Genomic DNA, 121,088 nt, shown 5'->3' on the forward strand with positions numbered 1-121,088 from the left:
ATTCAAATTAAATATTAATATCCAAACCAAAACAACTGCACCCTAGAGCACTTTTTTTGGGAAAAATTTTAGCTTAGGTCTTTAGCTACATAGGCTAATAATAATAATAATAATAATAATAATAATAATTTGTATTTAAAAGTGCCTTCCATGACACCCAAGGTCACTTCACAAATCACACACGCACATAAACAAAAATATTAAAATAACAGTCCATCATCAGCCACACAAAGAAGGTTATTGGTCACCGTAACCAAGTTTCTGTAATGTGTTGAGAACGGAATCCAGATGGAAAGGTTTCAAAGAGATTGTTTTTTTGTTTTGTTTTTAGCTTATCCTGAATTTGAGATGCCACTATCCCCTCAAGGTTGAGATACAAAAGGTAGGTTGGAAATAGGTTGATCATTTTTTGAAGTCATCAGGATACAGTTCAAGCTTGTTCAGTGTTGGTCTGACAATTGAGGAAATTTTCCATTAAGTAATTTAACCTCTCTGCAGTAGATCTTGTTGTCCTATTCACCTGGGCTCATGTACTCACCGGTGTGCTTAGGAAAGTGTCCCTATAACACAGGCCGACATGATTAATCATTAAACTCCTGTCGCCTGGGAAAGTGTCAAAAAATCCAAACCCATGCACATCCAACTAACATTAATAAAAAAAAAACTCACATTGAGACCAACTGATGTCATACATTAATGGTAACAGTAGCTGGAATTTCCACCAATATGATTATTTGACTTTCTGACAAGGGCTCTGATTGGCTCATCAACATGTCAGTCACCTGTCAAAAGGACGAACCCTGATTTCTGATTGGACATGTGACGTATAGGAAGACGGAGGACCCAGAGATTCAGATGGAGTGTTATTAGGTGGTATGAGTGGTCTGTTCACAGTGAGAAGTTCCCAGCTCCGGTGTTTCCTTCTCCTTTACTGATATTTGCATAATATGATCTTATTTGCATAGTATGAAGTCAGTTTCCTCACCCCATGTCACCTTCTATCCCTGCCCAACTTGCATCGTGCGTGTTTAGACTAACTGGTTACCCTTATCGCCAAATGTTACACAGTATATTGCAAATTGATGAAACAGGGAATTCCTATAATGTGTTACTTAAAGGAATAGAATGAGAGTGTGAGGATGAACATCAGCTATTATCATTTTGAAGTTCTCATTTTCTAAAATAATCATGGTACAGACCAAGGGACTCAATTAATTTAGTATTTAGACATTGCTACTTTGGAGAATGTGGCTTTCTTCTCCAGAAATGATTGGACTGAAAGAGTGAGTGAACAAATATGGCACTGCACTGTAACCCATTGGCTGAGAGTAAAATGACCTAATAACCTATTTTAGTAAGATGTCATAAGCAGTTAACACACTCAGGAATTCTCCGTCATCCTGAAAAAAAAAAAGAGTATATTCATAGCTGTATTTGACAGGCTAAATCACAGCTAAAAACTTGTGATCTGTAAATTTAACTGTGAATATGTTTAATATTCTAACTTCAGCTAATACGATCATCCAGATGAGCTTTTGAAAAGTCAGTAAGTAAAAATTGTAAGTAAAAATAACATTCTTGTCTAAATGATGTGCCCATATAACAAAAGATGAACAGATGTGCCCATATAACAAAAGATATAATTCCAGTGTTGACAAGAAAAGCACCACGTATGAATTAAGACCAACACCAGAAAAGCTACAACAATCCAAGGTCAAAAAAAAAAAAAAAGCAAGCCAAAAGTGAGTAGAATGTTGATAGAACTCTTCTGGATCAGGTTTTGGCCTGACCCCCCACAACACACACAGAAGAGAGCCAAAGTGTCCAGACATAAAATACAAGTAGTTGGATTTAATTCTACAAAGACTCCAGCACAGTCCCGTCAGACACAGATGAATACTGACAAACAAACTGAATGCAATTTATAAAACCACTCTTCCTTCCTGTAAAATTCTTTCTTTCTATAAAAAAAGAACTTCCTTTCAAAGAAACTAAGGCACGATGAATCTCAAACTGAGGCCCACTGCTGAAGCTGTGCTGTACTAAAGCCTATAAAACATGCTTGCCCATTTGAAGCGCCAAGTACTATGTGCAAATTCAGGTTTCCTACAATTTTCCTACAGCACAAAAGCCCCAGTAAAAACAGGGTCTTCAGGTGTCTGTTGTGCATGTCCCTGTTGAAAGGCCTTTCTGTTTGGATGGAGACGGTGACTGATCACATAAAGATCAACTTAATGCAACTTGTATGGGTAGTGCGAGCATAGTCTTAGTCAGCCATTTAACAGATATGGAAAAAGACAAAAACAAAACAGTGTCAACACACTTTCACAATTAAAAGGTAGATAAAAATAAAAGTATGTTATTTCTGGCAAAGTATGTACAATTCGTATATACAAAGTATATATCCACAAAAGTCCCAGTGTGGAGATAAGGTTTTTAAAAAAGGGGGAAAAAGATACTAGTGCCTCTCCCTCCTCGAGTAATCTGAAGGGGTCCGATGAGAGGAGCTGCTTCTTTCGACCGTGGAACTAGACACCAAATCGTTCGGACTGGGTCGCGGTCGGTCATGTTCATAAGAGTCATGCCTGTCCCTGCTAACCCTGAGATTCGGATGTCTCGAAGGGGCAGTGTTCAAGGAGCTGCCCTGCAGCCGAGGGTCTCTCGGCCGATCTGTGGGATCCTTTCCCCTGGCTGTGGAGGAAGATGCCGGCCTGGAGGGAATCGTTCCTGAAGATGTATTACCTGACCTTGGGTCACGGGGCCGATCTGTGGGATCCTGTGCCCTGGCTGTGGAGGAAGATGCCGACCTGGAGGAAATCGTTCCTAAAGATGTATTACTGGACCTTGGGTCACGGGGGCGCTCTGTGGATTGTGGCCGATCTGTGGGATCCTGTGCCCTGGCTGTGGAGGAGGACGCCGGCCTGGAGGAAATCGTTCCTGAAGATGTATTACTGGACCTTGGGTCACGGGGCCGATCTGTGGGATCCTGTGCCCTGGCTGTGGAGGAGGATGCCGGCCTGGAGGAAATCGTTCCTGAAGATGTATTACTGGACCTTGGGTCACGGGGGCGCTCTGTGGATTGTGGAGCCCTGAAGTTTGAGTTGACCCTGGAGGTGTTTGAGTAAGGGGGCGTGCTGTTTGATCGTGACAACTGGGACCTGTTGGAGGGATTTGAAGGCCAATCTTGTGTCCTATGAGGGGGAAGAGGTAGGGGGAGGGTCTCTCGTTTAAATATTTTTCGGGCATCGGTTTTGAAATGCTGCTCCTTCGTTGTTATGATGGTCCCACGGCTCTCAGCATCCTCTATTAAAGCCTTCCAGTCGCTGTGTTCCTACAAGGGAAAATGTATAGCATTATCAGGGCAATACCGAAATGTGTTAAAAAAAATAAAAAAAATTCAATGAATGCTATGGATGTGCATGCCCATGTTACCCTCAGGGTGCGCAGGTGTCCCAAAACGAAAAGGCTGTATTTGGCTCTGGTGATTGTGACATTCATTCTGTGGCGGTTCCCTAGAAAACTAACACACAGCATCCACAGTGAATTTAGTAGCATACACATGAAGTGCTGTCCAAAAAAAATAAAAAAAAAAAAATAAAAGTTAACAGAGTAATTATTATCCAAAAAGTAGGAGAGTAACTAAAATATACTGCTTAAAAAAATTAAGGGAACACTTCAATCATCCACTGGATCAGTACTCTGACACGGTTTGGCTCTGAGCACAAGTAAAACTGCGAGTGTTTTGTTTTGCAAGAACTGTCAGACATTCTGTGAATGTAGTTTGAGAATAGAATAAAGGGTGGAAAGTTTCAAAAAATGTGTTTTAACAATTGTGGAAAACTGTAAGTGTTCCCTTAATTTTTTTGGGCAGTATATGCATTGTATTGGTAATTATAGAATTACCACTATTATTTGCTAAAAGAAATGTTACAGTTAGTCATTGATCACAGACTACTTAAAAAAAACTATCATGGGACTGGAAAATAAATATCCAAAAAGGGCCTATGTACTATTGAGCAGCAGAAGGATTTGTGATGTAGACATGTAGAGTGAGCATGAGCACGAGCGCTGCGCAGATCTGGATCTTACAATACGAACATGCTTCATGTTCAGTCAGATCTTACAATACGAACATGCTTCATGTTCAGTCAGATCTGGATCTTGTTTCTAAATCGATATTCTCTTCAAATTCCATCACCAAACTTTATCCAGCTGCTGATGGGTAGCAAACATAAACCAGACCTGATGTCAAAAGCTCATTAGTGAGGTCATTCAAAAGGCTTAGGCCTGCTGCACAATGTTTAAACTAATGATATTGGAAATGCCAGAGTAGGCCTGATAACTGCACTATACCCTCTAACCCAACTTGTCTGTTACCATCAAAGAATTAATTGGTCTACTTCCAAACTAGATAAAATTCCAAAGGGAAAAATGAACAAAACGGGTCATAATTTGTTTTGAACATTTGTCATTTGAAATTTGCAGGGGGGAAAAAATAAAAATAAAATAAAAAATTGATTAAAATCGTAAATCGAGTTTGTGAAAAAAAATCAGAATTGTTTTTAAGGTCATATCACCCATAGCCCTAAATCAAACACCGTAACACCATGGTAAGCAAACTAGTTGCTAGCAGTTTTGGCACTGTGACCAGGTGCCGAGTCCTGCTGGAAAAGCATCAGCATCTCCATAAAGCTCGTCAGCAGATGGAAACATGAAGAACTTTAGACATTTCCTAGTAGAAGGCTGCATTGACTCTGGACTTGATAAATCACACCAGCAGGGGACATGGCACCCCAAATCACTGACTGTGGAACCATGAAACTGAACCTTGACTGGACCCTGATATCCAATTGAAATGCAAAATTTGTTTTCATGTAAAAAGGACTTTTACCTGAACTTAGCAACTGTTTGCGGTCAGATAAATGTTTGTCTGTCTGTCAGCCCTTTACTTTCCATAACTCAGGTTTTTCCTGTTGTTTTGCTGATTATTACTAACTGCAGTCTGTGTCAGCAGTTCACAAGTGCATTTAATAAGCAAAATAGAATATTAGGTTATCTGATGATAGAGAAATGTTTACCCAAGAACACTTTGTACAGAAAATATATGTAAGGCTAACTGATCTCACATCCCTGGTTGGTTTGCCTGAAAGTGTTGTGAATCAGAATCATTTCTGTAAATGTACATACTGTGTACTTCTTATGGTCATTTGTGATTTTTGTACCCATGTGTACCCTGTGTGTGTGCCTTTGGTCTGTATGCAGTGTATCCATTGTTTATCCTTGAAGGATTAGAATTCAGTAGGCACTGTCTAGGGAACTTTTGGCTTATCCTCAGGTGTGACTCTATTGTATAGACTAGGGAGCAAGGATGGGGGAGCAGACCTCCTATTGTCACCATTTGGCCATGAGCAAGTTGGGGTGTTAAAACAATATGTGGCCAGGCCTTTGAAGCTTAATTAAAGAATAATAAAGCGGACCAGGCCTGATGACACAACAACAAGAGACCACATCCCCACACACTACACCTTTATATTGCACACTAGTAGGTCACTCCTTCTCTGTGTGTAACTTAAATATGGTAGATTTGTTTCTGTAGTCAGAGAATACTGGTGAAACCCATGATGGGGTGACTCAAACATGTACCTCTCCCTTGAGGGGCACTGGCCCCTCATTGAAAAGAATAAAAGCCTGGATCCTGATATTCCATCGTCCTGACTGAATCTTAAGAGAAATATGGTAGTAAATATACCATCATGCCAAAACATCAGTCAACTGCTGAGGAGGTGAACACCAATTCTGATTGGACGGTTACTTATAGGAAACGAGCTCATAACACTTGGTTAGATAAGCAGTTTTGCGGTATCTATTGGTCGACGGCTACTTAAGCCTGAGGAATTAAGTTTCAGTCCTGCTAAGGTTGTAAAAGCAGTTACATTTGACCTTGGCAGAGGTCTGCGCCGCCTGGTATGCAGTCTAGTTCCTCATGTTTTGAGGACAGTTTGCATATTTGAACATATACAGAACACAACAGAAAAGCACAACTAGTAGATGACCTTGGAAGTTCAATCCCAGACAGGTCACAAAGCATTGAGGAAAAGGAAAAATGTATACAAACACAAGTACTAATGCTTTTGCAGGCATACTTGCGCACGCTCACAAACTTACCCGATGGAACCCATTTCGTTGCTGGCTCGCACACAGGACACAATGATGCAGTCCATCTCCCTACCCTGAAAGCCATCGACTGTGTCCACCACCACCCTAACACAACAGAAATACAAAAATCATCAATTCAGTGTATGTTTTTGTTAAATGTGTCTATTTTTTTTTATATTATTCAACCATGAATTACTGTTGTGAGATTGAGTGTGCGAGTGTGTTCAACACTGACTTTGTCAAGTTTTTTTTCCGGAGGGCTTCGCGAATCCGAAACTTCTGTCCACTGTACGGCGTGATGACCCCAATGACTTTTTGAAGTGACTGGGAACAATTGCGGTTCTGGTACCTCTCAACGACCAACTGCACTAACTCTACAGTCAGTTTCACCTCCTTAGGGTTGAAATATGAGCTGCCATGCACACACAGAGAAATTGTCAACATAAGTAATGGAGCAGCACATGCTTATTTTTTAAATGCATTTCTTTAAGGTGATGACATACTCCCTCTCCCTCATCTCCTGTCCATCAGCAACATCCAACACCCTGTAGGACTCACAAGCCCAGTCTTTAGAGCAGCGATTCTGAGCGATCGTTCTGAAAATGAATCAAAATACATTATATTTACCAGAAATGGAAATATGATATGCAATGTGAAAAAGGTTAAGATTTCAATATACAAATTTCAACCAGTTGTTTGAGCTTAACTTTGAATTTCCTGAAGCATTTTACTATGGCTTATTCATTTGTAATTTCATTCTGGTGTTTCTTAAACCTTTATATGGATCATACATCATCTGTCATTCCCATAAGTTGCAGCATTGTTTCAAAAAGTATTTAGTTGAATGTTCACTTTAGGAAGATGTGCTTGGACAGTACAGTAACTGTGTGCCTCACCTATCGGTCTTGAGTAAGTTGTTGTAGATGTATCTGGAAGGGAAGGAGCAGATGTCTGGGTGCATCCTGTATTGCTGACTCAGGAAATGGATGCGTGGGGGGCTCAGACGGTGTATACATTTGTACAGTCGAGCCATCAGTGACTGATCAAACCCTAGCTCCTTCACTTTCTGACAGACACACACACACAAAAACAGAACATAAACTTCAAAAGAAAAAAAGAAGACGCACAATACTGACTAGAAGGCATGCATTATCAAATGCAATGAAGCAAGTGTATGCGTGCCATACTTTCTCTTAGCGAGTTAAATGAGGCAACTACTCAAACACAACTCTAATTATGGAAACACAAAAAGCAGAAACTGTGGTATCTTGGGTCATTCCATGTGAAAACAGCCAATAAAAGATTTTGCTGAAAAGCGGTGAAAATATGCCTTATGTTATCAAACGAGGGAATCTGAAGTTTCAGGTCAATATCTCAAACGGTTTGCCCGTGGCGTCCATTTGAATTTCGGGTGCCACGGCCCTAATTGACACATTGGAATTTCACATTTCATCCTTTGCCATTTTTGGAAGCCCATAACGTCTGTTCTAAGTGGTAGAAGGCTGGAAACTGGTGTGGTAGTTCATTGTAGCCGGTCCTACACAATTCTGGAGGCAGAATCAACATTCCTTACTGTTTGGGTGAGAGGTGGGTCACCAAAGTCAAAAAATGTTGATGGCATGTGTGATTTTTCACTTTTTGGGTGGCCGTAGCACCACAATTAATGATCATATTTATTCTAAACAGGATTATTTGTTATATGTGGGAACCTTGCTCTTGCCAAAATTAATTTGAAGGGTATGGTACCACTGGTGGGGGTTTCATGGGGGTCCAAAAACCCTCTCCGGCAGAGGTGACTCTTGGAACCCCATATTTGGACCCCCAAATGACCATGTGGGCACTTGATGATCCTAATGGGATTTATACCAGATAAAGATACATATTTGTTCTTTCTTTTAATGAAATAAAATTTTTGACTTTTAAGCTCGATAATATGAATTTTATTCTTCATAATGCACCATTTTGGACATTGTTTCCAGAAGTCTGGAATGTAGATCAGGGAAAATTTAGTGATGATAAAGCATGAAAATAGTGGAAATAACTTAGTATTATCCTCAGTGATGGCAAACAATTAAATACTGAGACTGTCATGGATTAACCCCTTATCCCCCATGAAAGAGACCCTCCATCAACTCCAGCCCTCTACCACTATTAGAACAGACGTTATGGGCTTCCAAAAATGGCAATATATGAAATGTGTCAATTAGGCCCGTGGCACCCGAAATTCAAATGGACACCACGGGCAAACCGTTTGAGATATTGACCTGAAACTTCAGATTCCTTTGTTTGGTAACATAAGGCATATATTCACCGCTTTTCAGCAAAATCTGAGAGGTGTCATGTACATGGGTGGCTGAGTTGGCGTGGAATTACCCTTTTATATATATATATATATATATATATATATATATATATATATATATATCTTTGTATGTTTTTTTGTGGAATATCATTATTTTGTGAAACTGAAGTAGGTAGTATCGTTAGTGTATGAGAAAGGAAGACTGGTTTAGTGAAAGAGCAGAGCTGGCAGGAAAGGTCATAGATAAGGTTTAGCGCCATGAAATGTAAGCAAAAAAAAAGGGGGGGGTATGTGTGTAATAAACTGCTGGAGTATCTTTGCACAAAAATGCTTTCTGCCATCAGACACCTCTAAACTGCATCTCCCTCTAGACTTGGCCTTGAACAAACAACAGCCTTTCAGTCCTATCAGGAGGGATAGGGCATACTGTATCAATGCCTCCTTCTGACAAAACACCACCTGGCATAATCACTCTGGGTCATCAAAATAGAACTCCCCAGCACCCCAGCTGGTTGTTTGAGGCATCTGTATTCTCAGTGGCAGTCAGAATGGTATGAAACAGATGACTAAATTTAGCAATATGGCCCAAGAGAACGTTTCCAGTGATTTTAGAACACCTTTTCAACAGCTATCCGGTTTGAGGCAGGAACGATTCTTGGCCATCACTCTGGCTTTGTGCTCACTATTTCATGGATTGAGGTCTGGACTGGGCCACTCTAAAATGTTGACTGCGACCAGCGTGCTTTATTTAAGCTGCTTTATCCTTTCTATTTGCTTCCCACCTCCATCCATACTCTTCCTTTCATGTTGTGTTTGACTTTATGCAGGTTAATGTTCTTGTCCTTGATGCTTGCTTGGTGCTCTCACTGCTGTTACGAGCTGGTAAACAAGGCTGTGCTGTGAAAGTAGTTGCTTGCTAAGGCAAAGTAGGTGGCTGGCAGATAGATCGTACATGAGCTCCGACATATTTTAGATTTAATAGTGCAAAGTTAATGTGGTAAATTTCTGATGAAAAAGGCCTATGAGTCACTCTGCAGTAGAAAACTTGATGCCATGTCCCCTAAAAACTCATGTGATGAGCCCATGCACCGACAAGCGAAACAATGCATGAGATCGCCTGGATGTAGGGAACAAGACGATTACAACAGCTCCCTTGTGCACAAAACACAAAAACATCATATTATGATGACTAATAAAAAATGGAACTAGGTGACTAGGTTGACCACGGCCCTGATTGACTTGTCAACATGTCAATCACCTGTCAAGGGGGAGAACCCTGATTTCTGATTTGACATGACGTATGGAAACTAGGAGGCCCTGTGACGTTATGCATCATATAAAGAACATGGCATCATGATTTAGACTTCAGATTGTGCGCACCCTGTAACACCGCATTATGTAATAACTCTATAAAATGTAATAAATATCACGTCATTGTCATAACTGCCGCATTTTGTAATAATCTGCTGCATTATGTAATAAACTGCCTGAATGCAATATGAAATATTTTGCCGCATTATGTAATAAGTTATTACATACAAGTTATTACATATTGTGGTTGTTATTACAAGATACGGGTCTTGCGATTTTTTTAATCAAAATGTAACAATATGGTTCATTATGTAATAACGAACCGAAAGTGACGTTGTCATTGATAAAAACAGCATAACATGTATTTTACTCACAGTTAATATTTAAGATGACAATATATCATACTAATGCTCAGCTTACATTGCACACGTAAGTGCTTCTGATAGTTAACCAAATTAAAGCATTGACAGCTGAATCTCGGTCTTCGCTCAATCAGCACCAAATTAACAGGTGAATGCGCTAGGTGACTGGAGGGCAGATCTTACAGAGGTACAGAGCGGAAATACACAAAATCATGTACAAGGTGGGAGCCAAGTCATGTAGAATTCTGCACACTGCAAAGATTTGAACAAACTCTAAAGGCGCCAAAAATTAAGAAAATTGTTTTTCCAGAATCTTACAATGATGGTCCTGAATGGCTTTTTGTCAAATACTTTTAAAGCCTGCATGTACAAAGATTGTACAGATGTATGGTTCATGACCTAAGAGGCCTTAGGCCTATGCCTTTATATAGTAAGAGGTTGGGGGCTTTTCATTCGGAACAGGCAATGATGAGTTTGGCAATGCTGGATAGCAGAAGTGAGAAAAGCTACAGCTCTTGTTCAGAGAAGAAAGTTCATGCTTTCACTCAGTTGCCGTCTCATTGCTCAGCATTTGCTTAAAGTAGACTTCTTGTCTATTTTGGCCCCACGTAGCTGGTGGCATAACGACCACTTCTCTCGTCACTGTGAAACTCCCACTCCATTGAAAATTAATGGCAGCCTATCCCTTTGTCTGGGTCTTGTAGCTAGTGTGGCTGTGGGGTTAGGCTTTTCATGTATGCACATGGACGGGCAGGGAGGTCCAAGACCAGTCCCATACTGCATGCGCAGGAACACGCATGCGTGCATGCACATTCACATTTTCATTTTATCAGATAAGAAAAGAAAGGAGCGAAATGAGCAGGAGAGCTGAACCATAGTATATGGTGGCAAATAAGTGTCTCTTCTCCACACACCAAGTTAAAGCACTTCTCTGGTAAGTTGTGGGCAATACCTGTGATATGACTGTTGGTGGAAGCTGGTTAGGATCTCCCACCAGGACAAGCGAGGGGCAACGAAACAGCAGAGGAATCAGAGTCTCAGTCTCCTTGGCCTGACCTGCCTGTGACACACACAAAAAAACAGATATATTACTAGCGACCACAGTGCAGAGGGGTATTCCATCAACCTCGCTAATGAAGGCGGCGCTTAACAGAAATAGCCTGGCTTGAACTTGCATAGACTTTCACTTGGGGCTCAAGCCGTCCCATTAACTCAAGTTAGCGGCATCTTGGCCTCGTTTATTCAAGCGAGGTTTAGGTCAGCTTCATCTCTGCTCGTGCACGAGATAGAAAAGTAGACCAAAACAGTAGATTGACGAAAACAGGATATGTCGTAAAATTAAGACAATACTAGACGATTTCTGTTCGATTTGGAAGAGCCATCTACAGGATTTTCATCGAAAGTCATAAAATTTAACAGAGAGAAAAAAAATAGATAGTTGACATAAAACATTTAAAACAACAATGCTAATGGTTTGAAATCAATTGAGAGTTTGATTGTATTCACTCTTGAACAAAACCAGTGAATGAATAAATAGTATAGGCTAAACTCAAAAACAACTTTGGCATATGGCTATTCAAAACTGTCTATACTAAAACCTATGTTCTTACTGTAGATTAAAAGGGTTCACTCCAAAGTATTGTCGAAAAAAGCCAGGTTTGGCCTTTAGCGAGGTTGATGGAATACCCCTCAGGACAAAGCACTAACAGATTGCCCAGAGCTGATCCTGGCCTCACCTCATCAATGATGACACAGTTGAACGGTACACGTCCTCGACGGCGGAAGGCCAACTCCAGCACAATGCTTCCGCTGGTGCTCAGGGTGCAGCAGATGATGTTGGCCTCCTGCAGTATGAGCCGCTGCGTGTTTTGCCTCCCACTTTTGCACTGTGGACAAGAGACGGACCAGACATGCCTTTTGTTATAGACAGACCAGACATACCTCAAAGCCAGCAGTGGTGGCAACATTTGTTGAGCTAGACATATTGGGCATTGAAGGGATTGTTCAGTGATTTGAGGTCAGAATGACCTGTTGCATGTTTTGCTGAATGAGAGGCTGTGGAAACTGTTGCTGAACCTGTTGAGTGCAGTTAAGGTAGAGGAGATGACAGAAATGTTGAATACAATGACTAGAATTGGATACAAAGACTAGATACCTCATGTATGTGGTAATGATTGTATTACTAAGATCAAGAACAAGATTTTATACATTAGAAGTGATTAATAAACAGTTTCCATCAACTAGAAGTGTTTACTAACCAGCTTTTATGAAAGAGGTGAGTAACATTACAGTTGTATTTTATCATCTTTATGCTTTGATGTCAGTTTACTTACAACATATTTTAGTTCTCTTTTACTATAAAGGTTTACTAATGAAACCCAAATGATCCTGTGCATCAATGGTGCTCCATCTGAAATTTGCTCTCTCTAGGTCACGACTCAAATAAAGATCATGCGACCTTTATTGTCATGAGTGTAGAGAATTCTGCCTGAAGCGGACAAGTATTATGGTCCTGGCTCTCCAAGAAATAGTTGTTGACATATTAGTGATCATGTGGAGTAGCATACCATGGCAAGAGATGCTGAAGGCAGTATAAGATGTATTGTGTTTACATGTGGAGTATCTATGGCTCCTTCTTGGAGCGAAGTAACTGAACGAGCATAAGAATCACGTGTTGTATCTAAGAAAGTGTCCATGCATTGTTGTATGTGTGCATATAGGAAGAATTTCATACAGGAACATTAACGACAATCCGTTTCACTGTCAATTCAACCATTTTGAAGAACTTGGGAGGAAAATGGGTTAAGGTTTGTTTGTTTAGGCAATGGTTGAATGTGAAACATCTCTAATAGGTATTTCTAAATTGTGAAGTTGTAAAGTAGCTTGTACAGCTTAAACATAATTCCTTGTAGGCCATGTCCATCTTGTAGGCAATCATTCCCTTATTGTTTTTTGTACACAAAAGAGCATGCCAACTTTAGTTTTCCACCAATTAACGCATTTGCCTACAAATGCAATGACCGTATTGCATGGTTTTGCAATAATGCATTAGTTAGTAAGTTGTAATTTAAGTGTAGCAGAAATTATTTTGTTGACAGAAATAATTTCAGACTCTCTGATGCCAAATGCACAGTCGTGTCCATGTCCAGGTTAGATAATTTTCTTCTTGGACGCATTATGCATCTCTATGCCTTGTATTCTAAGGGCAAGGCTTCTAAATCAAGAATATAGGAACTGACATTCAAATTGCAGCAATATCCGTTTCATTAATCACACATGAGCTTCGTAGGAAGATGATTTGGTTACACTTTACTTGACGGTGTCGACATAAGAGTGACATGACACGGTCATGAAAATGTCATAAACATTTATGCATTCGGTTTTTGTCATAACAAGTTAGGGTTAGGATTAGGGTTTAGAATTATGGTTAGGGTTAGGGCTGGGGTTGGGGTTAGGATTAGGGTTAGAGGTTAGGGTTAGTATGTCACTCTTATGTCGATACCGTCAAGTAAAGTGTTACCGATGATTTCTATGCTTGAGTCTGCACGGCTTTCCATGTTAGAATGATACATTTGGTCCGTAATAAGGTCCATGGCAGTCATGAGTCTAGCTGTTTTAAGATGGTTAGTTTGTACAAGTACAACTTGGTGGACCTGTGCATTTGTCATCGTCAGGTCATTAATGTGACCCGATCTACCAAGTCACTGCCCATAGTCTTGAGTTCATAGTTCGGCCACAAAAACTATTGAAAATGATGTTAAGCTGTAAACAGCCTATTAGCTGGTTGGTTTCTGTTTGTCCATACACTTTAAATGGAAGACAACTTGTCCTTTCTTTGTCATTACATTTGTATCTTAACTAAAAGAATTCTGATGTTCAAAAAGCATTCTCGTTCTGTGTATGTGTTTCACCTGTTTCATTTGGTGACTGAGTTTCTCCCTCTCCTCATTCAGTTTTGAATTCTTGTCCCGCAATTGAGCAAGCTACAAAATAAATGGGCACCAAGTTAAGCACTGCGAATTGAAAACATAGCGATGACCATGTAGAAAAACAGTCATTCAGTGGCTCAAGGGTTAGAAAATCACAGGGACCCTGACTATACAGAGGAAAAACTCAACCATATAATACTTGAGATTTCTTATGGCAAAGTGTAAACAGTACAAAGATCAATTAGGAATGAATTTGGAACATGTGAGGATCGAAATATTTAAGGTCACAGCTGAATCACCCAGTGCAGCAAAAATCAGACATGTGATTAAGTGTACAGTATGTCCTAGTGGAAGCTCGTGTACCATAGTTTGGGAATCCCTGTCCTACATAAACCCCCACTCTCCCTGCACAGAAACACAGTACAGTAATGCACAATCATTGAATGACATTGTTGCCTGAGCTCAACAAGTTCAGGTCAGTTGCCTCTCGAAAGGATAGAGAGACCGATAGGCACACACTTACCTTTGCTGGGTCTTGGGCCATGGCACACATATGGTTCAGGTTATCCATGTTCTGCTCCAAGTCTGCAATCTTCTGCTCAATACTCTTCGCATGTACCTGTGCTTTTACTATGCAAGCCACATGAGAATCATGTTAAAACTGAGCCAGGGCACCTGTTGCAATGCGTGTAGCTCTGTGCAAGGAGACTCACCTGTTCGACTCCTGGTTTGACTGTCCAAACCGAACGCCACAACATCCTCACAAATGGTCCTTTCACTGCCCAGTCTCACTAGGTTAACATCTCCACAGTTTCCTACAAAGACAGAAGCAATGTTCTCATCACCTGTACAGACATTCAGTTCCTCTAGATAAAAACAGTGTATGCATATGAAAGTGCACCTTTGTGTTTTCCATCTTTGTTCTGTCCTTTGAAGAACACAATGATTTTCTTCATCACATTGTCAACAGCGGCATTGGAGGGAGCACAGACCAGTGCGTGCAAACGCTGTTGCCCAGAGGGGTCTGCTGCACCACGCTACAAACACAGCATCATAAGCAAGGCTATTGGACCATGGTTACTGAGAAAAATCATTTGTACTGTATACATATAGGCACGCACACACACACACACACACACACAGACACAGACACAGACACAGACACAGACACACACACACACCTGTGATAGTTGATAGAGCAGGTGTACAATGGTGTCACTCTTGCCAGTTCCAGGGGGCCCATGGATCATACATATTTGGGGGGTTGGCTGTCTGCTCATCACCATGGAAACACCACAATCTATGGCCTTTGCCTGGTCTACATTACATCCCTCAAACTAAGGAAAGAGGGAAAAAAATAAACACTGTAAAACAATATTATAGATCTATGTGTGCAAGGACAAGCTGTATGATCTGTATACCCAAAAAATGAAATAGGATGTTTTCTTACCTTAGGGTCAAGCTGGGAGGCAGGCAGGAAATGTGCAAAGTGCTTATCTGGTGCCAGGATTGTGGAAATTAAGGACTTGTCATGAATGTGGCACAGAGCATTGAGCTCCCGCATGGCACTCAGCATACTGCCAATCACCTCACACTGTACCTGCTGCTTGTCAACGGACAACACGTTGCCAAGTGTCTGTACCTTCAGTTTCAGGTCTCGCCTCGAACCTGTCCTCCAGCAGCCCAAAACAGAATAGAATAGAGGCATGGGTTTAGCATTAGGCATGGGTTTAGCATTAGCCTGCATTTAGTGCTCAGTTTATGCACACACACACACACACACACACACACACACACCTGCAATAATAACATTACTGCGGGAGACGACACCAAAGTGTGGCTGACAATCATCTGGTTTGTGTTCATCGCTGAAGGGCGAGTGAGTATATGAAGGAGAGTTTTGTGGAAGCCACAGGATCACAACGTCGTCCTCTTTTGGGTAGAACTGTTGAGACTCCTGCTGTGGTGTCAGATTTGCTGTTAAAGACACATACAGTTAGTACCACTCAAACTTTTAGGCTCAGTCATCATCACACAGGCAGACAGCTGACTATTCTTATTGGTATGGAGATGCAAGACAAATGCAGGAGAAAGACTAGAGAAGCAGATGGTGTAGAAAGTAGGCATTCAAGACAGGGAGGGGGTTTTTTACCAGTAAAATTAGCATTGGTGACTGTGAAGAGGCCAGTATCCAAAGAGCCGTAATCAACAGACTGAACCATCAGCTTCAGTTTGACCCGGTCCTCCCTCAGCCAATCACTGACCAGCTGTGAAGCAAACCAGACGCTGAATACGCAAGTTGTGTAACAATGCTAGAGAAGGCCTAGAGATGAAAATGAGCCAGAAAGGGTTTGGCACGAGTCACCAAAAACAGATGCCTTTATTTACGTTCATGTAAACAGTTTGGTTGGAATCTCTAATGGGAATGATTTCAATCGATTTAAAATAAATAAATAAATAAATAAAAAATTGTTGATGTGAACGCAGCTAGAGGGACCATTATTGATGGCTTGAACACAATGTTTTCAAAGATGTGAAACTAAAAAAAATGCTAGATGACTATGCCCAGATTTTTTTCGATGCAATTTAATTGCGTTAATTGAGGGCTTTTAAATGATTAAGTGTGATTAGCTCATACAACTGTTAAGAATCCAGATATGGAGAGAAAAAATATTTGCCAGGGGAGGGTTGAGAACCTCTACATACAGATCTATCTATACCAGAGCAGACAGCAACACATAGTATGTATTAATATATGAACAATGACAAACCTCTTCAAATGTGTTGGTAACCAGCAGAGGGAGAAATGTCTCGTAATAGTCCATAAATGACCGAAAGGTCTGTGGCACAGGCTTTAGAGGTAGATCACAGAGAGCCTCTGGGGGGCCAAACTGCTTATACTCCTTGAAAAAGCTGTACTTCCACTTCAGAATGTTTGCCTTAAGGATGGATGCCCTTAAGGTGTGCGAGAATGAAGGTTGTCTGCTTGATGAGGTGGATGCTTCAGCACGGGGGTATGTCTTGTACGTGGGGGTCTGCTGCGGAGCAGGTTTGTAGCTTGGCTCAACAGGTCGCAAGGGGGGAGGTGGAGCTTTGAGTATGGGGGGTGGGGCTTTGAGTATGGGAGGTGGTCTGACTATAGATGGAGCGGATGGGCGTGGTTTAGGTGGTGGTACAGGAGGCGGAGGCATAAGTGCTTGGTGGGAAATCTTTGGTTTGGGAGGTGGGAGTTTCATATCTTGGACCAGAGTATCACTGCGGGAACTAGGGGTGTATATCTTTGTGGTAGAAGGCCTAGCCTTCTTCTGGGTCATCGAAGGTATGTCAGGCTTCAAAGGGTCATCACTGGTGCATGGTAGAGGTCCTGTCGAAGGTTGGGGTAATGAGGGAAGCATAGAGGGAGATATATTCTCTTTAGGTTGATCCACAGGTAATGAAGGCACTGAAGGCGCCTCCTCCTCCTCATCATCATCATCATCAATGTCCATATCAACAGGATCCCTCTGTGTGAGGAAGACGTCATCATAGTAATCATTATTATCATCATTCTCTTCATCAAACTGCTCCATTTGGGAGCAGAGCTCCATGTCTGTGGGATCGCATAGAGTAAGATTCCAGTCATGGTCAACAAAAACATCTTTCCGTTCCTCAACATCGCAATTGTCAATCTCAGCAACGCTAGCAGTGGGGGTACCATCACCACTTCCATTAGATCTTTGATCCAAGTCACAGCTCTGCAAGTTTGAATCATTACCGTTTCTCTCTTGCTTCTTTCCCTCACTCATACATGATCTGGCTGTCTGGGCTTGCCTAGTTGGAGACAAGGGAGTGGTCTGCTTCTGAGAAGGCACTTTCTGTAGCTGATTACGACTCAGTCTGTGGAACTGCATCTCCTGGGAGGCCAGCAGCTTTTGATTCTTCCCCATGGTCTTGTGGGTTGAGGTAGGTTTGGGGATACGATGTTGTTTTACTTTCTTTTCCACCTGCACTGTCTGGCCATGACGGCGCAGTTCTTCCACAGAGTCCCGGGACCGCTGAGATAGGTCAAATGCCATCCTTTTACGCTTCTTCAATCCCAGGCGCTCCACAGTTGACGTGGGTTCTGGAAGCTTTCGAACTTTCTTAGGAGGAACGATGACCGGGGTAGAGGTGTTACCATGGGATGTGCTTGGTGTGTCAACTGTAGCTTCAACATTTGTTGCCTGGGCTGCTTGACGAGCGGCTGAAGTCCGTTTCTTCCTCAAAGGTTGTGCCTCAATGATAGGTGGTGGTGGTTTCGGTTTCTTTGAAGAAACTTTTTTGGGGGGAGATTTCGGTTTGACAAACTCAGTTTCAAAGCCAGCACTGATAGGGCCTTTTGATGAACCTGCCAAATCAAAATGTGTGTCGCTCCAAGCAGTCGCAACATTCTCCTGAGTCTCAAACTCGAACACTTGCGATTCGCTGAGAGCTCCATCAAAGTCACGGACAGGGCTCTCTACCAAATGCTCCTGTTCCTTTTTAATCTGAAACAGGGGTCCCATGTCATCACCACTCTCTACACAACTTACAGAGGCCATGTCTTCATCGGAAATTACTATAATGCTCGCATTTGATTCCTCCTCACTCTCGTCATTTTCCCCTTGTATTAGACGCTGCTGCATAACAAGCAGTGGCTCATCATCATCATCATCTTCCTCCTCATCTGGTAAGTGTGATGCACAGTTAGAGGTCGAAGGACGAGGACTACCTGGTGGTCTTTTCCCTTCGGAGATCAGACTAGGTGGATTGACATGATCGTCTCCAGCTGGTTTGTTCTGCATGATGGCCTGCATCTTGGGCAGGTTATCGTGGAGACGAGAACGAATAGCCTGCAGTTTCCCAAGGTCAGGCTTCAGATGATGAATTTCCACACCTAGCTCCTCTTTGACAGATGTGACATTAGAAGTACAGTCCATGTCCCTAACAGGGGAACTACACGACATAGGCTCCTCTTTGATGAAATTCAGATGGGCTTGTCCAACAAAAGGGGACTCCATTGCTGCAGTTTCTGCTGGGGGAGTGGGTAAAGCAGACACAGAGGCTGCTGTGGAGGCAGACATTTGGACTTTCTTTGCAAACGTTTCTGCTAGATGCTTAAGGCAATGTTGGAGTTCATTCTGTTCAGATAATGACAAACTCAACCCTCTGGGAGTGGCATCACGTAGATGTTTGTTCAACAGGTTCAGGAAATGGAACGCACGAGGGTGTACATCAGAGCCCAGACGGCCTCCCTCCTTTAGAACCAGACGAATAACTTTCAAGCATGCCAGGTGGAGGGTGCTGCTCAGACTAGTCAACGCACCCCCAGCGGATCGACCAGAGCCCCACATGGAGGAGGATGAGGATACAGACAGCTCAAATACCCCTGTAGCCAAGTTGTCAATCATGGCCCCCTTGACAATAATCTTTATCCACATGTACGAGCAGTGTTGCAAAATATCCATTCGTCCCTCAGTTAGAAGCATTTCCACAACATGGACCAGGAGGTAGGCAAAAAACACTGTGACTTTGTCCCATATGGCGGACTTGGTAACCATTTTTCTGACTTGGTCACGCAAGTACTGTACCACTGGCTGTATGTAATGGATGCTAAGTTCAGCCATGTTCATGACGGAGCGCACAAAGGGAATAAACCAAAGGAATGTGCTGTTGTACAAGTGCATCTCCTTCCCCAGTTCTGTATGGAGTAAACTGACAAGGGATGCCATCTCTTTATACACCTGCTGGTCAGGCCCCTCTGCTCGATGACTCCTGTTGGACTGCAGAACAGAAAATTACGACTTTAGTCAGGAACTGATTTTAGTTCTTCTTTGAAGTTTTGGATACTATACATACCATCAAGTCTAGGTCAAAGTCTAGTTTTTTTTCCACCTTTACCTTGGTTGAAAAGCAGCTCTAATTTATTCATGTGATAATTATCTTCATTTCCTGTGTTGTACTTACCTTACTTGATTTTTGTTGAAGGAACGTTGCATACACCATCTGACTACAAGTGACTAGGTGCTCATCTTCAATCTCTTCCTTCACATTCATACGGGTGCTGCAAAAAAATAATATTAAATATATAAATATAAATTCATACATGCAACTACTAGGGCTGCAGGATTTGGGGAAAACATCTAATTGTGATTTTTCAGACAGATATTGCGATCAATGAATTGATTCAGTTCAATATTCCAAATGCCTCTTTAATTTGTGCCACGGTCCCGGATTGGTGAGCACGTCCACCACCAATAAGAATATCTGTGCACCTCATGAGCTACACACACCCACCAATCCGAGTGACATAGTCAATGAGGATGAAACTGATATAAAAGTCAGAAATGTGACAATATTATTTATAGCTTTTGCGATTGGGAATTGCGATTATGATTGCGATAATTGTGCAGCCCTATCAACTACACCAATTTGTGGCTAATTTTAACTTAAACTATCAGAAAACCATGACCCATTTTCTCTTACTTTGATCTGATTGTTTCAATCTCTGATATATAGCTGCAGCTGTCAGTAATTGTGTTGAAGGCTTTGATAGGGTCGATGTAACCCCAGCTGAGAGGGCCTAGGCGGTCCAGAATCACCATGAAACACTGAAGAGCTGGCCAGAATGGGTCAGAAGTGGAGTCAAATTCTACAAAAGAAATGCGGAATGAACACACATTTGGTTAATTTAAATACAGATAACAAATAATAACGTTCATGACATCCAAGCAATTAGGTACCATAAGCAAATACAATGAGTGAACATTTCTGAGAAGCAATAATATATGTCTGAACTGTGAACGCATGATTCTGTACTTGTCCACTGGTTCATGGGAGAGAAGTCTGTGTCTGCGTCTTTACATGCTTTTTGGTACATTTAATGTACCAAAAAGCATGTAAAGACGCAGAAGGGTGCGTGTGTGTTTCCAGAAATGCACACACTAAAATAAATGAGTACCTCTCCCATCTTCCTCCATAGCATTGAGGATGCACTGCAGGATGTTGGTCTGTTTGTTAGGTCCTAAAAACAGCGAGTTCATTGCCTGGGCATCCAAAACCGTTAACAACATGCAAATACCTGATAAGCAAAATAGAGACAGAGACACAAATACAGGCCTTAGTTCTTTGTAACAAGAAGGGGAAAAAAAGATAAACAGTAGAGATGGGATAAGGCATCTACCCACCTAGCCAGTAGTTTTTCACATTGCTAGAGTCATAGAGGTGCGTTGGCATGCAGGCGAGCTTGCCATTACAGGCCGAGGGTGGGTCAGAGTCCTCCAGAGAAAAAGAGATGCCCAGCTCAAGCACACAGAACATGCAGGCCAGAACCTCCTCCACGTCATAGAAATCATCACGGTCTACACACCCCAACATCCGTGCCGTTGCGATTGCCCAGCTTCTGACCTATAAATGTGATTTAAAAATAAATAAATAAATATTAGGGAGGGGGCAGGGTGGATAATGAAAGCACACTTGATGCAAAGCTTCCATTGGTATGCTTCTACCGAGTTATGATCTGGAAAGAATTCGTTTTTGATCTGACACATGGCCTTTAGAAGATATTGTGAAGTACGTTTGAACAGTGGGCCTTTCCGAAACTGGTCCCCATCCACAGCCCCTCGCTTATGAAGTGCACTTGGATGGGAATACCCCTTACAGCTAAATAAGGTTTCCTTGATGAGCGCGTAGAGCATAATGCCGCACTCCACAAACTTCCCTCCCTAGTGGAAACAGGTCATGAAGGAACCATAGATTTGTTTACAGGGGGTCCTCACACAGAGCTAAAATTAGTATGAAATGTCCATGACGTGCCGCATACATGACAGACCCTCAACAAATCACCATTGGTGTTCACGCGACATTGAAGGGTTCATAACATGCTACTACTTACCAGTAATTGGTTCCGAATACCCCTTAATATGGCAGACCCTGCACGTGAACACGCAAACAGAGTGCAAGTGGCTAGGGAGAGAGTAGGAACTACTTTCAAAAAGGGCCATTATTTCATGCCAGGCGTGCAGCCACATAAGGGCATGGGTGGGCCAGTGCCACCCAGATTGACAGCTAGCCCAGCCAATCAGAAGTGCAAAGCATTAACAAGCTAATGAGACGATGGATGGCGTCCTGGGGGGGGGGGATCTGCTCTCAGATGTAGACACATCCATCAGTGTACTCCTTCACAGTCTGGTGCAACCTGGCAGTGTTGGAGCAGAGCATAAATCCACCAGAACAACTCTGAGACTAAGTCAGGAGAGTGTGGGGGATAGTCAATGGTATAAATTCCTTCATCCTCCAGGAACTTCCTGCACACTCTGGCCACATGTGGCCGACCATTGTTGTGCACCAGGAGGATCCCAGGGCCCACTGCACCAGTGCAGGGTCAGACAATGTGTCTGAAAATTTCATCCCAACACCTAAGAGCAGTGAGGGTGCCGTCTGCGTTTCTCCAAGGATATGCCTCCATAGATCACTGACCCACCACCAAACTGGTCATGCTGAATGATGTTGCATTGATGGCAGCATAATGTTCTCCATGACATCCCCAGAACCTTTCACATCACATGTGCTCAGAGTGAACCTGCTCTCATCTGTGAAAAGTACAGGGGGCCAGTGGCTGAACGGCCAATTTTGTATTATATGGCAAATGCCAATTGATCTCTATGGTGCTGTGCAGTGAGCACAGGTCTCTCTAGGCCATCAGAACCTCAGGCCACACTCATGAAGTCAGTTTCTGACAGTGTGGTCAGACACATTCACACCAGCAGCCTGCTGGAGGTCATTCTGTAACGGCTCCCGCACACAAGCGTTGCATTACTGGAGACGCATCCCGTTCACTTTACATGGGCTTAAGTCATCCGTTGCCGAACTGAATTGTGGGTCCGTTGCGTCGTGTTGCTCCCGTAGATCACGTTGAAAAAGTTCAGCTGTTGCTGCACCGACAGACGGCACCAGCCAATCAAATTGCGAACAAGCGAACAACAGACGGCACCAGCCAATCAAATTACGGTTATACCATAAGTAATTTTCATAGCTACCGTCGGGAACACCCACTGGCATGCGTTGACGGAACGCAACTGTGTGCGGAAGCCGTAAGCCTTTAGCAGGGCTCCCACAGTTCCTCCTTGCACAAAGGAGCAGATACTGGTCCTGCTGCTGGCTTAAGGACCTTCTACCACCCTGGCCAGCGCTACTAGACCAAATGACTGTCTCCTCAAATTTCTAGGCTCTTGAGACTGCACTGGGAGAAACAGCAATCCTTCTGGCGATGTATTGGTGTACCATTCTGGAGAAGTTGGACTACAGTACCTGTGCAACCTCTATAGACTCCAGATACTGGTAGCATAAGCCAGTATCTGCTTATGCTTCATTCACAACTTAGCAAGTGAAAAGGAGTTCTAGTTACAGTCCAAAATGAGGCTTACTTTAAGGCATAACATGCACATTGATAAATGCAATATTCCATGAACACCTTGTGTCTTTTCAGAGTGTGCTGAAACAATCAAATTATCGTTCCGTGTTGTTTCATTTCATGTTCACGTCCATGTTAAACCGTTTCAAAATAATGACGTATCAAAATAAATGTCCCCCAAAACAAGCAAATAAGGCAAAAAAGTAAAACAAAAATGCATTAATAGTAACATAATTGAAAATCTGAATTTGGGGAATCGTGACCCCCAGGATAAAGATGGAAAAATTCAGTTGCCACCACCTGTAAAACCATTCCTGTTTTGGGGGTTGTCTTATTGTTGTCCCTCTAGTGCACCTGTAGTTAATTTCATTGACACCAAAACAGTTGCAACTGATTCACAACCACCTGTTATATAATTGGCCAGATCAATATCCCATAAGTGTGATTGGCTTGATGCTATACTCCTATTGAACAGTGTTCCCTTAATTTGTTTGAGCAGTGTATAAGGGATACAGGCACAGACACCCTCGTCATCAGATAAGAGGGGTTGTGTAAGGCCTCCAGTACATAGACAGACATACATTACTGCAGTGTACTTGGATTCCACTGTTTTCAATACAACCCCCCAGCACTGAATTCCTTTTATGTCAGCACCGCTCAAGAAAATTCATCGTTTATTGAATGCTTGTAAGTTGAAAAAATAATGTTCATGGACAAGTGACAGAAAGTGTCAGCACCTTTACGAAATGCACTTAAGGGATTGTGCGCATTAGTATGTAGTTATGTGTAAAGTACATATGCATTTACCTTCTCATTGGGGTGCACCAACAACAGGTAGATGCCCTTATATTTCTCCTTTATGTCAATGGACTCAATTCTACACAGTGCATCAAGACACATGTCACCTGAAAATGGCAAAATACAGAGCATAAACACAAGGGAATAGCAAACACAAAGGATAAAAGGCAACAGTAACTGGAACAGTATGTAAGGCACAACCAGATACTTTGTGTAAACCATATGATCTTAGACCGTTCAAAGCTCTTCCTACTGAATCACATTCAGGTATGCGTTTTGGAGCAACTCACTCAATTTGGAATGCGCCAACAGGTACGGATACTGCAGAATCTCTACGAGAGGTGTTCGCAGAGCTGCTTCAAACTCCCCCATAGTCATCTTTGATACTGGCCTCTCCTGATTATCCTCCACAATAAAGAGATCATCCTCAAGTTCATCTTCGGACATCTGAGAGAAACGGCTTAACAGGCGTGACGTTTCCAGCACCCAGAGATGCTATTGGTTGATGACAAAAAGTAATGTCAGGATAAATGATTTCATGATCGGTCATAAAAAAACTTGACACATAATAAAGAAGTGCATAGTACAGTTTGATAAGAAATGTGAGAGTTATGCCTACCCAAAATGAAATTAATATTCTTCAAAAAATAAAATGCAACTTTAATTTCTCTTTTTTAAACAATTTTTCATCGTTCTGGCTCACAAAATGCAACTTTAGAAAATGTGTACTACACAAATCTAATGCAATCAAAGGTTCATGGTAATATCCATTTGTTAAATGTTAATCCTACTGTGGTGAAGCATGACCTCAGGTAAGCAATGAACAACACAGCTGATCCAACTGTCTGCAGTCACTTTTGAATAAAGTTCCTTTACTTGCGGAGTGATATGAAAGATGTGAATAAGAAGCACAAAACCCATTTTCCTTGAGAGCGGTCTGTTATCGAGAAATATCAGACGACCGAACATTGGGAAGGCCCATTGAAATGAATGGAGCATTCTGCAGCATTATGAAGAGCCATGATGTAAGGAAACGGCCGCCGAGGTGTCCTGTTATACGGAATTAATGGACAAGGGCAAGGGGCAAAGAACTCCCAAACGCGCAGCCTCCGCCGGAGTCCATCAATTCCGTATAACTGGACACACCTCGAAGGCCGTTATCCCGCTTATCACCCGGTTGCCACTGTAAAGCAAAGGAAACACGCAGTTCCGTTTAAAAAGAAGCTCACTAGTTCAGTTCGGACAGGCCTGCCCCCACTGCTTAAAAAAATCCTAGAGGAAACACTGCTCCGGGTGATAAGCAGTAATAACACACTATTTTACATTTCATGTATGATCCTACTTTTGTTAAATAACCTAGTAATAACTTAATGATCCTACTTTTGTTAAATAACCTGGTAATAACCTAATGATCCTACAGCTTGCTTACCTTGTGCAGATGTGGCACCTGAGAGCGAGCAAGGTGGTACTCTGACACACAGTCAGCACAATTATTCAAGTCTTCTGTGGCCGTCTGGAATTGGTCCTGGCTGAGGGAGGAGGCGGCATACTGCTCCAGAAATTCCACCACATTCTCTCGCTCAATAGTGCACCACAGGCATATTTCCATGACTAGAAACACAAAAACACCTGACATTACATTGGCTATACTGACTACAATTAAATGATTGCCAGCATTGAAGTTAGACTTTTCAGCACAGCACAGCTTCAATTTAGCAGCACAGCATACTGAAAACAGGAAACCCAGCCATTAAAGTTTATTTTAACCTGGTTTGAGGTAGGTGAGCTCAGGTGTCTTAAAACAATTTCTGAGGTGGATAAATTTGAAAACTCCAGATTCATCTTCTAGTGTGTACTCGGGAAACGGAGAACATCAGATATGAGGACTTTTGCCATGATACTGTAAAGTAGGCCTAGGTAAAGACAAGAGAAGCAATAGGAGCAAAAAAATACTGTTGGTGGCACATGCCACTTGCCTATTTTCCGGTGACACTCAATCAAATACTGTCCCGTGCCACTTGCCAACCCTAAACCACGGAACCGTTGGCAAGTGATGCGAGACAGTAGGCGAGTGGCATGGGATAGTAGGCACGCCACCAGTACAGTACAGTTTTTGCTCCTACTGCCAGACAACATTGGAACCAGTTTTTGAAAGTGATCCGTTTTTGGTCACCTAAAATGCAGTGTTCGTGTGGAAACAAGGCCAAAATGATAACAAAGGTTGTATCAGCGATTGCAGGGCCAAAAAAAAGACCCAAACATAAATGATCACATTCATCTAATCTTTCCTAACAATCCACTAGCTGCCCACCCATAAGCAGGCCGTCAAAAAAACGAGTCTCTGTAGGCAGCCTAGGCTCTGAGATCTGCACACAATAACAATTGCTACCAACAAGTTTTTTTAGGCACTGGGATGATGGAATATTTGAAGCAGGAGGGCACTTCACACAGCTCCAGGGACCAGTTAAAGACCTGCGTGAAGATTGGCACCAGCGTGTCAAGCACAGCAAGAGGAGGACACACCATCAGGTCCTGGAGCCTTTTTTATCCTCCGCTTCTGAAAGTGCCACCACACATCCTTCTTGCAGATGGTTAGGTGTTAAGGCGGGGGGAGGGGGTTGGGTGTTGAGGGAAAACCTTGTGCGTGAGGGGTGTGATAATGGGTGCTTTTCAAATCTGCTGTCATCAGCCAGTCTGGGATTTTCTGCAGGGTGGGGGTAGGGGATGGGGTCTCTTATCTGTGATCTGAGAAATGAGGTGACCGGCCATAGTTTGGGGACCACTCGAGCTTGGTAAAACGGATTGTTTTTGGTCGTTTCATGTTTTTGGGCATGTTATCCTGGGAACACCCAGACTTTCACTATTGTACAATTGTGGGTGGGTCTGGAAAAGGTTCACTTTCACTCACGACTTCCAGCAGGGAGTAAATTAGCAGTGAAATTAAATTGGTACATTATACTCTTAACAACCCGTTTCAAAGGCATAGCAAGCTTGTAGCCTAAACGAAGGTTTCACATGCCGTTGTTTACTCAGTTCCAAAGAAATACACGTCCATGTGGGATTAGCGATTGTATTTGAGGTACAATGGAAATGGGCCTCAATGACCTCTTGGCCAGACGGACCTGCAGAACAAATCTCAAATCCTTAAAGTTCGTACAGGTATTCCAGGCAATTCTCATGTGACCTTTTTGTCTCAGACGAGGTCCAGACAAGTGGGGCTTCTGTTTTTTTCCCGGTCTTCTTTTTTTTTTACTCTTACACCATTATGCCAGTCGTGCGTTCACGTGAAAGCGAAAGCAGCATTGCATGTAATGTTATGCGAAAATGTAAAAAGATTGTGGGCATTTTCAACGATGTGCAGGGCGCAAAATGAAAATAACAGCAATATCTGTATGCCGGTTTAGACTGCAGTCGCATTTGGACATATCCGATTTGTTTCCACATATGAATGAGTCCTGAATCCACTCTGAACATATGAGAATCCATGCAGCACATTTGAGGTTTGCCATATGAGCCAAAATCGGAATTTGGTCACATTTAATGTGTAGCAGACGTAACCCGTGTGTCTACGTTCGAATTTCGCATTTTCGTGTCATATCCGGTGTGCGCAGACCTTTAGTTACCTCTATTTATTGTTGACTTTCAGTTAGCTAACTTACAAGTTAATCAGCTTGCTAAATCTATGGCTTAACTGAACAGTCTTTTGCATGTCTTGCTAAGGTTGGTTTGGGTTAACACTTGAAAGCGTGGCTAACAGCTAACTTTTCGACCTGTGTTGTGGGTTGCAGCTAACGTGAATCTTGCCATCAGAGTTCACTTGGATGTCGCGAACCTTAAATTCAAGTTTTAAAATGAGTTGCATTAACATAATCATATACTAAGCCATCTCTTGCTTTAAAGGAGCACATGCATCTGATATTAACGCCAATGTTGACAATTATCCATAGATGCTGCCTAAGTTTACGTTAGCAATAAGTTACCGATAGAATGCTACACCGCGAAAACAACTTTCCAACCCCAAGATAAAGCAAATGAATAAATAAATACCGACAAATGACAGTAGACCAGAAACTACTATGTCTCTCAGTATAATATTACTACAAATTTGTCAACAAATACTTACTTGCCTTCGCTGAAATACGCTAGTTGTCGCTATAAGATTTGTATCCATGAGTTTGGCTAACGTTACATCTGTGCAGTAATGGGTCGCTTCCTTGTGACATCACGCAGGTCCAACATGACGGTTGGTTGTAAACTTTATAGGACAGGGTCAGCAGCCATTGGTTGTTATTAATTGAGAGTAAATTGTAGATCCAATTAATTATAGTATGATATAGAGACATTTAACAACAATTGACAGACGGTGGTGTCCTGGAATGGTAAATTCCATAGACTGTATGGTAAATTCACACGACTAAGAATTACAGGATTCCATGGTCTAAAAACAAATGCACAAGATTATACTAACACTTTGCCTGTAGGGCCTACTTTTGATCTCTAATTTGTTCCCAACTGTAAAGTAGGCTAGGTCAAAGAGAGTGTTGGGTATCCTACTAAATTACTGACACATATGCCTACAAGAAAGTCTTTCTGTGATATCTAAGGATACATTTATTTCCTACTCTTTCATGGCTTACAATATTTGCCAACTGATTAGGCCTAGAGTCTATGTGGTTTGGCTTGTCATTTTGAAAAAAAAAAAAAAACATTACTAGGCTAATCATTGCAACAACAAAAAAGTATGCCCTATAAATAATATGTGGTCCCCTGTGATTAAAATGTTCACACAAAACCCTGATCAAAAGGTGTGTGTGTGATGTTCTATTTGTGATGTCATGGTCTGACATCATGACTGGCAAGCAGAATGAACATCACAAGATCCTTAGATGTTGTGTGATGGAAATTAGATGGAGGAAGAGAATTCTCAAAGCATTACCACAGAGAGCATTTTAGGGTTTAGCTTATGCGTCATCTCTACATTTGTAAGTGGTGACATTAACTGAATTGCTGTTTGACACCTTAAAGCAGCGAGATTTGTCCTAAATGCTTATAAGAATGTTCATGATTATCAACACTTATAGCCAAAGAACAGGTTCTCATGGATCCATGACTCCAAACTATGATTGAACTCTCCAAACAAACACATTTCTCCATTCTGTTCATGTTTTGCTTTTATTTAGCTTGATATGAATGACACAGAGAAATGAATAGTCTTAAGAACTACACACTGCCAAACTCCCTTTACACAGCCTGTTTCCCAGACTCCATCTCTGGGTTACATAGGCTTCACAGCAAAAACACATGCTGCGGTTCACCTGAGGTTTGGGTATATTTTCATTAGTTTTTCTTACTTTTCCTCATTGTTATTTTCAACTGATGTTTACGTCTTGTTACCAGTAACACTGGTGCACTTAACTTATTGGTTGACCTCAAGCAATATACTTTAAATAAAAAGCTAAAACATCAAAAAAAAAATGATTCCCATCTGTATTTTCTAAAAAAAAAAGAAGAAATAAAATGCCGTTAAACATAATCCAACTGTGTATTCCTGATGCATTTGTGTGTTACCAGCAATATGGAATGTCAGAATATTAAACTGTTAGAAGCCCTAGGGGAAAGTAAGATAGACAAAAAATAAAATCAAAAGGGAAAAAGTGAATCTCCTCACACAAGAAGACAGGCAGTGTATGGGAGAGTATCCACGTCCTAGGTCTTGCCAGTGAAAACAATAGACCTAGATTCTTAAGGACTGCTTTGAGGATAGACTATTCCATCCCCAACAGCAGATCTGTCAGTGTACTTATGGTGATGAGTCAACCTATCATACGTTCAGGACAGCTAAGCAAAGCCTGCTTGTCCATGACACAGGAGGATATTAAAAGACAGAGGCATATCTCTGTAAACCTTTGTTGTTGTCGTTGTTAATTCATTCAACTTTTTTCACTATCATACTTGTAATTTCTGTTCATGTTACATTATTATGTTACTAAACCTTCTATACAATAAGAAAGAAAACCAAACTATCTTTTCAAAATCTTCAACCCCACAAGAAGCCTTACCCACAAAAGAAATACCCCCCACCCTGTACACAGTTCTCTTAAAAAAAAAAAAGTCATGCTGTTATAACACCTGTCCATTCCAAACACACACCCTCCCAAACAAACAAAATACATAGCCCTCAACCCTTACATACTTACTAGTGTGGTTCTGACACAACTGCACTAATGGTTAAAATATATATTAAATCAATTTCTCATTAAATAGTTTTTGCGTCTTGCACTGTTGGCATGCATCAGGAGGGGTAGGGAAGGACAGGGATGGGGCAAGACACTGCCTGCTGGCATGACGACAGCACTCAGAACAGACAACAGGTCCCGGCAATGTCTTTGGTCCACCTGAGACCACCTGGCCCCCTTCTGTGTCTCAAAGAGAACCGTCCTGAATAATATACTCCAGTGTGGTTTTGTTTGTGTACTTGTTGTGTTTGCTTAGTGTGTGTGTGTGTGTGTGTGTGTGTGTGTGTGTGTGTTCTCCTTAATTCATCAAACGGAATGCAGCAAATCACTGAACTTTAGTCCCAAGTTTTCGTTGTCTGTTTCTGTAAAGAGAATGATAAAACATAATTGCAAAACCACACATACATGAGCATTGAATAACTCCTGAAATAGGCTGCATTATATCTGACGACTACATGAAATGTAATAACAGTGCATACGGAAAGTATTCACAGCGCTTCACTTTTTCCACATTTTGTTATGTTACAGCCCTTGTCCAAAATGGATTCTATTAATTTTCCGCTCAAAATTCTACACACAATACCCCATAATAAAATGTTTCTTTGTCAATTTATTAGAAATATAGAACGAAAATAAAATATGTACATAAGTAATCACAGCCTTTGCTCAATACTTTGTTGTGGCATCTTTGGCAGCATTTACAGCTTCAAGTCTTTTGGAATATGAAGCCACAAGCTTGGCACACCCTTCTTTGGCCAGTTTCGCCCATTCCTCTTTACAGAGCCTCTCGAGCTCCATCAGGTTGGATGAGGAGCATCGTTGCACAGCTATTTTCAGATCCCTCCAGAGATGTTCAATGGGATTCAAGTCTGGGCTCTGGCTGAGCCACTCAAGGACATTCACAGAGTTGTCCTGAAGCCACTCCTTCAATATCTTGGCTGTGTGCTTAGGGTCGTTGTCCTGTTGAAAGATGAACTGTCGCCCCAGTCTGAGGTCAAGAGTGCTCTGGAGCAGGTTTTCTTCCAGGATGCCTCTGTACATTGCTGCATTCATCTTTCCCTCAATCCTGACTAGTCTCCGAGTTCCTGCAGCTGAAAAAACATCCCCACAGCATGATGCTGCCACCCCCATGCTTCACTGTAGGGATGGTAATGGCCAGGTGATGAGCGGTGCCTGGTGTCCTCCAAACATAACGCTTGGCATTCACACCAAAGAGTCTTGTCTCATCAGGTGATGAGCGGTGCCTGGTGTCCTCCAAACATAACGCTTGGCATTCACACCAGAGTGTCTTGTCTCATCAGACCAGAACATTTGGTTTCTCATGGTCTGAGAGTCTTTCAGGTGCCTTTTGGCAAACTCCAGATGGGCTGCCATGTGCCTTTTACCAAGGAGTGGCTTCTGCCTGGCCACTCTACCATACAGGCCTGATTGGTGGAATGTAGATGTGTTGAAATTAATCAAATGAAATAATCAATGCATCGCGATGCAGACATGGACAACGCTGCATCAATGTAGTGGCCAACCGTAATCGATTATAACGCAATGAACCGCGGCATAAACATTCAAATGAAAAGCAACACTCTCAGTAGCCTCATTATCTCCGGGTCTCATTTACCTGACATCATTAGTCACGATTTGCATGTACGTGCCAGAGCAACATGGCTGAAGGTGGTTGCTATACAGTATCTTACTGCATTCCATCAAGTCAAATATCCTATATGGCATTAATAGAAAAATGTATTTGATGAATAAAACTGAGTCGAATCGCTGACATGATAATCGTAATCGAATCGGGAGATCAGTGACAATTCACACCTCTAGTGGAGTGCTGCAGCGATGGTGGTCCTTCTGGAAGGTTCTCCTCTCTCCACAGAGGAACCCTGGAGCTCTGTCAGAGGGACCATCGGGTTATTGGTCACCTCCCTAACTAGCTTAAATAGCTTTGTAAAACCCCTTGGTGGTTCCAAACTTATTCCATTTACAGATGATTGAGGCCACTGTGCTCATTGGAACCGTTAAAGCAGTTAAAGGTCTACAGACAATTCAGGTGTGTGCCTTTCCAAATCATGTCTAATCAACTGAATTTACCACAGGTGGACTCCAATTAAGCTGTAGAAACATCCCAAGGATGATCAATGGAAACAGAATGCACCTGAGCTCAATTTTGACCTTGATCACAAAAGCTGTGAATTCTTATGTACAAGTGATTTATTTGTTTTTTATTTTTAATAAATTTGCACAAATCTCAAACAAACGTTTTTTAAGTTGTCATTATGGGGTTTTGTGTAGAATTATGAGGGGGAAAAAAAAGAAGATTCTATTCTATTTTAATCCATATTGGAATAAGGCTGTAACATAACAAAACGTGGAAAAAGTGAAGCGCTGTGAATACTTTATGTATGCACTGTATGTGTATGTAAATAATAATAAAAAAAAAATACATTAATTTGCGCGTCTATTCTCACCTGGCTTCAGAGCGGGTGACTGTGTACTCGAACCACAGAATATTCGGAATAAGACTGGTGTCCCTCACCAGGAAAAATTCTGAGATGGGCCTATGAGAAGATCATAAGTGTAAGATTAGCGCCAAACACAAACACACATTTAAGTTTAATTTCACTGTTAGTTACGCCCCCGGCTGGAAGTCGTAAGTCAATTAACCTTTTCCTGACCCACTCTCAATTACAATTGAGAAGGTCTGCGTGCTAATCAGGCTAGGGGAAGAAGTTCCTACAAGCACAGAGTAGACTTGTAGAAGGCTGAAACTATCTGTAAATCTGCATATGTAAAATGCATACAAACACATCAAAGACCATGTAAATCAAAATGAAACCAAGACTTGTTTGACCTTGTACAGGTTTGAAAAATATTCCTGAAAACATATGAAAAAAGTGGTACTAAATTGTGGAGTTAGACCATTCAACAGAACAGAAAACAATTAGTACGATTCACTGTTTTATTGTACAATGCTTTTTTCTTTAAGGGGTATTGAATATTGATGATGCAATGAGTTCCCTTAATTAGCCTATTTCACAAGATGTCGCAATCACGTTCACCAACTTTCGCTGAAATTTCAACAATATCGCTACTTTCCGACTGTCGACCAGATTTAAGTTTTTCTAAATTTCTTTGTGAAGGTAGCAGAGGATTAGGAACAGGAAGACGCTTAACCCAGTCAAGGTATCAATAGGCGTGTTCGTCTTCATGCAGATCTGTGCAGATCTGACCTGATGTGATGCATGCTGGGTTGAACACAATGGAGAGCTCCATTGTGTTCAACCCAGCATGCATCACATCAAGTCAGATCTGCACAGATTTGCATGAAGACGAACAAGCCTAATATGTAGCCTGACGAGCCAGATCCACATCAAGATGTAGGGTCTGGGAACTCACCATTGGTAGTGCTCAATCCAAGGGGTGGGATAAACGGTTGTCTTTCAAATTCCCTCTGCATGCAATAGGATAGCGCTACAATCCATGAGTCCCATGCGTATTCCTACCAGCGGAGCTAGTTGATCAAACTTTTGCCAACTTAAAAAAAAGCTTAACCCGAGTCACGATTTAAAGACCGCTGTTGGCCAGCATCAGCATCCATCTTCTTTGTTTTCAACAACCCAGGTATCCAGGTTCTAAACATACAGCTTGACCAACAGCAAAGATCCAGGCTTATTGGTATGGCAGTCAGTACTCAACTGTAGTGACAGCCTTCAGTCACATCCAGCATGCATCATGTTCAGCCAGATCTGCCCAGTGCTGCATGAAAGTTGAATGAGTCTATTAACCTCAGTTCAACAAAGCCGTTAATCTGGAAACTATAAAACGGGCTAACTCCTCCTATTAACTGGGAATTTACACCAGAGTTTTAAAAGTATTTTTCAGTCGACCAGAATTCCATTAGAATCAGTGTATCATTTTACAACGGCCTTTATATTGATAGGACAGTAGAGAGCGACAGGAAGCGAGTGGGAGAGAGATAGGGTGGGATCGAGACATGACCGCAGGTTGCCGGGCCGCATGGGCACCGAGACCCAAGTGTGGTACGGTGCTGCCGCTTAGCTCCCCATGGGCACCGAGACCCAAGTGTGGTACGGTGCTGCCGCTTAGCTCCCCATGAGCACCGAGACCCAAGTGTGGTACAGTGCTGCCGCTTGCGCCACAGCTCCCCCAAAGAAAGCGGATTTTAAGCTGCACTTCTACTTTTATAGCGTATGCGAAGCGCACATTTGCTTGTCTTGCTTGCCGTGTAAATTCCCAGTAAAGCATATGGACACAGACATGAGTGTGCGGTCACATGTCATGCACACCACTCTAATGCTAGGTTCACATTACCAGGCCAAATCCGATTTATTCACTTGATGTGACGCATACCTGATGTTGTCCAAACAGTGTGAACAGGGCAAGTGACATGAAATCTGACTTTTTCCATTCTGATTTGGCCCACTTCCATATGTCATCTAAATGTGATGTTTTAGAGGTCTGATGTTCTGCCATTTTTCTGATGTGCGCTACAACATCACTCGTTGGAAATGGAAGAGAGCTACGAAGGTAGTCAATCAGTCAACTTAGCTACGTCCTGTCCGTGTCTTAGTTTGTTGTTGTTTTACAACATGTGGGTCAGGACTGTCACCAGTCTATCCATCACCCTGAAAATCTACAAAATGGTGATGGATTTTAATGGGGTGGTGGGGGGCTATCTTCTATTAAGTGTGGCACTAGGAATTACACTCACAACTACATAAGTAAGTGTCCATGGAAGTGGTGGAGGTTATTTTTGGCAAAATCAGGTAAGTAGTATCACTTTGTTTTGTGGCCAAATCTGCATCTACAGCTGATGTATATTTTAAGTGGAATGTGATGGTTACCAAGCAGCAATCCTGGGGAAGAGGGGAGTCAGCAGCTCCTGGGTGATGAAAAACCAGACCACGGCCATCACACTCCCTGCGACGCCCCCGTAAACCACTTGCCTTCCGGAATGGTACAACAAGTAGACCCTAAACACATTGCACACACACACACACAATACATAATTTCAACACAACCCCAAGTGACAAAAAACCATAGACATATACAGCTGACACACTCTTTCTTACCTGCTGTAACACACAGCCAAGGCTATGCTCAGTAAGATGATAGACAAGACGTGTCTCCATAGCAACTCCACACATCTAGCATTGTTGGTTTGATGCATTCTAAAAATGAATTAAAAAGTAAAAGTTTCAGTTTTTCCAAATAATTCATTAAATCCAAAGAAAGTTAGGCCACATCAAAAAAGAAAGTGATCCATCATTTAAAAAAAATTTTTTTTTTTTAACTTTTATCTATTGATACTGTTTTGGCTGCTACATTATTTCTGATTCAACTTAACAACCCCCCCCCCCCCCCCAATGCTGCTTTAAGACCACAGTCTACAGATATTGTAATTACTATATTCTGAGCAGGATAAAGCTTAATGTCACTGTGCTAACGGCTCCCACACACAGCTGCGTTCCGTCAATGCATGCCAGTGGGTGTTCAAGTCATTTGCATAGCTACTGTCGGGAAGTAAAACCGTAATGTGATTGGTTGGTGCCGTCCGTAGATTGGCTTGATTGGCCGGTGCCGTCTGTCGGTGCAGCAACAGCTGAACTCCTCAACGCGAGCGGCGGGAGAAACGCGACGCAACGGACCCACAATTCAGTTCGGCAACGGATCACGTGAGTCCATGTAAAGTGAATGGGATGCGTCTCCAGCAACGCGATGCACGCAGCTGTGTGTGTGGGAGCCGTAACTCTTGATTCATGAGTTCATAAAACAATGGCGCTATGTTTAGTGTTCTCCAGTGACATCCCCAGTCACCAGTTGTTAATCTAACAAAGTACATTTAGGATGTGGTGGATTAGCAATGGCTACATAAGCACAATACTGTCACATCAACATTCTCTAAGGTATTTGTCAAATGGTTTGCTGAATGCCACAAAGAATTCAGGATGTGTGGAAGTCTGTCTGTCTGTCTGTCCATCCGTATGTGGGCCCACCCTGTCCAGTCAGAACAGTAACAAACAAGTAAGCTTTTGCCAAAAGAACTTGTACTCACCTTAAATAAAGAAAAAGAAAAAAGTAAACAACAAAAAACCAGATGAACTGCGCATGACTGGATGGCATGCCATACTCTGTGTTTAGGGTTGCATGGGCACCTGAGGAGGAGAATAGAGACAGAAAAAAAAACACCTTTTCAATGTATTCATTGACACATTTTCACCAAGATATGTACATTACTAGTCAATAGTTTGGGGTCCCTTAGAAATTTCCATTGTTCTCCATTATAGACAGAACACCAGCTGAGATCAGTTGCATTGTTTTTTTAATCAGGGCAGCAGTTTTCAGATTACATTATGTGCTTACATGTGCTGATTTAAAAAACATTGCAACTGATCTCAGCTGGTATTCTGTCTATAATGGAGTGGAATGGAAATTTTTAAGTGACCCCAAACTTTTGACCGGTAGTGTAACTTGAATACATATGAACTGATTCCATCTGTAGGCGAGCGGGCAAAGCATCTCACCCCCACAAGGGCGTGGCTCCTGCAGAATGTGTTTCAGTAGCCAGTTAAGCCCCTCATTTAGTATCAATCCCCCAAAGAAGGAGATCTATAGAGACATTGGACATGTATTATTGAAAGCACAAACATTCAGTCAAGGGCTGAAATTAGACTTTATAGGTCACAATATATGTGTAGTTTACAAACCAACAGAGCCAAAATAACTTACTGTATGTAGTTCTCGCTTGAAGACTATGAGTGTCACAAAGCCCACCAGGATAGCAATGGGGAGCAGGCTAATGTACGCCAACACCTGTCCTGTCAGATCACCTGTAAAACAAGAGAGCTGGCAGGTGGGCCTAATGTTCCACTAGTTGTTTTAGGACAGTATGTTGTTAGAAACATTAGGCAGTTATCTCCAGCGGCATACCCTGTCACCAGATGTTAATCTAACAAAGTATATTTAGGATGTGGTGGATTAGCCATGGCTAAAAGTTAGCAAATGTCATTAGCAGCAAACCCACTGTTGATCCAGGAAGACAAGGCTAAACTCAAGCTTACAGGTATGAAACTGGCAGGTTTTGTTGACACCTTTACAAAAATGAGCAAGGGACAAATAATCGATCCCTCCTCGTGCTACCTCGCAAGCCTTGTCGTGCGTGTTAACCTGTTGTCGTGCGTGTTAACCTGACTACATGTCTTTTATGCATTAACTTTCATACAATGGTGCTGATTCTGAAACCAATGTCTGAACACTACAGTTGCAGAGAGGAGTTCCACTGACTGCAACGCGGTATCTACAACCTGCTTGCTCTGCCAGTTGTTAGCCAGCCCAGTAGCCACCAAAAACTTCCCAGACTAGGCACTGACTTTAATCAAGATGCGCGGCCAAGACTAGGATTAATGTAATGGATTTACCAATGAGGCAACTTTAACCTGTGAATGTTTTTGTGATATTATACGTTATTGTGATCAACATTTCTCATAGTTTGTAATAAGCATTGTATGTCTAAACATGCATGTCCTACTGGTATCGTGCCATTTTAGAAGACATATTCAGAAGAGATAAGAATAAGAACACCGAGATGGAGATAGAAGCTTTAACATGTCGAAAATTTTGCATTTTTGGTTCGTTAGCTGGTTAGCAGCTATCACTTCACAGTGGTTTCCCGTACTATTGTAACACATTGCGCATGTGCTAAGCACAGAAATTGGCAGCTGACGTTACATTCGCTATGTTAAAGCGTACGAATGATGAATCGATACGTCTACGCGTAACACAGCGAGGGCAAAGATCAGTATGTTTTGAAAAGCAGTAAGTTGTACGAAACTTAAATGCTATTTCACTGGACGGACATTAGCTTGTGTACACACACACACTTGTAAAACATTTAACATGAATGTATCTGATCTGCTCAACACCAGTGAGACAAACTCAATCCAGGAGTTGTGCATTTAAACCATGCATCTTTGGGGTTTCTTTTTGGAGCCAATAGTCAAATTATTTCTTTAAATAAATAAGCAACCACTCAGGGAGAGAATTAAGACTTATTTGCACTTTAGAATCAAATGATTGAAAATGCCATCACCTAGATGTAACATCCACAATACCTTCAGCGCTCTGCGTAGTGTTAAATGGGAGATGTAGAAACAATGAGAGCACCATGACTGTTGACAAACAACGAATTAAGCTGATTAATGGTAAACATGGTCGATCACGACTTAGTATACACTGACATGTTCGACCTGTATTTGTGCTGCAATCCTCTTAAAGTAGACGTGGGGATGATATCCCGAACAAGCCCATTCCCTGTGGACCGATGCATGCACTGTTCCCTATTTCTCACTATTTGGCAACTAGCAGTGGTCGGGTCCATTCAACCGAAAAGCGAAGCGCGTCGTGGTTACAGAAAACAATGCATTGCACAACGATGTAACTGGATCCAAATACCAGTGAAATACATGAAATTGACTTACCAGCAGGATACTCAACATGAGTTAACGATATTGGCCGCCATCGAGGCGGTGCCGAGCACTGTTCTTCGGCCGCCATCTTACCCGGACACCGGGTAGCGGGATTGACGAATGAGAATGTCACGCTGAAGAACCTGCAGCCAATCACAACACACAGGCGCGGTTATGCTTTTCAATCATTCAGCATGCAGAATCGGTATGAAAAAAGTAACGCATGCAGAAGATCAGACATCCAATAAGATACGTGTTGGGGAGAGGCACTGTCCAGTTTACTGTCCCATGCATGAGTAATGTACTGCTAAACATTATTATTTAAACGAATAAAGATCGTTCAGTCTAAAAATGTCCACATTATTTTTTTTATTAATTTAACAATAGGCTACAATTGAACAATGACCCTTATCTGAAAAAACATAGCTGAAATCCTTGACCTCCCCTCCACCTGCCCTGACCAAAATCTTCCCACCATACAGATGGGGGGTGTGGACAATATGGAGGCCTTTGAATAGACCCTGCCTTGTTAACTCAAATAACATGCTGAAACAAATTCTTATACAAACCATTCAAGCTTTGAGGATGACAAAAAATATGGTTTCCTTATAAGTGTGGATAATCCTGGAAAACCGAGCAGAACAGGAGTACTAACAAAATGAACTAAACTTCTGTCTTAAAAAGTCAAAACCTCATGGTCTTTGTCCAATTCCCTAGGCAAAAACCAAACCTCTTCTCTGCAAAGCCAGTCAACCACTTGTATGTGTGCACAAGTAACTGTTGCAATTTTGCAATTAAAAACTAGACTGGTTTTGCCTTTAGCCATCATCTCAGTTTTCACAAGGCTTATTATAAATACACATGTATACTGAATATGGGCCCACAAAATGGCCCAAGGCAATGGCCACCATTAGCTACAATGTACAAGTTGGGGAAATTCACAAATAGGTGGTGTCCGTGGCAGTATGTTAAAACATTCCATCGTTCACAGCTCTCTGGAAGACTGTTCAACCAGTTTTCTCCAAGTGTGATGTGGGTGACCAATTGGGGCTTTCATGCATTTGCAACTGCCATTTCAAGATATTGCTTATATAAATAAATATCAAGATATTGCTTGTATAAATACATTTGCAGTAAATCCTTTTTTCTGAAAGAGGGTTTCTCTAATCCCTATACAAAAAGGTTAGCAGACTCATGGACAGCTTGGGAGAAGGCATGAGTATATTTCATTATGAAAACAACAAAATACCATTTCATGAAAGTACAATGTCAACATTTTGCTCTGGCATTGTTGAAAAAAGGTATACAACAAAGGCATTTACATGATCCTTGCATACATACACAGATTCAAGAGGAAACACTGCAGATTTTATCTTCATATCATCAACAGCGAGCAACCTATGTGTATTCATGCATTTTCAGTTTTTGGGACAGCCTCTAAAAAAAGCCATTACAGAAAAAGGTACATTGGCTTCATTACAGCATCACAAGAACCAATGGAGGAACCCTACTAGGCGTTTCCTGTGAAGTGATGCTTCCCTCTACTTGATGGAAAATTACTGCTGCGCCTTTTCCCTGCTGTGATTATACCAGTGATAGGGCGATCTCTGGAGCATCAATGCAAAACTCCAAAAAAGAGGTCAGTTTACTGTATGGTCAAGTTTATATTGTTTTAAGGATTAGAGTTCTAGTTTTGAACACAGACCTCCTAACATTCTCCTCACCTGATAACCTCATATGGTAGAATTACTTTATATACAGTATTACACTGAGTGCAATCATTAACTTAGTAAACCGCAGAAGTCAACTTAGCCTTTAAGATCTCAGATAGGCCAAAATTACAGGCTGACCTACGCCAGAAATGGTTCAACACAAAATAAAAAAAGTAAAATCACATAAAATCACAATGGATAACACCAACACTGTGTGCGATGTTCCTACTTCATAAAGTGCAAGAGGAGCAGAGGCAGAGTTAACAGGGGTCAGCAACAAACACATTACAGATCAGAAGGCATTTTGGGGAAAATAACCGATAACATATTAAGACGTCCTGTCAAAAATTACGATTATATTTACAGTTACCAGGTCTATGATGACAGCAGCCATTTTCATAGGCAGAGTGACAACCTCAATGCCATTTTGTCCCTGCCCCTTCAAGGAGATCAGAGGCGAGGGGGGTGTAAATGAGGGTGTGTACACTGATTATGTCACAGCATGTATGCTCCCACAGTTGCCACAACCACAATGGTCAAGTGTGAACGCTTAGCTCACAAGTGGGTGTAGGAGGAAGTTACGATGTGTGTGGGTGGGTGGGTGTGTAAAATGAGTGGTGACTGGTTTGAAGGTGTGTTAGTAGGTGAACGAGATAAAAGAGAGAAAGACAAACAGACCAAAAAAACAAACAAACAGAGAAACAGCAGTGAAAACATAAAGAGTGAAGAAATGTATAGGAAGAGTAATAAGCCAGATAAAGTTCCAAAACCAGACACTGAGTTGTCACAGCGATGTGATTGCCCTAGTCAGCCTATTTAGATTTGGAGAAGAAAACCAACACTCCTCCATCACAGAATGCCTCAGTGAGAGCAGGTAACATAAGAGCATGATGTGATGATTCATCACTCCTCACATGCCACAACTAACAGCTACTCTCCTCAATTCATTCTGGGAAATGTCCCTTTCAATTTAAAAATAGGATAGTGCCATTCCATTATCATGGAATAAATAACCAAAGCTCAATCATTAGTAATTCATACCCTTCACTTCAATTTGGCCAAAACTTGGGTGTGGTACCCCAACCACCTGACACCCATCCACCTTGCAACCACATATTATTGCATTCAGTGATGTTATATGCAATAACACAAACAAACAAATATACATACATTTACATACACACAAATACAAGATTGATAATATTAAAACCGATATTCAAGACACATTTCTCCCCCCCAACATTTCAAAACCCAAAGAGGAACACAAACCATTTTGTTCACACATGTTTACACCCACAAGTGTACACATGCGTGTGACCGTGTGTGTGTGTGTGTGTGTGTGTGTGTGTGTAAAGGCAAGGGATCAGGATCAGATATCAGAGCATCAGTTAGCCTTGGTTCTCAGGTACAACTCCTGCTTCAAGAACAAGGGATGACTCAGCTTTAAGGGGTCTTTCTTGACTGTGAATGTCTGGACAGGCTTGTCCAGTTTTTTAGGGCTTGTTTAACAGGTTCGGTTTGCTAGGGTCGGTTTAAGGTAAAGAGCTGGTTAAGAAGGTCCGGTTCACAAAACTTTCCTTTGTGGGATGGTCCTGGCTACAGAGGTAACCTGAAGTCCAATACAGTAGGTCTACTTCACAGATCCAGCTAGCAGAGCTGGTTCAGGGGGTCCGGTATGCAGTGCTGGTTTAGAGGTATTGTTTGATGCGCTGCAGTGGCCCAGGACCACAGTCCTACTCTCATTCATGTGCGGCGTCGGAGTTGACCTGTTCTTTGTCTTGCTCCAATGTTGGGCTGTGTGTATTGTTGCTTGGTAATGCACCATTGGATGCAATCAGGCTATCTATTCCCAGGTAACCAAGTAGGATGTCGCTACGGCGGTGCGAGAGCCTGAGGAGGTCTTCGGCCAAAGATGGACAGGAGACGAACCGCACTTTATCATGATCAAACATGTCTTTGAGGTACTGCAGCACTTGTTGCTGTGGACATACACAAACATTGCAGTGGTCAGTTTCATTTACCGTGATTCATGATTAGTCAATGGAAACTTAGCATTTCCTCAAGGTCATTCATTCACCCACTTTTGGCCCACATTAGAATGATAATTCTTATGTGGACTAATTTATTAAGTACACATTTATCAAATAACCGATATAATCCCACTTCCATACATAAGAGTACAAACTCAGACAGTCACAGTGCAAATACACACACACGCACGCACGCACGCACGCACGCACGCACGCAACTGGATGAGAGGTATGAGGAGCCCACCTTGAAGATTATGCACACCTCACTCAGGTGCTGCCTGGGCCCCAAGAACCCAAAGGCAAGAACTGGACTGACGTGTTCCGAGATTGAATAGAAGTGGGAAATAAACCCATCAGGGACCTGCACAAACACAGGAAATGGAAATGTCACACTGACACTGTATGGAGAAGGTGTGTGTGCCTTGGTTGTGGTTTGCAACCTCATTTACTTACCATCAGTAAACGCCTCTTAGCCTTCAGTACAGACCAACAAGCTGTGGCAAGAGCCTGCAACAGGGAGAAAAACTTTAACTATGGGCTTTGGCTATTTTCCGGGCAATTTTACTACCTTTACTTTTAAGCTCTTATCTCTTCATTATAAGGGCCATCTATACATGCTTATATCTTGTTTTTTCAGGACAGTCTAGGCTACCCATATCTGGGGGTGTATGACAATACAGAGTACAGAGGCATGATTCATTTGTGAGCTATGGCACCGAGATTAATAGGTGTGAAGATCAATTCAATTTCATGTCAATTCAAAGTTGATTTTCTCACAAACTGTTCATCACAGCAACTAGCGGCTAGTACCGTTGGAAAGCTGACATTGTGCGGCTTCATGTGATATGCATGTGTTATCTGTGTGATGAGTACTCTGTGAGTAATTTAACAGAGACTAATGGGTTTGTGAATTTGGACGCAGTGAGCACAACGTCACCATAGAGTTAATCACCCATCCAATTACTTTAGTAGTCCACCAATAGTGTAGCCCACCAAAAACACTTACAGTTTCTTTGAAGCTATCAGATAGCCAACGGTTCCTCAAGACAGCAACAACGGATGAAGGGGGGCTTTCAAGGTCCTCAAAGGCATCCATTAGAATGAAGTCCAGTACAATGTCAAAGAAGTTCATACACACCACCTGCATTCAGAGATAAGTACATCAACAAAATGGATGAAGGTATTGTTATGACCTCCAATACAACATTTCCATCTCTGTCACTATTGGTAAAAAAAAGACTGCAGCTATGCATACAACTGAAAAACATAGCACTTGGGATGGGATCTATCATATATTAGAAAAGCATTCGAACACACCAAAAACCCACATTCCCACTTTCTTTTCAAAGACACACATGTATTAGTCTCTCCGTTAGACATAACTGAGTGAGGCTGTCTGAAACAAAAATGTACTGACCCCTCGTCCTTCTAACTCCATCTTGGTAGTGGGCCAGGTCTCCTCCCTCTGGGTATACAGCAGCATCTCCTCATAACTCTCCAGGAAGGCCTTTGGACTCTAGAGGCATACAAGAGGAGAGAGGGGTAAGGCATATCACCAGACTCAGTGGTTGGACCCTTGCTTTTCCAACTGTACATTTTTATATACATTTTACTTTTTATGATATGACAAAGAAGTGAGTGAAATTGTAGTTAATCCCAAAAACTTGGAGAAATTACTTGAATAGCACATTCTTATTATTATGCTCCATTGTGGCACAACTCATGAATACCAGAGGTGGGAGTAAGTCACACATGTGCAAGTCACAAGCAAGTCTCAAGTCTTAACCTTCAAGTCTCAAGCAAGTCCAAGTCATTTTTTGTGACAGTCAAGCAAGTCAAGTCAAGTCATAGCTTGGGTCAAGCAAGTCAAGTGAAGTCATCGCCAAATCATTGAAATTCATGATGATTTACCCATGTTTTCATTTTAAAATAAGCTACAATAGGCTAGTTATGAACTGCTGGAGTTTTATTTGTAACAAACAAATAGACATTGCATTCATTCAAGCCACATAGCCTACATCTGAACGGTTTAAATGTATATGAATAAAAATAAATGTATTTCAAGTAGACCTATTATAAAATAGCCTATTATTGTTTCAATATGAATCAAAGCCTAGTTACATCAAATCATGAAAATATATTCAAACAGTTCAAGTTACACCTGTCCTGACCTGTCACATCTCCAGGGAACCAATCATGTTGAAAAAGTGAACTAATCAATCAATCAAACGCTGCCGCCGACGTCACTGCCAAAGTTTGACAAGCGCGACAGCGCAATAGGTTTTAGGAGGGTTTAGGACCGTCAATGCTATATCATATTATACATAAGCCTAACATGTGAAATAAGCTACTTTTCTATTGAGTCGTGGATCTGCTCGAGGTTTCTTCCTATATATATCTCCAATTCTAGGGAGTTTTTCCTCGCCCCTGTTATCCATGGGCCTCTCTCTTGCTTTTCTTTTCTTCCTTTCTTTCCTTCTTTCTCTGATTGCCTACATTCTGTAAAGCGCCATGATACATGTGTTATGTTTTGGCGCTCTATAAGCACAATAAATTGAAATTGAAATTGAATTCTATGCTGATTGCTGGCAGTTATCTAGGCCCACTTACTGTTGTTAGCCTACTACTAGACTGTAACGTACAGTGTTGGGGAAGTTACTTTTAAAAAGTAGTGTTTGCTCGTTACTCGTTACTTCTCAAAAAAGTAACCTGTTACTTTACTTAGTTACCCTCTATGGAAAGTAACTTTTTACGTTACTCGTTACTTTTACGTTACTTTTACGTTGCTCGACTTCGGGCGGAACCCAATATCTGTTCCTAAATGTGTAGGCCTACATAAAGTTCTATGGACATAACAGGTATTTCTTTTGTGCTCTTTATTATAAAAAATGCCACAAACCGAGCACTTGACAAGAAAACATTGGGCTTATAGGCTTCAACACCACTACTAAAGCCCTATGAAACAATATCAAATAACATAGCCTCGCTACATCTTGGGCATATAGGCGAACACAAAATATATGAGGGCTTATTTTATAGCCTTATACTCTTTCATTAAACAGGCGCTCCTCCGAAATTTGGTGCAAAGCTAGTGCAAATCGTATCAATAGGCTGGCAGTTGAGTTAACGACAGTAGACAAAATCAGGGGACAGTGTAGGCTACAACTAACACTCACATTCCTCCCCTTAGTTTCAACGAGTTCAAAGTAATGTCAATAGGCTACCTCCATCCCTCAGAAGTTAGCGTTGGCTGCATCTCGCTTGCTATGATTGCTCTTCATTGCCACCAGCCTCTGTCACGTACCGTGTGGAGCTATAATTGCAGTTCATGCTACCAGCCTCTGTCACGTAGGCTGCCGTGTGGAGCTCGTGCCTATTGCGCAAGCGCGCAGCTGAGAAAGCAGCGTCGCTGTCAAATCTGTCCCTGGGAAAAGTAACGTTGCGCCGATATGAAAAAGGAACTACATTACGTTACCAAATTTTCAGTAGTAACACGTTACACTACTTTTTACTCGAAAAAGTAGTTACGTTACTGTAACTCGTTACTTTGTAACACGTTACACACAACACTTAGCCTGGCGAGCCAGACCCACATTAAAATGTAGGGTCTGGGCACTCACCGTTCGCAGTGCTCAGTCCGAGGGGCGGGATAATCAGTTGTCTTTCAAATTCCCTCTGCACGCAATAGGATATTTGTTTTCAAGTAGCAGGGAATTCAAGCCAACTCTGCCATCAATCATTATGTTAAGCCCACCAAACGACTCTATACATGATTTCAATGCCCTGATTAAGTTTCGATTTCTGGAGCTCACAAGCCAACGGAGAGTTGCTAGATTAGCCCTGGCAGCAAATGTAGGGGCGCGTCTAGATTTCTAGGCTACACAACACTGGTAACGTATGGAACAGGGACGTGTTTAAGAGGGAGGGAGAAAGAGAGGCGCTTACATTGGTTACATTGGCAACATTTTCGCTATAACAAGATTAAACTTAGACAAAAAAATGTTTCACTTTGCCATTTCACACATTTTAACCTAATATGGCGTTAACTAAAAAGCATAATAGATTCAAAGCCAACTCTTAACATGCCTCAAATTTGACGTTAGCTTTCTAACACGACTAACTTCAGATGAAAATCAACGTGGTGGTGGTTATGTCGCTATTTTGCACACTTGCAGACTGCTGTTCATTTCTCCTTTGACTTGTCAGATACATCATCTGTGAAGCCAAACATTATTAGGTTTTGGTATAAAACGTAGAGCCTTCCATATTTGCAAGTTAGCCTACCACAGTCTGTCTCATTTGATCTAGCACTTGCTGTTGGTCTGTCGCGTCGCGTCACTTGGTACAATGACAGGTTCGCTCGCGTGACGCATGCAACAGCACCTAAGCAGATTTTCTAAAATCGTAAAGTTAACTCCTTAATACCTAAAAATAAAAAGTCAAGTCATTTCAAGTCATTTGTCTCAAGTCCAAGTCAAGTCTCAAGTCATAAATAGCAAGTCAAAGTCAAGTCGAGTCTTTTATACATGTTGATCAAGCAAGTCTCAAGTCTTAAAAAATGTGACTCGAGTCTGACTCGAGTCAAGTCATGTGACTCGAGTCCCCCATGTCTGATGAATACAAATAGCAATCTACTACTCCTCTTGCTAATTTCACAGAGCTTGTTGCCATTGAGTCAGTGGGCTGCAGGTTGAGTATTAATTTTAATGATCCACTTTAGTGTTGCACGGTATATCAATACTAAAAAGGTATCACGATGCCTTCACGCAAAAAACAATACGATTTCCGATGTTTTTAGAATCGATACTTTATTAAAAAAATATCGGTCTGTGTGAACTGCTGCTCTCACTGCTCCTTGCACGCATCTAGGCAAGTGGGCGTGTCAAGCAGGCAGCTCTGAGTGAGTGAGTGCGCAGCAACGTCAACATAGTTCTTTGCCGACAGTCCTCGGCCTTGTGGATAAAACAAAAGGTGATGTGAAATCTGGAACTATTTCGAATACATCGCGAATAGTGAAGGCAAGCCATCAGGTACACAGAGGCCCGTTTGTAAAATATGTTTAAAAGTCATTTAAAAGCATTATGCTACGCATGGAACTTGGCTAAACACCTCGCAGACATATCCCAACATTTTTAAAGAGTCGAATGACAGGTTAACGAATATGCTATAGAAAACACAACTACATGGTTAGTGGCAAGTTCTTCTCTTCTGTTTTGTGAAAGTGAAACGAGTATGGTTAATGAATTTTGACGAGACATAACGAGCTGTAATCATTTTGACGAGACATAACGAGCTATAGCCTAATCATAGGGTGCTAACGTGATGAAAGTGCAATGTTCACGCCAGAATAACATTACCAACCCTACCAAACAATCTATTTCATGTTCGGTCAGTACTACTGGTAATATTTGTCATGGCATGTAGACTGCAATTTGTTCAATAATTATTGCCCAGATGTAGGATAGGCTACCCGAAATGCGCTATTAAAGCCCACAGCATATTACCATCAAAGCGTGTTGAGTCCTAATAATAATAGCGGCTTATTGTTACGTGGTAGCAAATCATGTTATCAAAGAAATAGACGTAATGTAATGCACACAGATATATTGCAACAGGTAATGGTGTAAGCCTATCTGACGAAGACCTGAGTGGTTGGAACGTCGTACTTGTACACTGGGCGCAAAGAAGACTATCCTCACATTTTTCCCTTTGCAACTGTCAAAGAAATCCCATGAACACGGGAAGGCCTAGGGAAGCCTATACTGTACATCAGATGGCCTAAAGATTAGGCCCCTCTGCATAGCATTCAGTGATTTGCATGCAGTAATTTCAACACTGACCTTGATCTAGCCTAGTTTGGCTATTTAAAACTACTTTATTGCCAAAACACAACACAACAAATGAACTATAACAAGGACTTAATCACACAAAGTAGGCCTACTATTTTACTGACTGACTGACTATAAAAAATAATAATTATGTAGGAAGTTTAGAACCCAGAATTGACCTGCACACTACAAAAGTGCACCGAATTCAACACAAATGACTCAATACACTTGGAGGAGGTATGAGTCCTTTCTTTTCCAGATATCTTAGGATTTCGCCGTAGTATCGTTTCAGTATCGAGCATCGTGATATTTATGGCAGGTATCGTATCGAAGTCATAATTTTGGTATCGTGACAACACTAATCCACTTAGATGATTATGTCACTGATTGCAAATAAATAATGATAGGCAGAGAAACAAGGACAGAGTGAGTTCATCCATGTTCACCTTATTGGCTTTGGCCATGAGTCCAGAGATCATCTGTTTCCCTGTCTCTACGAAAAACGTCCGATGGGCCTCATCAACAAGGAGAATCTACACACAACACAAACCAAGAGTAAGATGGCTTTATATGTTTATGTGTACATATACCAACACCCACCAAAAAGAGAAACTTTGTCTGATTACCTCAAATGCCTGTCTGATGCAGTGTAGTTTGGCCAGAAAGTCATGGTCACTATAGCACTCCAATAATTCTGTCCTAGGGAATAAAACAGATGGGGGTTGGTCAAGAGTATATGTAAAGGCCCATTCACACCAAGAACGATAACTATAAACAAATATCGTTCTCGTTAATATGAATGACGACGTTCCCACATAAACTATAACGATAACGACATGAAGAACGATATCGTTGGGGATCACTTTCAGAGCGATTTTGAGAACGATAAAAAGCTAATAGCCAGTCAGAACCCATCAAATTTTAGCCGTCACATTCATTAACAAGGAGAGACTTTGTTTATCGTTGTTCAGTGTGAACGCTTTTATCCTTATGGTTATAGTTATCGTATATATCGTTATCGTTCTTGGTGTGAATGGGCCTTAAGGCTTTCATACTGAATGCCTGGAGTGAACATACTTTGGGTCTACATTACAGGAATGGCTGTCTCTGTAGGGGGATGATTAACTGCCTGATAAGGGCTCACCTGAGGGATCTGCAGACCACCTTGTCCTCACGCACCAGCTGCAACGCCTCCTCATACAGTGCAGATGGTCGCAGGGGCTGATATACACATTCCTCTAGAGAATCAAACCACTACAAACAAACACACACACACACACACACACACACAGTTAACTACTGCACATAAATCAACTGAGTAGCATGAAAGTGTGGGAGGGAGAGAGACAAATGGAACAGGTTTAAGAGCTAACCTCTGCGGCAGAGAAAAAAGACTCATCCGATGCAATTGTTGTGGCATCGTCGTCATGTAATCGACTGGAGATCTCGATGTTTGGCAATATCAGCGTTCCTTCGCTCTCTGAAGAGCACAGGCATAAGTCAACACCGACAACACACACATACAAAGAAAATAAATATCATAAAACATAAACATGTCTGTGATTTACTTTATTTGCTACTGTATTTTGTCTGTGTGTGTGTGGTCACATACCCAGATCAGCAAGCAGGCTGTCAGGAGGGATGGTTGAGCCAAAGTCTTCCTGCAGGTTGTAGGCTCTGTGTAGCAGGGACTCAAGCTTCTGGGCAAACTGTGTGTTTTGCATCTCAACCTGGCATAGATGAATTACACACACGGCTAAGCACCAAGCAGCACGTGTTCATACCAACCACATATAACACATGGACCTTTAACAAATCAACACTAGTCATACAACTAACACCTTCCAGGCACTGTGTTATCTAGTTATTGTACTACTTTAAAGTACTGATTACCGTAACTATGAATAAATAAAAGTAGCCTAATGCTATAAACTTCAGTCAGTGTGCTGTCTACAACTGAACAGAGGGCACTGTCACAATTAAAATCATGTTAGATAAACATGCAGTCTGGCCCTCTAAAGAAAGATATATGAATAGTATTTGTGGTTTCTATGTGTCCACAGTCTATTTCCTTTAGGTTACATTTCTAAATCAATGCATAATATGCAAGATGTGCATTTCATATACTTGTTGTGAAGGGGTAAGGTGAATGTGAAGGTTTTCTGTATTTTTATCATTACTGGAAGTGCATTTGCTGCCCCCTGCAGGGCTAAGCTGTTACTGCTAGTAGAGTCATTCCGTGAGCGAGAGCGATGCCGGATGTTCAGGGCCAGCTCCCATTTCTGCAGAGCCTCTTCAAATAACTCCATACCTAGGAAGAGAAAAAGAAAGAAAGCTCAAGTAGTTTCAATTGTCGTCACGGTGACATCTCAATTCAGATGGACATGTATGTAAATAAATAACTGCTATTGAATACATACCCATGAGGTAAAGGTTCTCTGCATTGACATCCTCTACTATTCCCGATTCTTCGGCTAGAGCTGCCACCTCCAAAGGCATTGACTGACTGGGCGAAAGGTTGGGAGAAATAGGTACACGCATCTAAAAAAAAACAAAAAAACATTATACTAATAAGACAAGTTTGTACATGCTGAAAAGCTGAAATAGAACGATGGCCCACAAAACCAACCACATTAGACAAGCTAAAGCATGAGTGCGGATGTGTCAGTGGCCATGTGTGTGTGTGTGTGTGTGTGTGTGACCTGCAGAAGAGATACTGTGGCACTGAATGAGTGTAAGTGTGTAAAAGAGTGACCTACTGAAGCAATGCTGTGTGAGGAACTGGAATGCTTGCTCTGCGCCAGGGAGGAGATGCTGCTCACGGTGTCCTGGCTGCGAGTGCTGGGGCTCATAATCTGTCGCCCCGGCGTGGGCCCTAACACAAGCACCCAAAATATTATACACAACCCTCCATAACACACAATGACACTGGCATAGAGAACAAACCTGTAAAAACATGCGGTTACCACCTACAATACTGACTACAATGAATTAAATTAAACATGATGTTAGGAAGCTCTTATTTTTTACAAATCTCAACTACAGGAATGAGATAAGTTGATTGTGTTAAAATGACATTTACATTAATTACCAGCAGCAATCATTTCTCCCTCTAAAGACCACACGCTCACATGTGATGTTAACATCAATCAGAGTTTAGCAGTTATTATGATATTAACGCACCAAACAATTCAAAGGCCCAAAGAAACACATTGAAGATTTGATCTGCAGTGAATTTCAGTGGACTGCAGAGCTCCCTCATTCCTGAGGAGATCCCAGGATTGATGATTCCATGATGCACTAGTTTGTGACATTAAACAAACAGCTCAACAAACTTACCTCTCTTCAGGGAGGTGGGCCGCCCCGAGCGGATCAGCTCTGGTATGGGTACAGTCTTCTGGGCATCTTTGGACCCCAACTGTTTCCGCTTCCTGCCACGCCGTTTCAAGTGGTGGGCAGTCAGCGCCAGGGCTACACTGCCCAACGCGGTGGCGAACAGAACCTTCTTCAGGCTGGGAGAGAGGCGCAGCTGAGAGAAGATGGACTGCAAGAGGGGGCGGTGGTGAGACAGGAGAAGTGAGAGCAGTGGAGCCATGAACGGGAACAAGGAGACAGGAAATAGAGGAGATTAGAGCAAGGTTAGGATTAGGTTAGATGTGTTGAGGCCAGAGTGAGAGAGTGTGAAAGAAGCAAATGAAATGGATGAACAATTAACACCATGATAGCTACTTTTTAGCACATCGAAGACAAGGAGGTTTTATGGGTGTGTAAGAGAGACATGGAGCGTTAAAAACAGAAATTCCATATTTGTGAGGCTGTCTGATACTGAATGACTGAGGTGGCCAGAAGAAACCTTTCTCTGTCTGTCTATGAGTATGTGCATGTGCTCATGTGTGCATTGTGCGTAAGCTCACCTGGCCAAAGGTTGAGTAGAGAAACACAGGGATCTCGGCCACCGTCATAGCCAGGGCCTGCATGATGGACATGCCCTCAGCTTGTCTCAGAGACATCTCAGCTCACGCCTTCCTGCCACGCCAGCACTCCTTAAGGCCTGACCCCTAAAGGGTTGTGATTCAGCTTGGTCGTCTGTCACTACGTTGCCTGTGGCTCTTCACTGGGCCCTTGCCTTCATTTTACCAGTCCTGCAGTTCCTACGGAGCAACAAGATGACTAACTATGAGTGGAACAATCAAGAAGAAGATTCAAAACAGGTGGACATAATACTAAAGTGAAGGGGACCACACAAGCTATGCAAGTGTGTGTATGTGTGTGTGTGTTTCAGTGAGACACAAAGCCCTGTTTATCGATTGTGGAACATGAGTACCTCAGAGCACCTCTGAGACAATATTATCTAATCACTGGGCGTGTGCAAATATTTCCTTGTAATGACCTTTCAATTAGGCATCACATTGACATTTTCCTCCCCCCTGAAGTCTCTCTGAACTGAAATGAAATGAAATGTCTGAAGCAACAACACCAAATGTCCGTCCAGTCCAATAACTAAATTAAATGTCAGAGTAATGTCAGAGCTAACTACTTAACAGGTTAACAAACTCTTATCACTCACTGAAATGTGACTAAACATTGCTCCCTACATACTGTATGTGATAACAATCTTCCTCTAACACCTCATTGGTCCACCTATGCACGTTTCAGCATGCCCTTGGTCAAGGCATACAGCCCATGGCAAAACATGCTTTTTAGACACTAAGATTAAACAGAATCCACTCCGAGTATGCTTAACGTAGTGTTGAATGAACGGGACAGCCACATGACACCGGTACTGCTGCTGCATGGTGCTCACTACAGTAAAGATCAACGCAATGACATTGGCACACCGGCCACGTAAAGTTGGTTAGCAAGCTAGCTAGCGTCAACACAGACGAGTGATTGATAAATACTTGACCCAGCTTCATGAAATGTACACAAACACCGAAGAGAACAATCTTGGTGTGACCTAACATCTATTACCATTAACTATCAAAGTTAGCGTCAAGTGTAACCCTACTAGCCATTAACCTAACGTTAGTTAAAGGAATATTGCCTAGCCTAGCTTGCAAGCTCGCGGTTGATAATCGACAACTCCGCTTTCATACCAGTTACTATAAATCGGACAACCATTTCGATATTCACAATGTTAGACTTAGAAATACCACACATAAACTTCCAAATGCTCTGTTTTGAACGCAGGTCTTGTATATGCTAGTTCGCTAACTAACTAGCAAACTGAGCTAGCTAAGTTTTCTACTAGCCAAATCACGTTGCCTTGCTACTCTAACGTTAACTCATAATGTTATGCTCTCTGCCCGTGTAAGATCACAATGGTACTTCTGTTTACCTTTCACCTAACATAATTTACAAATTAAGTACACATTACTTACTTTGCCTTCCTCTTCATCTAGAACAGTAGAAGGACATCTTCTAAGAGCGTCTCAAACTAACCTATGATTCCAGCTGAGGAGGTGAATCCACGCGATGCTGTCTACTCGTTGACAGATTCCAGTGTCTACCAATGACTGCTCGATGTTTGAACGCGACAACGTTTGCAGTAGGATGGATGACTTTTGCTTTCCCTCTCTGAATGTGCTGCGCGACTGCAAGATGCCAAAATGCTTCTATTGACCTCTCTGACCTACCTATCCTACATGTGGACTTATAATTGCATGTACACCTGATCTTCTTTATTAGGGCTGTGTATATGGCTTGATATATCGGTAAAACTATATTGTGATTATTGCAATTATTTTCAACAAAACTGCTAAATATTTGGAGGTCTGCAATATAAGCTGGTGGTCACTTTAAATTCATGGGTCATTATCACATGATGATGCTGAATAAGTAGGCTATGCCTAAAAGGTCAAACTTCTGATAAAAACTAGTAGAATAGTCTATTATATAATTGAAATAATAGCATAACTTATCTGGAATAGTGCTAATAGAAGACTTTAGCCAAATCAAATAAGATACAGCCCTACACATGTCGCAATAGAAATAGAGGCCTACATTTCATTGGCTAAAGGCGTGCAGAGGCAGAATTATTATGTGCACATTGAAACAAGACTGAACAAGTTTAGTCTCTACTCCAATACCGACTCCTAAATTAGTGAGAGCCACTCCTGCAATTTTCCAGTAGTTTTATTAAACCGGTGCACTAGTGTCTCAGATTCACCAATGTTATTTCTCTGCATTTTAATACACCGCAGTGTGGCTTCATCATGATGACGCAGACATCTCTCGAGCCCAACCACGCAGATGCAGAGAGACGTGAAGCAGCTTCCCTGATGTAGCCTGCAGAAGCTCCAAGTATCCTCTGCAGAAGAGGGATTTGTCAGTATGTCGGGGTAAGTCAGATAATTATTAACGTAATCGGATAAACTCCGTTATCCGATATCTTAGCAGCCTTGATCTCGACGTTGAGTACAGATGCGGCGGCCATGTCAAGCCCACGAAATTATGATAGCCCAGCCATCCAGCTTCTCGCGCATTATTCATGTTTTGCCACCCATGTTGCTTGCTGTTCCTTAAGTATTTAACGGTGATGAACGACGATTGCAGTAATGGACATATTTATCTCCGATAATGAAATCATATTTTGTAAACAATTTGTCGTATAGCGGCATGGTTATTCGGTCTAGTCTCCGCTTTCATATTAGGGCCTGTCATATGATGGATTCTAAAGCACGGTCTTTCGGTGTCCTATTGACCATCATGCCGAAATAAGAAGAATACCATCATCACACGAGGTGCATGTTTTGAAGCTGATGCGATCTGTAAACGCTATCAGTTTTGTTTTTACGCCGTCATAACCACATACTAATTCTCGTCTCTCTCTCTCGCTGAAACAGGGAAGAAGATATGAAAATGTGATTGCACCCTCTCTAATGGAACTATGGGATTTATTTTGGTTGAAAAGGTGGGGATTTTAAAACTGTTACTTGCTAATGTATGAGAGTATGCCTGTTATATTTCAGCTGGGTTGTGGTTATTAGGCCAGCCTGTTTGACTTAATTCTAATCACCTCTTGACTCTTGATTTGTAAAACATTTATAACGAAAGTTTAAAATGTCTGAGCTGTTTTTTGCAGATATTTTGAACTGAGGAATTCAATTAGATAAGTAGACATAATGTGGCAGTATTGCTCAGTCTGCATCTTATGGCATTACTGGATACCTGCCATCAGAACTGTGGCAGCTAATTAACACACACATATGCCAAACTTCAAACAGCACTGAGAGTAGGAGACAACCTAGTTGAAAACAAAATTTAGAAAGATAGTGTAGTTAACAGCAACACCAAACTATGGCTCTCGTATGAGTGGTGCTAGGTTATTGTTGAATTGTATAGAGAGAACATTTTCAACACACATGCTGGTTTGAACTGGTTTGTAACTCAACACAGCTTTAGGGTAATGCACCACTGAACACATCCCTGTGCTTGTTTGACTGTTTCCATGGTAACAGCCAGGGCATCAGAGTCAGCGGATGGTGGTCTTCGGTGCCATCTTCCTCCTCACAACACTGCTCATCCTCTACAGCTCCAACAGCGGAAACCAGCTGTACAGTGCTGTCGGAGGAGGGAACTATCATTACGTGTCCAAAAACACAAATCTGAAAAGATGGGCCACAAGAGATGCATATGTCCCGGTCTTTGGAAACAAGGTGAATTTCAGGCGTGTGGAGATCAGAGACATAGGGAGTGCTCAAAATGAGTACTTGAAATTATGGACATGAAAGAATGTTTATACTTACAGTGCTTGCTAGTTAGTAGTTACATATCTATAAACCTCCCTATGGTTTTGTATTACAAGATTCAAGAATTATTGCTATTGCAATATGCTAATCTGATCTTTACCTGGCTTAGTTCTTAACTTTGACATAAATGTTCATCTGTCATCCCCACTATGGGATATGTGCTGTACATCACCTATCCATGTGTGCAAATACAATTATGTTACTTCCTTTGTATGCCTGTGTGTGCTGTGTGTATTTGTGTGTGTGTGTGTGTGTATGTGTTTGTGTGAATGTATCTGCAGACGCTCTTGCTGCGCTGTGGCCAGTGTGCCCTGGTGACGAGTTCCAGCCACGTGCTGGGCAGCGGTGTGGGTCCTGAGATTGACAGTTCTGAGTGTGTGATCCGCATGAATGATGCTCCCACCTCTGGCTTTGAGAAGGATGTGGGGAACCGAACTACCCTGCGTGTGGTGGCACATTCCAGCGTGTTCCGTGTGGTGCGCAGGCCCACTGAGTTCCTCAACTTGTCCGCTGACATGTCTATCATCTTCTGGGGCCCACCGACCAAGATTGGGAAGGAGGCGAAGGGCACTCTGTTCCGGCTCATCCAGAGGGTTAGTGCCACCTACAGGAATGTCTCGTTCTACACCATCACCCCCAGCAAGATGAAGAAGTTTGACTCGCTGTTCCAGAGGGAAACTGGCCGAGACAGGTAGTGGAGTGCAACCTCTCACTTTCAAATCAGAAATATTTCACATTATTTCTTAATATTATTTAAAATATTATATTAGCTCTTTATGTTTAGCTCAATTCTTGTAAACATGATCATATGCAGAATATTATTTTTATACGGCTCATCACAATGCTGTGGAAAGGGACTGTCGGGACTTTTTTTCCAATAACGACCAACGGATAATACAATATTCCTTACCTGTAATTGTGTTGGATGGATGTCCTCAACTGAAAGGAAAAACACTGCATCTGCTGCACTGTCTGATATTTGTGAGAGAGGTGGAAGGCTTTCTTGTAATTGTCTTTTCTTTCCTGCTTGTCTGTCTGTACTGCGCTGCCACAGAGAGAAGTCTCGCTCCTGGCTCAGCACCGGCTGGTTCACCATGGTGATCGCCATTGAGCTGTGTGACAATATTAAAGTCTATGGAATGGTGCCACCCAGTTACTGTGGGTAAGGAGACATCCCCAACCTGAAGACAATCTGTGCTGTTCTGTTCAATTTATCTGTGCTGTTCTGTTCAATTTACATTTTCAGTTTACGTTTAGATATACAATTGCTTTGTGTTTGCTTACAACATCATCTAAGGGAAGAAGATTGTGTTTCAGTGTTAGGTACTGATCTATTTTGTGTGAAGCAGCAGTAACAAGTGCCCAGACCCTACATTTGAATGTGGGTCTGGCTCGCCAGGCTAGTAACAAGTGTCAGTGAAATACAATAATAATTCATTGATGGGTCAGAGTATGCCAGAAATGATGCCAGCCAGGTTTCCTTGAAGTGGCATTAATGAGCATTGCTTACATGCCAAAAGCTGATTCAAAATCATCATGAACTAGTGCCATCTTTCTTGCGCAATGCACTCTACTGTATGTCTGTTGTTGAATCATGAAAAGATAAACCCTCATTTCCTACATCCACTTCCATTTGCTGGAGGGATTGCCATTTTACTGAGAAGTTGTGGTAGTCTGAGAGTGTGTTTTTGTGTGTGTGTGTGTGTGTGTGTGTGACAGAGAGAGAGAGAGAGAGACAGAGAGAGAGAGAGCAGAATTGCCAAAGGGTGTAGCAACGGGAAGCAGCTTGTTTATGTGGAAGTGGACTATGATGCAGGTTGTGTGGAAAACAGAAAAGATAACAAGGTTGAGTTTTGCACGGCCCAAACTCGGCCCTCCACTGAGGCTGCTTCATGTGAATATTAATATATCTGCCCTGTTCGATTTTAATTGACGGCAACACTTTGATGTTTGCATTCCAGACGGAAACAGCCAAAGCGCATGCCGTATCACTACTACAAGCCCCGTGGGGCTGACGAATGTGCCATGTACCTGCAGAATGAGAAGGGTCGTCGTGGAAACCACCACCGCTTCATCACCGAAAAACAGGTGTTTTCACGCTGGGCCAAGCTCTACAATATCACTTTCTCCAACCCCACCTGGTAAAAACATAAAACTGGAACCAACTGGATGGCAGGATGTGTTTGGAGCAGAATTTGAATGAATGTCTCTGAGGGTTATATAGAGTGACACAGAAGAGATACATACTACCAAACAGAGCTTTCACTGCAGTAACAGGCCTCCCTCCTGTGAGTAGAGGTGTATGAGGTGCTTTCAGATTCAGGCCGGGAGGATCTGTGGCAGCTCATAGAGACTTTTCCTAAAAATCTGACACTTTCAGGGTGAGTAAGCTTCACACTTTTCAAATCCACTTTGAATGACCATTAATCCATCTAAACAACAACTAAAACCCTAGGGAAAAAAAAAACATCAACATTGCGGTCACCTAGTTTTATAGATTGAAATTAGGTACTGTGAAAGAATGTGCTGCCCCCCTCTTAATGAGGACTGTAAACGTGTTTTGTAAATTAATGAAATGCTAATTGAATGATTTAAATATGTATTTTTACATGTTTGTAATATTTCTCTTCACTCTGCCAAATCATGACTGCTGTAGAAGCAAAAAAAAAAGGAAATCTTGACCATTACGTCGCTGTGAATTTTCTGACCCTTGTAAGTGTTTTTTAGCTGACCAGCTATTTCAAGTACACAGTTCTGTGTCAAACCCAGGTTTGTCCCGAAGCCACTTACTTGAAATAGGCCTCAAGATGTCTGCTGGGCTTGTATGCATCGTTGTTCGATGTTACCTAGGCGATACTGTAATGGAATGTTGCTGCAGCACTGATGCTGGCATCCTGAATGACTGTAGCCTCAGAGTAACGCACATTTAAACCTTCGTGATTCAGTATTAAGGTCACCTGGTTGGTACTCCGTGTGTTTCTACTATGCTTGTTCCTTGATATCAGACTTTAGAGACACCTCTGGCATGCATCAGCAGAGCATTTGTTTGCAATGCCTTCAGAAACACTTTTGTTAAGAACCATGATGGTGGCAGAGTTCATGGTGGGATAACTACTGTGGGACATTTTAGAGGGAAGAGAGACAAGGGTGGCAAATGATCGTATGGTTATACAGAGAATTGCTGTGTAATTCTACTATTGGCTGGAATGTATACCTTTAGCATTGCTGTAAACAAAATTCTCTTTCTGCACATTAAATGATGATGTCACCCCCTTACAGTATACTACAACTGGCCCCTATGCTGGACTTCAACTAAGATTCACTGCCACCAAAACGGAAATAATTGATGAGAGAAAAATGGAAAAGTATGAAAGTAGCCCCCAAAGCTCTAGCTGGTATGTCTTGTTTGGAACCTCTGCCACACCCTTGGAAAAAGACATTTTAGCCACGGCACCATTCATTTTCCATCACCACATTAATCTCTCAAGAGTATGCTAGCATCCCTGAGTAACAAGAAACAAACAACACAAGCCAGACAACCAAAAAAAAAGATGAACAGATGTCAGTGTTATGTCATTCTATCTGTTTCTGAGTCAGTTCAGGCTACAGGTCTGCAACTTATTTTGCCTGCTAGAAAAGTGGAAAAGTATTATGATTATAGACATGCTCTGGAGGGAACACACTGGCAGAACTGTGAACTGACTTGACTTGTCCAATGGAATGGATTGGAGCCTTCGTGCCGTCTACTTAAGCCTGCTAAGAAGAATGTAAACTTGGTTTTCATCACTGACTTTTGCTGTATTGTTTTCCCATAGATGAAACTATTGGAATGTTCTGTGGTACATCTGATCAAATAACACTTGTTTAAAAACCAAACCCCTTGTTCATGCATTTTCTTTGCTTTGTGGATGTGAAACTACATCAAGGAATTCATGGTTCCCCTTTTAAACACATACTTGTCTTTCAAGTGTATTTCTGCACAAAACTGCTCACATGAAGTGGAAAAAATAGCCGTCCCTTCTATTCTCTAGCTGAATCGCGGTTGCAGCACCGCTTGAGTCGTACCTGAGACGTGGATATGGCAGAGGCACTGTGGCTGCTGTAACCTTGTAACCTGTTAACGTGGGTGCCGAAATGAAAATCAACACGCAACAGAGCCGTTCTGCAGAGGCAACGCAGGCAATGTGTGCAAGTCATATGAGAGTATGGACGTTATCTTACATTATGCAATTTTCCTTTCCAATCACACAAAGTATCACTCTGTTTAATGATGTTACCGGTGTGTAAAAAATACCATCAAAAAGCATTAAGTAAATACCTTGAAATGTTACATGGCAATAGTGTTTACCACAGATTAGTGTTGTCACGATACCAAAATTATGACTTCGATACGATACCTGCCATAAATATCACGATGCTCGATACTGAAACGATACTACGGCGAAATCCTAAGATATCTGGAAAAGAAAGGACTCATACCTCCTCCAAGTGTATTGAGTCATTTGTGTTGAATTCGGTGCACTTTTGTAGTGTGCAGATCAATTCTGGGTTCTAAACTTCCTACATAATTATTATTTTTATAGTCAGTAAAATAGTAGGCCTACTTTGTGTGATTAAGTCCTTTATTTTTTGTTATAGTTCATTTACATTGTGTTGTGTTTTGCCAATAAAGTAGCTTTAAATAACCAAACTAGGCTAGATCAAGGTCAGTGTTTAAATTACTGCATGCAAATCACTTCTAATCTTTAGGCCATCTGATGTACAGTATAGGCTTCCTTAGGCCTTCCCGTGTTCATGGGATTTCTTTGGCAGTTGCAAAGGGAAAATGTGAGGATAGTCTTCTTTGCGCCCAGTGTACCTTCCTTCATCAATGAATTTGACGAGACATAACGAGCTGTAATCATTTTGACGAGACATAACGAGCTGTAATCATAGGGTGCTAACGTGATGAAAGCGCGTACGACGTTCCAACCACTCAGGTCTTCGTCAGATAGGCCTACACCATTACCTGTTGCAATATGTCTGTGTGCATTCCTACATTAACTTACGTCTATTTCTTTGATAACATGATTTGCTACCACGTAACAATAACCCGCTATTATTATTAGGACTCAACACGCTTTGGTGGTATTATATGCTGTGGGCTTTAATTAGCGCATTTCGGGTAGCCTATCCTACATCTGGGCAATACTTATTGAACAAATTGCAGTCTACATGCCATGATAAATATTAACAGTAGTACTGACCGAACATGAAATAGATTGTTTACAAGTTATCGTAATGTTATTCTGGCGTGAACATTGCGCTTTCATCACGTTAGCACCCTATGATTACAGCTCGTTATGTCTCGTCAAAATGATTACAGCTCGTTATGTCTCGTCAAATTCATTGATGAAGGAAGGTTCGCGTTTATCCCAGAGAACCAATCTCGTTCCACTTAGGCTAGACTAAAACAGAAGAGAAGAACTTGGCACTAACCATGTAGTCGTGTTTTCTATAGCATATTCGTTAACCTGTCGTTCTTTAAACAAAAATGTCATGCGTAGCCTACTGCTTTTAAATGACTTTGAAACATATTTCACAAACGGGCCTCTGTGTACCTGATGGCTTGCCTTCACTATTCGTGATGTATCCGAAATAGTTGCAGATTTCACTTCACCTTTTGTTTTATCCACAAGGCCGAGGACGGTCGGCAAAGAACTACTGTATGTTGACGTTGGCTGCGCACTCACTCACTCAGAGCTGCCTGCTTGACACGCCCACTTGCCTAGATGCGTGCAAGGAGCAGTGAGAGCAGCAGTGGAGGTAGGGCAGATAACACACACAGATTGTTAATTTTAATAAAGTATCGATTCTAAAAACGTCGGAAATCGTATCGTTTTTTGCGTGAAGGCATCGTGATACCTTTTTAGTATCGATACACCGTGCAACACTACCACAGATAAGAACAAGGACCTGACACTATTATTCATAATAATTATTTCATAATTCATTGTTTATAAGCCTTTCATTCGGATACCAGTATAAGTATAGTATAAGTAAGTATATATACTCTTTTGATCCCGCGAGGGAAATTTGGTCTCTGCATTTATCCCAATCCGTGAATTAGTGAAACACACTCAGCACACAGTGAACACAGTGAGGTGAAGCACACACTAATCCCGGGGCAGTGATCTGCCTGCAACAACAGTGGCACTCGGGGAGCAGTGAGGGGTTAGATGCCTTGCACAAGAGCACTTCAGCCGCTGGTCGGGGCTCGAACCGGCAACCCTCCGGTTACAGGTCCAGAGTGCTAACCAGTGGGCCACGGCTGCCCCCTGTAGATAGACCTATTTAAACACAATTGAAATTATTTGAATGTCCCACCTTGATCAGAACTTTTCAATATTATTGTTAAAAATGAATATCGGCTAATTTATCATTAATCGTAATAGAAATCGGTATTGTTCTTTAAAAACTATCAGTCGGGCTTTAATACCTTGCAAACACATTTTCATCTAATTTCATCTAATCTAAGTTAAAAATGCAACCAAGTTGAAAAATATTGGATTCTCTAAGGAAACCCTTACCAAACAGACAAAAGACTGCTACACATTTGGAAGAGAGGCAATAAGCCTGAGATGTCAAACCAACTATGCAAGGCACACATAGGGTATCAATATATCAGTAAGAGTTTGTTATATTTTTCTTTCTTTCACAGAGGAATAAAGAGGAATTAGATTTTTGCTCCCGTATACCAAATTTCAGACAATAATCCACGATACAGTGGAAGCTTCTAAAAAGAATGCCTGGGCACATTGATTTCTCAGTTAGAAACTTATTCAATCCACTCCCCTTGCCAGATTATGATTTTCATAATGAGTCATGATCAGAATATAATAAATTTAGCCACAGGCCTTAACAGTACACTGTGTGTACCAACATGATCTGACTGTGTCCCTTGAATTTAATAGTAAGTAGGGGGTCATGAATTTTCATTGATCATGAAAAATGTGTGATTTCTGCCCTACACAGAAATATGTGTCACATGAATGTTACCTAAACAACTCAGCATGTAGCACTGTGGCCAAGAAACCTTAACTTCCAAGAGAACATGTAAAGCTATTAAAAAAAACTAAGTAAAAAGGCAAACTTGTTACATCCAACCCATTTTAATCAAAGACGATCAAAAGTTGAATTGGGTGTGTAGTTTTAGTGTAAATCTGTAGAAGCTGATCCCCATCCATAAAGATGGAATAGGAGTCCTCATTGACAGAAGCATAGAAAAGATCACAGTTATTTGTACATTTAGTGCAGTGAGCACACCTTTCAAGAGATTCTCTATTGAAGGACACTGTGATGGCTGAGGTGCACCTGATTCCTTCCTTGGCAATTCACTCAATCATCTTAAGGACCCATCACTCTTTTTTTAAATCATGTTTCCACATACATACATACATACATACATACACACATACATTCAGTCTGGACCAACACCCTGCTTTCTGATTCTGACACAAGTGTTGCAGTTAAAACGTTTAAAAATGTTCCTGTGTGTCCAGTGATATCACTAAGCGCCCAACATCCAACATACTGTAGGAACAGTATGACCGGGAGAAGGGACAATATGCCCCCCCACATGCCCTTTAGACAAAAAGTCACTTCTTAAAACAAATTCCTCCCTGCAAGTCTGCAGCCGTTAAATGTAGTAATCCAGTCGGCTGGAGATCACTTTGCAGCCCTGTGTGGCAAAGACGCGCTCTTCTTTGGGGAAGTAGTTCAGATCTTTGGCCATCTGCTCCACCACGTCCCGGTCCGGCTCCATGTCTCTTGCGGCCATCTCAGCAAGGCCACACTGAACCACGTGCTTGAGCTCCAGGGGCAGGAAAGGCACAAAGACATCCACCAGGTTCTTGTCAATCAAACTGGCATGCCAGAAACCACCTAGGAGAACACAAGGCAATATATTAGATGGACAAGTCAAGAGATCCTCCAACTTACAAATCTAGCTTAAAAAGTGGCAAATTGGTACATAGTGTTGCAAGAGAACAGACAGACGCAATCTAACTGAACAAACACATATTTTGAATGCATCACTTTAGAGTGGACACTTTCAATTCACTCTGCACTACTTATTCAATGAAATAAGTGTAACAACATACTCTGTTTGTTGTTAAAGACAGCGAGAGTGACTGCCATCTCCAAATCCTTCAGCTTGATTTCTTCTCTGTCTCGACCCGCATTCCAGAAGTTCAGGGCCACCTCGGCAATCTTCTCCCCCCCTGCATTACTGTATGCACACATAGACAAACGGTGCAAACATTCAGCACTTGAGCAAGGATCCATGTTGATGTACCAGTTGGTCAAAAAACAAACAAAAAAAATCAAGCCAACCAAATAAAAAAGAAAAGAAAAATATGATTGACTGTACTTTTGCCCAAAAGATAGTAAAAGATTATGGAGGAAATGCTTGAAGTCCCATCTTAAATCTATACATGCATACTGCCTTGACTGGTAGAGGATTGTTCTGCATGTCCTTGTCACCTAATTTCCTGAATGCCATTGTGCACCAATTGGCTAGTTGTTAGAGAACACAAGAGCTTGGCTTTAAAGTGCTGTGTTAGCTTTTCAAAAGCTATTCAATTAAAGCTGCAGTGAAATCTGAGCTCTAGGTGACAAGCTTCAATAGTGGTTTCCCTAAATGAATATGATGATGCCATTTTAATATAAAAATGGATAAATAATAACTCAGTCAGCTCTTAATATTTCTAATAGTGTACTTCAACAGAAACGGTCTCTTCACAGCATACCAAGCTGTACTTATATATATTTGAACAGATCATGCCCTCTCAGGATTTGAGGTAAGATCAGACCGGCACAACAAGATAACTGTTTAAAGTACAGCTCTCGCATGGGTGAAATGTTGAGGCAAAACAAAACAACAAAACTGAACAGAACAAGAGAAGTTCAACACACCTGAGGAAAATGAAGATGGCCTGTCTATAAGAAACCCCATCCAGATTTTCATAGTAGTCCAAGTATGGCTTGATGCTGTCGATAAGGCCAGCTTGCATTTTGTCCATCTCATCAAAGATGAACATGGAGCGTGGACACTTTGTGACATTCCCTTTAACCCACATTTGTAGCTGCTCCTGTCCAAGAGAACATTTCCATGAACTTGGTAAATACAATTGAACATGAATGTCAGAAGACACTGCCAGCACAAGTACAGTTAGACTCATACATTTTTGAAACCATGCTAATGTTGACTAAAAAGAGGAATATAAAATCATCCTTTGGAAATTGATCTTAATGCCTTAAGTAAAAAAAAAATGAGGAAATGTCCAACCTTTTAAGGACACCAATTTTTATGTAAAAATGTGCATATTTTGATTTTTAAAGGCCAGTTACTTTAAGGATCCAGGGTATTATGCATCCTAATAAAGTTCCCTTGGCCTTTGGAATTAAAATAGCCCAACATCACATACCCTTCACCATAACTAGAGATTGGCATGGTTTTTATTTCAGTTAGCCTAATAGCTGGTTTGATTTGCATTGAGAGATTATCTTATGGAAAGTACCCCATGCCAATCGTGAGATATGGTGAAGGGTATCTGTGATGTGGGGCTATTTTAATTCCATACGCCAAGGGACCTTTATCAGGATCCATAGTATCCTGGATCCATGAAATAACTGGCCTTTAAAACTAAATATCTGCCTACCTCTATGGGAGTGGATACTGTTTTTAGAATTGATTTAGATTAAGTGTTATTTAGTATAATTTGTATTTCAGTATATTCTTTATCTTCTACTGTCCTTATTGCTTAGTTGTATATTTTAGATTATATACTTTTAATTACTTTTTTCTGCTGTTAGTGAATGTGTGTGTGTGATGTCTGTATGCTACTGAGACCTTGAATTTCCCCTGGGGATCAATAAAGTATCTATCTATCTATCTATCTATCTATCTATCTATCTAACATAGGGGTGCAATATTTATGACCCCTGTATTTTAAGGATGAGCATTTATTTATGTATGATACATTATTCATTCACAAAGAAAACTGGTGTCCTTAAAGGTTGTATATTTCCTAATTTTTCTACTTAAAGCATTAAGATCAATTTCCAAAAGATTACTTTATATTCCTCTTTTTAGTCAACTTTAGCATAGGCTCAAAAACGTATTAGCTTAACTGTATGTTGTGGCATTTGCAGATGTTGGCTTAGTTCAGTGCATGCTTGACACCCTTACTTTGTACGTTTCCAGATGCTTCGGGTGGGGGAAATGTGCTGTGGCTGTGAACAAATGCACAAATCCGCTCTTCATGCCATTGTGGTAGATGCTCTCGGCGATCAGCTGGCTCACAAAGTTCTTCCCAGTGCCTGTCCAGCCATGCAGAGAGAGGACCAGGGGTTTCTTGGGGTTGGGGTTTTTCATGTATCCAGTCACCGTTTTCAGGATGACGTGGGACGCCACATGCTGACCAAAGAGCTTTCTGTCCAAGGCCAACTCCAGATCTGTGTGAAAACAATATCACATCACCTCAGATACTTTGGTTCAGTAAATGTCTAGGAGAACATACAAAGAGGCTAATGATTCAAACTAACCCCCTGTCACATTTTAATTTAGGAAATGCCTGCATTCATATATTGAACATGATCTTAATTATGAAACTAATTACCAAATTTAGGGGGAGTTAATGGCCCATTAATATTACTTTTAAGATTAACAGGTAATGCAATAACGCCGTTTAGTAGCCCATGTTGGATTTAGCTTTTCTTCTTTCACAATTTCAGGATGACTCAACTTTCGATACAGGTTGGTTGAAAGAGAACGCAGTCTGAATGCAGCACTTTATTTCAGAAGAAATGAACGAAACTGAAACAAATATTGCACTTTGACTCGTGCATTGCACCGTGGCATTCAGCGCCGAACCAATAATACACTGTGCAATCTCTACAAAACTCAACTGTTAAGAGTTCACTTTTTACAGTTTCGTATGAACTTACTAGAGGAGTTGAATCTGATCCAGGTCTCATCGCACGTTTCGTACAGAATTTTATACAACTTATTTCCAAGGTAACAGGCCCCGGCTCCAAAAAAGGCTGTGGTTGTTATTGGCTCGAATGAATCTACAATGCAACTGGTTATCAAAATATAACGCAGAAGTGTCACGCACATGGGTCCCATTTTATGAATAGTGAAATCATTTATGCCTATATCTAACCATAGACAGTAAAATAAATCTAACCAAAGCAAATATACTAACGTTAGCTACTAGCAGAGCCCGATCTCTGCTACTAGCTAACAACAGGATTGTGCATGATGACCAACGTCAACTCCGCCGCTTGGGTCACTTCCTTGTTACGTATATTTAAAGCGACAGTGACGATTTTTAAACCATCAAAAGCCAATGATATTTACCCTATGTATTTACCCATGTATTTACCTTCTATGTATTTACCCATAAGAATGACTACGCCTATATTAATCGTTTCTCAGATATGAGTGTTAAATTCTTCATGTAAGATAGTAGGCTAGCCTATGACAAAAGTAAAAATGTCACTTCTTGACACAGGGCATGCAAAACGTTCCACCTGAGATATTACAAAAAGTAGACCTGCTCTTTATCTCAAAAGCAGCCTAAATCTGTACTTAAATGATGCAACTAAGTAAACCTAATGAATTACTTTATGTTTCTGTTACCTTAGGAAAAATCTGGCATTTATATAGAAAGAACTTTATCTGTAATTGACAAGATGTCCATATTAGAACCTTCTTTATAATCCTCTAGAAAACTGTGCAACCTTTCTTTCAATGTGTTATGCAAAAGGAAATGAAATAACATTTTTAGAACTGTTGCCTACAGATGAAATGATGGGGGAGTGTCAGCATGGAGATAAGCAATATACACAACTCTGACAATAGGATGAAGTGCATGTGAGAGATGAAGAAGAGTTTCCTACATTGCCCAACTTCAAAAAAAACTACAACGCATGTCATTACTGACTGTTATAAAATCAGATGATGCTGTTCACACCTTGGATAATCTTATCAACTCCAGAGGTGATGTGATTGAGAAAATGGCAGAAACCCTCTATATTGAAATAGGCCAAAAAGACATGAGCAGATTACCCGCATTGAAAAAACCAGTGGAGAGAAGTGAGGAGACTGCCTTGAAATGTAGGAATCATGTTTTTGACTCGAAACATTGTGGTCAGAGATGGAATTTAGGCTCTACGGCGTTTCAGAATCTGAGGAGAATGATGGGGTGATATCAGAAATAGGCAACTTAAAGGAACAGTCAGCGATTGTGCAGGAAGTCATGTTTTTTGTGTTGATATTTATATTTAAATGTATTAGCAGACGCTTTTGTCCAAAGCAACATACATTATATTTTAACCAAGGACCAAACAAAACACGCCAGAGAGGTAGCTCACCCCTACCTTCATTATTCCCAGAAAATGTCCACGCAAGGTTTCATTTTTGTTTGGGGGACGGGCTGCCCCTAACAAACTACTGTTTGTTTTTCAGTTTTTGGAACCTGGGCTGCCTACAGAGACAGGGTTTTCTTACTGTGTGCTCACATAATGTGCAGCTGGTGGTCATGAGGAGATGATTGCTGAATGTGACAAAAAAATGTATGGCCTTGAATGCGTACGATCGCTGACTGCACCTTTAAGTAAAAATAAATAGTAACTAAAGATTTATTAGCACCAGAAATCTTCATAGAACTTTACTGTAGACTCGAGTTTAAGGGTGTACATGTCTTGGTTTGATAGGCTGCACAAAGTCAATCTGGGGAGTGCTACTGCATTTCTGCATCAAGAATCCACAAAAATAAATGGCCCAGATTGTAGAGCATTCAAAATGACACCAACAAAACATGGAGGCCAGCTGCATATTTGGGATAAAGGGGTTTTAAATTGCATGCTGCCACAAGTGCCCATTTATGGCAGGGGGGATGGAACAGTGCCAAGAGCAAGCAGATGTTCAACAAGACTATCACCATTTCTCTTGAAGGAAATGAAGGAAAACACTGGCATCCAGGGTTGACCCTTTTCAACCTCCTTCAGGACCTGGATTTCATTTCACATCTGGCTCTTGCTACATGCAGGAAATAAGATAGGCCTCAAAGTCAACAGGTAGAAGACCAAGGTAAATGATAAGTACCATTGTCATGCCAATGACACTGAGAGAGATGTGACAGAATTCTAAGACGCATTATTGATTCATTGAACAGGTGGCACTGAACTGGTGAGGATCAGTGAGGACAGGCAAAGCCAGAGCAGTCTGTGGAATGCCACAAAGATACCCAGAAGGACAAAAAGATAAGGATCCTGAACTCCAGTGGTTTCATGGAGCAGAAACCTGACATACTACCAAACACCTCATCAGACGAAAAATAGGCATACCAGTGACAACAACATGACGACACTGTTGTGGAGTGTTACGTAAAAAAGAGTGACTCCCACACTGAAACTACATTATTGACTGCATGGGACTACCTGCAATGAATGGTGAGATGATGGCCAAAAAGTTCATGGTGCAGACCTGTAGTGGAGGAGATGACCCAGACCAAAGTCCTTTTAGGCAAGTCCCTCCACTCGGCAGTCATATGGCAACGCTTTTTGGGCACTCGTCGGGCATCCATTTCGGCAGAAATGCGCGTGCGCAAGGCTTCACGACACCAATCTTGCTCCAGCGGCGAGATCACAGCACATGATTGGCACGATGTCTTCACAACACACCATATGATTGGCTCAATGTATTCACATCACCTCACATGACTGGCTCAATGTATTCACATGTCAACGTTTTGCCGAGGAAGGGGTGTGATATGTGTAGCCCCATGCATTTCTATGGAGGATTTTTTTAGTGCTGTGTCTCCTCATTAGAAAGTCTCTGCCCAGACTGAATACAACTGGTTTGGTTCAACACAGCCAAATGGACATTGATTATCAGTGGTCTGTGCTCTATCCAAGAGAGAAAAGGCATCAGTAGGCCTTCACTACAGCCACATAGCCTAATATATGCATAAGCATAAATATGTGGTTGAAGATGTGCTTAGTGTGTAGTAGCCTAAGGAGTAATGATGTTGAGCCCCGTGACACTGAAGGGCATGTGAACACCTGGTATTAGTTTTATATTTGGCAACAGCACTGTGCATTCTATCTAATCCTATAATCAGTTCTGATTAATTGCACCAAAACGGGTGGGTAAAAGTAAAGCACAAATGGTCTCTAGCGTCCAAGCCCATGTATATACATGTAATACTAATGCATGTAACACTGTTTCAACATTCAGCATGTAATACTGATTCAACATTCAAAGAAGTAGTCTTTAATGTTGCAGAAGACCGGATTTCCTCTGCCTTCAATTTCAGGAACCTCTGTCGCGTCGCAGACAGCACAATGTATTCTTCAGTACAATTAGCAAAACAATCAATGTATGTACCAGGAACCAAAGGACTCACGTGTTTTATTGAAGGAGATCCACTCTGGTCGACAGCATTCATGGAAATAGTAAAACAAATTTGGATAACTGGCAAGAAAGCCAGTGATCGCTGCTGCCATACCCACGGCTATGCCAGTACTGATGGGCTCGACCGCAACTGTTAGCGACACGTTTAAAAATAGCCATAGCGTGAACGCTAAGTATACTCTCATTTTGATTATGACTATCCCAATAAAAGGTGCTATCTAAAAAAAACACCTGTAACTACTGGAGAAGTCTCTCAAACGGACACTGCTCCTTAGAGCATGCTCTTCTACTGATTTCCTAATGCGAGTATTTACTGTCTGTATCAGGTCTGTATTCATGTGGCGCGCATGGCTATGACGTCAAGTGTTAAAGTTCATATTTTGGAAATGGTTCAAAGGTTATATCTGGTTATATCCAGAGGCAGAGAATGTCTAATAAGGGCCAGAGGTTAAATTGGGCCGGAGCGCAGCTCCGCCTCCTCAGGTCCACAACACACTCTGCTGGAGCTCAGCTCCGTCTCCTTCAGCACCAAATATTATTATTCCACTAGAATTATTTTTCATCTCCTGGCAAATACATGGCAAATGAGACTGAATAATTAGCAAGACTAGCCTAATATTGAACTTCCGTGGCCCAGTAAAATCTCAAGTTCAGGTTTAATTTCTCGCGGTGTACTCGTCACACAGATATCACGTGAACGAGCGGAATCTAAGCTGTCCAATGATATTAACGCCAAGTGGCTGTGATCAATGGTTCGCGAGAAACTTAACATTGAACTTGTTATGAAATGTAGACCTAGTCATATTTGCATTCTGCACACATCTCTGCACAAACTATTCACTCAACACAAGGCGAACCGTATATCACAATAAGCAGCAGACCTTGCCGAATACGAGGATATAACGCATACATCTGTAGGCTACAACAAGCGGTTCCCGAGTAATCCGTTTTTTTAAATTGCAATACATTTCTACATTGTCTCCAACTTTGGGCCCAAATTATAATGTATTCTCATCTAAACTATTTAGCATACAGTATGTCAGTAGAAACGTTTCTGTAAATTGCTTAGCCAGAGTATCCAACCATCATGTGTGTTATATTCCCAGATGCTATAATATAGCCTAATATAATATAATATAATGCTTCCTAATGCCATGAATGCAAAAACATGAGGGAAAAAATCATGAGACGCAAATATTTTTTTCTTGATATAAAGGCTGACATAAGACATATTGCATTTAAGACAAATATTATCACATCTACTTTCCCAGATATGGGTAGCCCAGACTGTCCTGAAAAAAAGGAAGATATAGCATGTATAGATGCCCATTACAATGACCAATATAACTCAATAACTAGATGTACCGCAGAGCGGTACAAAATATGACCGCCGCCCAGTCCAGCACATTTTTTCCACAAAAATAAATCACGCTGAAAGGCCTATATGATTCTAACTGTCTCACTAAATTGCATTATCCACACTCAATTCTCACTGATATCTGCTAGACAACAAGTACCAAAACATGATTAGTTCATAGATTTCACATGTAAAATTAATTTTATACAACCCCACCTCCATCTTGCCTGTTCATAATTCTGAGAAATTCTTGAATTGTGTGCATGTACATGTTTATGTTATGCGTGTGTGTGTGTGTGTGTGTGTGTGTGTGCGTGCTTGTGTGTGTGCCTGCGTATGTGCCTGTGCATGCAAGCGTACATATGTCTACTGTGTGAGTATGTGTCATACGTATGATTACTGTGAATGTATGTGTGTGTGTGTGTGTGTGTATCTGTTTGTGCACATGTGTGCACATGAAATGGGCAAACATACGGAAAAAAATGGTCATCCTAGGCCCTACAGTTCTCAAGATATTCACAGAGAACTGTGTCTGCCCTACCCATCTTTCGGGGGGTCCAGTCCAGCGGGGGGGCTACAGATCAAAACGAAAAATTACGGTTCCATGCTATCCATGTGGGGGTACATGCCCACCAAGTTTTGTGTACCCCGGTCTTTCAGTGTCCCGGGAATCCTTGTTGGTGTACGTCACTAAATGTACACATAAATTATTTTATTGTAAGGCCCCCCATGAACGAAAGTACACAAAACTTGGCATGCATTCGGAGGGTGTCATAATGATCCTACACTTTTAATTTCGTGCAGTTTTGACCTTGTCAGCCAGAGATATTGTGATGAAAACACCTAATTTTTTGCTTTTTAATTTTTAACTAGGTGGCGCTATACATAAAATAAGTGGTAATGGGATGGGTTGACATGCCCCCTTAAGACCAACATACATAAAAAAGGTGGACCTCCTAGGCCCTACGGCAGGGGTCGGCAATTACGTTTGGACCCGGGCCAATTTTTTTTCAGACAATGGCATCGCGGGCCATAGCTTTTGTAATGGGGGGGGGGGGGGTGTTATAGGCCTACTATTTAAATTATTAATCTAACTTTTAAAATGCATTTAATTTAATTCCATTAAAAACGTTTATTTGCTTATGTGCGCTGTTTTATGCCGCCTGCTGCATCTCCTGTCGTCTCTCATGAAACAGGCGACTTGCCTAGCAACTTGCCGTAACTAATGTGTACAAATATTATTCTTTTGGATGACGTGTAAATGATTAGCTGAACATTGCTATATGCTAGTTATCGATGCAAAATGTCGTTGTCAAAAGCCTTGAAAAGAAAAATTGATTCAGAATGCAGGACCTACAAAGAAGAATGGAAGCAGAGGTATGTGTTGAGCCTGCCTGCATTTATTAATGCCAAGCCTATTAATTTAACTAAACATAAGCTATTTTTGACCTTGCCCACTGGAAGAGGGAGACAGGACACTTTTGTTTTGTTTTTTGCACAAGATTACGCGCTCGCGTGCCAATACCGTTCCGACCTGTGCGCCATGGATAACTGCAAGGATGTTCCACCTGTTGTTTTGTCACTTTAGTAGGACTATCATCTATACCTCAATAAATGTTCTGAAATTGATGGGATTGCTGTAGGCCTTTTTTTCTTTTTAAAAACATGGGGTTAAAATTATTTATTTAAACAGCAAATTAACGTCATCTCGCCGGCCAGATAGAATAGATGGCGGGCCAAAATTGGCCCGCGGGCCACTATTTGCCGACCCCTGCCCTACGGTTATCGAGATATTCACAGAAAACTGTCTCCGGCCACCTACAGGCCAGTTGGTGTATAGTAACATAAATTAATTTATTGTTTAACTAGGTGGCGCTATACATGAAATGAGTGGTTATGGAATGGGTTGACATGGCCCCTTGAGATCAACATACAAAAAAATGGTCCTCCTAAACCCTACGGTTTTCGATATATTCACAGAAAACTGTGTCTGCCCTACCCTCCTTTCGGGGGGTCCAGTCCAGCGGGGGGGCTACAGATCAAAACGAAAAACGATGGTTCCATGCTATCCATGTGGGGTTACATGCCCACCAAGTTTTGTGTACCCCAGTCTTTCAGTGTCCCGGGAATCATTGACAGAAATTTGGGCATGCGAAAAAGAAAATAAAAAAAAATAAAAAAAATAAAAAATCTGACTAAACCTATATGGCCGCCGCTTCGCTGCGCGGCGGTCATAATCAATATGACTAGCTTAAGCCTTAGATTAACTAGCTGAACAACACAGGTTGTTTTGCTACAGGCTACTGCATAATTTCATGGAGTGCTGAAATGGACACTATTTTTGACCTATTTTTGAAAATATGCTTTGTGGTTGTGAATTTATTGCAGTATCATAACTATTCTGTGTGTGCATGGTTAAAACTCTGAACCGCAAAATACTTTAGGCTACAGCACAAATATTTCCATCCATATATTTTATAATAATTTTATATAATATTATGTAATTATTAAGTCTAACCTCTGAATTTCTTTTGAAAGTGCACCAGATTGATGCATTTAAACGTTAAAATATAAAAAAAATTCTTACGGGGGAGCACCCCTGATCTATAACGATGAAACGGACCATGGAAGATGTTTTGAGGGGCGGTAGAGATTGAAGATGTAAACCTAGAACTGTGCAGAATCAGTCATTTTGAAGTAGGCCATAGAAATATGCATTTAGTAGAAAAAACCTAAAGAGAGGCACAACATTAAAGGTAAAAATAACAATAAAGTAGGCCAGGGATGGATTACTGCACGGGCCTACCGGGCCCAGGGGCCCAAGGGGTCAGGGGGCCCTTAAGCCCAAGCCTTTGCACGGAATCATTGCCTCAATATCAACAAATCAGGATAGGCTATGAATCTGATTGAATTTAGTATTGGCCATCCCCAAAATGCACCAGATTACAGGAAATCACCCCCCCCCCCCCCCCCAACAATAGTAGTCCTACCTTACATTAATACTGGAAAAAGAGCCCATTTGGTGTAAAAACAAATTGTCATTTTACGGCGCGATTTTGAATGATGACCATTCACCGTAAATAAGGGCTCCCCCTCCTTACAAAAGCCAATTTAACCACTGGTTATATCCAATGATCTTATTCACTGATGGCAGAGCCCGTCTACTTATTAGACATTCTCTGCTGATGGTATCTAATAAGAAACGATTTAAATTCGCATTACACAACTCAACCATCTAATCACAAGGCAATCAAGCACCACGCGCAACAATTAGATTGTCGATTTGTTTTAGATTTCAGTCTTCAGACTTCACTACTCTTTCATGCCCCCCACCCCCTTTGTTATTTGCAGCCTATTTAATCTTTAGGCCTATATTCTTAGTCTGAAGATAGAAACACATAGTGTAAATAACACAATATTTATCTATAAATGCCAAAAACGTCTGCCTGTGTGTGTTTGTGTGCCGCATATCTGTCGAACCGTTGGTCCAATTGATTTCAAACTTGGCAGGTGTCTTGCTATGAGGACTAAGTGTAGTGCCAAGTTTGAGGTTTGAAAAAGAAATGTAAATATATGTAAAATATATCGGTAAAATAAGCACACTGTAGCTACTCCCCCTCTTACTCACACAGCACTGTAGGCTAGAAGAAAGGATAGGCTAAGCGGCCCTTTAGCAGAACTGAATACGCAGGTAAAAAGTTAAGCGAGTGCAGGATGTATGGATGATTAACATGTCTGACCTCAACAATGACTCCCTGAATGCAGTTTGCTTGCATGGAATGATTCCGCGGATTTTGTAACAACCCACCAACAAAGATGCAGTGGAAACTGACACTTCGAATAGCCCAGGTTACTTGTTGTCATTTTTAATTTGATACCAGCAACATGTTTCAAAAAAAAGTTGGAACGGGGGTAACAAAATGCTGGAAAAGTTGTGTAATGATAAAGAAAACAAACTAATTAGGGTAACTGGCAACATGACTGGGTATGAAAAAGAGCATCCCAAAGAGGCAGGGTCTCTTAAAAGTAAAGATGTAGGGGTATTCATCACTCTGTGTAAACCTGTGTGCACAAATGATGAAACAATGTATTTTTAATGCTTCTTAACATGAAATTGTGAAGTATTTGGGGAGTTCATGTTCTACTGGACTTATAATTATGACCACCACTAGCGGTCATATAGGGATTGTCAAAGTTTTTCCCCCGTCATCTACTACCTACATTTTTAGTCAACGACATATGGGCACATGAAATTTGGTGGGCATGTAGCCCCACTAGACTTTTACAGGAAAATATTGTTTGGTCACAAACACACAAACACACACGCATGCACACATCCACATCCACATGCACAGACATGCACACACACACACGTACGCACGCACACATACACACACACATACACAGATACACACGCATGCACACACACACACAAACACACATCCACACACACACAGACACGCACACACACAAACACACACATAAACACACACACGCATGCATGCACACATACATACAGGCACGCAAAACAGAACAGGACTGACTAAAGTAACATTTTATATTTAGAAAACAAACATAAATAAATCACTTGAAACATTATAGTTTTTGCTTGAAAGAAAATATATTATTATAGATATGAATTCATTATATTAATAGGGTAATGAAAATAAAGTATTTGCTGAGGTTGTGTGAGGTTGTGTGTCTCTCTCAGTGAGACAGTGGCTGGCCGTGAACCCTGAATCTGTAGATGCAGGAGTACTCAGGGTTACCCCAGTTACTGAGAACCCTCAACTGCAGTGCACGATACACATCCTTCACAGAGTCCTGCGAGAGAGAATGGCAGGGGGAGGCAAGGTTAAATATTGAACATTTTGTTGGGCTCCAATAATAAAGATGGCGGATAGTGTCCAGGCTTCTGATGATCTCTCACCGGCAGCTCAAAGGTCTGGATGGGCTCGCCATCAGAGTCATACGTGAATCTACCCAGGAACTTCCCTTCCTCCTGCTCATCAAAGCCACTCAGGCCCTGGGAGAGGACATGGAAACAAACAACACACACACACACACACACACACACACCATTAACTATACAAACGTGCATATATCTCTCTTTAGAAAGTTATATTTTTTTATTCATGTTCTTCAAGACACATTGGTTGCCATAGTGTAAAGTCTGAGGCTTTTGAGACTCACGTAAACGGCGAACTCTCGTGGGGCGCTGTCGATGCGGCCGGTGGGGGAGAGGCTCTTAGGGATGTGCTCCAAGGTGACATGTGTGACGCGCACAGGGAGGGACAGGGCGATGGTGAGGAACCCCTCACTACCTTTAAACGCCCAGCACTTCCCAGGATATACCTCAGGCTGACACACACACACACACACACACACACACACACACACACACACACACACACACACACACACACACACAGATACAGTGGGTGACCTAACTGTGTGTTTGTGTGTGTGTATGTGCGTGCGTGTGTGTGTGTGTGTGTGTGTGTATGTGTGTGTGGGGGGGGGGTATAGCTGTGTTAGGTGTGTAGGTGTATAATAGGTGTGTTACCTGTATAACAGTGCGTGGACTCTCTGAAGCATACCACAGTGGGACCCCAAACAGGCTGTAACACCGAGACCTGGTGCGGTATGTTTCTGTGCAACGGGACTCGATCACAGTAGCACCTACACACACACACACACACACACACACACACACACACACACACAAGTGCACACACAAACACAGGCTTCAAAATAGGACAGCTTCGCATACAGATTATATTCATGCACTCGAACATGCACACACACATACAGAAATGTACATATGCACACACACGCTGTATAGGGATCTTTACCTAAAGATTCCAGAGCGTAGTCAGCCATGCCAGTTCCATCTGATTTATAGAGGCTCAATGCCCTCTGAACAATCTCATGGACATCCTGACACATACATCACACACACACACACACACACACGCACACACACACACACACACACACACACACACACACACACACACACACACAATAAATAACCCACATGTTTTAATGTGTTAGCTGATACTACTCTTAATGTTTTTGTTCATAATCCGAATCGGTATAGATGTGCGTACACCTCTACACTAGATAGATAGATAGATAGATACTTTATTGATCCCCAAGAGGAAATTCAAGACACTTCAATTTGTTCATAATTTGTCATTAGACCCTCCCAAAATGGCCACTCACCTTGACCGTGATGGCACCAAGTCCTTCCTTCTGCAGGCTCTCTCCCACAGTCCTCCACATGTCAGAGCGTTCCTTGTGGGCTACTTCAGCCAGATGGTGGAGCAGCCTCTTCTCCAGAGCCTCCAGCTCCCCCTGCAGCTCAGGGTGAAGAACAACACTTCCTGTATCCTGACCAAGTCCCGCCCGGAGCTCTCTCTTCAGCCAATCAGTGAGCTCCTCCTTCAGCTAATTAGAACAGGAAGGGGAGGAGTTGATACATGATTACCATGCCTTTGGTGTTTCCCGGCGTTTCTTTGTACCACATTATTATTGAATTCATGTGTTTCTCTCTCTCCCTCTCTCTTTTCTGAGTGTGTGTGTGTGTGTGTGTGTGTGTGTGTGTGTGTGTGTGCACGATATTGACACCTGAGCATTGGTGTATTCTTGGGCATCCATTCGTTGTTCCAGGTTGTGCTGAACAGTTCTGAGGTACGACACGCTGTCTTTGAGTTCAGTGACCTTTTTGGTCACCCAAGCCTGCTGGTCAAGGTCGTTGCTGAGGAGACAAGGTCATGAGGTTAGGATATAGACCAGCAGTATAAAAATAATGTATAATTATATTATTTATATCACATAAGGTGAAAAATTCATAATACATTATATGCTCATTTGTAACACATGGTGCCATATTCATATAGTTTCACACACATACAGCACACATACACACAGAGAGAGAGAGAGAGAGAATTGGCATTTGTTTTGCCAAACTCACGTTTTTGCCACATCCTTAAAATGAGTGATTTCTGCATTCAGAATCTAAGGAAAAAGAAAGACCAAAAGATACATTAACACTTTCCATGACCTCTTTTTGCATTCCAAATGAAGACTTTGTTGTGCTGTTTAGAGATCCTCACCTCAGACATGTGCCTGTGTCTCTCTCCATCCTTCTGCAGAAGGCTGATCTCTCGCTACATGAGGATGAGAAGAAGGCTCAATGTAGTGCTCTTGTGTGTCTTTGGATTAGTCGGCTATCCAATATATTACTAGTACACATTTTAGGGACTTTCTAACCTGACATGTTCGATATTTACAAACAAACACACAAACACACACACACACCTTAACATCATCCAGTTCTCGAGTCCAGCTGTCCTTCCATCTGGCATCTCCTTGGTTGATACGGTCCAGGACTTCCTTGCGGAACACGTTGAAATCTGTCACAATCCTTGGGTCCTACAGCAGAAACACAATCAGCAGGGTTAACTTCCTCTCCTCAAAGTCAGCAGCAGCAGACTCTGGCTGATTGTGGCTCAGATCTGGCCCACATCAGAACCACATTTGGTCCAGTCAGCTGGCAGACCCACCGTGTTTATGGCGAGGGTAGATGTGCTGTATCCAGACCAGGCAGGTTCAGTAACATTCAGGAGAGAGGTGAGAGCAGGGTACCAAAACCAGAAACCTGCACGCGCACACACACACACACACACACACACACACACACACACATACACACACATACACGCAAGCACGCACGCCCACACACACACATACACGTACGTACGCATGCACGCACACACACACACACACGCACACACACACGCACACACACACATTAACCAACTACAATGATCTCGTCTGGGTTTCATACCCAGAAATTTATGTTATGTGGTTGGTTCAGTTTTTAGGATTGTACATAAGATCTCAGCTTAGTGGGCCTAAATTGTTGGTGATCTCATGGATGTTGTTCACTAGATATTCAGGGACTCACCAGTAGCAATAAGGGTCAAAGTCAAAACAGTCAGTGCAGGCTTCCTCAAGAGCTGGGTACAACTAAAACAGAATGGACAGAGGAAAGCGTGGTCTTTTAAATCCACAAGATGTCTTCATACACACACAGCAGGTGAAACAGCACGTCTCATTAACACTGACTTTTACTGGCAGCTCAGAGTGAGCTGCTGTTGGGGTGTGTAAAGGGCCGTACCTGCAGAGAAGCAGCACATCCCTGAGGAGGCCAAAGAGGTTGCAGCAGAGCAGGGCGAGACTGGCAAACAGCACTGAGACAACACACACACACACACACACACACACAAAAGGACAGAGGACAAAGTTAGAGGACAGGCAGTGAGAATGTAGTCATGATGAGGGTTGGTATGGTGAGTTTTGTCATGGTGTGTGTTGGTATGGTCAGCTGATGTATGAATGCGGTGGACTCTACCTTGTATGAAACTTGTGTCCACAGACTGAGCATCACCACAGAACATCCTAGAAGAACCTGAAATTGAGAGAGTGGATTCATGTTTAGATATACGGCATGTGAAACACACACACACACACACACACACACACTCACTGGTGCGCTGGGTCCTGCTCAGAAGCCTGCTCCTCTTCCTCCAGGGGGGGGGCAGGCCGGCCTCACACTCCTCTGAGGACGAGTATCCAGAGGTCAGGCACGACTGGTCCAGCAGGGAGCACCCAGAGCTGCAGCTGCGGGAGGTGGGGCTAACGTACTGGTTCTGTCTCTGAGCGGCTGCCTTCAAGGCAGAGGCCACACCTGGGGGAGGGGTTACACACACAGTTATTAATGCTTGTAGTAGAATAGGAGTGTATGTTGGTTTGTATTAAACCGGATGTATGTTTCTGAGTAGCTGACTCTGTCTGTAAGGCCTAGTACACGTGTGCGTGTGTGTGTGCGTGTGTGTGTGTGTGTGTGTGTGTGTGTGTGTGTGTGTGTGTGTGTGTGTGTGTGTGTGTGTGTGTGTGTGTGTGTGTGTGTGTGTGTGTGTGTGTGTCACCTCTCAAAGACTCTGAGCTGAAGGAGATGCAGGATGCTGCCGTCTGAGACACGGTATGGGAGAGGGAAGGAGTGGTCCCCTGTGACCCATTACAGGACAGAGTCTGCCTCCGAGAGCCAGTCCTCCTCTTAAACACCCTGTGTGTGTGTTGGAGAGAGGGGTTTGGTAAACTGAAATCATACAGACATACAGTACAGACACACACACTACACTGATAACACAAACAAGCGCAGACACACCTGACAGGGCTCTCTTGGTAAGACAGATGGTGAGAGCTGCTGCTCTCGTTCATTTCACCGTCGTCACGGTAATAACCGCTTGTCAGTAACCTCAAACTTCGCCGGGACATGTCTGCAAAGGGAAGACAGAACACATACACACACACACACACAAACAAAAAAAAACACACACACACACACACACACACACACACACTCTGAGGTTGAGGATGCTTTTAGGCTACCAACAGTTCCAGCCCCTACTAATCCTTTACATCTAAATACCCTTTGAGCTTTGAACACCTTTAAAATGTATATATCAGAGAAGTCTAGTAAACATTTAAACTGATTCCACAAGCTAGGTTGCTTTGCAGTATAGGCTATTTCGGGCACAGATGTGTTAAGATAACTGGATGATTACATTCATTTAACCCATTTACAAAAACAAATAACATTTAGCATACATTACAATTGACATAGTTATCACAAATTACAATTTAGGCTATATGGCAACAATTTACAAACTTTAGAAATCATTCTCAGTATCTAACCCTGATTGGTAGGGTCAAATGGGCTACTTTTATTTTCGTCCATGTAAGTAAATCTATTAAATTCGATAAGCTACGTAGTAAACAATATTTAACGGAGCAGATGTTTTCCTTACCTTCGCAGTCCGATGCAAAAAGCAATATGATTTTATTTTTGAATGAGCGTCGTTCTTATTTATTGCTTTCATTGTTACGCGTTCAGCGTTGCCTACGCGTTATTATGACAAGTTCGGAAGACTCTTCTCAGAACACTTTTCACACTCTACTGTCTCTATGGAGACGTGGTCTGCGTTCTGTGCCAACGCAGTCTCACATTGTGCCAATTTGTTTAATGTTGTTTACAGACGACTATGTTTAGCCTATTGTTAAGTTTAATATGCATACATTTGCCATGATTATGCTATGTGTATCTAGCTGATATTGTTGCTTGTTATTGTGCTTACAAACGTGAAGTAGCCTAGCTCATTTTAAGAGTAGGCCTAGGCTAAGTTTGTGCCCACCGCAGGCTAGCCTAGGCCTACTGTACTGCTCAGCTTATCCAGTATTATCCCTTGTCTGTTAAACTGACAAGCAGGAACGGACTGGGAAACAAATAAGCCCTGCTTGGGAAAACCCTGACGAACCTCCGGCACAATTGAAATTTTGCTCTTGGACTTTCCTCCATATAGGCCCACACGCGCAGTAGGCTACTGTACACACGTACACACACCCTTGCTGTCTCATTTAGACTTTGTCAGTCAAGGTAGGCCTATCACATCTTGAATTTCCCCTTGGTGATCGATAAAGCTATCTATCTATCTATCTACATTCAAAAATAGGTGGTCGCATTTTACAAAAATGCTAATTATTGATTGGGTGCTGCTGGATTTGGGCCCCATGACATAAAATACTTTTGGGCCTCCAAGGTTAGGGGGATTCAGGGGCATGGTCCCCCTTATAATTTGAAAAGGGGCTATTGTGAGACTATAGGCCTAGTGTGTATGTCTGCTAATGCTTGATAGCAGAATCCAGAAAGGCTACAGCTCTCATAAAGAAAGTTTGTATGTGCAACATTTATTTTAGGGCTGTCAATCGATTAAAAAAAATAATCTAATTAATTACATACTCTGTGATTAATTAATCTAAATTAATCGCATATATAACTTTTGCTGTGAAAGTATTTTAAATATTTAAATTCAAATGAATCATTGAATAATCAGCATTAGTGACATTAAAGTTCAAAAACTCTTTTATTATTATTTTCACTGTTCAAATAATGGCCATACTAATCTATGATATGACCTAATATGCTGAGGAAATAAATTCAAAAGTGCTTCGGGAAGAAGTTTTTTTTTCACATACAAGGCGTTTCAGGCCACAGATATAACCTAGGGGACACAATGAAAATAAATTAACACTCCCCTCAATGTCAACACTTGCAGACATTGCAAAGGACTTTATTTTCAACATTTTATTTTTATCAACACCATCAGGCCGTTTTTTAAAAGTAAATGTTCCAATCAATGATCGAGGCAGCACGTTTTCTTCTCTCTCCTTCATTTTACAGTCTAATTTTTACTGACTAGAACGGCTTGGGGTCAAAGGTCATGCGGAATCAATTAATCTGCACTAATTTTTTTAATCAGTTATTTTTTCTCAAATTAATTAATCGAAATTAATCAGACAGCCCTAGTTTATTTACTTTAAGCAGTTCATTCTTCAATGATTATGATTAGGCCTATCCCAATAAAAGGTGCTTTGTAAAAAATACCGGTAACTGCTGGAGAAGTCTCCCAAACGGACATTGCTCTGCAGAGCAGGGGTTCCCAAACTTTTCAGCCCGCGACCCCGAAAATAACGGTGCCAGTGTCATGCGACCCCCGCTATCCCTGGAAGTGGTAAAAGTATACAAACGTTGCAACACCAAGCACACACTAATATTCATAATCTAACAACCATAATATAATTTTTTCAATACTTTTGGTGGGCATTTGCTTGGAATAAAGAGAATCGAAAGGCTTTTATTTGAAATGTAACTACTATTTTTATCTTTTGTTACAATTATGCCAAAAATTGTGTGTGAGTGTGTGTGTTGAACTGGTGTGTGTGTGCAGAGAATGTCTAATAAGGGGAGATCCGCTAACCTGACAATAGCCAGATGAATGTCGTTCCGCTTAGCTCCGCCTAGCTTCACTCACATCCATCTGGGACCTCTTCCATTGAGAGTGATTTCTGCAACCGACTTTATGGTTCAGCCAATCAGGACGCAGGGCGGGAGTTTCATAGATGTGACATAGCATAGAAGCGACTGTGAGACTGTTATTAGCGTCACGGGTTGGCTTCGATGTGAGTGGTTGAAGTAGCACGTCAATAGATGACGGACAAGTGGCTTATTCAATCATATGCAAGCATTTTTTGATTAGGCCCAGCCTTCTGAAGCAACACTTCAATGGATCGGTTCCAGATGGATGAGTGGAGCTAGGCGGAGCGAAATTCATCTGGCTATAGACCTCTCCAGAATAAGTCCCGCCTCCGTAACTTCCGTATCCATCCAACTTCCGGGCGTGGATTGTCTTTGGGGAATAACATGGCGTTTCGAAATATCATACCGGTAAAACATCTGTAGGTAGCGAAGTTGAAAAAGCTGGTGGGCAGATTGACCTACACACTTCTGCCATATAGTTTCCACTGGATTTTTTGATTGTCGGTGCCGTTTAAGTAGTATACTATAGACTATACTACTCAAACGGCACCGAAAATCAAAAAATCCAGTGGAAACTAGATGGCAGAAGTGTGTAGGCCAATCTGCCCAGCAGCTTTTTCTACTTTGTCACCTACAGAGTTTGACAGGTACGATCTTTCAAAACGCCATGTTATTTCCCATAGACAATCCACGCCCGGAAGTTGGATGGATACGGAAGTTAGGAGGCGGGATATATTCTGGAGAGGTCTATTGTCAGGTTAGAGATCCGCCACTCTCTGGAAACTTCCTGTTTCTGAACAGGTTGTAGTTCCCGTTCTGGTTCCACGTGAGGGCGCTCACGAATAAGTGCAGAATGAATGGAGGTCTATGGAGCTGTATCCTCAAAATCCACTTTTCTCAGGATATAATTTTTTGTGTAGAAATTTGAATGTTGCAGTCGAAAGAGGGGGTAGAGAAAATACAAACCGCTGAGTATTATATTTTTTTAGTCACTTATTTGTTCTAAAAAGCCTTTCAAATGTGTCAATGACGTCATTCATTAGCAGAAAGCTATGTGTTGTGGGCAACAACGACCAAACCTGTAAGAAATCGAAAGGACATGACTACTCGTTCATTCAACTTTTGACCTATAATCCATATTGAGCTTGCAGAAACCACAATCAAGTCTTCGATTTCTCAATGACAACCAATTTAGCCGTCTAGACCCCCATTGTTTTTGCACTTATTCGTGATCGCCCCTAGCGGAACTGCAACAGATTGCAGGTACAATGGAGTGAGTGATCCGGCTCTCCGTAAACAGGCTCTGGTGTGTGTGTAGGCGGGTTAGATAGGGGGTACCTGTGTGTGTGTGTGGGGGGGGGGTGCTTTGTGTTTCTGTGGGGGTGGGGGTGATAAATAAAAACCCTGAGGTGTGAGGTTTAGGAAAAGAATGGCAATTCAGCATCCTAGTGGCTTGTGGATAGAAACTCTGTATCTGCTGGTACAGGTCTGCATGCTCTTGTAGGCTACCTTCTTCCAGATGGTAGGAGGGTAAAGACAGTGGCTGTGATGTCTGGGGTCAGTGAGGATCCGCTTGGTCTTTCTCCTACAGCGCTGGCTATAAAGGTCCTGAATAGTTGGTAACTCAGTCCTTGTAATGCGCTGATCTGACCTGACCACCCTTTGCAGAGCTTTGCGGTCATGGGCAGTGCTGTCACCAGACCATGCTGTGATGTTGCCAGTCAGGATACTTTCAGTGGTACAGCGGTAGAAGTTGGTCAGTATTTCACATCCAAGAAAGAAGAGCCGCTGTCTTACTGTCTTCGTGACCATACAATATGGTGTGACCAGCTCAGATCCTCTCTGATGTTAGCTCCAAGGAATCTGAAGCAGCAGACTCTCCACTGCTGTACCCCAAATGTACAGCAGATGGGTGTGTTCCTCTCCCTGCAGTCTCCTGTAGTCCACTAGCAGCTCCTTGGGTTTGTTGGTGTTGAGCATCAGGCTTTTGTCCTGGCACCAAGATGTCACCAAGGCACCAAGAGCTTGCCACCTCTGCTCTCTGCTTTGGAAATTTGGGTCAAAATTCCATTCAATTCAACTCAAACAACTTTATTTATCCCTGAGGATCAATTTCCTCATGCAGACATAATATATAACACAACATATAAGACAGGACAAAAGAAACAACAGGACAGACAGGGGTGTAAGTAGGAGAGAGAGGATACACCCCTGACATGAGCCAGTGGATGTGTATCTGATGTCAAAGAACCTTTTATTGACCAGCACCTTCTGTGCTTTAGGTGAGAAAAATCCATGATCCACAGAATTAGCTGATGATCCAGCTAGAAACAGTTAATGAGTTTTTTAGCCAGCATGTGAGATTGCATGGTGTTAAGGGCAGATAAGAAATCCACAAATAGGAGACGGACAATAGAATTTGGGCCTTCTAAATGTTCATTGATCAATAAGACCTTGGCATCATCCACCCCTCTTTTAGCACAATATGCAAACTGAAGAGATAATGTGAGGTTTCACAATCCTCTCAAAGGCCTTCATGACAAGGGAGGGCTATGGGTCTTAGGTCATTCATGGCTTTGAGGCTGCTCTTCTTAGGCCAATGATCTCATTATTCTGCGAGTTAAAATTCACTGATCGTATCTAATGGTGCGTTTATGCACATGGGAAAAACAGTGGCCCTAAACGGAAAGTCAGCTTGACTCCTTTTTCATAAAAATGGTATGACACATTCAGCAAGTCAATTTTTTTTTTATTATTATAAACAGAACTTAAACATTCTCAAATATAATACATGCCACTGCAGAAGTGACTCCAAAAGTTGCTGAGATTCATCTGGTTGTACAGCAGTATCTCATAATTCCTCATTTTTTTGCCAATGATTACAAGACACTCTGGGAGGACACCAGACATTCCCAGTGCTGGTAAATGCATAACAGCAGCTTCCAGAGGTACAGATAATTTAGCCAGGATCCATTAGACCAACAGGACAGCGTTGATGCAGCCATCATTCTCTGGGTTGTTCGTTACCTGGGCATATTTACCTGAAACAACAAATGACCGCGATAAGAGAGTGCAACACATGACACATGATTTGTATGCCCTTTTCAGGCATCATTTTTAAAATAAAACTACAACTTCAGCAAACCATTAGGTGTGTGTTATTCAAATGAGTCCCTCCTATAATAAACATTATTACACGGCTCTTCAGAGTGCTGCAGAAAGTTCCATTCACATCATGTTCTGTCTGTGTGGCGAACTATTTATTTTGTCAGTGGAAGCCACGAAACGGTAGCCAAGTCATTTTGAAAGACACATTGTGTTAAGTTTCTATTCTGGTTTTGGCAAGTAGCCGTATAATAAGCGGGATAATGTATTGTCCGCCGGTAATTATCAGAAAATAAGTCCTTTCAGGTCGAAGCAAAACCTGTTCTGTTTGCCTTGTCGGGACTTATTTTCCGATAATTACTGGCGGACAACATATTATCCCTTACTCAACATTCAGCAGCAGACATACAGTCAGCAGATCTACAGTGCACACAGCAGCAACAGCCAATGGGCCAATTTCATACAAACACAGCTGCACTCACCCCAGATGACCTTTCCTCCTTGTGTGACAAGACCGAGCTCACTGACATTGACCTCAACGACTGTTCCCTTGGTGATGACACCTAGTGTTGTGTAAAGGGGCGAGAAAGGATTCTTCTTCACACCCAGGATTGGCAGGCAGAATTTGGCTTTCAGTTCTGGATGCGTAACGTGAGCCTTTTTAAACCGAAGTCCCTATAGGAAGAACAACAAAATATGATTAGTCTTGGTTTTCCAAGTTTGTAGGTGGTAAGCCCTGTGTGCAGAAGGTTTTAAATCTTCTCAACTGCCACCATCGACATACTGATCAGGAACCACAACTGACTAGCTGTCTACTAACAAAGCTGTAAAGAAAAGAACACAGAGTGAGTAGGACAGTCTATGTACCATAGGTCGGATGAAGTGCTCATATTTGGGGGGGGGGGGGGCGGGGTTCCGTGTGAAGACATCACCCACAAACATACATTTTTCTCACCCAAAGCACAGAAGGTGCTGGTCAACTGTACACCCATCGGCCTGTAGATGGTGGTGTTGAGCAAAGGGTTGCTGGTAGAGGATGATATCGTCTCACATACACTTTCTTTCAAACACACACACACAGACACATAAACACACACACGCAGGCATACACACACACGCACGCATACACACACATGCACGTATGCACACACACTCACATCCACACGCACAGACACATACACACACAAATGCACACACACACGTACGCACGCACACATACACACACACGTGTAATGGATGCCAGCTAGCTTAGCTGTGCTTGTGGAACGTTGGTAAACCTCACTCCCCGACGCCTCAAGAGTGCTGCTGGCATGCGAGCCAGTAGCCTGGGCTATTGGCTCAACTGTCAGCACGCTTGCCTCCCGATTTGAGGTGCTGCTGTTCGCGGGTTCGAGTCTGGGCATGTGCAGGGCTGAATTGCGCAGGTTCAACACAACGCAGGTTACACACCAGTGTTGCGCGGGTTTGGTCACAAGCGGCCCACGGTCGCCCGATATTTTAATCAACCCGACCGCAACTCCAACCGCGAATATTAATTAGGACAAAATTATACCCGACCCACTTATTTACAAAATGTGTGCTTTTGGTTATAGCCTGCATGCAGTGTGACAGTAGGCCATTTCTGTAAAACAAATTAATTTATTTAGGCATGCAGGACATAATGTTTGCGCAGGAGAGAGAATGAGAATAAGAGCGCAAGCACGCACGCAACCACCAAGGAATAGAACACTAGGATAAGATTTGAAGGCCATGTTCGAAAACAGAAATGGTGAGGCAAGGTATAGGCAAGAGAGATACATTACTGGTCAAAACGTTAGCGTACGAACTGGTTTATAATGCTGAATGAAGCACAAAGCTTTACTAAAACACATCCACTGTTTAAAGTCACAAACACAACGAACTGTAACTTTTATGCATGCGCGACTACCGGTAGATATGGCTGTGTAGTCTGTGCCATAACATTTATTTCTGCAGGCTGCCCGTTTTGGCTGTCATACTTTTAAATGGCTTCGCAAGAAGTAGGCCTACATAGACCAAAACTTACTGTCATCTTCTTTAAGAACTTTTCCCAATATTTCCCATAGCCTATATCGCTTTTTCTGAAGGGGTGTCTATATATTTTTTTTTCTGAAGGGGTGTCTATTATTTTAACTCGAGTCTTCAGCTTCTTTACTGTTGACTTTACTGTATTGATGCTTTACTGTATTGATGCTAGCCTTCTCGTGATATTTTAAGTAGGCCTATTTGTAGAAAATATTTAATTAATTTTAACTGACCCGCCCGCAAATGACCCGAATATCATTAAAATATTTTGTTTATGACTCATAACCGCGGGCGACCGCTTAATTTCAGGCAGACCGCGCAACACTGTTACACACGCATGCACGCACACACACGCATACACACACAGGCACGCAAAACAGGACAGGACTGACTAAACTAACATTTTACATTTAGAAAACATAAAGTAAAGTAGGAGAGTAGGAGGAGCACTATGCATATATACACTTTTATTTGCACAGACGCATTTCGGCTTGTGCCTTCTTCAGTGTGCAACAAGGTAACACAGTAACACCAGCCAATGATGTTAAAGTGACACCTTGAGTGACGCCTGCTCCTATTCTCACATATTTAGAAAACAAACATAAATAAATCACTTGAAACATTATAGTTTTTGCTTGAAAGCAAATATATTATTATAGATATTAATTCATTATATTAATAGGGTAATGAAAATAAAGTATTTGCTGAGGTTGTGTGAGGTTGTGTGTCTCTCTCAGTGAGACAGTGGCTGGCCGTGAACCCTGAATCTGTAGATGCAGGAGTACTCAGGGTTACCCCAGTTACTGAGAACCCTCAACTGCAGTGCACGATACACATCCTTCACAGAGTCCTGCGAGAGAGAATGGCAGGGAGAGACAAGGTTAAATATTGAAGATTTTGTTGGGCTCCAATAATAAACATGGCGGATAGTGTCCAGGCTTCTGATGATGTCTCACCGGCAGCTCAAAGGTCTGGATGGGCTCGCCATCAGAGTCATACGTGAATCTACCCAGGAACTTCCCTTCCTCCTGCTCATCAAAGCCACTCAGGCCCTGGGAGAGGACATGGAAACAAACAACACACACACACACACACACACACCATTAACTATACAAACGTGCATATATCTCTCTTTAGAAAGTTATACTTTTTTATTCATGTTCTTCAAGACACATTGGTTGCCATAGTGTAAAGTCTGAGGCTTTTGAGACTCACGTAAACAGCGAACTCTCGTGGGGCGCTGTCGATGCGGCCGGTGGGGGAGAGGCTCTTAGGGATGTGCTCCAAGGTGACATGTGTGACGCGCACAGGGAGGGACAGGGCGATGGTGAGGAACCCCTCACTACCTTTAAACGCCCAGCACTTCCCAGGATACACCTCAGGCTGACACACACACACACACACACACACACACACACACACACACACACACACACAGATACAGTGGGTGACCTAACTGTGTGTGTGTGTGTGTGTATGTGCCTGCGTGCGTGTGTGTGTGTGTGTGTGTGTGTATGTGTATGTGTGTGTGTGGGGGGGGCGGGGTATAGCTGTGTTAGGTGTGTAGGTGTATAATAGGTGTGTTACCTGTATAACAGTGCGTGGACTCTCTGAAGCATACCACAGTGGGACCCCAAACAGGCTGTAACACCGAGACCTGGTGCGGTATGTTTCTGTGCAACGGGACTCGATCACAGTAGCACCTACACACACACACACACACACACACACACACACACACACACACACACACACACACAAGTGCACACACAAACACAGGCTTCAAAATAGGACACCTTCGCATACAGATTATATTCATGCACTCAAACATGCACACACACATACAGAAATGTACATATGCACACACACGCTGTATAGGGATCTTTACCTAAAGATTCCAGAGCGTAGTCAGCCATGCCAGTTCCATCTGATTTATAGAGGCTCAATGCCCTCTGAACAATCTCATGGACATCCTGACACATACATCACACACACACACACACACACGCACACACACACACACACACACACACACACACACACAATAAATAACCCACATGTTTTAATGTGTTACCTGATACTACTCTTAATGTTTTTGTTCATAATCCGAATCGGTATAGATGTGCGTACACCTCTACACTAGATAGATAGATAGATAGATAGATACTTTATTGATCCCCAAGGGGAAATTCAAGACACTTCAGTTTGTTCATAATTTGTCATTAGACCCTCCCAAAATGGCCACTCACCTTGACCGTGATGGCACCAAGTCCTTCCTTCTGCAGGCTCTCTCCCACAGTCCTCCACATGTCAGAGCGTTCCTTGTGTGCTACTTCAGCCAGATGGTGGAGCAGCCTCTTCTCCAGAGCCTCCAGCTCCCCCTGCAGCTCAGGGTGAAGAACAACACTTCCTGTATCCTGACCAAGTCCCGCCCGGAGCTCTCTCTTCAGCCAATCAGTGAGCTCCTCCTTCAGCTAATTAGAACAGGAAGGGGAGGAGTTGATACATGATTACCATGCCTTTGGTGTTTCCCGGCGTTTCCTTGTACCACATTATTATTGAATACACGTGTCTTTCTCTCTCTCCCTCTCTCTTCTCTGAGTGTGTGTGTGTGTGTGTGTGTGTGTGCACGATATTGACACCTGAGCATTGGTGTATTCTTGGGCATCCATTCGTTGTTCCAGGTTGTGCTGAACAGTTCTGAGGTACGACACGCTGTCTTTAAGTTCAGTGACCTTTTTGGTCATCCAAGCCTGCTGGTCAAGGTCGTTGCTGAGGAGACAAGGTCATGAGGTTAGGATATAGACCAGCAGTATAAAAATAATGTATGATTATATTATTTATATCATATAAGGTGACAAATTCATAATACATTATATGCTCACTTGTAACACATGGTGCCATATTCATATAGTTTCACACACATACAGCACACATACACACAGAGAGAGAGAGAGAGAGAATTGGCATTTGTTTTGCCAAACTCACGTTTTTGCCACATCCTTAAAATAAGTGATTTCTGCATTCAGAATCTAAGGAAAAAGAAAGACCAAAAGATACATTAACACTTTCCATGACTCCTTTTGCATTCAAAATGAAGAGTTTCTTGTGCTGTTCAGAGATCCTCACCTCAGACATGTGCCTGTGTCTCTCTCCATCCTTCTGCAGAAGGCTGATCTCTCGCTACATGAGGATGAGAAGAAGGCTCAATGTAGTGCTCTTGTGTGTCTTTGAATTAGTCGGCTATCCAATATATTACTAGTACACATTTTAGGGACTTTCTAACCTGACATGTTCGATATTTACAAACAAACACACAAACACCTTAACATCATCCAGTTCTCGAGTCCAGCTGTCCTTCCATCTGGCATCTCCTTGGTTGATACGGTCCAGGACTTCCTTGCGGAACACGTTGAAATCTGTCACAATCTTTGGGTCCTACAGCAGAAACACAATCAGCAGGGTTAACTTCCTCCCCTCAAAGTCAGCAGCAGCAGACTCTGGCTGATTGTGGCTCAGATCTGGCCCACATCAGAACCACATTTGGTCCAGTCAGCTGGCAGACCCACCGTGTTTATGGCGAGGGTAGATGTGCTGTATCCAGACCAGGCAGGTTCAGTAACATTCAGGAGAGAGGTGAGAGCAGGGTACCAAAACCAGAAACCTGCACGCGCACACACACACACACACACACACACACACACACACACACACACACACACACATACACGCACGCACACACACACACACACACACACACACACACACACACACACAAACATGTACGCACGCACACACACACACACACACACACACACGCGCACACACACACACACATTAACCAACTACAATGATCTCGTCTGGGTTTCATACCCAGAAATTTATGTTATGTGGTTGGTTCAGTTTTTAGGATTGTACATAAGATCTCAGCTTAGTGGGCCTAAATTGTTGGTGATCTCATGGATGTTGTTCACTAGATACTCAGGGACTCACCAGTAGCAATAAGGGTCAAAGTCAAAACAGTCAGTGCAGGCTTCCTCAAGAGCTGGGTACAACTAAAACAGAATGGACAGAGGAAAGCGTGGTCTTTTAAATCCACAAGATGTCTTCATACACACACAGCAGGTGAAACAGCACGTCTCATTAACACTGACTTTTACTGGCAGCTCAGAGTGAGCTGCTGTTGGGGTGTGTAAAGGGCTGTACCTGCAGAGAAGCAGCACATCCCTGAGGAGGCCAAAGAGGTTGCAGCAGAGCAGGGTGAGACTGGCAAACAGCACTGAGACAACACACACACACACACACACACACACACACACAAAAGGACAGAGGACAAAGTTAGAGGACAGGCAGTGAGAATGTAGTCATGATGAGGGTTGGTATGGTGAGTTTTGTCATGGTGTGTGTTGGTATGGTCAGCTGATGTATGAATGCGGTGGACTCTACCTTGTATGAAACTTGTGTCCACAGACTGAGCATCACCACAGAACATCCTAGAAGAACCTGAAATTGAGAGAGTGGATTCATGTTTAGATATACGGCATGTGAAACACACACACACACACACACACACACACACTCACTGGTGCGCTGGGTCCTGCTCAGAAGCCTGCTCCTCTTCCTCCAGGGGGGGGGCAGGCCGGCCTCACACTCCTCTGAGGACGAGTATCCAGAGGTCAGGCACGACTGGTCCAGCAGGGAGCGCCCAGAGCTGCAGCTGCGGGAGGTGGGGCTAACGTACTGGTTCTGTCTCTGAGCGGCTGCCTTCAAGGCAGAGGCCACACCTGGGGGAGGGGTTACACACACAGTTATTAATGCTTGTAGTAGAATAGGAGTGTGTGTTGGTTTGTATTAAACCGGATGTATGTTTCTGAGTAGCTGACTCTGTCTGTAAGGCCTAGTACACGTGTGTGTGTGTGTGTGTGTGTGTGTGTGTGTGTGTGTGTGTGTGTGTGTGTGTGTGTGTGTGTGTGTGTGTGTGTGTGTGTGTGTGTGTGTGTGTCACCTCTCAAAGACTCTGAGCTGAAGGAGATGCAGGATGCTGCCGTCTGAGACACGGTATGGGAGAGGGAAGGAGTGGTCCCCTGTGACCCGTTACAGGACAGAGTCTGCCTCCGAGAGCCGGTCCTCCTCTTAAACACCCTGTGTGTGTGTTGGAGAGAGGGGTTTGGTAAACTGAAATCATACAGACATACAGTACAGACACACACACTACACTGATAACACAAACAAGCGCAGACACACCTGACAGGGCTCTCTTGGTAAGACAGATGGTGAGAGCTGCTGCTCTCGTTCATTTCACCGTCGTCACGGTAATAACCGCTTGTCAGTAACCTCAAACTTCGCCGGGACATGTCTGCAAAGGGAAGACAGAACACATACACACACACATACACAAACAAAAAAACACACACACACACACACATACACACACACACACACACACTCTGAGGTTGAGGATGCTTTTAGGCTACCAACAGTTCCAGCCCCTACTAATCCTTTACATCTAAATACCCTTTGAGCTTTGAACACCTTTAAAATGTATATATCAGAGAAGTCTAGTAAACATTTAAACTGATTCCACAAGCTAGGTTGCTTTGCAGTATAGGCTATTTCGGGCACAGATGTGTTAAGATAACTGGATGATTACATTCATTTAACCCATTTACAAAAACAAATAACATTTAGCATACATTACAATTGACATAGTTATCACAAATTACAATTTAGGCTATATGGCAACAATTTACAAACTTTAGAAATCATTCTCAGTATCTAACCCTGATTGGTAGGGTCAAATGGGCTACTTTTATTTTCGTCCATGTAAGTAAATCTATTAAATTCCATAAGCTACGTAGTAAACAATATTTAACGGAGCAGATGTTTTCCTTACCTTCGCAGTCCGATGCAAAAAGCAATATGATTTTATTTTTGAATGAGCGTCGTTCTTATTTATTGCTTTCATTGTTACGCGTTCAGCGTTGCCTACGCGTTATTATGACAAGTTCGGAAGACTCTTCTCAGAACACTTTTCACACTCTACTGTCTCTATGGAGACGTGGTCTGCGTTCTGTGCCAACGCAGTCTCACATTGTGCCAATTTGTTTAATGTTGTTTACAGACGACTATGTTTAGCCTATTGTTAAGTTTAATATGCATACATTTGCCATGATTATGCTATGTGTATCTAGCTGATATTGTTGCTTGTTATTGTGCTTACAAACGTGAAGTAGCCTAGCTCATTTTAAGAGTAGGCCTAGGCTAAGTTTGTGCCCACCGCAGGCTAGCCTAGGCCTACTGTACTGCTCAGCTTATCCAGTATTATCCCTTGTCTGTTAAACTGACAAGCAGGAACGGACTGGGAAACAAATAAGCCCTGCTTGGGAAAACCCTGACGAACCTCCGGCACAATTGAAATTTTGCTCTTGGACTTTCCTCCATATAGGCCCACACGCGCAGTAGACTACTGTACACGCGTACACACACCCTTGCTGTCTCATTTAGACTTTGTCAGTCAAGGTAGGCCTATCACATCTTGAATTTCCCCTTGGGGATCGATAAAGCTATCTATCTATCTATCTACATTCAAAAATAGGTGGTCGCATTTTACAAAAATGCTAATTATTGATTGGGTGCTGCTGGATTTGGGCCCCATGACATAAAATACTTTTGGGCCTCCAAGGTTTGGGGGATTCAGGGGCATGGTCCCCCTTATAATTTGAAAAGGGGCTATTGTGAGACTATAGGCCTAGTGTGTATGTCTGCTAATGCTTGATAGCAGAATCCAGAAAGGCTACAGCTCTCATAAAGAAAGTTTGTATGTGCAACGTTTATTTTAGGGCTGTCAATCGATTAAAAAAAATAATCTAATTAATTACATACTCTGTGATTAATTAATCTAAATTAATCGCATATATAACTTTTGCTGTGAAAGTATTTTAAATATTTAAATTCAAATTAATCATTGAATAATCAGCATTAGTGACATTAAAGTTCAAAAACTCTTTTATTATTATTTTCACTGTTCAAATAATGGCCATACTAATCTATGATATGAACTAATATGCTGAGGAAATAAATTCAAAAGTGCTTCGGGAAGAAGTTTTTTTTTCACATACAAGGCGTTTCAGGCCACAGATATAACCTAGGGGACACAATGACAATAAATTAACACTCCCCTCAATGTCAACACTTGCAGACATTGCAAAGGACTTTATTTTCAACATTTTATTTTTATCAACACCATCAGGCCGTTTTTTAAAAGTAAATGTTCCAATCAATGATCCAGGCAGCACGTTTTCTTCTCTCTCCTTCATTTTACAGTCTAATTTTTACTGACTAGAACGGCTTGGGGTCAAAGGTCATACGGAATCAATTAATCTGCACTAATTTCTTTAATCAGTTATTTTTTCTCAAATTAATTAATCGAAATTAATCAGACAGCCCTAGTTTATTTACTTTAAGCAGTTCATTCTTCAATGATTATGATTAGGCCTATCCCAATAAAAGGTGCTTTGTAAAAAATACCGGTTACTGCTGGAGAAGTCTCCCAAACGGACATTGCTCTGCAGAGCAGGGGTTCCCAAACTTTTCAGCCCGCGACCCCGAAAATAACGGTGCCAGTGTCATGCGACCCCCGCTATCCCTGGAAGTGGTAAAAGTATACAAACGTTGCAACACCGAGCACACACTAATATTCATAATCTAACAACCATAATATAATTTATTCAATACTTTTGGTGGGCATTTGCTTGGAATAAAGAGAATCGAAAGGCTTTTATTTGAAATGTAACTACTATTTTTATCTTTTGTTACAATTATGCCAAAAATTGTGTGTGTGTGTGTGGGGGGGGGGGGGGGTGAACTGGTGTGTGTGTGCAGAGAATGTCTAATAAGGGGAGATCCGCTAACCTGACAATAGCCAGATGAATGTCGTTCCGCTTAGCTCCGCCTAGCTTCACTCACATCCATCTGGGACCTCTTCCATTGAGAGTGATTTCTGCAACCGACTTTATGGTTCAGCCAATCAGGACGCAGGGCGGGAGTTTCATAGATGTGACATAGCGTAGAAGCGACTGTGAGACTGTTATTAGCGTCACGGGTTGGCTTCGATGTGAGTGGTTGAAGTAGCACGTCAATAGATGACGGACAAGTGGCTTATTCAATCATATGCAAGCATTTTTTGATTAGGCCCAGCCTTCTGAAGCAACACTTCAATGGATCGGTTCCAGATGGATGAGTGGAGCTAGGCGGAGCGAAATTTATCTGGCTATAGACCTCTCCAGAATAAGTCCCGCCTCCGTAACTTCCGTATCCATCCAACTTCCGGGCGTGGATTGTCTTTGGGGAATAACATGGCGTTTCGAAATATCATACCGGTAAAACATCTGTAGGTAGCAAAGTTGAAAAAGCTGGTGGGCAGATTGACCTACACACTTCTGCCATATAGTTTCCACTGGATTTTTTGATTGTCGGTGCCATTTAAGTAGTATACTATAGACTATACTACTCAAACGGCCTGGGCTATTGGGTCAACTGTCAGCACGCTTGCCTCCCGATTTGAGGTGCTGCTGTTCGCGGGTTCGAGTCTGGGCATGTGCAGGGCTGAATTGCGCAGGTTCAACACAACGCAGGTTACACACCAGTGTTGCGCGGGTTTGGTCACAAGCGGCCCACGGTCGCCCGATATTTTAATCAACCCGACCGCAACTCCGACCGCGAATATTAATTAGGACAAAATTATACCCGACCCACTTATTTACAAAATGTGTGCTTTTGGTTATAGCCTGCATGCAGTGTGACAGTAGGCCATTTCTGTAAAACAAATTCATTTATTTAGGCATGCAGGACATAATGTTTGCGCAGGAGAGAGAATGAGAATAAGAGCGCAAGCACGCACGCAACCACCAAGGATTAGAACACTAGGATAAGATTTGAAGGCCATGTTCGAAAACAGAAATGGTGAGGCAAGGTATAGGCAAGAGAGATACATTACTGGTCAAAACGTTAGCGTACGAACTGGTTTATAATGCTGAATGAAGCACAAAGCTTTACTAAAGAACATCCACTGTTTAAAGTCACAAACACAACGAACTGTAACTTTTATGCATGCGCGACTACCGGTAGATATGGCTGTGTAGTCTGTGCCATAACATTTATTCCTGCAGGCTGCCCGTTTTGGCTGTCATACTTTTAAATGGCTTCGCAAGAAGTAGGCCTACATAGACCAAAACTTACTGTCATCTTCTTTAAGAACTTTTCCCAATATTTCCCATAGCCTATATCGCTTTTTCTGAAGGGGTGTCTATATATTTTTTTTTCTGAAGGGGTGTCTATTATTTTAACTCGAGTCTTCAGCTTCTTTACTGTTGACTTTACTGTATTGATGCTTTACTGTATTGATGCTAGCCTTCTCGTGATATTTTAAGTAGGCCTATTTGTAGAAAATATTTAATTAATTTTAACTGACCCGCCCGCAAATGACCCGAATATCATTAAAATATTTTGTTTATGACTCATAACCGCGGGCGACCGCTTAATTTCAGGCAGACCGCGCAACACTGTTACACACGCATGCACGCACACACACGCATACACACACAGGCACGCAAAACAGGACAGGACTGACTAAACTAACATTTTACATTTAGAAAACATAAAGTAAAGTAGGAGAGTAGGAGGAGCACTATGCAAATATACACTTTTATTTGCACAGACGCATTTCGGCTTGTGCCTTCTTCAGTGTGCAACAAGGTAACACAGTAACACCAGCCAATGATGTTAAAGTGACACCTTGAGTGAAGCCTGCTCCTATTCTCACATATTTAGAAAACAAACATAAATAAATCACTTGAAACATTATAGTTTTAGCTTGAAAGCAAATATATTATTATAGATATTAATTCATTATATTAATAGGGGAATGAAAATAAAGTATTTGCTGAGGTTGTGTGAGGTTGTGTGTCTCTCTCAGTGAGACAGTGGCTGGCCGTGAACCCTGAATCTGTAGATGCAGGAGTACTCAGGGTTACCCCAGTTACTGAGAACCCTCAACTGCAGTGCACGATACACATCCTTCACAGAGTCCTGCGAGAGAGAATGGCAGGGAGAGACAAGGTTAAATATTGAAGATTTTGTTGGGCTCCAATAATAAAGATGGCGGATAGTGTCCAGGCTTCTGATGATGTCTCACCGGCAGCTCAAAGGTCTGGATGGGCTCGCCATCAGAGTCATACGTGAATCTACCCAGGAACTTCCCTTCCTCCTGCTCATCAAAGCCACTCAGGCCCTGGGAGAGGACATGGAAACAAACAACACACACACACACACACACACACACACACCATTAACTATACAAACGTGCATATATCTCTCTTTAGAAAGTTATATTTTTTTATTCATGTTCTTCAAGACACATTGGTTGCCATAGTGTAAAGTCTGAGGCTTTTGAGACTCACGTAAACGGCGAACTCTCGTGGGGCGCTGTCGATGCGGCCGGTGGGGGAGAGGCTCTTAGGGATGTGCTCCAAGGTGACATGTGTGACGCGCACAGGGAGGGACAGGGCGATGGTGAGGAACCCCTCACTACCTTTAAACGCCCAGCACTTCCCAGGATACACCTCAGGCTGACACACACACACACACACACACACACACACACACACACACACACACACACACACACACAGATACAGTGGGTGACCTAACTGTGTGTTTGTGTGTGTGTATGTGCGTGCGTGTGTGTGTGTGTGTGTGTGTGTGTGTATGTGTGTGTGTGTGGGGGGGGGGGTATAGCTGTGTTAGGTGTGTAGGTGTATAATAGGTGTGTTACCTGTATAACAGTGCGTGGACTCTCTGAAGCATACCACAGTGGGACCCCAAACAGGCTGTAACACCGAGACCTGGTGCGGTATGTTTCTGTGCAACGGGACTCGATCACAGTAGCACCTACACACACACACACACACACACACACACACACACAAGTGCACACACAAACACAGGCTTCAAAATAGGACACCTTCGCATACAGATTATATTCATGCACTCAAACATGCACACACACATACAGAAATGTACATATGCACACACACACACACACACACACACACACACACACAATAAATAACCCACATGTTTTAATGTGTTACCTGATACTACTCTTAATGTTTTTGTTCATAATCCGAATCGGTATAGATGTGCGTACACCTCTACACTAGATAGATAGATAGATAGATAGATACTTTATTGATCCCCAAGGGGAAATTCAAGACACTTCAGTTTGTTCATAATTTGTCATTAGACCCTCCCAAAATGGCCACTCACCTTGACCGTGATGGCACCAAGACCTTCCTTCTGCAGGCTCTCTCCCACAGTCCTCCACATGTCAGAGCGTTCCTTGTGTGCTACTTCAGCCAGATGGTGGAGCAGCCTCTTCTCCAGAGCCTCCAGCTCCCCCTGCAGCTCAGGGTGAAGAACAACACTTCCTGTATCCTGACCAAGTCCCGCCCGGAGCTCTCTCTTCAGCCAATCAGTGAGCTCCTCCTTCAGCTAATTAGAACAGGAAGGGGAGGAGTTGATACATGATTACCATGCCTTTGGTGTTTCCCGGCGTTTCCTTGTACCACATTATTATTGAATTCATGTGTTTCTCTCTCTCCCTCTCTCTTCTCTGAGTGTGTGTGTGTGTGTGTGTGTGTGTGCACGATATTGACACCTGAGCATTGGTGTATTCTTGGGCATCCATTCGTTGTTCCAGGTTGTGCTGAACAGTTCTGAGGTACGACACGCTGTCTTTAAGTTCAGTGTCCTTTTTGGTCATCCAAGCCTGCTGGTCAAGGTCGTTGCTGAGGAGACAAGGTCATGAGGTTAGGATATAGACCAGCAGTATAAAAATAATGTATGATTATATTATTTATATCATATAAGGTGACAAATTCATAATACATTATATGCTCACTTGTAACACATGGTGCCATATTCATATAGTTTTACACACATACAGCACACATACACACACAGAAGGAGAGAGAGAATTGGACATTTGTTTTGCCAAACTCACGTTTTTGCCACATCCTTAAAATAAGTGATTTCTGCATTCAGAATCTAAGGAAAAAGAAAGACCAAAAGATACATTAACACTTTCCATGACTCCTTTTGCATTCAAAATGAAGAGTTTCTTGTGCTGTTCAGAGATCCTCACCTCAGACATGTGCCTGTGTCTCTCTCCATCCTTCTGCAGAAGGCTGATCTCTCGCTACATGAGGATGAGAAGAAGGCTCAATGTAGTGCTCTTGTGTGTCTTTGAATTAGTCGGCTATCCAATATATTACTAGTACACATTTTAGGGACTTTCTAACCTGACATGTTCGATATTTACAAACAAACACACAAACACCTTAACATCATCCAGTTCTCGAGTCCAGCTGTCCTTCCATCTGGCATCTCCTTGGTTGATACGGTCCAGGACTTCCTTGCGGAACACGTTGAAATCTGTCACAATCTTTGGGTCCTACAGCAGAAACACAATCAGCAGGGTTAACTTCCTCCCCGTGGTCTTTTAAATCCACAAGATGTCTTCATACACACACAGCAGGTGAAACAGCACGTCTCATTAACACTGACTTTTACTGGTAGCTCAGAGTGAGCTGCTGTTGGGGTGTGTAAAGGGCCGTACCTGCAGAGAAGCAGCACATCCCTGAGGAGGCCAAAGAGGTTGCAGCAGAGCAGGGCGAGACTGGCAAACAGCACTGAGACAACACACACACACACACACACACACAAAAGGACAGAGGACAAAGTTAGAGGACAGGCAGTGAGAATGTAGTCATGATGAGGGTTGGTATGGTGAGTTTTGTCATGGTGTGTGTTGGTATGGTCAGCTGATGTATGAATGCGGTGGACTCTACCTTGTATGAAACTTGTGTCCACAGACTGAGCATCACCACAGAACATCCTAGAAGAACCTGAAATTGAGAGAGTGGATTCATGTTTAGATATACGGCATGTGAAACACACACACACACACACACACACACACACTCACTGGTGCGCTGGGTCCTGCTCAGAAGCCTGCTCCTCTTCCTCCAGGGGGGGGGCAGGCCGGCCTCACACTCCTCTGAGGACGAGTATCCAGAGGTCAGGCACGACTGGTCCAGCAGGGAGCGCCCAGAGCTGCAGCTGCGGGAGGTGGGGCTAACGTACTGGTTCTGTCTCTGAGCGGCTGCCTTCAAGGCAGAGGCCACACCTGGGGGAGGGGTTACACACACAGTTATTAATGCTTGTAGTAGAATAGGAGTGTGTGTTGGTTTGTATTAAACCGGATGTATGTTTCTGAGTAGCTGACTCTGTCTGTAAGGCCTAGTACACGTGTATGTGTGTGTGTGTGTGTGTGTGTGTGTGTGTGTGTGTGTGTGTGTGTGTGTGTGTGTGTGTGTGTGTGTGTGTGTGTGTGTGTGTGTGTGTGTGTGTGTGTGTGTGTGTGTGTGTGTGTGTGTGTCACCTCTCAAAGACTCTGAGCTGAAGGAGATGCAGGATGCTGCCGTCTGAGACACGGTATGGGAGAGGGAAGGAGTGGTCCCCTGTGACCCGTTACAGGACAGAGTCTGCCTCCGAGAGCCGGTCCTCCTCTTAAACACCCTGTGTGTGTGTTGGAGAGAGGGGTTTGGTAAACTGAAATCATACAGACATACAGTACAGACACACACACTACACTGATAACACAAACAAGCGCAGACACACCTGACAGGGCTCTCTTGGTAAGACAGATGGTGAGAGCTGCTGCTCTCGTTCATTTCACCGTCGTCACGGTAATAACCGCTTGTCAGTAACCTCAAACTTCGCCGGGACATGTCTGCAAAGGGAAGACAGAACACATACACACACACACACACATAAACAAACACACACACACACACACACACACACACACACTCTGAGGTTGAGGATGCTTTTAGGCTACCAACAGTTCCAGCCCCTACTAATCCTTTACATCTAAATACCCTTTGAGCTTTGAACACCTTTAAAATGTATATATCAGAGAAGTCTAGTAAACATTTAAAAAGAAATCATTCTCAGTATCTAACCCTGATTGGTAGGGTCAAATGGGCTACTTTTATTTTCGTCCATGTAAGTAAATCTATTAAATTCGATAAGCTACGTAGTAAACAATATTTAACGGAGCAGATGTTTTCCTTACCTTCGCAGTCCGATGCAAAAAGCAATATGATTTTATTTTTGAATGAGCGTCGTTCTTATTTATTGCTTTCATTGTTATGCGTTCAAGTTCGGAAGACTCTTCTCAGAACACTTTTCACACTCTACTGTCTCTATGGAGACGTGGTCTGCGTTCTATCTATGCCAACGCAGTCTCACATATTGCCAATTTGTTTAATGTTGTTTACAGACGACTATGTTTAGCCTATTGTTAAGTTTAATATGCATACATTTGCCATGATTATGCTATGTGTATCTAGCTGATATTGTTGCTTGTTATTGTGCTTACAAACGTGAAGTAGCTCATTTTAAGAGTAGGCCTAGGCTAAGTTTGTGCCCACCGCAGGCTAGCCTAGGCCTACTGTACTGCTCAGCTTATCCAGTATTATCCCTTGTCTGTTAAACTGACAAGCAAGAACGGACTGGGAAACAAATAAGCCCTGCTTGGGAAAACCCTGACGAACCTCCGGCACAATTGAGATTTTGCTCTTGGACTTTCCTCCATATAGGCCCACACGCGTGGTAGCCTACTGTACACGCGTACACACACCCTTGCTGTCTCATTTAGACTTTGTCAGTCAAGGTAGGCCTATCACATCTTGAATTTCCCCTTGGGGGTCGATAAAGCTATCTATCTATCTATCTACATTCAAAAATAGGTGGTCGCATTTTACAAAAATGCTAATTATTGATTGGGTGCTGCTGGATTTGGGCCCCACGACATAAAATACTTTTGGGCCTCCAAGGTTAGGGGGATTCAGGGGCATGGTCCCCCTTATAATTTGAAAAGGGGCTATTGTGAGACTATAGGCCTAGTGTGTATGTCTGCTAATGCTTGATAGCAGAATCCAGAAAGGCTACAGCTCTCATAAAGAAAGTTTGTATGTGCAACGTTTATTTTAGGGCTGTCAATCAATTAAAAAAAATAATCTAATTAATTACATACTCTGTGATTAATTAATCTAAATTAATCGCATATATAACTTTTGCTGTGAAAGTATTTTAAATATTTAAATTCAAATGAATCATTGAATAATCAGCATTAGTGACATTAAAGTTCAAAAACTCTTTTATTATTATTTTCACTGTTCAAATAATGGCCATACTAATCTATGATATGACCTAATATGCTGAGCAAAATAAATTCAAAGGTGCTTCGGGAAGAAGTTTTTTTTTTCACATACAAGGCGTTTCAGGCCACAGATATAACCTAGGGGACACAATGAAAATAAATGAACACTCCCCTCAATGTCAACACTTGCAGACATTGCAAAGGACTTTATTTTCAACATTTTATTTTTATCAACACCATCAGGCCGTTTTTTAAAAGTAAATTTTCCAATCAATGATCCAGGCAGCACGTTTTCTTCTCTCTCCTTCATTTTACAGTCTAATTTTTACTGACTAGAACGGCTTGGGGTCAAAGGTCATACGGAATCAATTAATCTGCACAAATTTTTTTAATCAGTTATTTTTTCTCAAATTAATTAATCGAAATTAATCAGTTATTTTGACAGCCCTAGTTTATTTACTTTAAGCAGTTCATTCTTCAATGATTATGATTAGGCCTATCCCAATAAAAGGTGCTTTGTAAAAAATACCGGTAACTGCTGGAGAAGTCTCCCAAACAGACATTGCTCTGCAGAGCAGGGGTTCCCAAACTTTTCAGCCCGCGACCCCGAAAATAACGGTGCCAGTGACATGCGACCCCCGCTATCCCCGGAAGTGGTAAAAGTATACAAACGTTGCAACACCGAGCACACACTAATATTCAGAATCTAACAACCATAATATAATTTATTCAATACTTTTGGTGGGCATTTGCTTGGAATAAAGAGAATCGAAAGGCTTTTATTTGAAATGTAACTACTATTTTTATCTTTTGTTACAATTATGCCAAAAATTGTGTGTGTGTGTGTGTGTGTGGGGGGGGGGGGGGGGGGTGAACTGGTGTGTGTTTGCAGAGAATGTCTAATAAGGGGAGATCCGCTAACCTGACAATAGCCAGATGAATGTCGTTCCGCTTAGCTCCGCCTAGTTTCACTCACATCCATCTGGGACCTCTTCCATTGAGAGTGATTTCTGCAACCGACTTTATGGTTCAGCCAATCAGGACGCAGGGCGGGAGTTTCATAGATGTGACATAGCGTAGAAGCGACTGTGAGACTGTTATTAGCGTCACGGGTTGGCTTCGATGTGAGTGGTTGAAGTAGCACGTCAATAGATGACGGACAAGTGGCTTATTCAATCATATGCAAGCATTTTTTGATTAGGCCCAGCCTTCTGAAGCAACACTTCAATGGATCGGTTCCAGATGGATGAGTGGAGCTAGGCGGAGCGAAATTCATCTGGCTATAGACCTCTCCAGAATAAGTCCCGCCTCCGTAACTTCCGTATCCATCCAACTTCCGGGCGTGGATTGTCTATGGGGAATAACATGGCGTTTCGAAATATCATACCGGTAAAATATCTGTAGGTAGCGAAGTTGAAAAAGCTGGTGGGCAGATTGGCCTACACACTTCTGCCATATAGTTTCCACTGGATTTTTTGATTGTCGGTGCCGTTTAAGTAGTATACTATAGACTATACTACTCAAACGGCACCGAAAATCAAAAAATCCAGTGGAAACTAGATGGCAGAAGTGTGTAGGCCAATCTGCCCAGCAGCTTTTTCTACTTTGTCACCTACAGAGTTTGACAGGTAGGATCTTTCAAAACGCCATGTTATTTCCCATAGACAATCCACGCCCGGAAGTTGGATGGATACGGAAGTTAGGAGGCGGGATATATTCTGGAGAGGTCTATTGTCAGGTTAGAGATCCGCCACTCTCTGGAAACTTCCTGTTTCTGAACTGGTTGTAGTTCCCGTTCTGGTTCCACGTGAGGGCGCTCACGAATAAGTGCAGAATGAATGAAGGTCTATGGAGCTGTATCCTCAAAATCCACTTTTCTCAGGATATAATTTTTTGTGTAGAAATTTGAATGTTGCAGTCGAAAGAGGGGGTAGAGAAAATACAAACCGCTGAGTATTATATTTTTTAGTCACTTATTTGTTCTAAAAAGCCTTTCAAATGTGTCAATGACGTCATTCATTAGCAGAAAGCTATGTGTTGTGGGCAACAACGACCAAACCTGTAAGAAATCAAAAGGACGTGACTACTCGTTCATTCAACTTTTGACCTATAATCCATATTGAGCTTGCAGAAACCACAATCAAGTCTTCGATTTCTCAATGACAACCAATTTAGCCGTCTAGACCCCCATTGTTTTTGCACTTATTCGTGATCGCCCCTAGCGGAACTGCAACAGATTGCAGGTACAATGGAGGGAGTGATCCGGCTCTCCGTAAACGGGCTCTGGTGTGTGTGTAGGCGGGTTAGATGGGGGGTACCTGTGTGTGTGTGTGTGGGGGGGGTGCTTTGTGTTTCTGTGGGGGTGGGGGTGATAAATAAAAACCCTGAGGTGTGAGGTTGAGGAAAAGAATGGCAATTCAGCATCCTAGTGGCTTGTGGATAGAAACTCTGTATCTGCTGGTACAGGTCTGCATGCTCTTGTAGGCTACCTTCTTCCAGATGGTAGGAGGGTAAAGACAGTGGCTGTGATGTCTGGTATGAGGGGCCGTCTAGGCCTTAATTCATACTTGGTCTTACACACACTATCATAATCTTGCACATACACCACTATACTCATGCACACTCACTATTATAGTCATTTTACATGTATGTATGAGAGGGTATAGTCGTGTATGTGAGAGAGTATAGTAGTGTATGTGAAGGAGTATAGTAGTGAATGTGAGAGAGTATACACTACTAAACTCTCTCGCATACACTACTATACTCTCTTGCATACACTAGTATACTCTCTCGCATACACTACTAAACTCTCTCTCACATACACTACTATACTCTCTCACATACACTACCAAACTCACTCACATACACTACTATACTCTCTCACATACACTACTATAGTCTCTCACATATACGACTATACTCTCTCACATACACTACTATAGTCTCTCACATACACTACTATAGTCTCTCACATACACTACTATATTCTCTCACATATACTACTAAACTCTCTCATATACACTACTATACTCTCTCACATACACTACTATACTCTTTACTCTCTCACATACACTACTATACTCTCTCACATTCACTACTATACTCCTTCACATACACTACTATACTCTCTCACATACACGACTATACCCTCTCATACATACATGTAAAATGACTATAAAAGTGAGTGTGCATGAGTATAGTGGTGTATGTGCAAGATTATGATAGTGTGTGTAAGACCAAGTATGAATTAAGGCCTAGACGGCCCCTCATAGTCTGGGGTCAGTGAGGATCCGCTTGGTCTTTCTCCTACAGCGCTGGCTATAAAGGTCCTGAATAGTTGGTAACTCAGTCCTTATAATGCGCTGATCTGACCTGACCACCCTTTGCAGAGCTTGCAGTGCTGTCACCAGACCATGCTGTGATGTTGCCAGTCAGGATACTTTCAATGGTACAGCGGTAGAAGTTGGTCAGTATTTCACATCCAAGAAAGAAGAGCCGCTGTCTTACTGTCTTCGTGACCATACAATATGGTGTGACCAGCTCAGATCCTCTCTGATGTTAGCTCCAAGGAATCCGAAGCAGCAGACTCTCCACTGCTGTACCCCAAATGTACAGCAGATGGGTGTGTTCCTCTCCCTGCAGTCTCCTGTAGTCCACTAGCAGCTCCTTGGGTTTGTTGGCGTTGAGCATCAGGCTTTTGTCCTGGCACCAAGATGTCACCAAGGCACCAAGAGCTTGCCACCTCTGCTCTCTGCTTTGGAAATTTGGGTCAAAATTCCATTCAATTCAACTCAAACAACTTTATTTATCCCCGAGGATCAATTTCCTCATGCAGACATAATATATAACACAACATATAAGACAGGACAAAAGAAACAACAGGACAGACAGGGGTGTAAGTAGGAGAGAGAGGATACACCCCTGACATGAGCCAGTGGATGTGTATCTGATGTCAAAGAACCTTTTATTGACCAGCACCTTCTGTGCTTTAGGTGAGAAAAATCCATGATCCACAGAATTAGCTGATGATCCAGCTAGAAACAGTTAATGAGTTTTTTAGCCAGCATGTGAGATTGCATGGTGTTAAGGACAGATAAGAAATCCACAAATAGGAGACGGACAATAGAATTTGGGCCTTCTAAATGTTCATTGATCAATAAGACCTTGGCATCATCCACCCCTCTTTTAGCACAATATGCAAACTGAAGAGATAATGTGAGGTTTCACAATCCTCTCAAAGGCCTTCATGACAAGGGAGGGCTATGGGTCTTAAGTCATTCATGGCTTTGAGGCTGCTCTTCTTAGGCCAATGATCTCATTATTCTGCGATTTAAAATTCACTGATCGTATCTAATGGTGCGTTTATGCACATGGGAAAAACAGTGGCCCTAAACGGAAAGTCAGCTTGACTCCTTTTTCATAAAAATGGTATGACACATTCAGCAAGTCAATTTTTTTTTTATTATTATAAACAGAACTTAAACATTCTCAAATATAATACATGCCACTGCAGAAGTGACTCCAAAAGTTGCTGAGAAAAGTTGCTGATCTCATAATTCCTCATTTTTTTGCCAATGATTACAAGACACTCTAGGAGGACACCAGACATTTACAGTGCTGGTAAATGCATAACAGCAGCTTCCAGAGGAACAGTTAATTTAGCCAAGATCAATTAGACCAACAGCACAGCGTTGATGCAGCCATCATTCTCTGGGTTGTTCGTTACCTGGGCATATTTACCTGAAACAACAAATGACCGTGATAAGAGAGTGCAACACATTATCAGGCATCATTTTTAAAATAAAACTACAACTTCAGCAAACCATTAGGTGTGTGTTATTCAAATGAGTCCCTCCTATAATAAACATTATTACACGGCTCTTCAGAGTGCTGCAGAAAGTTCCATTCACATCATGTTCTGTCTGTGTGGCGAATTATTTATTTTGTCAGTGGAAGCCACGAAACGGTAGCCAAGTCATTTTGAAAGACACATTGTGTTAAGTTTCTATTCTGGTTTTGGCAAGTAGCCGTATAATAAGCGGGATAATGTATTGTCCGCCGGTAATGATCAGAAAACTAGATGTACCGCAGAGCGGTACAAAATATGACCGCCGCCCAGTCCAGCACATTTTTTCCACAAAAATAAATCACGCTGAAAGGCCTATATGATTCTAACTGTCTCACTAAATTGCATTATCCACACGTACTCAATTCTCACTGATATCTGCTAGACAACAAGTACCAAAACATGATTAGTTCATAGATTTCACATGTAAAATTCATTTTATACAACCCCACCTACATCTTGCCTGTTCATAATTCTGAGAAATTCTTGAATTGTGTGCATGTGTGCATGTTCATGTTTATGTTATGTGTGTGTGTGTGTGTGTGTGTGTGTGTGTGTGTGTGTGTGTGTGTGTGTGTGTGTGCGTGCGTGCGTGCTTGTGTGTGTGCCTGCGTATGTGCCTGTGCAAGCGTACGTCTACTGTGTGAGTAAGTATGATTACTGTGAATGTATGTGTGTGTGTGTGTATCTGTTTGTGCACATGTGTGTACATGAAATGGGTTAACATGACCCCTGGAGGCAAACATATGGAAAAAAATGGTCATCCTAGTCCCTACAGTTCTCAAGATATTCACAGAGAACTGTGTCTGCCCTACCCTCCTTTCGGGGGGTCCAGTCCAGCGGGGGGGCTACAGATCAAAACGAAAAACGACGGTTCCATGCTATCCATGTGGGGTTACATGCCCACCAAGTTTTGTGTACCCCGGTCTTTCAGTGTCCCGGGAATCATTGTTGGTGTACGTCACTAAATGTACAAATAAATTATTTTATTGTAAGGCCCCCCATGAACGAAAGTACACAAAACTTGGCATGCATTCGGAGGGTGTCATAATGATCCTACACTTTTAATTTTGTGCAGTTTTGACCTTGTCAGCCAGAGATATTGTGATGAAAACACCTAATTTTTTGCTTTTTAATTTTTAACTAGGTGGCGCTATACATGAAATAAGTGGTAATGGGATGGGTTGACATGCCCCCTTAAGACCAACATACATAAAAAAGGTGGACCTCCTAGGCCCTACGGTTATCGAGATATTCACAGAAAACTGTCTCCGGCCACCTACAGGCCAGTTGGTGTATAGTAACATAAATTCATTTATTGTGTGGCCCCCCATGAACGGAATTCCACGAAACTTGGCGTGCATACAGAGGGTGTCATAATGATCCTACACTTCCAATTTTGTACAGTTTTGACTTTGTTAGGTCACAGATACCTTCAATTACAACACCTCATTTTTACTTTTTTGTGTTTAACTAGGTGGCGCTATACATGAAATGAGTCGTTATGGAATGGGTTGACATGGCCCCTTGAGATCAACATACAAAAAAAAAATGGTCCTCCTAAACCCTACGGTTTTCGAGATATTCACAGAAAACTGTGTCTGCCCTACCCTCCTTTCGGGGGGTCCAGTCCAGCGGGGGGGCTACAGATCAAAACGAAAAACGATGGTTTCATGCTATCCATGTGGGGTTACATGCCCACCAAGTTTCGTGTACCCCGGTCTTTCAGTGTCCCGGGAATCATTGACAGAAATTTGGGCATGCGAAAAAGAAAAAAAAAAGAAAAAATCTGACTAAACCTATATGACCGCCGCTTCGCTGCGCGGCGGTCATAATAAGTCCCTTCAGGTCGAAGCAAAACCTGTTCTGTTTGCCTTGTCGGGACTTATTTTCCGATAATTACTGGCGGACAACATATTCTCCCTTACTCAACAATCAGCAGCAGACATAGTCAGCAGATCTACAGTGCACACAGCAGCAACAGCCAATGGGCCAATTTCATACAAACACAGCTGCACTCACCCCAGATGACCTTTCCTCCTTGTGTGACAAGACCGAGCTCACTGACATTGACCTCAACGACTGTTCCCTTGGTGATGACACCTAGTGTTGTGTAAAGGGGCGAGAAGGGATTCTTCTTCACACCCAGGATTGGCAGGCAGAATTTGGCTTTCAGTTCTGGATGCGTAACGTGAGCCTTTTTAAAGCGAAGTCCCTATAGGAAGAACAACAAAATATGATTAGTCTGGGTTTTTCCAAGTTTGTAGGTGGTAAGCCCTGTGTGCAGAAGGTTTTAAATCTTCTCAACTGCCACCATCGACATACTGATCAGGAACCACAACTGACTAGCTGTCTACTAACAAAGCTGTAAAGAAAAGAACACAGAGTGAGTAGGACAGTCTATGTACCATAGGTCGGATGAAGCGCTCATATTTGGGGGGGGGGGGGCGGGGTTCCGTGTGAAGACATCACCCACAAACATAAATTTTTCTCACCCAAAGCACAGAAGGTGCTGGTCAACTGTACACCCATCGGCCTGTAGATGGTGGTGTTGAGCAAAGGGTTGCTGGTAGAGGATGATATCGTCTCACATACACTCTTTCTTTCAAACACACACACACAGACACATAAACACACACGCAGGCATACACACACACGCACGCATACACACACATGCACGTATGCACACACACTCACATCCACACGCACAGACACACGCATGCACACACACATCCACATGCACAGACACGCACACACACATACACACACAAATGCACACACACGTACGCACGCACACATACACGTGTAATGGATGCCAGCTAGCTTAGCTGTGCTTGTGGAACGTTGGTAAACCTCACTCCCTGACGCCTCAAGAGTGCTGCTGGCATGCGAGCCAGTAGCCTGGGCTATTGGCTCAACTGTCAGCACGCTTGCCTCCCGATTTGAGGTGCTGCTGTTCGCGGGTTCGAGTCTGGGCATGTGCAGAGCTGAATTGCGCAGGTTCAACACAACGCAGGTTACACACCAGTGTTGCGCGGGTTTGGTCACAAGCGGCCCACAGTCGCCCGATATTTTAATCAACCCGACCGCAACTCGGACCGCGAATATTAATTAGGACAAAATTATACCCGACCCACTTATTTACAAAATGTGTGCTTTTGGTTATAGCCTGCATGCAGTGTGACAGTAGGCCATTTCTGTAAAACAAATTCATTTATTTAGGCATGCAGGACATAATGTTTGCGCAGGAGAGAGAATGAGAATAAGAGCGCAAGCACGCACGCAACCACCAAGGATTAGAACACTAGGATAAGATTTGAAGGCCATGTTCGAAAACAGAAATGGTGAGGCAAGGTATAGGCAAGAGAGATACATTACTGGTCAAAACGTTAGCGTACGAACTGGTTTATAATGCTGAATGAAGCACAAAGCTTTACTAAAGCACATCCACTGTTTAAAGTCACAAACACAACGAACTGTAACTTTTAAGCATGCGCGACTACCGGTAGATATGGCTGTGTAGTCTGTGCCATAACATTTATTCCTGCAGGCTGCCCGTTTTGGCTGTCATACTTTTAAATGGCTTCGCAAGAAGTAGGCCTACATAGACCAAAACTTACTGTCATCTTCTTTAAGAACTTTTCCCAATATTTCCCATAGCCTATATCGCTTTTTCTGAAGGGGTGTCTATATATTTTTTTTTCTGAAGGGGTGTCTATTATTTTAACTCGAGTCTTCAGCTTCTTTACTGTTGACTTTACTGTATTGATGCTTTACTGTATTGATGCTAGCCTTCTCGTGATATTTTAAGTAGGCCTATTTGTAGAAAATATTTAATTAATTTTAACTGACCCGCCCGCAAATGACCCGAATATCATTAAAATATTTTGTTTATGACTCATAACCGCGGGCGACCGCTTAATTTCAGGCAGACCGCGCAACACTGTTACACACGCATGCACGCACACACACGCATACACACACAGGCACGCAAAACAGGACAGGACTGACTAAACTAACATTTTACATTTAGAAAACATAAAGTAAAGTAGGAGAGTAGGAGGAGCATGCATATATACACTTATTTGCACAGACGCGTTTCGGCTTGTGCCTTCTTCAGTGTGCAACAAGGTAACACAGTAACACCAGCCAATGATGTTAAAGTGACACCTTGAGTGAAGCCTGCTCCTATTCTCACATATTTAGAAAACAAACATAAATAAATCACTTGAAACATTATAGTTTTTGCTTGAAAGAAAATATATTATTATAGATATTAATTCATTATATTAATAGGGTAATGAAAATAAAGTATTTGCTGAGGTTGTGTGAGGTTGTGTGTCTCTCTCAGTGAGACAGTGGCTGGCCGTGAACCCTGAATCTGTAGATGCAGGAGTACTCAGGGTTAGCCCAGTTACTGAGAACCCTCAACTGCAGTGCACGATACACATCCTTCACAGAGTCCTGCGAGAGAGAATGGCAGGGAGAGACAAGGTTAAATATTGAAGATTTTGTTGGGCTCCAATAATAAAGATGGCGGATAGTGTCCAGGCTTCTGATGATGTCTCACCGGCAGCTCAAAGGTCTGGATGGGCTCGCCATCAGAGTCATACGTGAATCTACCCAGGAACTTCCCTTCCTCCTGCTCATCAAAGCCACTCAGGCCCTGGGAGAGGACATGGAAACAAACAACACACACACACACACACACACACACACACCATTAACTATACAAACGTGCATATATCTCTCTTTAGAAAGTTATATTTTTTTATTCATGTTCTTCAAGACACATTGGTTGCCATAGTGTAAAGTCTGAGGCTTTTGAGACTCACGTAAACGGCGAACTCTCGTGGGGCGCTGTCGATGCGGCCGGTGGGGGAGAGGCTCTTAGGGATGTGCTCCAAGGTGACATGTGTGACGCGCACAGGGAGGGACAGGGCGATGGTGAGTAACCCCTCACTACCTTTAAACGCCCAGCACTTCCCAGGATACACCTCAGGCTGACACACACACACACACACACACACACACACACACACACACACACAGATACAGTGGGTGACCTAACTGTGTGTTTGTGTGTGTGTATGTGCGTGCGTGTGTGTGTGTGTGTGTATGTGTGTGTGTGTGTGTGGGGGGGGGGGTATAGCTGTGTTAGGTGTGTAGGTGTATAATAGGTGTGTTACCTGTATAACAGTGCGTGGACTCTCTGAAGCATACCACAGTGGGACCCCAAACAGGCTGTAACACCGAGACCTGGTGCGGTATGTTTCTGTGCAACGGGACTCGATCACAGTAGCACCTACACACACACACACACACACACACACACACACACACACACACACACACACACACAAGTGCACACACAAACACAGGCTTCAAAATAGGACACCTTCGCATACAGATTATATTCATGCACTCAAACATGCACACACACATACAGAAATGTACATATGCACACACACGCTGTATAGGGATCTTTACCTAAAGATTCCAGAGCGTAGTCAGCCATGCCAGTTCCATCTGATTTATAGAGGCTCAATGCCCTCTGAACAATCTCATGGACATCCTGACACATACATCACACACACACACACACGCACACACACACACACACACACACACACACACAATAAATAACCCACATGTTTTAATGTGTTACCTGATACTACTCTTAATGTTTTTGTTCATAATCCGAATCGGTATAGATGTGCGTACACCTCTACACTAGATAGATAGATAGATAGATAGATAGATACTTTATTGATCCCCAAGGGGAAATTCAAGACACTTCAGTTTGTTCATAATTTGTCATTAGACCCTCCCAAAATGGCCACTCACCTTGACCGTGATGGCACCAAGTCCTTCCTTCTGCAGGCTCTCTCCCACAGTCCTCCACATGTCAGAGCGTTCCTTGTGTGCTACTTCAGCCAGATGGTGGAGCAGCCTCTTCTCCAGAGCCTCCAGCTCCCCCTGCAGCTCAGGGTGAAGAACAACACTTCCTGTATCCTGACCAAGTCCCGCCCGGAGCTCTCTCTTCAGCCAATCAGTGAGCTCCTCCTTCAGCTAATTAGAACAGGAAGGGGAGGAGTTGATACATGATTACCATGCCTTTGGTGTTTCCCGGCGTTTCCTTGTACCACATTATTATTGAATTCATGTGTTTCTCTCTCTCCCTCTCTCTTCTCTGAGTGTGTGTGTGTGTGTGTGTGTGTGTGCACGATATTGACACCTGAGCATTGGTGTATTCTTGGGCATCCATTCGTTGTTCCAGGTTGTGCTGAACAGTTCTGAGGTACGACACGCTGTCTTTAAGTTCAGTGACCTTTTTGGTCATCCAAGCCTGCTGGTCAAGGTCGTTGCTGAGGAGACAAGGTCATGAGGTTAGGATATAGACCAGCAGTATAAAAATAATGTATGATTATATTATTTATATCATATAAGGTGACAAATTCATAATACATTATATGCTCACTTGTAACACATGGTGCCATATTCATATAGTTTTACACACATACAGCACACATACACACACAGAAGGAGAGAGAGAATTGGACATTTGTTTTGCCAAACTCACGTTTTTGCCACATCCTTAAAATAAGTGATTTCTGCATTCAGAATCTAAGGAAAAAGAAAGACCAAAAGATACATTAACACTTTCCATGACTCCTTTTGCATTCAAAATGAAGAGTTTCTTGTGCTGTTCAGAGATCCTCACCTCAGACATGTGCCTGTGTCTCTCTCCATCCTTCTGCAGAAGGCTGATCTCTCGCTACATGAGGATGAGAAGAAGGCTCAATGTAGTGCTCTTGTGTGTCTTTGAATTAGTCGGCTATCCAATATATTACTAGTACACATTTTAGGGACTTTCTAACCTGACATGTTCGATATTTACAAACAAACACACAAACACCTTAACATCATCCAGTTCTCGAGTCCAGCTGTCCTTCCATCTGGCATCTCCTTGGTTGATACGGTCCAGGACTTCCTTGCGGAACACGTTGAAATCTGTCACAATCTTTGGGTCCTACAGCAGAAACACAATCAGCAGGGTTAACTTCCTCCCCTCAAAGTCAGCAGCAGCAGACTCTGGCTGATTGTGGCTCAGATCTGGCCCACATCAGAACCACATTTGGTCCAGTCAGCTGGCAGACCCACCGTGTTTATGGCGAGGGTAGATGTGCTGTATCCAGACCAGGCAGGTTCAGTAACATTCAGGAGAGAGGTGAGAGCAGGGTACCAAAACCAGAAACCTGCACGCGCACACACACACACACACACACACACACACACACACACACACACACACACACACATACACGCACGCACGCACGCACACACACACACACACACACACACACACACACACACACACAAACATGTACGCACGCACACACACACACACACACAGACACGCGCACACACACACACATTAACCAACTACAATGATCTCGTCTGGGTTTCATACCCAGAAATGTATGTTATGTGGTTGGTTCAGTTTTTAGGATTGTACATAAGATCTCAGCTTAGTGGGCCTAAATTGTTGGTGATCTCATGGATGTTGTTCACTAGATACTCAGGGACTCACCAGTAGCAATAAGGGTCAAAGTCAAAACAGTCAGTGCAGGCTTCTTCAAGAGCTGGGTACAACTAAAACAGAATGGACAGAGGAAAGCGTGGTCTTTTAAATCCACAAGATGTCTTCATACACACACAGCAGGTGAAACAGCACGTCTCATTAACACTGACTTTTACTGGTAGCTCAGAGTGAGCTGCTGTTGGGGTGTGTAAAGGGCCGTACCTGCAGAGAAGCAGCACATCCCTGAGGAGGCCAAAGAGGTTGCAGCAGAGCAGGGCGAGACTGGCAAACAGCACTGAGACAACACACACACACACACACACACACAAAAGGACAGAGGACAAAGTTAGAGGACAGGCAGTGAGAATGTAGTCATGATGAGGGTTGGTATGGTGAGTTTTGTCATGGTGTGTGTTGGTATGGTCAGCTGATGTATGAATGCGGTGGACTCTACCTTGTATGAAACTTGTGTCCACAGACTGAGCATCACCACAGAACATCCTAGAAGAACCTGAAATTGAGAGAGTGGATTCATGTTTAGATATACGGCATGTGAAACACACACACACACACACACACACACACACTCACTGGTGCGCTGGGTCCTGCTCAGAAGCCTGCTCCTCTTCCTCCAGGGGGGGGGCAGGCCGGCCTCACACTCCTCTGAGGACGAGTATCCAGAGGTCAGGCACGACTGGTCCAGCAGGGAGCGCCCAGAGCTGCAGCTGCGGGAGGTGGGGCTAACGTACTGGTTCTGTCTCTGAGCGGCTGCCTTCAAGGCAGAGGCCACACCTGGGGGAGGGGTTACACACACAGTTATTAATGCTTGTAGTAGAATAGGAGTGTGTGTTGGTTTGTATTAAACCGGATGTATGTTTCTGAGTAGCTGACTCTGTCTGTAAGGCCTAGTACACGTGTATGTGTGTGTGTGTGTGTGTGTGTGTGTGTCACCTCTCAAAGACTCTGAGCTGAAGGAGATGCAGGATGCTGCCGTCTGAGACACGGTATGGGAGAGGGAAGGAGTGGTCCCATGTGACCCGTTATAGGACAGAGTCTGCCTCCGAGAGCCGGTCCTCCTCTTAAACACCCTGTGTGTGTGTTGGAGAGAGGGGTTTGGTAAACTGAAATCATACAGACATACAGTACAGACACACACACTACACTGATAACACAAACAGGCGCAGACACACCTGACAGGGCTCTCTTGGTAAGACAGATGGTGAGAGCTGCTGCTCTCGTTCATTTCACCGTCGTCACGGTAATAACCGTTTGTCAGTAACCTCAAACTTCGCCGGGACATGTCTGCAAAGGGAAGACAGAACACATATACACACACACACACACACAAACAAAAACACACACACACACACACACACACTCTGAGGTTGAGGATGCTTTTAGGCTACCAACAGTTCCAGCCCCTACTAATCCTTTACATCTAAATACCCTTTGAGCTTTGAACACCTTTAAAATGTATATATCAGAGAAGTCTAGTAAACATTTAAACTGATTCCACAAGCTAGGTTGCTTTGCAGTATAGGCTATTTCGGGCACAGATGTGTTAAGATAACTGGATGATTACATTAATTTACCCATTTACAAAAACAAATAACATTTAGCATACATTACAATTGACATAGTTATCACAAATTACAATTTAGGCTATATGGCAACAATTTACAAACTTTAGAAATCATTCTCAGTATCTAACCCTGATTGGTAGGGTCAAATGGGCTACTTTTATTTTCGTCCATGTAAGTAAACTTATTAAATTCGATAATGTACGTAGTAAACAATATTTAACGGAGCAGATGTTTTCCTTACCTTCGCAGTCCGATGCAAAAAGCAATATGATTTTATTTTTGAATGAGCGTCGTTCTTATTTATTGCTTTCATTGTTACGCTTTCAGCGTTGCCTACGCGTTATTATGACAACTTCTCAGAACACTTTTCACACTCTACTGTCTCTATGGAGACGTGGTCTGCGTTCTGTGCCAACGCAGTCTCACATTGTGCCAATTTGTTTAATGTTTACAGACGACTATGTTTAGCCTATTGTTAAGTTTAATATGCATACATTTGCAATGATTATGCTATGTGTATCTAGGTGATATTGTTGCTTGTTATTGTGCTTACAAACGTGAAGTAGCTCATTTTAAGAGTAGGCCTAGGCTAACTTGTGCCCACCGCAGGCTAGCCTAGGCCTACTGCTCAGCTTATCCAGTATTATCCCTTGTCTGTTAAACTGACAAGCAGGAACGGACTGGGAAACAAATAGGCCCTGTTTGGGAAAACCCTGACGAACCTCCACATTTGCGATTTTGGACTTTCCTCCATATAGGCCCACACGCGCAGTACTGTACACGCACACACACACACCCTTGCTGTCTCATTTAGACTTTGTCAGTCAAGGTAGGCCTATCACATCTTGAATTTCCCCTTGGGGATCAATAAAGCTATCTATCTATCTATCTACATTCAAAAATAGGTGGTCGCATTTTACAAAAATGCTAATTATTGATTGGGTGCTGCTGGAGAATTTGGGCCCCACGACATAAAATACTTTTGGGCCTCCAAGGTTAGGGGGATTCAGGGGCATGGTCCCCTTTATAATTTGAAAAGGGGCTATTGTGAGACTATAGGCCTAGTGTGTATGTCTGCTAATGCTTGATAGCAGAATACAGAAAGGCTGCAGCTCTCATAAAGAAAGTTTGTATGTACAACGTTTATTTACTTTAAGCAGTTCATTCTTCAATGATTATGATTAGGCCTATCCCAATAAAAGGTGTGTGGTAAAAAATACTGCTGGAGAAGTCTCCCAAACGGACATTGCTCTGCAGAGCAGGGGTTCCCAAACTTTTCAGCCTGCGACCCCGAAAATAACGGTGCCAGTGACCAGCGTTGGGCAAGTTACTTCAAAATCGTAATGTACTATGCATTACTTATTACTGTCATTTAAAAGTAATTTCTTACATTATAATATTACTGTCTCTGAATTGTAAGGCATTACACTACTATTGCATTACTTTTAAGTTACTTTCACCAAAATATCTAGAAATATGGATTTGCCATTCTAAATGCAGTTTATTACGCTCAATGCAGCTTGCTCTTCCAATGGAGAGAGATGTGGTATAGCATAATGACTGAGCTAGGCTTAAGGCAACAGTAGAATGCAATAGGCGTAGTGCTCATAATGCAATACAAGGAACAATCATAGTCAGAATGTTAAAAACCGACAAAAGGTCAAAGTCTGGTAAATTGTGATAGAAATACTGTAACTTTAAGGCCTAGGCCTACTCATTAAAATCAATAGAGAGCCTACTATATTGTAAATCAAAGCTTAAAGGAACCGTATGTAAGATTGTGGCCAAAACGGGTACTACAATCACTTTCAAATTACTGTAGAGCGATGTATCCCCTTCCCCTCCCCTCTGACTGGCAGAGTTGGCAACCGGATGACGAAACACTACTGACTTTGTGATTAGTAGATAGGTGGAGGGTGGCGCATTAGGCCAAAACACAACATGACAATATCAACATCAGTTGAGGGCTGCAACTTCACTTTTTAAATGACAATATCCTGGCCAGACTACTGTTGTCAGTGATATAAGTATTTGAAATGAACATGATTTCTTAATGTCTAGTGACATATCAGGGCAATTTTCTGATTAATTGAAATACAATTTTTACATACGGTTCCTTTAATAAAAACATGTCAAGATGGTGGCCTGCTGGCCATTTCGGTGCCCTAAGTGAGTGGCTTTGAGTGAGTGACATTTAAATGATAACTCAAACACCTAAAGTAAAATAAAAGGCCTATTATTTACAGACCATTACTGTGTATTTTTAAACATTAATTTCTGAAGAAATGCTGTTTTACTTATAAATGGTGCACTGTCACTTTAAGAGCATTGATCTTTACGTTGTCATAATGCCCTTTTGCCAGCTCTTGTTTACAAGCCTTATTTGTTTGAGTTACATTGATAGCACAATATTAACAATAATATGCACAATGTTAAGTTGTTTTAAGCAACCTTCATTGCTTTGGAAATGGAAGTATGCAATGACATGTTGCTTCACATTTCGTTTTGCGAATACAAGTGAATTATGAGCCTGGTATCCACCTAGCTATCTGAATGGAATGCGTT

At 42.3% G+C, this 121,088-nt stretch overlaps 7 protein-coding genes and 1 long non-coding RNA gene across 11 annotated transcripts; 1 reads left to right on the forward strand and 7 right to left on the reverse strand.

The window, feature by feature from the left end:
* Nucleotides 1–1,831: 1,831 nt before the first annotated feature.
* On the reverse strand, nt 1,832–28,472 carry LOC143122785 (putative helicase senataxin). The gene is made up of 25 exons (XM_076283665.1): nt 28,391–28,472; nt 25,697–25,878; nt 24,558–24,762; nt 24,277–24,374; nt 21,245–21,464; nt 21,019–21,138; nt 20,544–20,709; nt 20,025–20,121; nt 16,832–19,840; nt 16,213–16,327; nt 15,858–16,037; nt 15,511–15,728; nt 15,242–15,397; nt 14,962–15,097; nt 14,774–14,875; nt 14,584–14,690; nt 14,043–14,114; nt 11,868–12,017; nt 11,084–11,191; nt 7,053–7,222; nt 6,660–6,752; nt 6,392–6,568; nt 6,166–6,261; nt 3,433–3,520; nt 1,832–3,331 (listed from the first exon to the last, which is right to left on the reverse strand). Exons 2-25 carry the CDS (start codon nt 25,874–25,876, stop codon nt 2,459–2,461), a joined length of 6,936 nt encoding a protein of 2,311 aa, XP_076139780.1. The 5' UTR covers nt 25,877–25,878; nt 28,391–28,472; the 3' UTR covers nt 1,832–2,458.
* Nucleotides 28,473–29,420: 948 nt separating this feature from the next.
* dolpp1 (dolichyldiphosphatase 1) lies at nt 29,421–39,085 on the reverse strand. Its single transcript, XM_076283666.1, has 8 exons — nt 38,999–39,085; nt 37,251–37,351; nt 37,046–37,130; nt 36,577–36,676; nt 35,594–35,692; nt 35,366–35,494; nt 32,969–33,058; nt 29,421–30,865 (listed from the first exon to the last, which is right to left on the reverse strand). The coding sequence occupies exons 1-8, from the start codon at nt 39,072–39,074 to the stop codon at nt 30,829–30,831; spliced, it is 717 nt and encodes a 238-aa protein (XP_076139781.1). The 5' UTR covers nt 39,075–39,085; the 3' UTR covers nt 29,421–30,828.
* A 1,104-nt stretch (nt 39,086–40,189) lies between these two features.
* Nucleotides 40,190–54,044, reverse strand: miga2 (mitoguardin 2). Its single transcript, XM_076283667.1, has 16 exons — nt 53,938–54,044; nt 52,471–52,707; nt 51,896–52,100; nt 51,316–51,431; nt 50,977–51,097; nt 50,737–50,867; nt 50,169–50,286; nt 49,930–50,036; nt 49,701–49,810; nt 49,183–49,255; nt 49,003–49,089; nt 44,146–44,244; nt 43,735–43,869; nt 43,182–43,235; nt 42,973–43,089; nt 40,190–42,677 (listed from the first exon to the last, which is right to left on the reverse strand). The coding sequence occupies exons 2-16, from the start codon at nt 52,564–52,566 to the stop codon at nt 42,438–42,440; spliced, it is 1,809 nt and encodes a 602-aa protein (XP_076139782.1). The 5' UTR covers nt 52,567–52,707; nt 53,938–54,044; the 3' UTR covers nt 40,190–42,437.
* Nucleotides 54,045–54,665: 621 nt separating this feature from the next.
* Nucleotides 54,666–60,171, forward strand: LOC143122788 (alpha-N-acetylgalactosaminide alpha-2,6-sialyltransferase 6-like). Of its 3 annotated transcripts, XR_012986760.1 has the most exons (7): nt 54,667–54,897; nt 55,402–55,469; nt 56,017–56,214; nt 56,589–56,998; nt 57,362–57,469; nt 58,269–58,688; nt 59,587–60,171. XR_012986760.1 is itself a non-coding variant. In XM_076283669.1 (6 exons), the coding sequence occupies exons 2-6, from the start codon at nt 55,438–55,440 to the stop codon at nt 58,450–58,452; spliced, it is 858 nt and encodes a 285-aa protein (XP_076139784.1). In that variant the 5' UTR covers nt 54,666–54,897; nt 55,402–55,437; the 3' UTR covers nt 58,453–60,171. The 3 variants fall into 3 exon arrangements, 2 of the variants coding, with proteins under 2 accessions (XP_076139784.1, XP_076139783.1); XM_076283669.1 differs by having other exon boundaries at nt 54,666–54,897; nt 56,091–56,214; nt 58,269–60,171; XM_076283668.1 differs by having other exon boundaries at nt 58,269–60,171.
* Nucleotides 60,172–63,439: 3,268 nt separating this feature from the next.
* On the reverse strand, nt 63,440–71,091 carry tor1 (torsin family 1). Of its 2 annotated transcripts, none has more exons than XM_076283670.1 (5): nt 70,764–71,091; nt 66,539–66,804; nt 65,263–65,438; nt 64,449–64,576; nt 63,440–64,230 (listed from the first exon to the last, which is right to left on the reverse strand). In XM_076283670.1, the coding sequence occupies exons 1-5, from the start codon at nt 70,954–70,956 to the stop codon at nt 63,986–63,988; spliced, it is 1,008 nt and encodes a 335-aa protein (XP_076139785.1). In that variant the 5' UTR covers nt 70,957–71,091; the 3' UTR covers nt 63,440–63,985. The 2 variants fall into 2 exon arrangements, with proteins under 2 accessions (XP_076139785.1, XP_076139786.1); XM_076283671.1 differs by lacking the exon at nt 70,764–71,091 and adding an exon at nt 67,297–67,626.
* A 5,744-nt stretch (nt 71,092–76,835) lies between these two features.
* LOC143123501 (SUN domain-containing protein 1-like) lies at nt 76,836–86,055 on the reverse strand. Its single transcript, XM_076284955.1, has 15 exons — nt 85,968–86,055; nt 81,372–81,478; nt 81,128–81,206; nt 80,686–80,886; nt 80,271–80,389; nt 79,455–79,568; nt 79,250–79,303; nt 79,108–79,151; nt 78,762–78,891; nt 78,357–78,581; nt 77,984–78,068; nt 77,695–77,810; nt 77,322–77,489; nt 77,059–77,154; nt 76,836–76,952 (listed from the first exon to the last, which is right to left on the reverse strand). The coding sequence occupies exons 1-15, from the start codon at nt 86,053–86,055 to the stop codon at nt 76,836–76,838; spliced, it is 1,743 nt and encodes a 580-aa protein (XP_076141070.1).
* A 752-nt stretch (nt 86,056–86,807) lies between these two features.
* LOC143122364 (uncharacterized) lies at nt 86,808–87,843 on the reverse strand. Its single transcript, XR_012986654.1, has 2 exons — nt 87,663–87,843; nt 86,808–87,116 (listed from the first exon to the last, which is right to left on the reverse strand). It is a non-coding gene; the product is annotated as an uncharacterized LOC143122364 (long non-coding RNA).
* Nucleotides 87,844–89,956: 2,113 nt separating this feature from the next.
* Nucleotides 89,957–94,577, reverse strand: LOC143123502 (SUN domain-containing protein 1-like). Its single transcript, XM_076284956.1, has 14 exons — nt 94,468–94,577; nt 94,229–94,365; nt 93,807–94,007; nt 93,384–93,502; nt 92,548–92,661; nt 92,353–92,406; nt 92,212–92,255; nt 91,866–91,995; nt 91,473–91,697; nt 91,112–91,196; nt 90,811–90,926; nt 90,439–90,606; nt 90,180–90,275; nt 89,957–90,073 (listed from the first exon to the last, which is right to left on the reverse strand). Exons 1-14 carry the CDS (start codon nt 94,575–94,577, stop codon nt 89,957–89,959), a joined length of 1,716 nt encoding a protein of 571 aa, XP_076141071.1.
* Nucleotides 94,578–121,088: the final 26,511 nt, after the last annotated feature.

This window comes from Alosa pseudoharengus, unplaced genomic scaffold, assembly GCF_046254945.1.
Source record: "Alosa pseudoharengus isolate Yale_2024_CS ecotype anadromous, Long Island Sound unplaced genomic scaffold, YU_APseudo_1.1 YU_APseudo_1.1_scf_14, whole genome shotgun sequence".
NCBI lineage: Eukaryota > Metazoa > Chordata > Actinopteri > Clupeiformes > Clupeidae > Alosa > Alosa pseudoharengus.

What these genes read in the sequence shown, in the direction of transcription:
- LOC143123502 (XM_076284956.1), bottom strand. Translation starts at nt 94,577, where the DNA reads ATGTCCCGGCGAAGTTTGAGGTTACTGACAAGCGGTTATTACCGTGAC. An exon ending in GAGAACTGGATGATGTTAAG is followed by an intron (nt 92,407 to 92,547) that starts GTGTTTGTGTGT and finishes ATCCTCATGTAG; the next exon opens with CGAGAGATCAGCCTTCTGCA. An exon ending in TTGGTGCCATCACGGTCAAG is followed by an intron (nt 91,197 to 91,472) that starts GTGAGTGGCCAT and finishes TGTATGTGTCAG; the next exon opens with GATGTCCATGAGATTGTTCA.
- LOC143122785 (XM_076283665.1), bottom strand. Translation starts at nt 25,876, where the DNA reads ATGGAAATATGCCTGTGGTGCACTATTGAGCGAGAGAATGTGGTGGAA. An exon ending in CACCAATGCTAATTTTACTG is followed by an intron (nt 16,038 to 16,212) that starts GTAAAAAACCCC and finishes TGTCTTTAACAG; the next exon opens with CAAATCTGACACCACAGCAG. An exon ending in CACCAACAGTCATATCACAG is followed by an intron (nt 7,223 to 11,083) that starts GTATTGCCCACA and finishes TGTGTCTGTCAG; the next exon opens with AAAGTGAAGGAGCTAGGGTT.
- miga2 (XM_076283667.1), bottom strand. Translation starts at nt 52,566, where the DNA reads ATGTCTCTGAGACAAGCTGAGGGCATGTCCATCATGCAGGCCCTGGCT. An exon ending in CTTTTTTCTCTGCCGCAGAG is followed by an intron (nt 49,811 to 49,929) that starts GTTAGCTCTTAA and finishes GTTTGTTTGTAG; the next exon opens with TGGTTTGATTCTCTAGAGGA. An exon ending in AGGTGTGCATAATCTTCAAG is followed by an intron (nt 42,678 to 42,972) that starts GTGGGCTCCTCA and finishes GTATGTCCACAG; the next exon opens with CAACAAGTGCTGCAGTACCT.
- LOC143122788 (XM_076283668.1), top strand. Translation starts at nt 55,446, where the DNA reads ATGGGATTTATTTTGGTTGAAAAG. An exon ending in GATTTATTTTGGTTGAAAAG is followed by an intron (nt 55,470 to 56,016) that starts GTGGGGATTTTA and finishes CCATGGTAACAG; the next exon opens with CCAGGGCATCAGAGTCAGCG. An exon ending in GTGCCACCCAGTTACTGTGG is followed by an intron (nt 57,470 to 58,268) that starts GTAAGGAGACAT and finishes TTTGCATTCCAG; the next exon opens with ACGGAAACAGCCAAAGCGCA.
- LOC143123501 (XM_076284955.1), bottom strand. Translation starts at nt 86,055, where the DNA reads ATGCTCAACACCAACAAACCCAAGGAGCTGCTAGTGGACTACAGGAGA. An exon ending in TGTCTTACCAAGAGAGCCCT is followed by an intron (nt 81,207 to 81,371) that starts GTCAGGTGTGTC and finishes AATGGGTCACAG; the next exon opens with GGGACCACTCCTTCCCTCTC. An exon ending in CAGCTCAGAGTCTTTGAGAG is followed by an intron (nt 80,887 to 81,127) that starts GTGACACACACA and finishes CCCCTCCCCCAG; the next exon opens with GTGTGGCCTCTGCCTTGAAG.
- tor1 (XM_076283670.1), bottom strand. Translation starts at nt 70,956, where the DNA reads ATGAGAGTATACTTAGCGTTCACGCTATGGCTATTTTTAAACGTGTCG. An exon ending in GCCATCTTCATTTTCCTCAG is followed by an intron (nt 64,577 to 65,262) that starts GTGTGTTGAACT and finishes GTGTGCATACAG; the next exon opens with TAATGCAGGGGGGGAGAAGA. An exon ending in TGTCTTTAACAACAAACAGA is followed by an intron (nt 64,231 to 64,448) that starts GTATGTTGTTAC and finishes GTGTTCTCCTAG; the next exon opens with GTGGTTTCTGGCATGCCAGT.
- dolpp1 (XM_076283666.1), bottom strand. Translation starts at nt 39,074, where the DNA reads ATGGCGGCCGAAGAACAGTGCTCGGCACCGCCTCGATGGCGGCCAATA. An exon ending in TCAAGCGAGAACTACATACA is followed by an intron (nt 37,131 to 37,250) that starts GTAAGTTATTTT and finishes ATGTCTCTATAG; the next exon opens with ATCTCCTTCTTTGGGGGATT. An exon ending in TTCCCCAGGATTGCTGCTTG is followed by an intron (nt 33,059 to 35,365) that starts GTAACCATCACA and finishes ATCTTCTCATAG; the next exon opens with GCCCATCTCAGAATTTTTCC.